The sequence below is a fragment of the Trichoderma breve genome, chromosome 5, assembly GCF_028502605.1.
Source record: "Trichoderma breve strain T069 chromosome 5, whole genome shotgun sequence".
NCBI lineage: Eukaryota > Fungi > Ascomycota > Sordariomycetes > Hypocreales > Hypocreaceae > Trichoderma > Trichoderma breve.
This window is the reverse complement of record NC_079236.1, coordinates 3608485-3741214: the sequence shown is the minus strand read 5'-3', so window position 1 is coordinate 3741214 and position 132730 is coordinate 3608485. Positions and strand designations below refer to the sequence as shown.

The 132730-nt window shown below is 48.0% G+C and overlaps 52 protein-coding genes across 52 annotated transcripts in view; 24 read left to right on the top strand and 28 right to left on the bottom strand.

Moving 5' to 3' along the window:
• T069G_08759 (major facilitator superfamily domain-containing protein) overlaps positions 1-1370 on the top strand; it is a gene marked incomplete at both ends in the record, with an annotated part of 1797 nt that extends 427 nt beyond the window's left edge. Inside the window, one exon of the mRNA XM_056175969.1 lies at positions 1-1370. This exon is cut by the window's left edge and continues 427 nt beyond it. Within this exon, the coding sequence (XP_056026918.1) occupies positions 1-1370 (1370 nt within the window).
• Positions 1371-2344: 974 nt separating this feature from the next.
• T069G_08758 (uncharacterized protein) lies at positions 2345-3826 on the bottom strand (the record flags this gene model as incomplete). The annotated part of the gene is made up of 1 exon (XM_056175968.1): positions 2345-3826. The coding sequence occupies one exon, from the start codon at positions 3824-3826 to the stop codon at positions 2345-2347; it is 1482 nt and encodes a 493-aa protein (XP_056026917.1).
• A 2501-nt stretch (positions 3827-6327) lies between these two features.
• Positions 6328-7297, top strand: T069G_08757 (uncharacterized protein; the record flags this gene model as incomplete). Its single annotated transcript, XM_056175967.1, has 2 exons — positions 6328-6496; positions 6558-7297. The coding sequence occupies 2 exons, from the start codon at positions 6328-6330 to the stop codon at positions 7295-7297; spliced, it is 909 nt and encodes a 302-aa protein (XP_056026916.1).
• A 333-nt stretch (positions 7298-7630) lies between these two features.
• T069G_08756 (uncharacterized protein) lies at positions 7631-8698 on the bottom strand (the record flags this gene model as incomplete). Its single annotated transcript, XM_056175966.1, has 3 exons — positions 7631-7830; positions 7889-8482; positions 8542-8698. The coding sequence occupies 3 exons, from the start codon at positions 8696-8698 to the stop codon at positions 7631-7633; spliced, it is 951 nt and encodes a 316-aa protein (XP_056026915.1).
• A 2254-nt stretch (positions 8699-10952) lies between these two features.
• Positions 10953-11507, bottom strand: T069G_08755 (uncharacterized protein; the record flags this gene model as incomplete). Its single annotated transcript, XM_056175965.1, has 1 exon — positions 10953-11507. The coding sequence occupies one exon, from the start codon at positions 11505-11507 to the stop codon at positions 10953-10955; it is 555 nt and encodes a 184-aa protein (XP_056026914.1).
• Positions 11508-12377: 870 nt separating this feature from the next.
• T069G_08754 (pectate lyase superfamily protein domain-containing protein) lies at positions 12378-17313 on the top strand (the record flags this gene model as incomplete). Its single annotated transcript, XM_056175964.1, has 8 exons — positions 12378-12494; positions 12563-12814; positions 12868-12975; positions 13015-13948; positions 14006-14118; positions 14179-16081; positions 16124-16948; positions 17237-17313. The coding sequence occupies 8 exons, from the start codon at positions 12378-12380 to the stop codon at positions 17311-17313; spliced, it is 4329 nt and encodes a 1442-aa protein (XP_056026913.1).
• Positions 17314-17920: 607 nt separating this feature from the next.
• On the top strand, positions 17921-18377 carry T069G_08753 (uncharacterized protein; the record flags this gene model as incomplete). The annotated part of the gene is made up of 2 exons (XM_056175963.1): positions 17921-17966; positions 18055-18377. The coding sequence occupies 2 exons, from the start codon at positions 17921-17923 to the stop codon at positions 18375-18377; spliced, it is 369 nt and encodes a 122-aa protein (XP_056026912.1).
• A 970-nt stretch (positions 18378-19347) lies between these two features.
• Positions 19348-20025, bottom strand: T069G_08752 (methyltransferase domain-containing protein; the record flags this gene model as incomplete). Its single annotated transcript, XM_056175962.1, has 1 exon — positions 19348-20025. One exon carries the CDS (start codon positions 20023-20025, stop codon positions 19348-19350), a length of 678 nt encoding a protein of 225 aa, XP_056026911.1.
• An 845-nt stretch (positions 20026-20870) lies between these two features.
• Positions 20871-21980, bottom strand: T069G_08751 (short chain dehydrogenase domain-containing protein; the record flags this gene model as incomplete). The annotated part of the gene is made up of 7 exons (XM_056175961.1): positions 20871-20969; positions 21023-21085; positions 21146-21286; positions 21348-21455; positions 21512-21661; positions 21729-21870; positions 21931-21980. The coding sequence occupies 7 exons, from the start codon at positions 21978-21980 to the stop codon at positions 20871-20873; spliced, it is 753 nt and encodes a 250-aa protein (XP_056026910.1).
• A 503-nt stretch (positions 21981-22483) lies between these two features.
• T069G_08750 (capsular polysaccharide synthesis protein domain-containing protein) lies at positions 22484-23749 on the bottom strand (the record flags this gene model as incomplete). The annotated part of the gene is made up of 1 exon (XM_056175960.1): positions 22484-23749. The coding sequence occupies one exon, from the start codon at positions 23747-23749 to the stop codon at positions 22484-22486; it is 1266 nt and encodes a 421-aa protein (XP_056026909.1).
• A 2113-nt stretch (positions 23750-25862) lies between these two features.
• Positions 25863-27012, top strand: T069G_08749 (aldo/keto reductase family domain-containing protein; the record flags this gene model as incomplete). Its single annotated transcript, XM_056175959.1, has 4 exons — positions 25863-25904; positions 25964-26520; positions 26581-26650; positions 26704-27012. The coding sequence occupies 4 exons, from the start codon at positions 25863-25865 to the stop codon at positions 27010-27012; spliced, it is 978 nt and encodes a 325-aa protein (XP_056026908.1).
• Positions 27013-27573: 561 nt separating this feature from the next.
• Positions 27574-29865, top strand: T069G_08748 (mre11 DNA-binding presumed domain-containing protein; the record flags this gene model as incomplete). The annotated part of the gene is made up of 4 exons (XM_056175958.1): positions 27574-27589; positions 27657-27784; positions 27840-28932; positions 28988-29865. The coding sequence occupies 4 exons, from the start codon at positions 27574-27576 to the stop codon at positions 29863-29865; spliced, it is 2115 nt and encodes a 704-aa protein (XP_056026907.1).
• Positions 29866-30889: 1024 nt separating this feature from the next.
• On the top strand, positions 30890-35869 carry T069G_08747 (WD domain, g-beta repeat domain-containing protein; the record flags this gene model as incomplete). The annotated part of the gene is made up of 10 exons (XM_056175957.1): positions 30890-31089; positions 31137-31398; positions 31450-31503; positions 31580-31894; positions 31946-32091; positions 32142-33762; positions 33812-34040; positions 34819-35253; positions 35410-35503; positions 35581-35869. 10 exons carry the CDS (start codon positions 30890-30892, stop codon positions 35867-35869), a joined length of 3645 nt encoding a protein of 1214 aa, XP_056026906.1.
• A 768-nt stretch (positions 35870-36637) lies between these two features.
• T069G_08746 (carbon-nitrogen hydrolase domain-containing protein) lies at positions 36638-38059 on the top strand (the record flags this gene model as incomplete). Its single annotated transcript, XM_056175956.1, has 2 exons — positions 36638-37123; positions 37211-38059. The coding sequence occupies 2 exons, from the start codon at positions 36638-36640 to the stop codon at positions 38057-38059; spliced, it is 1335 nt and encodes a 444-aa protein (XP_056026905.1).
• Positions 38060-38372: 313 nt separating this feature from the next.
• Positions 38373-39689, bottom strand: T069G_08745 (WLM domain-containing protein; the record flags this gene model as incomplete). Its single annotated transcript, XM_056175955.1, has 1 exon — positions 38373-39689. The coding sequence occupies one exon, from the start codon at positions 39687-39689 to the stop codon at positions 38373-38375; it is 1317 nt and encodes a 438-aa protein (XP_056026904.1).
• Positions 39690-41144: 1455 nt separating this feature from the next.
• T069G_08744 (uncharacterized protein) lies at positions 41145-41513 on the top strand (the record flags this gene model as incomplete). The annotated part of the gene is made up of 1 exon (XM_056175954.1): positions 41145-41513. One exon carries the CDS (start codon positions 41145-41147, stop codon positions 41511-41513), a length of 369 nt encoding a protein of 122 aa, XP_056026903.1.
• A 1472-nt stretch (positions 41514-42985) lies between these two features.
• Positions 42986-44257, bottom strand: T069G_08743 (zinc-binding dehydrogenase domain-containing protein; the record flags this gene model as incomplete). The annotated part of the gene is made up of 4 exons (XM_056175953.1): positions 42986-43166; positions 43239-43590; positions 43665-43758; positions 43832-44257. 4 exons carry the CDS (start codon positions 44255-44257, stop codon positions 42986-42988), a joined length of 1053 nt encoding a protein of 350 aa, XP_056026902.1.
• A 1210-nt stretch (positions 44258-45467) lies between these two features.
• On the bottom strand, positions 45468-46985 carry T069G_08742 (heterokaryon incompatibility protein (HET) domain-containing protein; the record flags this gene model as incomplete). The annotated part of the gene is made up of 2 exons (XM_056175952.1): positions 45468-46250; positions 46308-46985. 2 exons carry the CDS (start codon positions 46983-46985, stop codon positions 45468-45470), a joined length of 1461 nt encoding a protein of 486 aa, XP_056026901.1.
• Positions 46986-47782: 797 nt separating this feature from the next.
• Positions 47783-48920, bottom strand: T069G_08741 (dnaJ domain-containing protein; the record flags this gene model as incomplete). The annotated part of the gene is made up of 2 exons (XM_056175951.1): positions 47783-48336; positions 48401-48920. 2 exons carry the CDS (start codon positions 48918-48920, stop codon positions 47783-47785), a joined length of 1074 nt encoding a protein of 357 aa, XP_056026900.1.
• A 737-nt stretch (positions 48921-49657) lies between these two features.
• Positions 49658-50431, bottom strand: T069G_08740 (uncharacterized protein; the record flags this gene model as incomplete). The annotated part of the gene is made up of 3 exons (XM_056175950.1): positions 49658-49683; positions 49739-50285; positions 50351-50431. The coding sequence occupies 3 exons, from the start codon at positions 50429-50431 to the stop codon at positions 49658-49660; spliced, it is 654 nt and encodes a 217-aa protein (XP_056026899.1).
• A 1443-nt stretch (positions 50432-51874) lies between these two features.
• T069G_08739 (NAD dependent epimerase/dehydratase family domain-containing protein) lies at positions 51875-53068 on the bottom strand (the record flags this gene model as incomplete). The annotated part of the gene is made up of 3 exons (XM_056175949.1): positions 51875-52197; positions 52279-52749; positions 52819-53068. The coding sequence occupies 3 exons, from the start codon at positions 53066-53068 to the stop codon at positions 51875-51877; spliced, it is 1044 nt and encodes a 347-aa protein (XP_056026898.1).
• Positions 53069-53569: 501 nt separating this feature from the next.
• T069G_08738 (saccharopine dehydrogenase NADP binding domain-containing protein) lies at positions 53570-54559 on the top strand (the record flags this gene model as incomplete). Its single annotated transcript, XM_056175948.1, has 1 exon — positions 53570-54559. The coding sequence occupies one exon, from the start codon at positions 53570-53572 to the stop codon at positions 54557-54559; it is 990 nt and encodes a 329-aa protein (XP_056026897.1).
• Positions 54560-55115: 556 nt separating this feature from the next.
• Positions 55116-56174, top strand: T069G_08737 (short chain dehydrogenase domain-containing protein; the record flags this gene model as incomplete). The annotated part of the gene is made up of 5 exons (XM_056175947.1): positions 55116-55157; positions 55209-55471; positions 55533-55687; positions 55767-55919; positions 55987-56174. 5 exons carry the CDS (start codon positions 55116-55118, stop codon positions 56172-56174), a joined length of 801 nt encoding a protein of 266 aa, XP_056026896.1.
• Positions 56175-57341: 1167 nt separating this feature from the next.
• Positions 57342-58304, top strand: T069G_08736 (uncharacterized protein; the record flags this gene model as incomplete). Its single annotated transcript, XM_056175946.1, has 1 exon — positions 57342-58304. One exon carries the CDS (start codon positions 57342-57344, stop codon positions 58302-58304), a length of 963 nt encoding a protein of 320 aa, XP_056026895.1.
• Positions 58305-58546: 242 nt separating this feature from the next.
• T069G_08735 (ribosomal protein s19 domain-containing protein) lies at positions 58547-58917 on the top strand (the record flags this gene model as incomplete). Its single annotated transcript, XM_056175945.1, has 3 exons — positions 58547-58589; positions 58654-58669; positions 58731-58917. 3 exons carry the CDS (start codon positions 58547-58549, stop codon positions 58915-58917), a joined length of 246 nt encoding a protein of 81 aa, XP_056026894.1.
• A 393-nt stretch (positions 58918-59310) lies between these two features.
• On the bottom strand, positions 59311-59977 carry T069G_08734 (transcription initiation factor TFIID 23-30kDa subunit domain-containing protein; the record flags this gene model as incomplete). Its single annotated transcript, XM_056175944.1, has 2 exons — positions 59311-59715; positions 59804-59977. 2 exons carry the CDS (start codon positions 59975-59977, stop codon positions 59311-59313), a joined length of 579 nt encoding a protein of 192 aa, XP_056026893.1.
• Positions 59978-60697: 720 nt separating this feature from the next.
• Positions 60698-61579, bottom strand: T069G_08733 (ER lumen protein retaining receptor domain-containing protein; the record flags this gene model as incomplete). The annotated part of the gene is made up of 4 exons (XM_056175943.1): positions 60698-61191; positions 61267-61333; positions 61411-61469; positions 61552-61579. 4 exons carry the CDS (start codon positions 61577-61579, stop codon positions 60698-60700), a joined length of 648 nt encoding a protein of 215 aa, XP_056026892.1.
• Positions 61580-62743: 1164 nt separating this feature from the next.
• Positions 62744-63145, top strand: T069G_08732 (snoaL-like domain-containing protein; the record flags this gene model as incomplete). The annotated part of the gene is made up of 1 exon (XM_056175942.1): positions 62744-63145. One exon carries the CDS (start codon positions 62744-62746, stop codon positions 63143-63145), a length of 402 nt encoding a protein of 133 aa, XP_056026891.1.
• A 98-nt stretch (positions 63146-63243) lies between these two features.
• T069G_08731 (amidase domain-containing protein) lies at positions 63244-65507 on the bottom strand (the record flags this gene model as incomplete). Its single annotated transcript, XM_056175941.1, has 10 exons — positions 63244-63404; positions 63458-63649; positions 63704-63823; positions 63876-63999; positions 64055-64447; positions 64585-64654; positions 64735-64751; positions 64807-64851; positions 64906-65007; positions 65073-65507. The coding sequence occupies 10 exons, from the start codon at positions 65505-65507 to the stop codon at positions 63244-63246; spliced, it is 1659 nt and encodes a 552-aa protein (XP_056026890.1).
• Positions 65508-66121: 614 nt separating this feature from the next.
• T069G_08730 (amidase domain-containing protein) lies at positions 66122-67565 on the top strand (the record flags this gene model as incomplete). The annotated part of the gene is made up of 7 exons (XM_056175940.1): positions 66122-66256; positions 66322-66488; positions 66538-66557; positions 66728-66813; positions 66879-66998; positions 67044-67125; positions 67171-67565. The coding sequence occupies 7 exons, from the start codon at positions 66122-66124 to the stop codon at positions 67563-67565; spliced, it is 1005 nt and encodes a 334-aa protein (XP_056026889.1).
• Positions 67566-67726: 161 nt separating this feature from the next.
• On the bottom strand, positions 67727-69008 carry T069G_08729 (alpha/beta hydrolase family domain-containing protein; the record flags this gene model as incomplete). Its single annotated transcript, XM_056175939.1, has 4 exons — positions 67727-67811; positions 67871-68452; positions 68506-68619; positions 68683-69008. 4 exons carry the CDS (start codon positions 69006-69008, stop codon positions 67727-67729), a joined length of 1107 nt encoding a protein of 368 aa, XP_056026888.1.
• Positions 69009-69873: 865 nt separating this feature from the next.
• On the bottom strand, positions 69874-71825 carry T069G_08728 (regulator of G protein signaling domain-containing protein; the record flags this gene model as incomplete). Its single annotated transcript, XM_056175938.1, has 5 exons — positions 69874-70747; positions 70812-70895; positions 70952-71037; positions 71088-71255; positions 71337-71825. 5 exons carry the CDS (start codon positions 71823-71825, stop codon positions 69874-69876), a joined length of 1701 nt encoding a protein of 566 aa, XP_056026887.1.
• A 1866-nt stretch (positions 71826-73691) lies between these two features.
• T069G_08727 (uncharacterized protein) lies at positions 73692-75503 on the bottom strand (the record flags this gene model as incomplete). Its single annotated transcript, XM_056175937.1, has 2 exons — positions 73692-75261; positions 75325-75503. The coding sequence occupies 2 exons, from the start codon at positions 75501-75503 to the stop codon at positions 73692-73694; spliced, it is 1749 nt and encodes a 582-aa protein (XP_056026886.1).
• A 791-nt stretch (positions 75504-76294) lies between these two features.
• Positions 76295-78354, bottom strand: T069G_08726 (uncharacterized protein; the record flags this gene model as incomplete). The annotated part of the gene is made up of 6 exons (XM_056175936.1): positions 76295-76935; positions 76994-77274; positions 77331-77363; positions 77427-77675; positions 77835-78196; positions 78271-78354. 6 exons carry the CDS (start codon positions 78352-78354, stop codon positions 76295-76297), a joined length of 1650 nt encoding a protein of 549 aa, XP_056026885.1.
• Positions 78355-78875: 521 nt separating this feature from the next.
• T069G_08725 (aldo/keto reductase family domain-containing protein) lies at positions 78876-79928 on the bottom strand (the record flags this gene model as incomplete). The annotated part of the gene is made up of 2 exons (XM_056175935.1): positions 78876-79556; positions 79632-79928. The coding sequence occupies 2 exons, from the start codon at positions 79926-79928 to the stop codon at positions 78876-78878; spliced, it is 978 nt and encodes a 325-aa protein (XP_056026884.1).
• Positions 79929-81162: 1234 nt separating this feature from the next.
• Positions 81163-82238, top strand: T069G_08724 (short chain dehydrogenase domain-containing protein; the record flags this gene model as incomplete). Its single annotated transcript, XM_056175934.1, has 3 exons — positions 81163-81321; positions 81390-81689; positions 81765-82238. The coding sequence occupies 3 exons, from the start codon at positions 81163-81165 to the stop codon at positions 82236-82238; spliced, it is 933 nt and encodes a 310-aa protein (XP_056026883.1).
• A 1454-nt stretch (positions 82239-83692) lies between these two features.
• On the bottom strand, positions 83693-84568 carry T069G_08723 (uncharacterized protein; the record flags this gene model as incomplete). The annotated part of the gene is made up of 1 exon (XM_056175933.1): positions 83693-84568. The coding sequence occupies one exon, from the start codon at positions 84566-84568 to the stop codon at positions 83693-83695; it is 876 nt and encodes a 291-aa protein (XP_056026882.1).
• A 1475-nt stretch (positions 84569-86043) lies between these two features.
• On the top strand, positions 86044-87396 carry T069G_08722 (glutamine synthetase, catalytic domain-containing protein; the record flags this gene model as incomplete). The annotated part of the gene is made up of 2 exons (XM_056175932.1): positions 86044-86590; positions 86639-87396. 2 exons carry the CDS (start codon positions 86044-86046, stop codon positions 87394-87396), a joined length of 1305 nt encoding a protein of 434 aa, XP_056026881.1.
• Positions 87397-87558: 162 nt separating this feature from the next.
• Positions 87559-88822, bottom strand: T069G_08721 (uncharacterized protein; the record flags this gene model as incomplete). Its single annotated transcript, XM_056175931.1, has 2 exons — positions 87559-88487; positions 88558-88822. 2 exons carry the CDS (start codon positions 88820-88822, stop codon positions 87559-87561), a joined length of 1194 nt encoding a protein of 397 aa, XP_056026880.1.
• Positions 88823-89991: 1169 nt separating this feature from the next.
• On the top strand, positions 89992-92783 carry T069G_08720 (heterokaryon incompatibility protein (HET) domain-containing protein; the record flags this gene model as incomplete). Its single annotated transcript, XM_056175930.1, has 4 exons — positions 89992-90805; positions 90850-91449; positions 91525-91716; positions 91780-92783. The coding sequence occupies 4 exons, from the start codon at positions 89992-89994 to the stop codon at positions 92781-92783; spliced, it is 2610 nt and encodes an 869-aa protein (XP_056026879.1).
• A 731-nt stretch (positions 92784-93514) lies between these two features.
• T069G_08719 (phosphorylase superfamily domain-containing protein) lies at positions 93515-94432 on the top strand (the record flags this gene model as incomplete). Its single annotated transcript, XM_056175929.1, has 1 exon — positions 93515-94432. One exon carries the CDS (start codon positions 93515-93517, stop codon positions 94430-94432), a length of 918 nt encoding a protein of 305 aa, XP_056026878.1.
• A 1738-nt stretch (positions 94433-96170) lies between these two features.
• On the bottom strand, positions 96171-97305 carry T069G_08718 (d-isomer specific 2-hydroxyacid dehydrogenase, NAD binding domain-containing protein; the record flags this gene model as incomplete). Its single annotated transcript, XM_056175928.1, has 3 exons — positions 96171-96730; positions 96792-96827; positions 96885-97305. The coding sequence occupies 3 exons, from the start codon at positions 97303-97305 to the stop codon at positions 96171-96173; spliced, it is 1017 nt and encodes a 338-aa protein (XP_056026877.1).
• Positions 97306-100097: 2792 nt separating this feature from the next.
• T069G_08717 (uncharacterized protein) lies at positions 100098-101827 on the top strand (the record flags this gene model as incomplete). Its single annotated transcript, XM_056175927.1, has 11 exons — positions 100098-100143; positions 100201-100351; positions 100409-100432; positions 100496-100550; positions 100605-100663; positions 100721-100886; positions 100951-101017; positions 101077-101158; positions 101210-101444; positions 101502-101628; positions 101697-101827. The coding sequence occupies 11 exons, from the start codon at positions 100098-100100 to the stop codon at positions 101825-101827; spliced, it is 1143 nt and encodes a 380-aa protein (XP_056026876.1).
• A 733-nt stretch (positions 101828-102560) lies between these two features.
• T069G_08716 (uncharacterized protein) lies at positions 102561-103594 on the bottom strand (the record flags this gene model as incomplete). Its single annotated transcript, XM_056175926.1, has 2 exons — positions 102561-103220; positions 103295-103594. 2 exons carry the CDS (start codon positions 103592-103594, stop codon positions 102561-102563), a joined length of 960 nt encoding a protein of 319 aa, XP_056026875.1.
• Positions 103595-105445: 1851 nt separating this feature from the next.
• T069G_08715 (MINDY deubiquitinase domain-containing protein) lies at positions 105446-108160 on the top strand (the record flags this gene model as incomplete). The annotated part of the gene is made up of 1 exon (XM_056175925.1): positions 105446-108160. The coding sequence occupies one exon, from the start codon at positions 105446-105448 to the stop codon at positions 108158-108160; it is 2715 nt and encodes a 904-aa protein (XP_056026874.1).
• Positions 108161-108993: 833 nt separating this feature from the next.
• Positions 108994-110005, top strand: T069G_08714 (3-oxo-5-alpha-steroid 4-dehydrogenase domain-containing protein; the record flags this gene model as incomplete). The annotated part of the gene is made up of 3 exons (XM_056175924.1): positions 108994-109077; positions 109149-109352; positions 109412-110005. 3 exons carry the CDS (start codon positions 108994-108996, stop codon positions 110003-110005), a joined length of 882 nt encoding a protein of 293 aa, XP_056026873.1.
• Positions 110006-110209: 204 nt separating this feature from the next.
• T069G_08713 (serine carboxypeptidase s28 domain-containing protein) lies at positions 110210-111974 on the bottom strand (the record flags this gene model as incomplete). The annotated part of the gene is made up of 4 exons (XM_056175923.1): positions 110210-110654; positions 110716-110857; positions 110911-111019; positions 111078-111974. 4 exons carry the CDS (start codon positions 111972-111974, stop codon positions 110210-110212), a joined length of 1593 nt encoding a protein of 530 aa, XP_056026872.1.
• Positions 111975-113943: 1969 nt separating this feature from the next.
• On the bottom strand, positions 113944-115307 carry T069G_08712 (flavin containing amine oxidoreductase domain-containing protein; the record flags this gene model as incomplete). Its single annotated transcript, XM_056175922.1, has 2 exons — positions 113944-114953; positions 115049-115307. The coding sequence occupies 2 exons, from the start codon at positions 115305-115307 to the stop codon at positions 113944-113946; spliced, it is 1269 nt and encodes a 422-aa protein (XP_056026871.1).
• A 36-nt stretch (positions 115308-115343) lies between these two features.
• On the bottom strand, positions 115344-115957 carry T069G_08711 (flavin containing amine oxidoreductase domain-containing protein; the record flags this gene model as incomplete). Its single annotated transcript, XM_056175921.1, has 5 exons — positions 115344-115396; positions 115453-115483; positions 115545-115682; positions 115734-115764; positions 115833-115957. The coding sequence occupies 5 exons, from the start codon at positions 115955-115957 to the stop codon at positions 115344-115346; spliced, it is 378 nt and encodes a 125-aa protein (XP_056026870.1).
• Positions 115958-117289: 1332 nt separating this feature from the next.
• Positions 117290-119865, top strand: T069G_08710 (amino acid permease domain-containing protein; the record flags this gene model as incomplete). Its single annotated transcript, XM_056175920.1, has 16 exons — positions 117290-117384; positions 117447-117480; positions 117559-117628; positions 117743-117815; positions 117883-117911; positions 118027-118091; positions 118146-118217; positions 118276-118504; positions 118559-118587; positions 118639-118671; positions 118726-118750; positions 118809-119010; positions 119085-119162; positions 119214-119342; positions 119400-119626; positions 119687-119865. The coding sequence occupies 16 exons, from the start codon at positions 117290-117292 to the stop codon at positions 119863-119865; spliced, it is 1569 nt and encodes a 522-aa protein (XP_056026869.1).
• A 3297-nt stretch (positions 119866-123162) lies between these two features.
• On the bottom strand, positions 123163-124160 carry T069G_08709 (core histone h2A/H2B/H3/H4 domain-containing protein; the record flags this gene model as incomplete). The annotated part of the gene is made up of 3 exons (XM_056175919.1): positions 123163-123351; positions 123418-123549; positions 124053-124160. 3 exons carry the CDS (start codon positions 124158-124160, stop codon positions 123163-123165), a joined length of 429 nt encoding a protein of 142 aa, XP_056026868.1.
• A 1422-nt stretch (positions 124161-125582) lies between these two features.
• T069G_08708 (protein prenyltransferase alpha subunit repeat domain-containing protein) lies at positions 125583-126774 on the top strand (the record flags this gene model as incomplete). The annotated part of the gene is made up of 4 exons (XM_056175918.1): positions 125583-125591; positions 125689-125890; positions 125963-126147; positions 126220-126774. 4 exons carry the CDS (start codon positions 125583-125585, stop codon positions 126772-126774), a joined length of 951 nt encoding a protein of 316 aa, XP_056026867.1.
• Between the last annotated feature and the right edge of the window lie 5956 nt (positions 126775-132730).

The window sequence follows — 132730 nt, the reverse complement described above, 5'->3', positions numbered from 1 at the left end:
CTGGCATCTACAAGAAGCTGGACTACGAGTACAACACGCTGGGCAAGTCTCACGGCGCCGAGAATGGCTGGTCATATCCGCTCATGGTGCTCGCCTTCATCATGATTGGCGCCGGCACGTGCGCCATGTACATCAGCTCCGTGTCGACGTGTGCCAAGAACTTTGGAAAGGGAAAATACCGAGGACTGGCGCTGGCCATGCCCATTACCGGCTTCGGCCTGAGCGGCATGTGGTTGAGCCAGTTTGGCAGCCGATTCCTGTACGAGAAGAACCCTGATGGGTCCAAGGGCGATGTCGACGTGTTTCGCTTCTTCGTCTTCCTAGCGGTGTTGCTATTTGTCGTTGGAATCCTCAGCGTGTTTACTCTCAAGGTTGTCGACGAGCAGGACCTCATTGAGGAGGCCATCGAAGAGCTGGAGCAGAGCGGCCTTCTCGATGGAAGCTCTCTCCTCGCGCGATCGGAAAGCCGACGGTCCAACGCTGGCTATGGTGCAATTCCTGCAACCGCTGCAGATGATGATGCAGAGGGCGACGATGATGACGATGCGAAATGGAAGAAGAACTGGGTTCTCAATGCCGAGACACGCCGCTTCTTGACTGACCACACCATGTGGCCATTCGCCTTGGCTTTCCTCCTCATGATTGGACCTGGTGAGGCCTTTATCAACAACCTGGGCACCGTCATTGGCACTCTCACGCCTCCCATCACCGAAGACCTCAACAACAAGACTTCCGCGGCTACTCACGTCTCCGTCTTTGGCGTCACTAGCACCATTGCTCGCCTTATGATTGGAACTCTGACCGATATCCTGGCTCCGGCACCCGAGACGCAACACATTCAAGTCGCTCCTTCGCGCCCTTCATCCCCGCTCAAGCGCTTTGCCATTTCTCGTGTTGTCTTTATGCTCATCTTTGCAATTCTTCTCGCCATTGGCCTTTTGTTCCTTGCCAGTGGCGCTGCCCAGAACCATGCAGACAGATTCTGGATTGTCTCGGGCCTTGTCGGTGCCGGATATGGTGCCATCTTTAGTTTGACACCACTCATCGTGACCATTATCTGGGGCGTTGAAAACTTTGCTACGAATTTCGGCATCATTGCTATGTTACCTGCTTTCGGATCTACTTTCTGGGGTCTTGTTTACTCGGCAGTCTACGAAGCTGGGGCTCGTCGCACGACGACTCCGTCACTCTTTGGCGAGGACAATGGCGACGGCGGTAATGATGGGTCGGACGATTCTGTTTGCTACGGAAAGCATTGTTACGCAGCTACTTTCTGGGCGGAGGGGCTTTGTGTGATTGCGGCGTGCTTTATGCTCTTGTGGGCGTGGAAGGGCAAGGGAGGCTGGAGCCAGCGCGGTATTGTGATATAGACGGTTCGCCTTTTGATCATGGGCGTTTATACTTGTTCTTTTTATTTCTTTTGTTTAATGTTTGGGGTTTATCTTCTTCTCTTCGGATGGATCATGTTTACTTTTTGAAAGAATGTGAGATTGACACGGGGTTCGCACCCGCATTCTTGTTACTTTTGGGTTTATTACTGTGAGCTTGGGATTATACTTGAGATTGAAACATTTAACTAGCGAAAACACGCATCCGGTGTTGGTGGCGTTGGAAATGCTATCTCTATTGCTTCGCTATTTCGAGCTTCACATGTCAGTTACGACGTTTTGCCTTTGTGATTGACTTGCGTCTAAGCTACTGCGCAATGCCATCTCCCCTCTAGCACGAGCCATGTTCTAGACTGCTTGCTGCCTAATTGCACCATTAAGGCAGATATGCATGTAATTTACAGCTCTCCAATGTCTCCCTGCAGACGGCAAGTCGTGCGTCTCTCAATGGACCAGCGGGCTATCTGCCCGCGTTTCTCGGGTTACACAAGGACTGGCGGTGTGACAAAACGGAACGGACATGCAGAGCGTGAAGTTTTTCGTTTAGATAGCGAGAGAGAGACGGCGACCAATGGAGAGGGTGGGAGGTGCATGGATAGTGGCGAGCCAACTCGGATATCGCTGGCTTTGTGTTTTGAGGGGAGGATTGCATGGCGTTAGGGGGTCGGGGGGTTGCATATGTGCAACCACTTTGACGGGGGGTTTTTTTTTATGTTGACTTTTGTGTTTGTGGGGGTTTTTGGGGGCATAATCTGTGAATGGATGAATGAATGATTGTGTTGTGATTGTGAATTGTGAGTTGTGGGATGAAATGGTTTGTGATGGTGAAGGTGAAGATGTGTTACACAATGTACGGTGTATGATGCATGTATAGCAAAGTAAAAGGGTAGACATCCTACAATAGCGATGGCTTCACAGCACTGTAGATGTCAGCTATTGTGTTTATGTAAACGTATTTACTCTTCAACATCAGAATCATCATCTTCATCAGATTCAACAGATACACCACCCTCAGTCTCATTCTCCAACGCAACTCCCTGTCTCAACACCCTCATAATATGCTTCACCCACTCACCATCCAACAAACTCTCCCACGCAAAGCAATAAAAATCAAGATCCCGTTCACTCTGGTGCCCCTCTCCTAAAAGTCCCAACAGCTGCAATCTCCTCTTATCCCAAAACGCCAGCCCAAACGGCCTATACCTCTCGAATCTCGCCTCTGTAATCGGCAAGCCGTATCTCCCCTCCCTGAAATGCCGGAGCTGAGTTATTGCAGGGGCTTCGCTCTCAAGACTAGCTCTCGTTTGGCCGAGGAGAGACGCTTCGCTGAGCTGTGGGCTTTTTGCGAGTTTTCGGGCTTCGCGTGTGGGAGGGAGTTTGATGGTTGTGTGGCCGTAGTTATACCATATGCCTATGCCGCCCCAGGTTGCTTCGCAGGGGTCCGGAAGGGGGGTTACTGGGTTGACGTGTTTGACGTCTGCGGGGAGTTTGGGGAGTTTGTAGAATGGTTGGCTTTTTGTTTGGAGGTTGAGTTTTTCCAGGTATTCTATTACGGACCGTATCTCTTCGCCAGTGTTGATCATGGAGCCGTCGTGGGCGAGGCTGTCGGCCCATGTTGGGAATGTAGAGTTGATGTCATCGTAGGACCAGCCTGATGTGCTAAAGTTGTAGAAGACGAAGGAGCGTACGTCTCCTACTAGTTGGATGAGCCATATGGCGCGTGTTACACGCATTTCTTCTACCCAGCTGGGTGGTCCAGGATTAACCACTTTGTAAGGCATTCCAACGAATACTTGGTGCCAAGCGGGGGTTTTGTCGTTCTCTGGAGGATTGGAGCCTCTTATTTTGTATAGAGGTAGTGGAGTCTGCGCATGTTGCGGTGCGAATATGCTCGGATTGTAGACTTGTCCGAGGTAGAATGATAGACAAGCATGCGTAAGAGCTGATATGTGATGTGCTGTAGCAACGACGGATCGAAGAATTGACACCGGTATGTCTGCGGCTATTAAACGATCGGGACCAAAAGAGATACACGTCTTGTTCTTGATTGTCTGCATAGGTACTATGTGGTGTATAAACTGGTAGCGCAACTCATCGCGACTCTTGAACGGAAGAGCGCCGGCCCGCGTGAGAATAACAGCACGGATGATTTCCTGGATTTTCGGTGGCAGGACGGAATTCGGGCTTGAGAAGATGATTTCAATGATGGTGAGTGCTTGAGTGTTGAAGAGGCGGAGGGAGCGAGGTGATGCGGTGAGAAGGTTCCAGAGGGTGTCGAGGCCGGGGAGATGGGAGAGGATTTGGAGGAGGATTTTCTCGGGGATGTGCTCTATGTTTGGAAGGGTTTCTGGGTCGTGTTTCGGTGATGACTCTGAGCTGAGATTTGGTGGCGATTCTGAGTCGGGGTTTAGTTTGCGGCGTTTGCTACGTTCTGACATGGCGAGGTTGTTCAACTAGAGGGGGGGCAACGTGTATTTGGTTGTATTCGCGAATTTCGTGTGATGGTGAGTTTGGAGATTTTCAAGATAGTAGCGGCTATGGTGTCGTGAGGATGAAGCGTCATAAAACAGGTGACGCAGCTTCGCAGATTGCAGACAAAATAAATCCCGAGGTTCTACGATTCTAAGAGGAAATGATCGTCATATAATTGTATTCTCGCAAAAGCTTTGAACAGCACAACGCCGTACGCATGAAGTTTATATATCGTCATCTTAAGTGGGCCAAACTACCTAGGTAATCATCAATCCCCAGACTAAGGACTTTAGGCAGCAGGTAGTGAGCTCCATAGCGAATGCTCTGTGTAAGAACTATGCTCATTTCAGCTCTGATAGATGGTTAAGTTGGTTGAGTCTCCGTTACCCGGGAATATGAACCAGCAAGCAGGCGTTAGTTGATTAGACAAATCCACATTTAACTGCTTCTGATCTCCGAGATCATATTTGGAGAGGGACTAGCTGGAAGGAGTGGATGTGGGAATGGAGATATTTAAATAACTTAGGGGCATATTATACTGGCGGATTGTACATCGTGGATTAGCAGAATCTGCTGCTCATGTAAGTGGGTGGTTCAACACATTCGTGTCCCCACATGCAACTTGAAAAGACAGATATTTGTTCCTTTCGCCGACGGTTAGTAGAGGAGTAATCCATAGGCCAACAGCAATTCCATAAATGCGCAAATCATCAGGGTTTTTATGCAGCAGCGATACAAGCCTGTTCATTTCAGTATTCTATCCTAGGTAGCCTTGGTAGCGTATTTCCACTAATACTCCCCACGTATAGAAGTTGCGCGTGGGGGACCACAGCAGATTTAACCTTGCAGTAACCCGCGTGCGATTGTAACAAAAGTCTACCTAGCTAAATTGATAGGGAACTTTTCTTAAGGCATGGTTTCGACAAACCGGAGCGAATTGAGAAAACTACTTGTCTTCAATACAAGGTAACAGACATTCAAGACTCTTCCAACGAAAGAGTCTCTTAGACGCTGTTTATTTTTCTGTTACGTTTCAACTTCACAATCAACTTATCTGAAGGATTCGTTTGCCATATTAAAGCACAAGCTATTGGCAACATATTTACAAGCATTGTGCAGCATGCATATGCATCCATAGCACGATTTGCGGTTCTCAGCTTCATTATTGGCAGCCTCATCATTTATTTGAGACTCGGGGCTGCCTATTCGAAAGCCAGAGCTAAAGATCAGCCCTTCTAGAGTCTAAACTGTGGAGGATTTTCATAAACATGGTTCATTATGACTAGGATGGACTGCATTGATGCAGCATATTCTGGTGGGGGAAAGCGAGCGATGCTTGACCGGTGAGCAAAGACATGAATCCTCCAAACAACCCCGCTTCTCTTTGTCGCACTTCAGTTGTTTGAGCAGATCAACAATAGATGTAAGGATCAGCGCTTCGCAGACCTTAGTCACAATAAAGTCACATGAAGCGCTACAAGTATAAAGGTGCACACATGTTTCCATCTAACTCCCTTCTATTCTGATTCTACTCTGCAGCTACCTATCTAACTATAGAAGAGTTCAAAAGAACGACGATATGATATGATATGACGCAGATCAAAATATATTGGGTGATTTTCAGAAGGCTACCGGAGGAAGACGTGTAACAACCTCTAGCATAGCTTCTTCATTTCATGGTGGACGGGCGATATGATGAGGACGGGACGGAAGAGTTCAGCCCCGATTTCTCGTATTTTTGATGTTTTATCGCTATCGCGATTGTCTGTCGTGGAGTTAACGAATTTATAATAGAATTGGGAAGATGAGGATGAGAGAAGAGAGTCGGGCTAGGTTGGGACGACGGGCGTGTCGATGGATTTATAGTGCCCTGGTTTCGGGCTGTTGATCATCACGTAAGATGGATTCACACTAGCTACTTGTGTGATGGTATAATTTCTTTTGTCATAACTTAGGGCTGTATGAATGGTAATATAATGTTCTGGAGATGCATGGTGCTGAGTCTGGATGTACATGTAGTTGCGGTGCTGTGTCACCCGAGTTTCCGTTTTCTGTTTTCGGATGTGCGTTGATAGACTCTCTAATATTAGCTGCTGCCTGGCTTGCCATAAGCTCTAGTTTTGGAAACTATTTACTGTCATTGATGTAATTATGCATAATTGGCCGGCCGCTACACGTACAAAGTAAGTACATAAGCAGGTATTGTTCTATCCAGTATATCTACAACTCGACCGACCGCATCAAACCTCCCCCCCCAATCCTTCGATTTATGTAGCGCTACTACTCTGCCCGTTAATTTTAGTCGAGGCCGTCTTTATAAGAGCCAGCCACCCCGCCGTTGATCTCTCGGCCCCGCACCCTTCTATGACATTTCCTAGTCAAGGCACTTATATCGCCTAGTGTGCCAGTATCAGACATCAGCATCTGTATGGCTCGCTCCAGGATTCTTCAGTCGAAAATCCGAGCAATGAACAGACGGACAACTTGGACTCGATTTCATCTGCCACAATGGCAGGGTTGGCCAAAATGGTCGACGGGAAGCTCTGTCCTCGGACCGCTTGCAGAAGTGACAGGTTATGACAAGGTCTGGCTAGGGAGGCAGGTTGATGACCCGGAGCAGGCTGCCATCATCATTCGTAAGTATTCAGCCGAGAATTTCATGGACTCAGCATTAACATGAATACGCAACAACAACAGTATGGGCATCTGCAGAAGCCCTCAGGAATTTCCAAGGCTCTCCAGCATGTGCCGAATTTCTAAAGGACCTGCCTGACAGCGGTGTTGTGTCCGATGGGTTATTCCAGCGTCTGTCCCTGAATGATGCAGAAAGTATGGGCACCGCATTGTCAACAACAGCATCACGATTCCCTAGCCTCCACTGGCATCATAGCGACAGGAAGGAACTCGAGGTAGAGGGTCGTGTGACGCTTACGGCCTTCTTAGTACCGTACGAGGGCGGTCCTGACCTCGAGCAAATACGTTTCAGCATCGTCAGAGCGTTCAAAGGCTTCGTTCCCGCAGACTGTGAAGATCTACGGCCACCGCCGCCGCTCTCGCGAGACTCAATTCCATTTGGAGGACAGTGGCCAGGCCTGGTGGCTTTTCTACCAAAGCCGGATGGTTTAGTGTGGGCTTGGACGGACACCGGAGACAATGAACAGTGGAAGCCGCCGGGACAACCAGTGGTGGCAGAGGAGAGTGGCAGTGGCCGGATGGTTGTATGCCAGTTTCGCCTATGGAATGGCCTCTACGGTGCCACCCGTCAGCGCGAAGAGGCATCGGCAAAAAACCCGCTGGCAAAAGAGTCATGGGAAACCGTTGTGTCAAACGTGATACCCCCGGTTACGGCGTGGGAGCAAGAGCGTTGGGATATTCAGGTGGCGCCGTCCTACCTTCGCCCCCTGATAGATGAAGAGGAGGAAGAGGAACCACTGTAAAGAGAAGCAATAGAGGTAGGATTTGATCTTAATCATAAAGAGAACCAAGAGTTTCACTTTGGAAAAACTACGGCGGCGTAAATACTGAGCTGTGAGAATGACAATCACGGACTAGTACATGATATAGCATGATATAACACTATTGAAGAGCGATGGTAGTGTGCACTGGGAATATGTGCCGTTATTCTGATTTGGCTATCTGCCTCTGCTAGAGGAAGCGAGACCAATGTGTATTTTCACAATAAATCATCCCAAATACCTAGACGACTCTACAAATGTCCTCGTCCTTGGCCATCCGTATACGCCCATGGATGCCTTCACCCTTCTACCTGGTTAGGGAGCTTTCGCCCCAAACTTCTTGTCTCCATTCGCTTCCTCAATAATCTCAAAGTCCCAATTCCTGGATATGCCTTGGCTCGCTGTGCCATATAGGTAGAACATGTGCGCAGCGAAGAATACGTAGTTCTCGGGGTTCTTGCGCGCCCCATTTACGGCGTTTACGTTGGCCCAGCTGATGCACGTCATGAGATTATCTATCCATGTTGGATCAGTATCGTAAACACCTGCATACATGAGCAACAGGGCACCCACATTCTTCGCCTACTTGTAGAAATCCATATTGTCCAGTTGTCCCAAACAGGTTGTGAAACGACTCATGGAGGAGCGTTGCACTCTTGGGTAACACGGTGTCAAGGCCTGTGCCCGCGGAGATCAGTGCATCACCGGCCGTGAACGAGTTTGGTGCCGAGGTTGTAAAGCTCGAAGGACAGATGATGATGTCTTCGACCTGTCGACGTCCCTTGAGTGTTCCGGTCTTGGTATTTACCTCTAGTTCTGAGATAAAGGAGGTGAGACCGAGACTTTTTGGATTGCTGCAGTAATCTGCGCCGGTTGGTGAGAAGTAGTATCCGTTGAAAGGCGCGTATTGGCCAGACCACCAGATCTTATTACCGGCCTTTGTACCGATGGCCGTCTTGTAACCGGGTATTGATTCAATGGGAACGAGATTGCCGTTTTTGTCTATGATGCCATTACCCTGATAGTCCTTTGCCGTGTCGTCTTGCGTTTGCTCTATAAGCCAAGTACTGTCGCAAAAGATATAGCGTGAGTTATCTATAGGATACCAAGGAGTACCATCATCATTCAATGCGAATGAGAAGAAATTGTAGACCCATTGGAAGATTTCTAGCTTCAAAGTCAATCTAATACAGTAAAGATACTAGGAATAAGAAAGATGAACATACTACGAATATTTGTGACACCTGTTGTGGCTTTTGCAGTCTCTTTGACTCCGAAGAAGGTTGTAAACGCCGCTCTGACTTTTGGTTCCGTTTCATACTTATCAATGGCCGCAAGAGTCGTTTCGAGGGCGTAGTTGATTTCGATCAGCCAGTTATTCATAGTTGCGGTATAGGCATCGCAGCCGCCGTTAGCTGTTCCGCTCTGAATTATAAACAGCTGATCAAGGGTCGGGGCGCCTAATACAGTGTATACTAGTACACTGAATAGGACTGGGAATAGTCCCAGATGAAAGAAGAGCTTGGCCATAGCCTTTGAGAGCTCAGGATAGACCAAAGGTGAAGAGTTGTTGACCTTGATGTCAGTTCTACATGCAAAGACCAAAGGAAATAATGGCGAACAAGTCCATGTGGTAAGGAGCATGTAATCTCTCGTGGACGGTATGACTAGCTTACTAGCACGCAGATGCCTGATCATATGCAAGAAACCCGTTTCTCGTCCTGAAGACCAAGTGTGACGTTGTAATCTTAGAATAGGCAAAATGTCTCTTGATAGCCAGAGGCTGCTGACCTTGGACGGATTGAGAGCTACAAAACCCGACTTTCTTTTAATTCATGCAGACTCATCCTATTGCTACTGCATGTGGCTTCTCTTATGAGATATGACTGGCCATTGGGGAGATGGTGTGATGCAACGGCCGATTTTGTTGGACCACTTGACCACTCACTATCGAATTCCTCCAGGAACAATTCATTGCAACCCTTCTAGCATGTTGAGAATAACTATCGTATACTCATTGCTTTGCTATAAGGATATGGGATAGTGGGGGCCAAACGCGCGTTGCCAGATGATGGATGATGTCTAAGAGGTGCGCTTCTGCGGATATTGATAGAAGACTATACCATACGTAGATTAAACCGATGGCTGAGACATACATGTACTCATAGTTGCATATTTGGAGATATATGAGAGAGGAGGGGGATAAGGAGTTGACTGCTTCCACAAGTTTGCTGTGGTACTACTTAACCACTAGACGTTTCTCAGTGATCGGTGGTGAGATATTTTGTCAGCCAACTCTTCATCCTTCAGACTTTAATTACAACTATACACCAAAATGAAGCGAGTTTACAGAGCAGAGTGGAGTCTCTGAGTTGCCGTTACAGCCGTAGTTGAACACAAAGTTCCTAGGTTGCCATGTGGTACAATGTATAATCAAGGACGGGTAAGCCAAGAATAGCTCAGCAGCAGGAACATTAGCAATCGACTAGTATTATATCGAAGCTACTAACGTAGCTTCTTTTTACCACCTCACAAAGAAAGTAAGCGAATCCAACTGAAGAGCAGAGATGCAAAGCAGATTATTACTCGAACAGGAAATTAGCCTATATATAACAATGTTGCCAAAGCAATCCTTCCGGGGAGCAGCAGCAATCCTTCCAGACTACCGCAATCCTCTGGAGTACCAACAATCCTTAAAGTGTAAATACAACCCTACGCGGCTGTAAGCTCGCGAATGTAATTTCCGCCAAATTCCTGCAACACTTGCCTTGGCGACCCAATTCTCCGATTTGTACGTTATGTCAGCTCCAGCCAGTTGAGTTTCACTTGAGATTTACTGAGAGGACTAGCTTTACTTAATATGTTACGGAAAGAAGATCTCAGTTTCGGTGGTTGAAGCTCTCAAGCTTAAGCATAGTTATAGCCTTCAACCTTGCCATTCTCTTCACCTACCCCGCAGTTAATGGACTTCCCGAAGGCTCCGTAACTCGTAGAAATAAATCTGCACGACGATGCTAGCGCTGTGCTGTTGACAGGGGTTATGCGGGGCCAAGGAGAAAACGGCAATTATATGCCGATCAGATCAGGGGCCGGGACGAAGCCACAACTCCACTGCGGAAGCCAGCTTCCCGGCTTTTCCCTAAATAGGACGTGTTTCGATTTGTTGGAGTTACTGTCTGTCTACCATCGATAGCTCGATGAGTGTTGAGCAGCTCATCACTTTGTATAGAGAAAGAGCCTCTGCTTAACATGCCACTAATTACTGATCGTCTGACATCTGATATCTGAGTGAGGCTAAGGTGCACCCAGCAAAGATGAGAGAGATGGTGAAATTAACAGCAAGCTTGGGAGGGAGAGAAGAGCAAACTTGCTCTTTCATTCCCTGGTTCAATCTACTAATTGACATTGCATTGCCTTTCAACATACTGAGTTATAACTATCTAACAACAAATAGAATTACCCAGCATGTATTTGCGAGGCACACGCATTTGTCATCAATAAGGAAAGTATGATGGAACTCATTCGGATTGTTTTGTCAAGTTGATTGACTAGTTCTGGGGGTTTCTCTAGAGACATGATTGCAAGTATGCTTAAGCTATGAGCTACAAAGATGAAACCCCGGTCTCATACCCAAGTTCTAAGCCCCCGTCGTCACAATCTTAATCAGAATGCCCTCGGGCGTGTACCCAGTAGGGTAAGTCGTGGCTGAGTATGCCGGGTTGGAAGCATTGTAGACGACACCGAGCGAGCCGCCATCAGTACCACAGCCGATGAGAGCAGCGGCTTGCTGAGCAGCGGTAGCGCCGGTTCCACCGTCAATGGTATTGGCGATATCAGCATAGAGAACGCTGCTGTCGACAGTGTCGTCAATGTGCTTAGCGATGACCTGGACTGTGCCGTGGGAATAGACGGTCCACTCGGCGCAGTCGGGAGCGTCAGCTGCAGACATTGAGTACAGCCGTCCGGCCTTGGTTTGTGCTCCGTATGCGCGGAGATATGCCGCGACATAGGATACGTCAGCAACCGCGACGTTTTGAGGCGTGTTGTCAGGAGCAGTGTAGCAGAGGAGGTCGCCCGTCTCAGTGTCGTCGCAGATCTGCGCAGAACGCGGAGACACGAGAGACTTTGGGGCAGCGATGGTGGTGCCAACGAGCGCCAAGGAGACGATGCGGAAGAGAGTTTGAGAGAGCATCTTGAATGGAATGATAACTGAGTGCTTGTAGTGGTTGTATGAAAGAGATTAGATGTATCGAAGCTAGACTACCTTGATGAATGAAGCAATGAAAGCGAAGAGACTTTGAAAGCCTTTCTTTGTTTTATAACAGTTTGGAACACAATATGAAGAGCAGAGTATATGACGATTTTATTTCGTCAAAATGTCTCAAAACTCGAGGGTCGGCCTGTCTCTGCTGTTACCCCCGAAACACCCTGCCAAGCCGGATCGATGCTCAGGAATGACTGAAGACGGTTAAATGCAGGGGAGCCGATGTAATCCTACACCGATGCAATGCGACACAGATTCGATCCTACGCTGATGGATCCTACACGATGAATCCAGCCTTGATGCAATAACATGGTCAGACAATCCTGCACTAACACAATCCTATAATTATGCGATAGTATGTATTCTTGGATAATTCTTTTATTGTCTGGATACAGCGATGAGAAATGCAACCCTACAACTAACAATCCTGCTCCGATATACAGATACAATCCGATACACCCACCTTATCGTTACGAAATTCACAGGCCTAATTCAGGTGAACGGAATGAAGGTGGCATCATCATCGCAAAAATAGTTTGACAACATCAGGCAACAAAGAGGGACTTGTGTAAAAATTTGATTCATGTAGTTCAAGGATTGCATTCTCTAGGATTTGGTTTAGGCTAAGTTGAGAGGTAACCTGACTCTTGTAAGATCAGTTATGCAGCACACGGAAGAGCTGTTCCGCGGACGTATTTGGGGCCATAACATCAATATCATGGAAGATGCCCTTCCCCAGGTCTCATTTTCCATCCCCTTTTCCCATGCAATGGACTCGTATCAGGCTTCTACAGCAACATGACTGGTCCTTTGCCTCTGTTCCTAACTCTGCTGGCCGCACAAGTGAGCCTTGTGCGGTCAGCCACGCCACCACATCTTCCCGCAAACCTAACTGCGCTCCCATATGATCCAAGGGTAAGTCATTGATGAATTTTTCGACTTTGTCGTGTAAGGTTGGAGATGATGCTAACATCTGGTGGTAGCCAGCACCATCGTACATGGTGGACAACCAGCACAACTATTACCACACTGCACCTGACAAGGGAAAGCAGAACGGCCCAGTATGGCGTTACTCGGGTAGCCTGGAAAAGTTCATGACCAACCTTGGCAAAGGAACCGTGATCCGCGGGGGTTATGCCGGCTTTAACGGGACCAAGAAGACCAATTTCAAGGCACCAAAAAAACGGCAGTCTTCGGATGACTACTGGCTGACAACTCTTGGGCCTTTGGGAGCTGTAAGTCCAATTGTTTGATCTTTCAGTGATAATGGATGCTAATGTAATGGAAGCAACCTCTGGCTGGTGGAAACGATTACCAATTTTTCCGCAATGTTGTCGACGACTTTGGAGCCGACAACTCTGGAGATACAGACACAACCGAGGCTCTCAACGCAGCCGTAGCCAGCTGGAACAAAAATTCAGTTGGGGGCAACCAGACGCGATGCGGTGAAGAGTGTGGCAACACCTTCTCACAAGGTGCCATTGTCTACTTTCCGCCTGGCACGTACAAAATCTGCTCTCCTGTGATCCAATATTATTATACACAATTCATTGGAGATCCCAATGACATGCCTACGATCAAAGGCTGTGATACCTTTGCGGGCATCGCACTATTTGACACGGATCCGTACATTCCTCTTGAATCTGGGGCTCAGTGGTATGTGAACCAGAACCAGTTCTTCCGCCAGATTCGCAATTTCGAGTTCGACCTTACCGATATGCCCGAGTCGACAGCGGATCAAGGACAAGATCTGGTGCCAACAGGCATTCACTGGCAAGTAGCTCAGGCCACCTCCCTGCAGAATCTCATCTTCAGCATGCCAACAACGAGCACTACAACAGCCGTTGGTATCTTTTCTGAGAATGGCAGTGGTGGTTTTGTGTCTAACCTCATCTTTGACGGCGGCAACATTGGTTGGCGCGCAGGTTCGCAGCAATACACGGCTCGCAACCTGCAGTTCAATTTCTGTAATACTGCCATTCAAATGGTCTGGGATTGGGGCTGGACTTGGCAGCAGATTGACATTAATGGCGGCTCCATTGCTTTTAACATCTCTGGTATCGGAGGAGACACGGGCCAGGGAACTGGCAGTGTGTCCATTATTGATACTATCATCACCGGAACAAAGGTGGGCATCCTGACCAACAACGCTGGAACGTCTCCCAACATTGTACTAGACAACACTGTCTTTGATGGAGTTACCAGTCCTGTCTTGATTGATGGTGGCAGCACGCTGCTGTCGGGCAACTCTGATTTGTGGGCAACAGGCAAGCGATACAACGGATCAGCTGGCTCATCACAGACCGGCGACGTGATGGCACCAGCCAAGGCCAAGGGACTGCTGGATTCCAAGGGCTTCCTCTATGTGCGTGAGCGGCCCCAGTATGAGGATCAGAGCGCTGGCTCCTTTTTGGTGGCCACCACAGACGGAGGATGCAAGAACGATGGCTCTGGTGACCAGCAATCCTGTATCAACTCTTTCTTGCAAAAGGCCGTGAGTGGGGGCAAGATTGCCTACTTCCCGGCTGGCATCTACACGGTTGGCGGCACAATTGTCATCCCGACAGGCTCAAAAGTCCAAGGCTCGTCATGGTCGCAGATCCAGGGTTCAGGCTTCTACTTCAGTGACATGCACGACCCTAAGGTCATGATACAGGTTGGCAAAGAAGGTGACGTCGGCACCATGGAGATTGTCGAGATGCTGTTCTCAGTCAAAGGCAACACGGCTGGCGCCATCCTAATGGAATGGAATACAGCAGCGTCCGATCAAGGAGCGGCTGGCATGTGGGATTCACATTTCCGCGTCGGAGGTGCCCTGGGATCGGATCTAGATCTCGCGACATGTCCCAAGTTTAGTGAGAATCCTGAGTGTATTGCAGCATCACTCATGTTCCACGTTACGCCTCAAGCCAACGGCTATTTTGAGAACGTATGGGCTTGGGTTGCGGATCACGACAATGACCAGTCCATCTTCAACCAGCCAGACTCGACCATCACGCAAGTTGCCATCTTTGGTGCCCGTGGTATGCTCATCGAGTCTCAGGGTCCATCGTGGTTCTATGGCAGCGGCTCTGAACACTCGGTGCTGTACAACTATCTGCTCAGCGGAGCCAAGAACGTCTACATGGGGCACATTCAAACAGAATCGCCTTATTTCCAACCAGTTCCGGGTGCTCCAGCTCCCTTTGATGCTGCTGCAAGCTTTCCAAATGATCCTGACTTTAGCCACTGCAATTTCACAGCTGATACGGATAATGAGCAGTGTCGCTATTCCTGGGGCCTGCAGATTATTGACTCAACCGATGTCACCATCCACGGTGCTGGGCTGTACAGTTTCTTCAACGCCTTTTACAAAGATTGTGAGGACACAAGAAACTGCCAGGAGAGCATCCTCGAAGTCAAGGGTTCGACGGGTGTCGTCATCTACAACCTGTTTACTGTGGCTACCGTCGACATTGCAAACGGAATTGACGGTACCAAGATCCTCCAGAGCGATGGGAACCAGCGCGGCTACACAACTGAGGTCAGTGTATGGCTGCCGCTTCCTGGAGCTGATAATGTCAACATTGTGTGGGTTGGCACCGATATATGGCAAACTCCGACGGTGTCCTGCTCGTCAGCGCCTTGCATGTTGATTCTACCTACAAGCTCGCTGGCATCAAACACCACAATTTCGCCGAGCCAGTATGTTACCTCGTTTGAATACGGTGGAATCGGGCCCACGTCCATTGCCGGCATTGGTACTACAAGTGTCTTCAAGACGACCACTACGACAGTCACCATCACAATCCCGACCATTGTCACTGGCGGCATCCCCTACTCCAACGTCAATATGACTGGGACGGGTCCAACACCCGTCACCATCTATCCCAGCGTCAACATCCCGCCCGTCAACGTTCCCTTGCCCGATGGCAGTGGTGGCACAACTACACGCAAAGTCACGCTCCCGCCGTGGCCAGAAGTCAACGGCGGGCCCGGCTCAGAGATCTTCACAGACCCAGGAACGGAACCGGGACAGAGCTCTGGTACTTCTGGCAGCTCTGGTGGCAGCTCGGGCAGCAGCACGACTTATTACACTCCTCTGGGTTTCCCTGTCACAATACCGAAGGCCACTGTTACGACAGTAACATTCCCAGCTTCAACAGGAGCCATTACAATTTCGTGCCCGGCTACAACGTCTGTCGTGTTCAAGACACCTGCTATTGCTGTTGGAACTACGTGTACCAACTCTAACCCTTTGACACTGTACTTTGCCTGCCCAACCACAAAGGTCTTCACATTCCTTGCAGCTACTACGGCTGAAGCTTCGGTGGACTGCTCTCTGGTAACATCATGGAGCACTGGACAGGCCGACTCTACGACGCCGTTGCCCGTCTTTGCCACATGGCCGCCCTTCGGCCAGATTGTTCCTGTCACGACAAGCGTCAGCAAGCCCCAGCCCACCGACGATGGCGTGGTTGTGCCCTGTACCGCCTGGTTCTTCTTCATCTGCATCTCATGGGGTGAGCTTCACATTGGCGGCTGGCACTGGATCTTGCCGCCAGGCATCTACGGACCTGGTCCTCCACCCGTCGGCCTGATCAGATGGCCTCCTGGTGTTACTATTAAAGGAAATCTGCCAGATTGGCCTAAGATCACCATTGGTGAAGACAATCAGCTTACAACTGATGATGAGCCTGAGTGTCAGACAGAGACAGCTGAGGCATGCATCACTACGACGTTTGTCTCGGCTTCGACAACGCTCTCGTCAGCTTCAACATGCGAGACCATCTCGGGCTGTTCCATCACCGTATCCGACTCTTCCACTACTGACGTCGTCGGCACACAAACGCCCGCACCTATTGGTACCTGGTACGATGAAGTCTGGTCTACCGATGACTTGGGCCAAGCCTACACCAACTCTGTTCTCTCAGTGTTGAGCGCCAGCCTCGCCGCCGCCAGAGCCAGTTCTGGAGGAACAACCATCAGCTTCACTTCAGGCCCCACGGCCGGACCAACATGCAAGGGCGGCACAGCAGCTTGCGGAGGAACAATATGCTCTGGATACTGGTGTACGCCCAGTCCTACAGGGTATCCGCCTGGCTATCAGGATCCCAAGGATCCCAGCTCGGGAGGATATTCGGCGCCCACGACAAGCATTGGCTCAAGCACCTCATCCAAGCCAATTCAGAGCAGCAGCACCCGCTCATGTACTGCCACTGATATGTGCAACTGCGACGAAGATGGATGTGACGAGTGCTCGCCTGCCTGTTGTGCCAACGGCACGTGTCCAACATCGAGCTCAAAGCCTCCTCCGGCGTCTTCGAGTGCCGATCCTTGTGCCAACTTTGATTGTCGGGCTTGTGGATCTCCATTTGATGACCCTTGCTGTATGTCTTCTCATTGTCAGGATAGGGTAGTGTTCACACTTGCTGGAGGGAGGGTAACAACGGTGGCGTCAGTGTCGGCGTCAAAGACGTCTTCTTCAGCTAAAGGGGTTTCTTCAACTAAGCGATAGAAGACATGTAGAATTGTCAAGTTGATCACAAAGCAAATAGTATACAATATTTCGTTTTTTCGATACCACTGCATCTTGTAGAAAAGAGCGGTTCGAATCATGAGTTTCATCAACGCCAACCCCCTCTCCAGTAACAGACTCACAATTTGTCATTTTACAGATGTCACTTCTTGGCACAGGGGTAGCTCAGCGTCATCATTTGCCCCTACCTCAACCAATCAAGGTAGCGTTTCCTAATTCCCGTATTGCAGCGCTTCGTCTAGTATCTTATTCTTTGTGTTAAGCTCTTCATAAGAGTAGGCCTCCGTAGTACGCGTATGCTGGATGGTGTGGCACACTATGCTAACAAATGGCCCATGATGATGATTACCTACGCTAGGTAAGACTTGGGCTTTTGTGCTCCGTAATGATTGGTATGCAATAAATGTAGACACAAAATGATACTGGAAAGTAAGCTTTCTAAAAAGAGAAGCTACTAGATAAAGATAAAGGGGAAACAAAGAAGCAGTCGACCGTGTAAGACAAAGGGGGGACAAAGATCACAAGACTCATTTTTTAGCCTACAGCAATCCAAGAAAACAAGGAGCGCTTGTCAAATGTAACTCCTACGAGATTTCGTGCGTTTGAAAATATCTTATATCAATATATTTAAGTACGGCTCACTTCGTAGTACCTGTGTTTTGACTGATGCAATAACCAGTGGCTGTCAAGGCTGGAGAAGGAAGAAGAGGCAGCGCCTTATGAAACGAGGGGTATTTATTTATAACTACACATCCAAAAGGGATATGGCTACATCAAGACGTATATAAAGAACGGCGTGAACCTCTGCCTGTTTCTTCCAATAATGCCTAACATATCCGAACAACTTGATCCAACATTGAAATACGCCAGTATGTCACTATCAGTCCAAGGTAACATAACCCTTGATCCATTCTATTCGTGGCGCAAAAGGGTCAGCTCTAAGATCGTTTGATATAGAAAAACGCCTGCTCGACTTGGTCAAAACTGACGATATCGACGGGGTTGAAGCCATCCTAGAGGAAAAAGTTCATCCATATTTCAAAGATGAGCTCGATGTAACACCTCTACAAATCTCGTCCATGAGAGGCAACGTCAAAATGACCAATATACTCCTCAAATATGGAGGTGATCAAAATCCGAAAGATAAATCTGATTCAACACCTCTCCCTGATGCTGCCGGAGGAGGCAATGTCGACATAAAAGAACTACTTGAGGATTACACAGAGAGGGAACTTTTAGCCCTTCTTATGTTACCTGTGATTGTTTCAATACTCCAATAGGTATTTAAGAGAAACCCACTTGTGTTCACGCTTTAATCTAATGAAGGGAAATCAGTATTCGCTGTAACTACGGCTTTCGTGCATATATAAGAAAATGAGGTTCTTCCACCACGTTATCCTCATCACGAATGCCAGCCTTCACAGCTTTCATGGGGCTTTACACGGTAGATTTAACCCTTGCCCCCTACGAATTTGGACGCCCTGGTAGTAGAGAAATATTCTAGGTAGCTATAATAAAAGATACGAGAGAAATATAGCTATAGTAAAAGATACGAGAGAAATATAGCTATAGTAAAAGATACTTAAGGAACTACGCTTTTACAACAAACTTCTGTGCTTAAACAGCCTTTCTTGGCATCAGGTCCCTACCTTGAAATTTATGTAAACGCTGTGGTGCTGGACAGCTCCTCCCTACTAATACGGCCTTGGGAACTTATGTCGGCGGATCGCTTGGGACACTATTATTTTTCTATTCACAACCTGGGGCCGGTTTGCATTCCTTTTCTCCTTATTGTTCGACACTTTCTACTTGAAGAGATCTTCTCGTCTACTATTTTTGACGAGCAAGGCCTCCATATGAGTATAAGGGTTTTGTTACGTGAGATATTGAGATCGGGTTCATGGAATTAAAAATTATGCTTATTTTGAGGATGAGAGGACTTTCTCGAAAGAAGCCTATGCTACATTGTTAATTCATTCCGAACTCCTATGCATAGCGGAAGATGACCTTCTTTTCCTTGTGTCGGGAGGATCTCGGTCAGGCGAGTGACAGAGACACGGGGTAACTTGAGGCCTTAATTACAGTACCGGACTGGGAATCATAAGGCTATCAGAATTTAATCTGTGATATCAGTACATATATGGTATATTCTATGCATTGTACATAATAAGTACAGATGTATAAGAGAAACATATAGCAGTTATATATTCAGGCTTCCATCTTATAAAGAGAACACAATATTCGCGGTAACTATGGCTTTCGCGCATATATAAACAGTTGGGCTTCCTCTACCACGTCATCCTCATCACAAATGCCGGCTTCCACAGCTTTTGGTGTATAATTCTCCACCTCGGAGAATTCTATAACAAAGCCCACCTGCTTCAAGGCCGTAACGTAATTCTCCTCCGACATTGAAGTCAATAGCGCTCTCTTGCCCAGCCATTTCGCTGACGTAAATTCGAGATCAACTGGAACTGTTCCCAGAATAAAGAATCCACCAGGTTTCAGCCAATTAAAAATCTTTTGTATCGTCTCTCGTATCTCATCGTGTGAAATATCCTGAAGCAGAGCAAAATACGACGTCACAGCATCATAGCTCGCTTCTTCTGCCTCGAATTTGCGGGCGTCAATCAGCTGAAAGGTGGCCGCAGGAACCGATTGACGGGCGATAGAGAGCATTGTTTCCGAAGCGTCGATGCCAAGAACATGGTGATTGTGAGGAGCAGAAGATAGGACTTGAGCAACAGGACAGCCGGTTCCGCAGCCAATGTCAAGAATTTTGCAACCTGTGCGGGGAAGATGAGAGAGGAGCCACTCAAGAGATTTTTGCCGGGCTGGCATATCAGCAAATGCCTTTTCATATTTTACACCCATCACATCATACAAAGATGCGATGGTATGCGTAACTTCAGCTTCAGAGGATGCCATGATCGTAGAGTTGGATTGGGTGTATTGGGTGTAAATTGTGTTGATGCTCCAAACTAGCATTCCATTCAGAGTGCAGACGACACACGTAATATATATAGACAATATTGAAGGATGGAAGCTAATTCGGCACTAAAACTTACTATATACGCAAATATTAAAATACCCGGAGATCAAAAGCGTATTTGCCAACCCCGCCTCTAATTACACGCAGGAATGTGAGCGTATATGATGAGTCAAGCGGTGTGACTCAAGCTGACTGTGATGTCAACAATGGGGAATAACCATCTCCAGGCGCATAAACGATTAGCACATATTCATGATCTAGTTACAAAATGATCAACGGGGGTCTTTCCACGAACCAAGCTCATCAATGTCATTGGCCTTACCTGTTTTCTATGAGAAAACTTCTCCTCGTTCGAAAACCTCATGTTTCCATGCCAAGACCCCATTTCAACTTTGGCACGGAAGATCCGCCACGAAGATGCTGACAGACAACTGAGTAGAATAAAGTATTCTTTAGGATATACCAGCAACATTACTTACTTTTGCGGTGATTGGATTTAAGCCACCAGAAGATCCCGTCAGCCTCACACGGTGTCAGATCAGACGTATCACAGGGTGAAGTATGTATAAGGCTTCACATTGCTATATACTCTACCTATGTCAATAGTCTTATAATCCTTCAAAGCAATGAGCATGTCTATTTCGATAGTCGCTCTAACTCTAGCTATAAACCTATACCTTTATGCGCTAATTGGCTAGTTTTTCGCATGTTGCATCAGCCTTGACTCTGGGTGACCCAAAACGATACCGGAGTCTATATATGTTAATACAACATCACAGAGCTAATACCAGAGAGACGTACCAATCGCAATTTGTTGGCCAGTCATGGAGCTATTCTTAGCCGCTGTGATAAAAAGATCGGCGCAATCGTCGAGATCAGTCTATAAAGTCAGTGAATGTTTTGAGCTTGTGCGGGAAGGGCTTCTCCTCGAACCTCGCGCCTTAATGTAGATACTGATTTTATCATTTCGATGTTGGCTCCTCCGAATTGTTGTCCCTGTCAAAAAGTGATGAGCGTATGCCAATAAAACAAGCCAAAAGCCACATGGAAACGAACCCATTCAGTCAGCAGCAGACCGGGAAGAATAGCGTTGATTCGAATCTTGGGCCCTTGCGTGTATGCGAGGTTCTTCATGAGATGTAGACCAGCAGCCTTTGTGACTGAGTAGGCCATGCTGCTACCTGCTTGGGTGGTGCCCTGTATTCACGTCAATTTGGTTAATATTCTACTCCATAGCCGTCTTGACACTATTGCTTACCGCAACAGAAGAAGTAATCAAGTAAACACCGCCCTCGGGATTGGCGTTAAAGATGGGCGCTGCTTCTTGAACCAATTGCAGGTGAGACATGACGTTGACAGCCCAACACTGAAGTTTGGTTAGCCGCTGTACGTTCACATCTTGCTCTGGTGCAGTCAGATTACCTTGTTCCACTCTTCATCATTCAGGGCATGGATATCGCTAAATTTAGACATCTTGGTCCAGCCGGCATTCGCAATGATGATATCGAGTCCGCCCAGGTTCTTAACGGTTTCTTGGACAAGACGAACATTATCTTCCCTCTTCCCGGCATCCTGTTATCCATAGTGTGAGCCTTTCCTAGCGTTCAAGGCGCATATCTGATGGCTGTGACAGACTTACACCTTGAATGACAAATGTCTTGACGGGATATTCTTTCAAGGAATCAGCTACTTTCTGAGCAGCGTCTGCATTGGAGACATAGTTGATAGCGACATTGGCTCCCTCTTCGGCGAACTTCTTGCAGATCAGAGCTCCGAGGCCTCTTTGCGGCTGTCAGTACGCCAGACATCCCCAACATCCCAATGGACTAGATTTTGCCTACCTGGAGCCACCCGTCACTAGCACGTTTCTTCCCTTGAGCGAATAAGGCATTTTGAATGTTAAAGATTGAATTGAGGATGAGAAAGTCTTGGAGGGGGTTGCGTTGCATTGAAGTATTATATGTCTCTTTGTTCTATCTGACCCCGCATATGAATCAGGCTCGGCCCCGCAGGCCGCACCGCTGCCGGGGCAAATAATAGGCCAGCGATGCTTCCGTGCTGTTGTTTTTATGGATTGTAATCAATCGGGCGCCGCGGCAAAAGATTTATATTCAATATTCCGATCAAAGACTGCATATGTACAATTTTGTGCAGCATATGTTATTACCCATGATCGACGCCAGACTAGATTACTTATCATATGAGATAGCCAGAATTGATTGGGCAAGGACAGTTACCGAGGATGTGATAAAACTGAGAGTGCAAGTCATGAGTGCAGTATATTGATGATGCTCTATCTTTACAGCTATTTCTCTCAAGAACCACTCACTATTGTAGCCACCCCAACTTTCAAGATAACATCGAAATCTGCACACCCACTGAAAGTGATAGTACTTAGATTTCCACAGGTTCCAAATATCCAATGGTAAAAATCTCTTCCTCTGGATTCTGCCACTCAAGCTTCTTCACCTCTCGCGTCTGGTCAAAGTGAGTCGATCCATACCGCAGATATGCAGCAAATGACCCTTCTTCATTATCTTTGTTAGAATTCTCCTCAGCATCCCATAGGTCAGCGAGCATGTTAATCTTTAATCCACCGTTGCCTGGTCCATGAGGAAGCTTCACCATGGACGTATTTGCCAGCAAAGACGTCACGAGAGCCTCAGCCTCATGCCACGACTTATCCACAACTGCGCCGTCTCCAGAACGCGGTAGTGAAAAGAGACGGAATTGGAGCTGTGCATCCCAATCCGTAAGTGTCTGGACCTGAAACATTTCGTCTTTGGCGTCGAATAAGAGCATATGCTTCTCATACCACTCCGCACCATTGAAGCCGTCGTTGGGATCAATGAGCTTTCGAAGACGCTCGGCACACATGTAATGAGCTACATAGTCGGAAAATTTCTCATAGTCCATCTTGATGTTTTTCAAGGCGGGAGATTTCACCTGAGGGCGGAATATAGGCAAATGACGTAGCAATGGATGTTTGTGGAAACCCGTTGCGTTGGTGACTCCCTCAGTCCAGAGCGCAACATAGATATCGTGCCACCTCTTGATGAAAGGGTTGTTGCGTTTTGTGGCCAAAAATCCATTGAGCGGAGTATAAGTGTCTGGCAAGTGCATCAAGGCCAGCGCACTGAGTTCATAAGGCGACTCAGGATCCTCGATTCGCTTCCAACAAATATCATCGACGTGACGCAGGAGGATGAGGCCAACGTCCATCCAAATGCCTCCGTATTTCCATAATAGCGGTAGACGAACCAGGTCTCCCATATGAGCCTTGTGGCCATCCATGGTACCGTCAATAAACGTCTTTGGGAAGAAGGATTCTTCAGCATAGTGAAAGACGTTCGTTTCTGAGCCATCGACACGATCCACAATGTGAACAGTCCAATCGGGGCCCAACCGACGGACCCAATTAATCACATTTCGTTGTGCCCAAGGTCTCATCTGCGCAAAGCCCGTATGCCAGAAACCCCAGATATTCTTGTCCGAGGTGACAGGATGGCGTTTCTGCAGGGAAGCGGCGATCTCTTCATCTGTACGATGGTCAATCTTTTCAGGGGATATGTGTTTAATTCCATTTGGCAGGTGTGACTTTTGAACTTGTACTGGTATGTCGACATTTGCCGACCGAGAAGTTGTTTTATCGTCAAGCATGATTGCTTATATTTTGATAGTTCCGTGGCAGCTTGATGGGCACAGTCCAAGTGCTAACACTGAGATGGGCTGCTGCTTGACGTCTCCCACTTATACGAAGCGCAAACTTCTCAAACCCTCGAACCATCATCTCGTTGCTACGTTTACTCCAACCTGCAAGATGCAAAGTACACATATGAGACGAGCATCCTACGAAATCGGTAACGTTACAACAGAGTACAGATATATATAAACTCGCTGAGTGGCAACAATTTGGGTAATTTGAGCGATACGTGTGATCTCGATTTGGCCACGGAAAAATGAATGGCCTCTACATTACGTGGGGAGCCGAGAGATAGTATTCAGTAAGTGTTCCGTATAGTCTTACGGGATTCGGGAATCACGCATAAGTGCCCCCAGTGGTAATACGAGGATTGCATTCGATTGGCCGAGAACAATATATTTCATTCGTATCCTGCGTGCATTGACCGAATCCGGAAAATAATGTATCAATCCAGTATATGCCACTCCCAGGGTTATTATCTGACTTTCCACAATTGACTTAATGCCAATACTATTGTTGTGGCATCCTTCGGTTACACGGATCCCAATGCAAGTAAGATGCCATGTTGTGGGCATCATGAAACGAGACACGGTACCATCATAGGTTGCGATGCGCTTCAAGTTTGCATGTGCTTTGGCTCGGGAGGATAAAGTATGCAGTATCTTGATACATTGTCATTGGTCTAAAATGACGATTACTTGATGAAATCCGATTCTATATGGTGTGTGGTGTTTATATTACACGCATGGGTATCATGCTACTGAGGATGAAAAGGGAAATACGTGCACATTGCCTGTGGATCCTAGTGTCTACGTGATTTATATAAACAGCTTCCAGATCCAGCGCAGGCTTATTCCTCTCTCGTTCAGGCAGTACATGTAGTTTGCCTACTGGTACCCGACAATCTTGTTTGCTTAAAATAGAGCTGATGACTTTGAGCTTGCTGATCGCCACCATGTCCGCCACGACACAACAGAACGATAATTCATCAGAAGATACAGCTGTGAGATATCTCCTCCGTATTGCCGCAGATAAGGAATTCGTTTGTCTCAAAGGTAATCGATTCTCTCATGATTTAAAGGTGTCGGGTAGTCCTTCACTCTGCTCATTACATCCCATTTTGCACAAAATCCCTCACGAATGTGATAGACCAGCTACATGGAATTGCAATTTTTATTGCAGCTTCGACGTAGTATATGGCGATAGTACTCCTCTTGGATGGTGCTTATATGTGGTACCATCCGACCCAAATCTCACTCCGCACTCCGCGGGTTCAAGTCATGGTGCAAAACAATATGCGGCCCAAGGGCGCGTTCTTAGATATTTACCTTCATAGTCGGAGAGAGAAAAAGAATAAACCTTACTCAAATGGAGAATGTTAGCTAATTGACTCCGAGCTGGCAAGGGTCTTCCGCTTATAAATTCGGTGCCAACCCCATTGGTTAACAATGCTCTCAGTTCATCGCCAAACCAAGATGCTCCTCCTATTGGTGCAACATAAAATAGGTGGCGTCCATTTGACTTGATGAGAACAATTAAGCATGTCGAATAAGAATGCCAAACATACTTTACATAATCATCGTTGTCCGAGTATGGCCTCATTCTGGCGACTTGCATCGGCTCAATAACGCCATTGATCCGCATCCGAGGTGCTGCATACAAACCCGCATTGAAGTTCCGCCTTTGAAGTTCCGCATTCAAAGTCCCGCATTTGTCAGCTACATTTATTTGGAGAGCCTGCTCCCTCCCATAGGCCATCGATAACGCCAGACCGTTGTTCCTTGCAAGCAAGTACATGATTAGTGAACAGTATTGAGAACACTTCCCCAAAGTAAGAGGTGATTGGACTGAACCTTTATACAACGCTACCAAGAAGCGCGAAGAGAAGAGTTGTCGATTTATAATCAGAAGGCGTGAGTCTCGTGAAAAGGCATGTATATAAGTCAGTTGATGGGTATGGCCTTGTTAGAAATGAAGAGCCAGAATCAAGCCATAAGCTTCACAGAGTCATTGAAGTTCAAATTGTTGAATACATCAACGAAAGTGGTCTGAAATTGACGAATTGTCAAAATGACGAAATCACCAATCGAGATTGTCTTGGGAGTAGCCAATGTAAGTCACTATCGCAGCCACAATGCTATAAACACATGTTAAACTGCGTGTGTTGTCAGATTGGAGACACATCTATCGATCCAACGGCCAAGTTTGACTCCCCTGCAGAAGTCGAGGCGTTTCTCAAGCCCTTCTATGAGAGAGGCTATCGTCAAATCGACACTGCCAGAGGCTACTCACCACATGCGCCGCTATCCTGCGAACCTCGACTCGGTGCAGCAAACGTTGGTGATAAATTCATCATTAGCACCAAAGTCGTTTCTCGTCCAGATGGCGCACATAAAAGAGACAAAATTTCTCAGAGCATCGATGATTCCCTAGAGGCGCTGAAGGTCTCTCAGGTTGACATTATGTACTTGCACCAGCCCAACCGAACCGTTCCTTTTGAGGAGACAGCGGAGGCTATGGATAAGGCTTACCGAGAGGGCAAATTCAAGCGATTTGGACTGTCCAACTACACTGCCGCTGAGGTCGAGCAATTTCTCAAGATATCCAAGGAACGAGGTTTTGTAAAGCCGACTGTTTACCAGGGACAGTATAACCCAGTTGTTCGAACGGGAGAAAAGGAGCTGTTTCCCTTGCTCCACAAACACAACATTGCATTTTATGCATGGAGGTACGAGCCATCACAGTTAAACTAAAAGAATAGCTCCATGACTGACTCAATTGCAAATAGTCCTGCCGCTGCAGGTCTCTTCAACGGAAACCACAAGAACGTTCAAGCTGGAGGCCGCTATGACACCTCGGTAAGTTATCATGTATACATGAGTTGTAATCTCAAAACGCTTACAGTCTTCAGCACTACTTGGGCAAATTCTATGCCTCAAAGTATATCAAGCCAAGCATCGAGGCTGCCACCGACCGTGTGCGAGAAATCGCCGCCAAGCACAACATCTCTGGCCACGCGGCTGCACTGAGATGGACTGCGCACCACAGTGCTCTTTCGGCCGAGTATGGCGATGGAATCATTATTGGGGCTTCGACTATTGAGCAGTTGGAGCAGAATTTGGATATTTTTGAGCAGGGACCTCTTCCTCAGGAGGTTGTCGATGCGATTGATGCTGTTTTTGCAGAGATTGGAGGCGATGCGGTTGCATATCATAACTAATATGATGTCTTATATACTCCCGCATGTAGTTGCTAATATGTAGCGATGATTGAGAATACTATATTACCCAGACTGATTAAATATTAGTTCAACATTGGGTGTCATTCCTATCTATATGATATGTTTATAAAGCCGACTTCCAACTTGTTGCGTTACCATGAGTTTGCCATATCCACATGAAATCTTACATCCTTACTTATATCCTTACTTGATCGCAATATCTTTATGATAAAATTGAGAAGCTCTCTTGTAAAAGTAAACTCACCGAATAACTCCCTACTATCTTATCTAATTTGGCACAATTCCATTGAATTTTATCCATTTCCATTGTTCTCCAGGGTAGCGGCCCATTAAGCTCTTAAGAGCTGCACGTGACTTCGTATCATGTCGCGTTAATACCTGGAAGCATCGCGTCTCCCACCGTGAATTTCCAGGCTGCAGACGCCGCATCGCCCATCACGAGATTCGAATTCAGCCTTGTTCTTTTCTTTTCGCCTGTTTATCGATGGAATTCTAAATACAGACATTATTTACCCGGGAATATCCGATTGGCAACACAACATGCCCGAGTTTCCTGGTAAGCTCTGACTGAGATCGAGCTGTGCTGTGCAGCTTCATAAATTGCCCCGCTTACAATTTGGCAGAGGCAGACACGATTCGCATCTTGGTTGCGACAGATAACCATGTCGGATACGAAGAGCGAGATGCCATCCGCAAAGATGACAGCTGGCGGACATTTGACGAGATCATGACGCTGGCTCGCACAGAAGATGTTTGTTGCAATGGTAGCTATCTGTTTGTCTCCAAGCTCACTCATTGCATCGCAGGTCGACATGGTGCTGCTCGCGGGCGATCTATTCCACGACAACAAGCCCTCTCGAAAATCTCTTTACCAGGTCATGCGAACTCTCCGAAAGAACTGCCTCGGCATGAAGCCTTGTCAGCTCGAATTCCTGTCAGACGCCGCCGATGTCTTCGAAGGAGCCTTTCCGCATGTCAACTACGAAGATCCCGATATCAACATCTCGATTCCTGTCTTCTCCATTCACGGCAACCACGACGACCCTTCTGGAGATGGCAACTACTGTTCACTAGACTTGTTGCAGGCGGCTGGCCTTCTCAACTACTACGGCAGAGTGGCAGAGGCGGATAACATCGAGGCAAAGCCGATCCTCCTACAAAAGGGCGACACGAAACTTGCCTTGTATGGGTTGAGCAACGTTCGTGACGAGCGCATGTTTAGAACGTTTAGAGATCACAAGGTCAAATGGTTTCGTCCTGGCACCCAAACAGGCGAGTGGTTCAATCTGCTCGCCGTCCACCAAAATCACCATGCCCACACGGCCACATCATATTTGCCAGAGAGTGTGCTTCCAGATTGGCTCGACTTGGTAGTCTGGGGACACGAACACGAGTGCTTAATCGACCCGTCAAAAAATCCAGAGACGGGATTCCATGTCATGCAGCCAGGATCATCAGTGGCAACATCGCTAGTTCCCGGAGAAGCTGTGCAGAAGCACATCGCCGTGGTAAGTGTCAATGACAAAGACTTTAAAGTTGACAAGATTCCTCTCAAATCTGTCCGGCCGTTTGTCACGAGAGACATCTCTCTCGCTCAAGAAAAAAGGTTCAAAGGATTGGACAAGAAAAAGGACAATAGACATGAGGTCACGTTGCGGCTGATGGAGATTGTCGAGGAGATGATTGCAGAGGCAAACGCAGATTGGGAGGCTATTCAGACGGATGAAGAGGTCTTGGAAGATCGGCCATTGCCACTTATTCGCCTAAAAGTTGAGTACACTGCACCGGAAGGTGGCCAGTTTGAATGTGAGAATCCACAACGATTTTCGAATCGGTTTGTGGGCAAAGTGGCCAACACCAACGATGTGGTGTATTTTCACCGAAAAAAGGTGGTCCAGCGTGAGTCTCTCATCTCCCCGTGTTGCACTCTGGCTTTGTGCTTACAGCCCGATAGGCAAAACAGAAGCTCTGGACCCAACAGAGTTTATCGAATCTCTGGGCGATGGTTCTGAAGTGGTTAAAGTGGAAAACCTTGTCAATCAATTGCTTGCCAAGCAATCCCTGAAGGTCCTCCCCCAAGGCCCTTTTGGCGAGGCGGTTAATCAGTTTGTTTCCAAGGACGACAAGCATGCGATGGAACTTTTCGTGTCGGAGCACTTGTCTGGTCAGGTTAAACAAATGCTAGGCCTTCAGGATGACGATGATCTGAACAATGCCATGGAACTTTACAAGCAGAGAATGGAGGAAAGGATGGCTACTGCTGGCAGCATGAGCAAAACGGCACAGGCTGAGAGAAAGAGAGTACTGAAGCCCAAGCCGGATTCATGGGACTCGGATTTTGATGGCAACTGGGAGGACGCTCCCGATGCGTGGACATATGAAGAGGATGAAGATCAACCGCCGCCAGCGGCGACAAAGAAAGCCACGACACGCACGGTAAAGGCGGCCCCTGCTAAGAAGGCTCCTGCAGCCAAGAAGGCGCCAGCTCGGCGTGGTCGTAAGGCTTTTGAAGACAGCGAAGAGGAAGAGGAGCCACCGGAGGAAGACGTGATAATGGAATCAGACGAAGAAGTGGCACCGCCACCGCCAAAACCAGCTACACGAACGACCAGACGTGGTCAGAATGCGAAGAGCACGGCAGCTGCTAGCAAACCTGCGCCGGCGAGAAAGACGGCTACAAGGGGAGCTGCTGCAGCAAAGACGAAGCAGACGAAGCTCAATTTTTCACAGGGAGCGACACAGGACAAGGCGGTTGAGATTAGCGACGATGAGATTTCGGATGATGATGCATTTGAGCCTGCGCCGGTGGCAAGTAGGACGAGGAAGAGGTGATGCTAAAGAAGAGGTAATAAGATGTAATTAATGATATAAATGAGTGGTGATGCATGTATTTGGACGAATTATGAGTGGACATGACTGCAAAAAGTACGACGTCGTCTACAGCAACAGGCATTCATTGCAAGAGCTTTTTAGCTCTCTTACTATCCGTCGTATAGTTCTCACTGATGAGAATCATCAAAAAGGTAAAAAAAGAATTCACAGTTTGGAACTGCTGGCGGTCTCTCCCGCCGGGAATTGAACCCGGGTCTCAAGCGTGACAAGCTTGCATACTGACCACTATACTACGGAAGATGTAAACCTGCGCTTTAGCGCCGGTGTAGCGGATCAGATCCAGTTATTGGAATCCGGTGGCACTATTATTTATTATAAAGCCTTTAGTCAACCCACTCAACCCCCAAACGACTTACAACAACCATCTCTTGATGATCACCAAATCGGCCATGTCAATTAAGTTGTACTCCCAAGGTCGTTTAATGATTGAAAGCTCTGCTAAATCCGTGTTATCTAGGTTGTTCTCTGGCTCATTTGTGATTGGTGATGTTGAGGTACTGCACACCCTACTCTTTGTTGGTGTAAAATGCAGGGCGCAGCCTGATCGAGGTGATAATGCATGGATCACAGCCTACCCAATCATGGGTGGCAATATATTGACAATTAGGCACCGTGAGGAGTCATACGCTGCTACCGATTCCCGTCTGTGCGGTTGTGGTAGCAATGCTTTCATCTCGTCGCAATCTAATGCCTATAGTGTTCCTCTGTGCGTCTCTGCATGTAGAATCTCATTGGTCCTTCATGAGATGCACTCTGGGTGAATGAAGGGGATGTACTTGGCAGCTTGTCATTAATGCCCAACCACTTTGAGACACGTAGTCATCATTATCTGGGCCTCTGTTGCGGAGAAATCTAACCTTGCGATAGACCGCCCAGTATCACAGCTCCTATCTGGCGAGGGACTCGACATATCCTGGCACTGCTTCCTGTGGAAGTGTGCCCTCGTAATTAGTCGACTTCAATGATGGATTGGCATCTCGTGCAGTGGGTTGCTATGCTACGCAAGCCAACTGCGCGAGAAGCCATCACGACTTTTCTTCTGCTGCTGCCCTTGTTTACCTCGATTCTGTATCGACTCTACGCAAAGATTCGAAGACGAGATGGCCGTTCAGTGGGTCTTCAGATCCTCTCCGATGAATACAACGATGACCAAGTCAAATATGAGTACGTCGCATCTCGCTATTCATGGTGTCCGATAGCTCACAATTCAGGATCATTGCTGTACATGGCCTTGGGGCTAACCCTGAGCACACCTGGACTTGCAAACCCAACTCAAAGTCCAAAACCAGCGACTCTCAGAAGCCCGTTCATTTGCTTAAAGATTTGCTCATGAAAGATGAGCGATTTTCGGATGCACGAATTCTCCATTTTGCCTACAATTCGGACTGGCTTGTTGATGCCTGCTTTGAATCGGCTCGTGACATTGGACTTCGTCTCATAGAATCCGTGATTGAACACAGAAAGACTCATCTTGTAAGAAATTAATGACTATCTTTTAAAAAATATTTTTAACATAGAGTTTAGCGACTCCCTCTGATCTTTGTCGGACATAGCTTTGGCGGAATAGTCATTAAAGAGGTATGTTGATTGCCTTGGATATCGTCCTCTTTTGTATGGCAATCTTTACCGTTCAGTTTCTTATTATCCCCTACAGGCATTATCTAGCGACTTAAAAGATACTGAACGAATAGTAGAGGACACATGCGGTATCATCTTCTTGGGTACGCCTCATTTAGGCAGCCCAATCGCTGGCTTTGGAGCCACCCTTGCCTACCTCACTGGCTTCTTAGGGTCAAACACTGGCTTGCTACTCTTACTCCGAAGCAATGGCGAAATGCTTGTGAATTTGAGTATAGCATTCCAAAGTTGCTTAGAAAGAAAATACCAAGATCTGGATAAGAAGACCAAAATTGTTTCGATCTGCGAGCAGAAGCCCACATATTTGATGAATTGGCTTTACGCAGGCTTGGTAAGTCCAATTACTGAATTGTTTTCTTTGCAATTATCTGATGCATTGCAGATTGTCCCATTAGCTTCGGCAACATTCGGTACGAACTTTATGGAGGTTTTCAAAGTCGACAAAGACCACTCTGGACTGAACAAATGTTTCAACTTAGAAGATCCCCTTTATAAAGTGCTTACAGCCCAACTACACAAGATCCGGCCGTAAGTGACAATAACCATGGCCAAATACTACCGTCAACTAAGAATCATAGTACCGCGCCACCTAAAATTAATACGCTTCAACAAGCCGTCCTCGACCGTTTGATGCCCGTTACTGCCGCTGATGCAGAGTTTCACCCTGGACTCGACGAATACGGAAGAGCTCTTTCAGAGTGCCTCCCTCAAACTAGAGAAGAGATACTGAAAGACATTTGCGACTGGCTCGATGACAGCACTTCGTTGCAAAAACATCTCTACTGGCTTCAAGGCAAAGCCGGCACGGGGAAATCTACTATTGCGCGCACTATTGTCAGCAGGATGGCTAGACAGAACCGCATCGCTGCCAATTTCTTTTTCAAAAGAGGTGGAGGCGATCGAGCTAGACTTAAGCGATTCTTTACGACTCTGGCAGCTCAGCTTGTGAGGCAATGGCCTAGCTTCGCTAAAGCTGTCCAAGAGGCTTTGGAGTCCGACCCTTCGCTTCCGGAACAAGACCCAAGGATTCAATTCGAGAAATTGATTCAGGAACCTTTGAGGAAACAAGAACACAAGAAGTCTAAAGTTATAATGATTGTCGTCGACGCTCACGACGAATGTGATTTAAGTGAGGATCTAACTAGCCTGGTTCAGCAGCTCACGCAATCACAGGATGGTCACTCCACTCAACCTCTAGTCAAGTGTTTTCTGACTAGCCGCTTATATCATCATACGCAATATAGTTTCAATAGCATCTCCGAGAAGAGATGTGAGAAGAAGGAGCTTGAAAAAGCCACATCGGCAACTATCAGGTCAGACATTGAACGTTACCTGCGGGATGAGTTGGAAAAGATCGATGGCCTTTTAGATCCGCTTCCAGGGGGTGATCTATGGTCCAATCCCTCTGATGTGGAAAATCTCAAGAAACTTACAGAACGAGCCTGTCCGTTATTTGAATTCGCTGCTTTTTCTACTCGTTTTATTAAACAAACAAACATGCCGGGAGGACCGCGAGGCCGCCTCCATTACATATTGGAAACTCAAATTTCCGGCGACCTCAACGACTTATATGACTCCATCATAAAGCGAAGGTTCTATGGCCTCGATGACCAATGCCATGAGAAAGCAGAGGCAAATTTTCAAAAGATTATTGGTTCCGTCGTTTTCTTAGCGAATGCAGTGACAGTCAGATGTCTAGCCGAGATTCTCAAGCTGCCTGAGAGAGAGATTCGCGAAGAACTGCAAACTTTTGAGTCGGTTCTTGTGGTTCCAGCAGAACAAGACGATCAGTCGCTCATCACATTGTTTCACGAATCATTCAGAGATTTTTTCTCTGGGTCTGGAACTACAAAGAAGTTGACAATTAATTATATAGAAGTCCATACTATGTTGGCATCTCGCTGCCACCAGCTTCTATGTGGTGCATTGCGAGAAAACATGTGCAAATTAAAAAGACCCGGAACATATCGAAGTGAGGTTACAAATGAAACTGTCAATGAATTTCTACCGCAAGAAGTACAATACGCATGCCGATTTTGGATTTTCCACGTCAAAAGGAGTCAGTCAAGCATCAAAGATGGCGATAATTGGCATTCATTCCTACTATCTCATTTCCTCCACTGGCTTGAAACACTGAGTTTGTTGGGAAGAACTTCAGAAAGTGCGTCACTGGTCAAAGAGCTGAAAACTGCCGTGCATGTCAGTACGTTTCCAATCCTAGTCCGCTCGCAAATGCTGACCGTAGTAGCCTTCCGATGCAGTACAAGTCAAGGCATTTCTAGAAGATGCGGAACGACTTATTGCCTCTTTCCGATACGTCATTGACGCTGTGCCATTGCAACTCTATAGCTCCGTTTTAACATTTGCTCCAGCTGAAAGCCTTGTTCGAGAAAACTTTGACGCATATCGCACCAAATGGATCTCTCGTCTACCAAATGTTGATTCCCAGTGGAGTCCATGTTTACAAACATTTGAAGGCCACCTTAACTCAATTTGCTGCGTTAGTGTTTCGTCCGATGGTATTCTAGCATCTGCAGATGAAGATAACATAGTAAAAGTATGGGATCCTATATCTGGTACTTGTCTGCAGACATTTTCTGTGGACAGCGAGTGGAAATATGGGGTCAGATCGATGGCTTTTTCTAAAGCCGGCAAGCTTGCTTGCCTGGCAAATGGATGTCTCTGTGTGGGATATACGGAGAGACACTTCTTTGCAAACTTTAGACTTGATGCAACACCTTCGGCAAGATGGGTTGCACTACACGGGTTCAGTTGTCTTTCAAGACGAGCAAAACCTTCTATTGGCGGGTGTGAGCCTGCGTAAAGTTCTCAAATTAGAACTGGGATATGAATGCGAGGAAGAATCCAATCTCCCGTTTGACAGCGTACCAACAATCCTGTCGCCTGACGGACAATGGGCTGCATATGCAATCCAAGGCGAAATAAGAGTTCATGACATGAACTCTAAAGGCAACCGTTCGCTTAAAAAGCTAGAAGGATCTACATTTAAGTCGTTTGATTTGAACGCATGTTTCTCGGGAGATAACCGATATTTTGCGTCTCTGCAAAACAGCAGCAGAGAAGTTACGATCTGGGACGTTTCAACGACTATGTGTTTACAGGTTTTTCATGAGGCCCTTTTCTTCACCGCATTGGCATTCTCAACTGATAGTCGCTTGTTGGGAGTGGGACATGATACAGGAAAAATAAGCATCTGGGATTGGAAAAATCATTCTCGCCTTCACACATTTACAGGACATCCCCATCAGGTCAAATCTTTATCATTCTCACCAGACGAAACATGGCTTGCTTCAGCCTCCTGTGATTGCATAGTTAAAATATGGGACGCTAGAATACATGAGTCCAAGGAGAGAAACACATCCATTTTCGATACCACAGGTATCAAGATGCCCACGGGTGACCACTGTCTTGCTATGAATCAACGTCTTGCTATGATATCCGCTGAAACATCTGAAATTCAGTTGTTGGACGATTCTGGAAGCAAATGGGTTGCACAACCATTTAAAAACGCTTATGCTAATGTGGCAATCTCTGCGAACGGTAACATCTTTGGAGCAGTTTTAGACGATAGAACGGGTATTGAAATATGGGACTCAGAGTCGGGGAATCTTTTACCTGCCCACAATCGCTCTTCTCTCTACATACGCTCGATCGCCTTCTCGGCAAATGGTGAAAGATTCATAATAGGCCTATCGAATTTGACGGCTGAGGTTCGGGAGTCTCGTACGGGCCAACTATTGAAAGAGTTGAAGCAAGAACATATACATAGCCATTTCCATACTGACGTAGCCATATCTTTTGATGGTGAACAGTTTGCTTGGGCAGGCGATGAGATGAAACATAACCCCGATGTTTACACTGAGGAGTTTCATTTGAGTGTTCCTCACGAACTCCAACATTACTTCGCTGGGGGGAAGGAGTTAGCCTTCTCCCCAAATGGAAAGCGACTTGCAGCGGTTAACCTTTGGAAAGGGGTTTTTTGGGATATGGCAACAGGTGTCTGTTTGAGAATGAACGGCTGTGGCATTGGCCACTGAACACAAGCTTCATAAATTTCGATTTCGCCGTGGGCACAGACTTACCGGAGCCTAAGCCGTGGGAGGATTGTTTGGCCAAGTACTACATCAGTCTCGACGGTGTTTGGATCATGAGGCATCGTGAGAAGCTGCTATGGATTCTGCCGGAATATCGGCCAAAAGGCGCCATTACCTCTGGATCAAAGATTGCAATTGAGCGTGTATCAGGCCACCCATATGTTATAGAGCTTTTAGATGAGGACCTTTGACTGATCATTGTTTGTCAATGGATAAACACTTGGCTGCTTCGACAATGAGACATGGAACTACCTTAGTTGAAAATACTTAGAGTCATGGTAATACTGTTTTCGAGTGATTGGCAACTGTATTAGAATGAGGTTGTCTATTACAAGCTGGTATTATCATCAACATGTGAAAGACATTAACAACCCTTCAATCAACGCTAATGTTATGCAATCCACTTCCTCCGCCCAGCTGCCAAGCATCTAGACTCAAACCCCTCCACCAAGCCGCAACCATCCAAAACCATGAAATTATGCCGCACATGCCGCACGCAACTCATCGGCCGACTTCGGGATCTTTTAAAACACTCAAATTCACTCTTTTGATACAAATTTTCGCAATTTCTTTTATTTTATTCAGTTTACATACTAACGGTGGAGTAAAACAAGTACGTAAAAGTCTCGAGATGCTCGGGCGACATTTCCCAAACGAGGCAAGGGAATGGTACCATGACGATCCCAGAATGGAAATAAGTGAGGAGAGCAAAAAACAGCTGGAAGCGGCAAAAGGCGGTAGTTGGGTTACTAAGGATGATGTCGATGAGCTGAGCTTACATGGCGCAAAGCTTAAAGTCTTGTTCTGTTTGGAGAAAAGAAGTGCGGGCACAAACAAGCTGTTGCATACATCTCCTCATTTTCCCATTGTTGTCTGTAGTCTATTCAAACCTGTAACCTTTCAACATCATCTCCATCTTGTACTCCCCCTCCCCGTGATATACATCCCCTCCTTCAACCATGGCCATCCGTGTGGGAACAGCCTCGCCCAATACCCAGGCCACAACCCCCCTCACCCTCGCCCACCTCCACGACATCGTCTCCCGCGCCGCCGCCCAGCGCATCGACATCCTCGTCCTACCAGAAGCCTTCATCGGCGGCTACCCGCGCGGCACCTCATTCGGCTGCGTCGTCGGCAGTCGAACCGCCGAGGGCCGGGAATCGTTCGCTCAGTACTTTGACAAGGCAATCGATCTCGGCGACACCGTTGGCGATGGAAGTGCCGGCGCGGGCGTGAAGTGGGTGAGGAGGGAGTTGCCTGGCTATGAGCTCGGCGGGAGCGGTCGGGGTGATGGCTCGCGAGAGGAATTGGAAAGGATTGCGCGCGATACGGGCGTGTTTTTTGTGACGGGGTGCATTGAGAAGGCGGGTGGCAGCTTGTATTGTGCGGCGGTTTATGTGTGTCCCAAGGAGGGCATCATAGGCAAGCGTCGCAAGGTGATGCCGGTAAGCTCTCAACTCAACTCCATTACTAGTTCACGATGCTATGCTGCATCTTATACAAGTCCATCCGGCTAATATGCATCTTATAAGACGGGCACTGAGCGTCTCATGTGGGCCCAAGGCCATCCATCAACTCTCCGCGCCGTCACGACCTTCATCCGCGGCCAACGCATCAACCTCGCCGCTGCAATCTGCTGGGAAAACTACATGCCTCTCCTCCGCCAATCCCTCTACGCCCAAAACATCAACCTCTACCTCGCCCCCACCGCCGACGGCCGCGAAGGCTGGCTCAGCCTCATGCGCACAATCGGCATCGAGGGCCGCTGCTTCGTCGTCAGCAGCAACATGTGCGTCCGGGGCGAGCCGGACTCTGCCGACGCGGGAGACCGGGATGTCGTGCCGGTGACCGGGGGCTCGAGGCGGAGCGGCCGGAAGAGCAGCTCCGCCGTCGTTGCGGACGATGGCTTCGAGTTTGCGGTGCCGCCGCCAAAGGTGAGGCACGGACGAAGGAAGAGCGTGTTTGACGAGGATGGTAATGAGATTGTGCTGTCTTGTCCGGCGGATAACGGCGAGAAGCAGGGAGAAGAGCAGACACGAAAGTCAGACGAGCAGCAGAGGATGCAGCAACTGCAGAACTATCAACTCCCCAAAGTACAAGAAGACGAACCAGTCCAGCAACAAAACCAAACTACTCAGCCCGCCGCCGCTCCCAAAGCTCCGCACTTCCTCTCTCGCGGCGGCTCTTCCATCGTTTCTCCGTTTGGCGATGTCCTTGCTGGTCCGCAGTGGGAAGACGAAGATGGCATCATTTTCGCCGACATTGACCTGCGTGACTGCATCCGCGGCAGGCTCGATCTGGATGCAGCGGGAAGCTACTCAAGAAATGACGCATTCAAGCTGACTGTTGATGGATTGGACTTGGATCCGCTGCCCTATTGAGGAGACGCACGGATATTCAGTCACAAGGAGTATATGTGAGTGTAAACTAATGAAATGATTTGATCGAGATTGATGTAGTACCTGATAGTAGTACCTATGTAAACAATATGATATGATATGATGAGCAAGTAATCTCCTCGTCTTCATCCGCAGCGCAATGATTCCATCTAAATTCACAAATCGGGGCAATACCCCGTTCCAACACGCTCCCAAGTAACAAATAACAATTCAAAAAAAGCTGCTTTGACCCCCACTGCCATTATAACGCCAACTGATGCAAATGCTTCTTAACACTTCCTTTTAAACTATAACCTCACAAGTTGCGGTCATTGTTCGGCTGCGGTCTCTGGCACGGCCGCCACCCTTTCTCCGCATTACACTCCTCAACCTCTTCCTTCCTTTGTCTGTCCAGCGCCGCCTGCGCCAAAATCTCTCGTCGACTGAGTCCGGCGCTGCTCGCTTTATTGCCGCCCAAGACAAACTCGCCACCAGTCCAGCCGCCGTCGTCCTCGTGAACATCTTCCTCCTCGTCCTGGCCTGAGATGTGGTATCGTGATGTCTCGCCGATTGTCCGGCCGTTAGACTTCCAGTCGGCAGCGTCTACCTCGCGCTCAATTTGATGGCAAAGATCCCAAAACTGTCGGTCATGAGGGCCATGAACGTTATGGGTGAGCTCATGACAGAGTGTCTTGCGGATCGTCTTGTAGTCACGATAGCCGTCATGGGCGTCGGTTCGTAGTCGCAACTCAATCACCTCGCCCTGGTTGCGGTTGAGACCTAAGATGCGCGATGTTCCTTCGTGTGTTGTTTCCGTATGCGCCAGCGGCTCCATCTCCGTCAAAAGAGCAACAGTGAACTTGTGCTTTCGCATAGCTGCTCTGATACCTGGGTCCTCTTTGAGCCGGTTCAGCAGTTTGAGACTACGCTCGGGATGCGGTAATCCGGAGAGCGGTCGAACCTGCAAGAAAGTGTATTTGGAATCTTCTGCAGCTTGCAGTCCGCGACGCCGAGCCGGACCTTTAGCCTTTGCCTTGGAGCGCTGGGCTTCCCGTGCCGCCTTCATCTTGCTGAGCTTCTGGCACATGGCCTGGACAGCTTGAACGTCGGCAGAAGTCGAGCCCATGACAGTGACGGTCTTTCCAGCGAGGTTCTTGACCTGATACTCGGGATCCTTGAAAGGTGCCTTGAGGAACGGGCCCTTGGGCACCATGACCTTGATGTTCTCAAAGGGAATCTCGAGGACATTCTCAATCTCGTGGAACAAGTCGGTGACGGTGAGATCAGCCTCGATCTCAAAGGGAAACTTGTGGCCTCGATGCGACACGGTGATGCTGACAGTCTCCCGATCGGCGGCATTCTCACTCTCACCCTCGCTGTCGATTTCGTCGTGATGCTCCTGGTCCGTCTCCATGTCCGGCGCTGACGCTGACGGTGCTGACGGGGCCGCGTCTACTTGCATGTCGCCGGTGGCTTCTGCGCCGATCGCTTCATTGTTGTCGATGTGGCTGTTTGTTGATGACGGCATCTGCTTCTGCTGCTGTGAAGCTGCGTTGTCGATATTGTTATTGTTGTTGTCGTCGTCGTGGTCTAGATTCGGGTGGTTGTTTGGAGGCGATGCGACATCAGTCATGTTGTTGTGTGTCGTCGTGCCTGTATTAGGTCGTATTAGGTTGAAAGTAGAATAAATATGAGCTTTAGGTTTGTGACGTCAAGTGTAATAAATATATACAAACACCTTGCGGCACCTATATATATTTCCTTTGTCTTTATTGAGTTGTTTTAAGGGAGAGATTGCTGATGACAAATCTAACAGGTGATGCCCCCCGGAGATGCGACAGGCAGAGGCGTCGCTATATATATTCAGCCGTACTAGGGCCGTTTAATAAGGCAAGAGGGATGCGTACGTATACCAATATTGGTGCTAGCATAAGAAACTCCGTATTTACGCGTATAATCGCGAGGAAAGAAAGTTACAGTAAGGTGCTAGCTATTATTATTAAACGGCGTTGAGAGGAAGGAGCAACACAGAAGCTGCCAGCTCGGGATTACTCATGGCCACTTTCCCACAGTGCAATACGAATGCGATGCGCTCCAGCGATGCGGCAAGTGCGACCTGCTGCTCCTCCCCTGTCGGTGATTCGGGCACCTTCGGCAGGTGCTTGGTAATACGTCACGGCGGCCTCTGCCTACCCCCCTTTTCATACCGTTCTGGGACTAGCGCCATCGACGGCCCCTCCTTTTGGCTCGATGCCCGAGCGCCGTACGGAGAGCTGCGCCACAGAATGCACCGCCTCAGCTATGGAATACTTGTCCCGATGTTCTGCCGTAAGGCTGGTGGCTAATGGCTGGGGCGTAGCAACGTGGCTAGTGGTCGATGACGAGTGGCGGAGAATTGTCGGGCGCTGTCGGGCCCCTGCATTTCCCCGAGATGGAATTGGGGTAAGCAGATGAAAAAAGTTGACACATTCCAGTGTGATTAACTAAGCCTCTTTGTCCAATTGTTAATGCTAGCTGCTGCGAGAAGTGTGTAGGCTTTTTCACATTGCCTCGGCCCAGCAAAATTTGGCCGGGTATTACCAGTTTATTACCAGATGGCTCATTACCACTTACAAAGTTAGCCCTACTGTAATTACCGGTATTACACAAGCTGGTTTCCCCTTGCTTAAGGTAAACATTTGAACCCTGGAATTGCCGGCTTTGGCCCTGTTACTCGATTTGGCTCCCGCTCAGCCTGCCGAGCCGGATCACCGGGTCCCCGATCGATGATCCCGCCGCCGCACGCCTCGCTAATGCAGGGTCCCTGTCTCGTGTCCTCTTTTCCCCCTCGAGCAGCTCTAGCTAGCAGAAAAAACAGATGCCCTGCATGACTCTTGATTTGAATTAAAGCAGCTGCCAGGAACCATCATGTGATGCCGGGTGATCCACCGGAACTCGATAGCCCTACATACAGCCGCAGAATTGGCCACGATGACGTCGTTGCCGCCCAGCAATGCTTTTTGGATGTGGTTGCCAGAAGCAGCTGACGATATTAGAAGGCGAAATATTTCCACACTTTTTTCCAATTTGTAACTTATACTATGCAAAGATGCCCTCATCGAGAGATGTCAGCAGGCTCATCCAGTCCACAGCTGTGCTGCAAGAGGGCTCTCTAGACGCAGCATCGCAAGCATGCCAATTCCTACCAGCTAACCCTCTGAATAAGGCCATCACCGACACATACCGGACAATCTCCGTTGATGTCTGGGTCTGGAGGAACTCTTTGCTCTTCTTGCTCTTGCCATGCGTTCAAATGTCTCACGGCAAGCTCGCGCGCGTTTACGCAGAGTTGTTTGCCACCGTCGTTATGGCGCAGAAAGATGCACCATGTTGCCAGGTCCCAGGCGCTCTCGATGTTGTTACCGACTATTTAAGTGCTGTCACCAATGTCTATGCTACAATGCACTCTCTCTATTAGTATTATCCGCTACCCGGGTTCAGATGGTCGACTCTACCTCTACTCTAGCCAACCCTTCTCTCTATCAACTCTACCATCAGTGAGGCCGTGATTTCCGCAACACATCCGCGAGGGAGTCCGAGACAGAAATTTCTTGCATCCAACCCCAGATCTTTGCCCCTCTGCGTATTGCGTCGTATGCATAGCCACCCATCTTGAAGCTCTCCACCTGAGTTCCTGCACCTCGGACTCACTCATGTCGCCGACTGCCCCCCTTCGCTCTCCGCACATACGCATGAGCTTGGAGTCTAGAACTCAATCGGAGAGTGCGATTCCAGATAATGAGTTCACGTGTTCGCTCAAAATGAGTCGACTTGACGTGTCAACTTGACGTGTTTGGCCTCTCACATTAGGATGTTGATCGTTCGGGCCGCTCGTGGCCGAATATCGCCGAATGGCATCCTCGCTGGGCGGTCGGCCTCGCACACCTGCATTCCGCCAATTATCAGGATGTTCTTACCTATGTAATGCATCCACGTAACTCCCCACGAATTGGTAAGCTGCAGTAACCGTGCGGAGGCGTTCAAAGGCGGAGTTCTTCTCCAGATCATCCTCCGCATCGTCCCCCGCAACATAGACCGCGACATAGACCGCAACATACATGCACACCATCCCCAGTTTCACACTTCCATTGCAACTTGAGGGTCGGCGGCTATCAGTCCGTTATGTATGCTGCGGCGCAGAATTCACCGAGCTTTCTAATCCACCTTGCATCGCTAAATTTCCTTGTCTGTAGAAGCAGCAGCTTCGTGGTCTTTGTGGCGGGATCTTAAATCCGTCAAATCTTATGACAGCATTTGTACACATCCACCATGAACGTACCCTTGTATCTAATATTTCCAGGCCGCTCACCTGTATCCGTAATCTCTTGCCTAATCTGCCTCAAAAGATTTCCGTCTAGTCGGTTGGTCACTTGTAGTATTCCCGAGATCCTTGTAGCGGCTGGGTCGGCGGAATATCACAGCGCGGTAGTGGCTCTAGCATAGAAGTTATCAACAAGAGGTACTGACGGTAATAATGACCGAGCAACAAGAACTTCTTCAAGCCACATAGTAAAAGCCGTTTGTTCCCCGTCTAAGATTTCTGTATACTCGTAGTATTGGGTTGGGATGATGGATTATCATATTCGACTAGGTCAAACCGCAGCAATCAATCGCCACATCAACAACCCATCATGCTGATAATGGCAGTATCGATTGTCTAACGTCTGTACCGTATAAATTTGTATTATTAGTATATCCTTTGCTTTTCAAAATGGTAATGGACATTCTGGGCTAGGGTTGTTCTTTTATGTTCGATATATGATTGTACGACATGACTGCCGATTGCATGAGCGGGTTCCAAAAACAAAGTCTATTCAGTCTATTCAATCTGGAGCATTCATGCTTCTTAGAAACGCAGAAACACGCTTTTCAAGCTGCATGGCCATACATCTACTCGGCCACCTTGATGATAATCTTTCCAACGTGGCGGCCAGCAATCATGTGGTCAAACGCCTCCTTAGTCTCATCAAGCGTAAACACACGATCCAGCAGAGGCGCAAGACTAATCTTTCGCTTTTCCAAATGAGCATTCAATTCCTCGAAATCGCGCTTCGAGCCGACAGCAACACCCCTATACTCATATTAGCCATGAACCGTGAAAACTTGTCATCTTTTTATATCCGTTGTCACTGGCAAAACTTACTGGAGAGCGGCACGCTTCCACAGGAGCTCGAGGAGTTTACTTGGGTTCCAGTCCCCGGTGAATCCTCCAAGGAATCCCACAATCTTGATCGAACCATAGCCCGCAACGGAATCAATGTTTGATGGGAAAGAGGCCGGGCCAATGTTGTTGATAATGACTTTGGCTCCCCTGCCGTTGGTGATGCGCTTGACCTCTGCGGCAATGTCGGTGGTGGTCTTGTAGTTGATGCCGATGACGAGGGGGCTCAGTTTCTTGAGCTGGGCGAGTTTGGCGTCCGAGGATGAGGTGATGATGGTCTTGATGCCGGCGTCGACGAGGAGGAGGAGGGCAAACATGCTGACACCGCCAGTGCCTATAAAAAGAACATTGAGTCAATATGATGATACGTAATAAGGATATCAGTATCACTAGTGAGAAAACAATTACCTTCTAGAAGGGCATAGTCCTTCTCTGGCGACAGATTCTTCAACCCATCAACACTAGCCCATGCGGTAACACCAGCACAAGCGACGGTAGATGCCTGCACACAACCCAGTTAGTCAATCCACTGTAATCAATAACAAAACAAACTGGCAAACAAATTGACGCCTCACCTCATCCCAAGATAGATACTCCGGCAGTCCCACAAGAAGATTCTCGTCAAAAACCCTATACTCAGCCAAAACACCCTCGACATCACCTCCCAAACCCTGCACCGGCTCCTCCTCCTCGCCCGTGAGGAAGTTCACAAAGAAGTTTGGCGAGACGCGGTCTCCGACCTTGAACTTTTGCACGGCAGACCCGACGGCGGCCACCTCGGCGGCGGCGTCAGAGGCCGGGATGCCCTTCTCTACGACGTTGGCCGGGTACACGCCGCTGAGCATGGCGACGTCGCGGTAGTTGAGAGAGACGGAGTGGATTTTGATGAGGACATCCTTGGGGCCGAGGTTCTTGGGGGTAGTTTCGGTAGTTGGGACGATGGTTAGGGGGTGGGCGCCAGTGGTGCGGCGGTAGGCCTTGAAAGTCTCTGGGATAGCCATTATGTTGATTTATTGAGTTGTTGTGAAAGTTGTTTTGGAAAGGTGTGAGGATGAGATGGGTAGATGTCTTGAAATATTGTTGTTGATGCTGTTTCAAAACTTCATTCTTTGTGATGGCACCCTACGTCTATTATACTCTTCTCAACCATCTTCAACCCACCCTCACATCAACATTCAACCAGGACGTAGTCAAGTCCATGCCCAGCCACATTTCGGATCGCGTATAACCGTCGATCCACAATAAACGAATCATGAAGCCTTCCTTGGCCAGATTTACAATCTCGATAGATTATTAATTCGAATCGACAATCCTTCTTGAATCCATCGGGCATAACCAACTATGAAAAGAAACGAAACGTCGGAGATTAGGTTAGCTTGTAAATCTCAACTTGAGCAGGGCGGAAGTATGATCAGATTTTTGAGTCTGCCCATTTCCTCCAAGGTTACAGTACGGACATAGAGAGCTAGGGAATAGTCTAGAACTATTCTTGTTTCCGCCCTTCATGTCATAACTCTTTTTTTTTTCGGCCGATAACTGTTCTGGGGCGTAAAGTTTAGGCTGACAAATGCGGAATTACACCGCTTGGGCGAAGTGAAGGCTAAAGGAGAAATAATTACCCAAAAGGGAAATCTCGAGGAGATCGAAAATTAGGCGGGGCATCGACCGGAGTGGATACTTGAAGACAGAATCAAGAGAGTTTGCATTGAGAGACTGTTCAACTAGCTGAGAAATAGGAGTTGACAAAGGTTAGATTTTCTCTCTAAATTTGTCCAGGCTTGTCTAAGCTGAGGTAGTTGTCAAAAGGTTTGTTTCGGATACGGATGACAAGTTGGACAATTAAACCCGATGGCAATTAATAACAACTAGACTCTAAATACTGAAACATTCCCACCTATATCAAGTAAAGTTATGAAGGAAAAGAAAACTTTACAAATGACATTGCCACATTACTTTATCAATACAAACTCATAATTCCGTCTCAACAAACATAAAATCACTCAGTCCCTCCTTTATCTCATTACTCCGCGCAACTATCGCTGTACGACTCAGGCTACCTATCTACAGGCGTATTCAACTCCGCTGCCGTTACAGTGTCCGCTCTTGTATCCACATCACGTCCGTGTCCGCCTCCGTGCCGCCTCCATATCCGCTCCGAGCTCATTGGTTAATATATCTTTCTAAATCACGAAATACTCGCCTTTCCCCCGTTCAATTCGGTCCTCCAACAACAAATAGACTCTCTTTCCAAGCGCCCGTCTGCACAACCTCCTCCTTGACAAACGCATATCCGATATTGCTAAACTTGCCGGCAGCATGTTCCTTCAATATCATCAGACATTGGTTCCACGGGTTTATCATCATCCCGAATGATCCATTGTTGTACTGTTCCCATTGACCGATCAAGACAGCCGTATGCGACCCAGTCCCTTGTGGAACAATCTCCCAATTACCAGTGGTTTTAGAGTTAAACACGGATGCAGACGTCGTCTCCTCGTTGCTCTCTTTCACAGATGTCGCCAATGCGCTGAACCGGAAATACCCATCGTTTCTTATCATCCCCTTGGGCGTGTTTGCAAGTCTCCAACCGGAGTCCATAACATCCCCAATATCCTTCATCCCATCCTTCGTCTCCAGTATAGGTCTCCGCGCAGCATCAACCTGAGGAAAAACAGGCAACGTCGACAGCTTCGGATTCGGCAGCGTTTTCGTCGCAATAGCCAACCACTCGGCATGTTCTCCCCTCGCCAAGATTCCCTGCATCAACGCAATCGTCGCACCCAACCGATCCTCATTCTTGAATTTGCTGGTATCAAGCGTCACGCCCATGATACCCATAACACTAAACACCGTATCGACAGGGTATTTCGCCGCGCGCATAAACGAGGACCGCCAGATGGCAGTAAACATGCCCGTCTTGCCCTTCATGTCCATCGCATCAATCAGTTCCCTAACACGAGGTCGATCTCGAGACATGTCGCCGAAAACGCTAATCTTGAAGTCTTCAGATGGCAACTCCATCTTTTTTCCTTGGCGGTCGTGCATACTTACGCCGCTCCCCTTCATGGCCATTTCCAGTGTAGACTTTAGAGGCGCGATAGCCGCAACCCCCTTCTCAATCTCCTTTACTTCCACAAACATGTTTGACTGGATATAACAGTCTCCACGATCCCATGCAAACAAGCAGTGCACCGAAGGCGGCGCAATTGCTTCCTGTAGGGTCCACGCTCGACTTGCCCACGAAGTTTCCTCCGTGAGAGAAACGAGTCTCTGAAGACCGCCAGGGGCAACGATGCACTCCTGACAAGAGCGGTAAATGTCATACATGCGCTGAATCTGCCACGCCTTGTCATCTTCATTCGCCTGAAGAATGCACAAAGCATCCAACCAGACTAGATTACACCCATGCCGTTCTGCAGCCAGAGCAACGAGCCTCAGGACGTCCACAGATATCGGATCCGCGCCCTCGGCACCTGTAACGTGAATACTTGGAAGCGGAGATTTCTCATCAGGACGAGTAGAGAGGCCCCTCCAGACGTATGAGATGACGGCATAGGGAACTGAGGGGAGATCTTCGTATTCCAAGACGCGGATTGTTGATTTATGGGCGAGAGCGTCACCGTCGAGAAAGCGGTATCTGTGTGGTGTGGCTCCGGTGAGGGACAGCGGCTGGTCGGTGATGTCGCTGAAGTTGATGTGTAGAATCGTTTTACCCTCTGGGCCCGCCATTTCTCCCAACAAATAATCAACAATCAAGATATAGTATTAAGGTATGAAGAAAGGAACAAAAAGAATCTAAAGACAAGAATCTTGGAGCGGGGGCGGTTTAAATGTTCGCAAATATAGACCAATATTGGGCATCGCGGGATAATTGGCGGGGCAGCAGCATCAGGCCAATCAGTGAAGCTACAAGCAGCATCTCGATGGGAATATTGGCCTGGCGGGTCCAGAAATTGGCAGTTTAGAGGCTGTTGAAGGGACGAGAACGGCTAGACTTTGTGGTGATCCTCAGCTGAATCAATAGCTTCGCTCACATGCATGGCCCCCATGTAAATGTACCGCCACTTCACCAAATGAGAAGAAGATGGTGAATATTGACATTGAGTTGTTGTTGATTATATGGACATCTAAAGACACATCTACTCAGATTCATCATCATGATGTACCACGCTTGAATGGCCAAGTCAACTCTCCTTCGTTCAATTGAGTAGAATAGAGCCTCATCTCCTCCTCATCCCTCCATCCAATCTCACGCCTTGTTGTATAAAAAAAATATAGATATATATATATAATGGAGTCCGTCTCTTACATGTATCCCTCGCACGCCCATCGTCATCGCATCAACTCGCTCATGCTCATGTCATGTCTGCCATGCAAGGTTCATAGTTCTCACGCCATCGTACAAAGAAAACGCCAACTCCCCGCAGTCGTTTCCCCTCAAAAGTATATAAAATATCATATCAATGTCTTTAATGCCTGTTTCTCACTCATTAATGCCTATAATTCTTTTTGTCTCCCCCTTAATCCTATGACCGGCTCACGCCAAGCGTCTCTAGCCTTTGGCAAGCGGGCATCTTGTATGCATCCGCAGCGGCCATCTTCTCCGGATCCTGGTAAAACCACCCCATAGCATTCTCCCTCAATTGCCTCTTGTGCATGACTTCGTTTTCACACTCGTACCGTAGTTGCCGCACAAGGTTGATTTCGGCCGTACGGTCCAACTGAGTCAACTTAGACTTGCTATATGAGGCGACGTCGGAAGGTATGACAAAGTATTTGACGTTGAGGTTTGGTGTTGTGCGGCCCTCGGTGAAGGGCGCCTTGGGGTCGTCGAAAACCATGCGCGGAGTGGCGGGTGTGGAGGAGCCACCGGAGAAGATGGAGGTGACCAGAGGGATAATGAAGAAGAGGAGGATGGGGAGAAGACCCAGCAGCGTCTGGAGTCCAAACTGTTCTTGTTGAGGGCCATCACCCTGGGCCTGTCGCGGTCTCGCTCGGGGCACGCCGCCGCCGAATTGATGTACTCGAATGCCGGGGCCGCCACCAAAGTTGAAGACGAACTGGGGACCTGTATCAAACGCTTAATCGTCAGCATCTCTCGTCGGTACCGAACCAATGCTCCAATGCTCGTGACAATTACTCACCTCCAAAACCCCCGCCAAAGGGACCGCCGCCGCCGCCAAAGAAACGCGCAAACATCTCCTCGGGCGTCATCTCATCCTCTCCCCAACCACCGCCTCCCGCCGCTGCGGCTTGCCGTGACCCAAAGCCTGAGAAGGGATTCTGCTGTCTGGCGCTCTCGAACCGGCTGTCGGGGTCTGTTCCGAATTTATCGAACTTTTCTCTCTTCTCCTTGTCGCCCAAGATGCCAAAGGCGCGGCTGACCATCTTGAAGGCCTCGTCGGCGTGCTCGTGGCCATTCTTGTCGGGGTGTGTCAGCAGCGATTGTTTCCTGTACGCCTTCTTGATATCCGAGTCGGAGCACGAGGTGCGGACGGTCTCGAGGCCCAGGATGTCGTAAAAGGCGGTGGGCTTGCATTTCCGGATTCGCAGGACGGCGGCCTTTTGCTCGACGGTGTAGGAGCGACCTTGATTGCCCTGGTTGTGTTCGCGAGAACGAGCAGCGCCGCCCGTGTCGGCACCGGAGGCCGTTGCTTCGGGCATTGGATGGATTTGTGACGAGGAAACAAGGCGAGAAGTCGAGAGTCGAGGGACGGAATTCGAAACGAGCAGAGCAAAGAGCGAACAGTGACGTCGATGGCTTTGAGGGCGTCGATTGAAGCAAGCTGGTGATGGATTTCGGATTCTTTTTTTTTTCTCCCCCCAGTGACAAGCTGGCTTCTTCCAAAAATGGGATTCCCGCAAACCAAGTCCGCAAAAGAAGCAGCCCAAACGAACAAAGCAATAAGACACGACAAAGCACCGACCACAGGAAAATAAGCACAGGCTGGCAAATGCCGTCGAGACGTGCAAATCAATGCAGCGCTACAGACCCGCTGCTGTTGGAAGGTCTGAGAGCTGGTTCGTCGACTCTTCGCAACTTTTTGTGACTTGTCTAGATAGTAATCAATCAATCGGTCGAATGAGGGTCTCGGGCGAGATAGCGCTGCACCACGTGATGCATGGCTACCCTAGAGCCGGGTGGCGAAATTGGGGGCCAAAGGTATCCTTAGGTGAAGATAAGGTGATAAGGTACTTTCTTCCTTTCTATTCACTCATCCGATATATTATACAAGACAGCCTCCTTACTCACCCATCTATGCATTGAATTAATATTTTCCAATCCTCCTTTTATCATATCTGTTTCAATATACCGCACACGCATCTATGTGACCTCCAGGGTACTGAAAGTGGAAACGAAGCGTCGTAAACGAAGTCTTTCTCGTATTAGTTCTAGCTGTCTAGAACTCAACACCAATACCATTTGCTAAATGTGTTAGCGATGCGCCAGACTCTCCAAACCGGGCAGGAAATATTCATACCTTCTGCCATGAGCATCATGCCAAACTCGTCTGCTTCTGCCAGCCATAGCTCGCTTCTAGCATCCAAAGCATCACTTTCCTTGCTACCATTGACGCGAAACAGTTCCGTCATCTTATAACTCCCCCCATCAGCCCACTGCTTAAGCCAGTCCTTATAAAGACGCTGCCACTCCTCTTCCTGGTCACTCTGCCACAGATATCCCGCAGCGGGTGCAGGAAATGGTCCCAGCTCAAAGCACGTGAGGATTGGATATCCGAATCGAAGCGACCACGCAAATTCGAGGTGATGGAGGCCGACGATTGTGCGGCGCTTGGCGGAGACAATCGCCCATTCTTTCCAGGGTGGCAGCGTATGATTCGACTCTTGCTCTAGGAACAAACCCGTGCTGGCTAACTTGTGTTTGACGTTCCACATGTCAATCAGCAGTTGCGCGTCAATTGGATGAGCTAATGCTGACGACTGTCCGATTCCAAAAAAGAGGATGATGAGGAGAATGAGCATCGACTGTGCGGCTGCAAGAAGCTCCATCTCATTATACGTACAATACTAATATTAACATATTGTGTTAGCTGTATCAAACAATCGTTAGAAATCTTTAGGGTACAACTCACATCTCGAAGTAACCTTCGGACTTCATTGTGTACTGTTCTTTGGACCAAGTCACGGCTCTCCTCCGAGTGCATAATCCACATCTTGGCCAAAGTGCAACAGTTCGCCAGAGGAATTGGTATGCCATCTGCTAATTGGAGCCTGTGGATCATGGGGGGAAGCTGGCTTGTGAGATGTGAACCCATCATTCGAGGCCAGGATTTGAGTACGCGGATCACGAAATGCATCGTGTGTCTGGCTACAGGATCGGTATTCGGAGTTCGTCGTGCTTCGTTGAGTAGCAACCGACGCCTGTAGTTGGATATAACTAATTCAGGCGCAATCGGTTCCGAATTGCCAGTCCCGCTATTCTCCAACACCTCATGGCCAATTTCGGATTCTGTAGTCATAGAATCTACCATGCCACCCCGATCTGATGCATTATCCTGTGAGGTGTCTGTTTGGGAACGAGGCGTGGATTCTGCTCCGCAATCAACCGCAGAGAGGGCATCGTCGCTTTCCGGTGGCCCATGTCTGCCAATCGATTGTCTAGATGATGCATTTTTCCGTGTTGAGGAGTCGGTCGACGCATCTACGACCTCATTATCCAAGAGAGACTGCTCGCCCTGCCGGTTCAATTGGCCCCGAATAGTAGGCTTTTCTGCCTTTGATACCACTATTGTCGTGCCATCTCTCGACACATATTCACATGTGAGAGCGCGGTCTTCACATCTACTACAACTTGGTCGATGTAGATCACAGCGCAGCTTGGCGCGTGCACAAGCTCGACACGATTTCCGCCTGGATGGGCCCTTGATATCCTGGAGACAGCGCTTGCAGTGTCTCGTTAATGATGATGCTGCAGGCTACTCGGTTAGCATTGCTCTTATTCTCTTTATCGCATCAATAGGTACACATAGAAACCCACCTCTTGTAAAACGACGAGAACAACGCGGACACGTGAGTGAATTTCGTGTCAAAGGCATATAGAAGAGTTGGAGGTGGGATTCTTCTGTTGGTACTCCGACTCATGCATGGGATTCTATGTCAATAGGAGGGTATGGGTTCGGACTTCCGAATGCCTGGGAAGAGGTGGGCTACTTAATAAACAGACACAGCTTGTGGCGTTCAATCGTACGGAGGTGGCTGCTCAGAATGCTGCTAGATGAATTAGCAACGTCTTGGCGGAGTGGGCTCTCCCGGACTTCCGGGTGTCATAGATAGTACAATATGCTCAGCTTAGGCGTTGCGACATTGAATCTTATTCATCAGCGTCATTGGAACGTATCATATGGCCGAATATCATCAGCCGGAACTTGAATTGCGCGGACTAATACGGTTAATGGGCTACGGTATACGAGCTGCTACGGTGAAATGACTTGCGATGATCACTGCGAAAAATTCACGAGCACTATGTATGCCGCGCTATGTATGCCAAGCCGAATGCCCCTGAAAGCATGGTGTAAGTAACATAATAAATCTCACATTCTATTATCTCAGAACCTCCTCAGAAGAATAAGTCTTTGATGAGTTGATACGTGGCGAGATTAATAGTCTTGTTTGTACACAGTATCCACGAAATCACGAATAGTATCATCAACGCTGATGAAACCAGGTCGGCCAAGCTCCTTGAGCACCTCTTCAGCTCGCTTCACAACTTCATCCGCGGTTGACAAGTCTCTGCCCACAACATCTGAATCTTCCCCCTTTACAAGCTCCGGGCGGTCAGCATAGAGCTGACGAACCTTGGCGCGCATTTCGTTCCAAGTCGCCTGCTTGTAATAGGCAAAGATGCGCTCGTTTGCAATCGAAGGCAGCACGGCGGCAGCGACCATGAGAAGAGCACAATCTTCGACATTAATGATCCAAGCTAATTCTCGCCGTTAGCATATTGACAAGAATCCAATTGACTGTTCACGGAAGATCCATGTATGATAGAGTGGGTACGAACCAAGAGTCATCACCCGGCTCCAGTCGCCTTCTAAGACGCGCTTCAGCATTCCCACAGAGGTGCCGTTAGGTTGTTCCGCATCCAGCACGCGCCCAAAGTTTCCATCAGGAACAACACAGTTGGCGATAAAGGGAGGATTATTCTCCTTCACCCAGGACCAGAAAGCCAGTTCTGCAGCAGCTCTACTTGCTCCGTATACAGTCATGGCTCTCTCTACCGTAGGAACTGTTGGCTCTTCGCGGGCCTTGCGAAGATCTTCATGATTGTATGTGTCTACCGATATCTTGTGTGGCACGTTGTAGACGGCCGCTTCGACGGCTTTAGAGCTAGACAGATATACATAACGCCGTACCTTAGCTTGAGCCGCGGCTTTGAGCGTGTTAATGGTGCCTTTGACGACGGGATCTATCACCTGGCTCGGGTCTGGACCAAATATAGTGGGAGTCGAGACGTAGACGACCACGGCAGCACCTAAATGTTCATACGATCAGCCGGCTTGGCACATCACCCACCCAATAAATACGATAGTGAGGTTCATACCCTTGAATGCTTCATCAAACGCCCCGTCGGCTTCAAAGTCAACGACTTGCGCTAGCTCAAATTTTCCGGGATATTTCTTGTCGAAAAGCCCGTGCATCCAAGCCCGATGCTGCTCAACGTTGCGGACTGTTCCTCGAACCCGGTATCCTGCTTCGAGGAACTTGTCACAGGTCTCTGCGCCAATGTAGCCATTGGCACCAATAATGACGACTGTGGAGCCGAAAGTAACAGCTGGATTTTGGATCTTCATTGTTACGGTGAATAAGAAGTGTAATGGCGAACAAGTAGTTTAATGGTGTTGTGAGTTTCTCAAAGTTATCGTAGCAAAGATGAGAATATCTTCTATATCATATATAGATCTCGTTCAACGTGCAACACTCAGAACGCAGTTCAAGCTCATACAGACTTACAAATTCCTGTCTGACAAATGTTGTTTAGTCGCAATGTATATCCGAGAAAACAAAGTTGGTAATGATGGGTTTGTCTTAACATCGCACCCGGAACTCCGAGTGTATCAAATATAGGAGGCACTACAGTGGACCATAGTCCATATTTTTTTATAGAGGATGAAAAAAATCGGAATCAGCCATGATGAATGAAGACTTTGGCATCTATGTAGCTTATTACTCAAGATGTGAGGCCCAGTAGGATATATTTGGAGCAATCCTAGTCTAAGAACCCAACTCTGCTTCAAAGCCACTTACCAGCACTTCTCAACGCAAACATAACTGCAGCCAGACACCTCAAAACGATGGCCGACTTCATGATCTACGGAGCCACGGGTTACACCGGCCGCCTAGCAAGCGAATACTCGAAAAGCATCGGTCTCAATCCTGTGGTAGCTGGAAGAAGCAGCGACCGCGTTAAGCAACTCGCTGATTCGCTTGGGTTTGCATATCGCACATTCGACGTCAATGATCGTCAAGCCATAGACGATGGTTTACGAGGCATTCGTGTGCTACTAAGTTGTGCCGGGCCGTTTGCACGTACCGCCGAGCCTCTGATGGATGCTTGCATAAGATCTGGAGTACACTATCTCGACGTATCTGCTGAACTCGTTAGCTACCAATTGGCGGAACAGAAGAACGACGAAGCAAGAGCCGCAAATGTTATGCTTTTGCCAGGGTGTGGCGGCAGCGTGGCAATGCTTGGCTGCTTAGCTGGACATGCTATCAAAAGTATTAACAAGGTGACCAGCATTGATGTTGCCCTGTTCGTCGCCGGAACAATTTCGCGAGGTTCAGCAATCAGCACAGCGGAAGGCGTAACAGCTGAGTGCTTACAGAGACAAAATGGTCAATTGATCGAGCAGAATGTCCAAGATTCGGCTGAATTTGACTTTGACGATGGGAAGGGCTCCGTCAGCTGCTTTCCAGTGACGCTTCCAGACCTGCTCACTATATGGAAGTCTACCAATACCCCCAACATCAAGACCTTTGTTCATGTGTCTGGCGGTGCTTTTCCGACGGGGGATTTAGCAGCTCTGCCAGATGGCCCAACGGCGGAGCAGAGGAAAGAAAATCGATATCATGCTGCTGTGGTTGCTAAGGGAGATGATGGGGCCATCAAGAGGGCCGTTCTTCACACGCCCAATGGATACGATTTTACGTCTGTGGCTTGTATTGAGGCTGCGAGAAGGGTTTTGGATGGAAAGGCTAAGGGAGGATTTCAGACGCCGGCCAGTACTTTTGGCAGCGACTTTGTAACCTCTATTCTAGGATCTACGCTGAAAGATATGTAAAGTTATAAGAGATGTTGGTTAGAGTGTAAAAGTTTTATACAGCCAGATGGATTTTAATTGAGAAAAAGTTGTGTGTCTAGAGTATGACACTGTAATGTGAAGCAATAGACCGCGTTGTCTGCCACCAGTCCATTAACACTTTCACGTATTTTGCTGGATACCTGAATGCTCTCTGTTCATACGATAACGTCTTTAGAACAGTTCCTTATTATACTTCATAAATGGGATCATATTCATTATAATCTCATTAATTCATGGACATCAGTAAGTGGTCTTATGGTCGGAGTTGTCCGTACTCGGAATTCCGAACTCGCCAAGAAATATACGCATTTGCAGCTCTATCGCTGTGAAGCATCTCTCTCATTTGTCATTGAACAAAATTATTAATTCATTTGGCATCCAGTAATTCCGTTCCATTGAATGCAGCCTAGGGGTCCCACGGTGAAGACGATGCATATATATTTGGGAACTGTTGCGTCTGATCGATGGGTTGGTCGTGTCCTGCATTCCCTAACCAGCGCAATACATCAAATAGGTATCATTCAATTCAGCCAATATGCCTAGCTACCTTGTAACTGGCGCAAGCAGAGGACTTGGTGTATGTTGCTCGGCTAATGCATCAGTCGCAATGCTAACTCGAATTTGACAGTATGGCATGATTAAGGTTCTGGCATCAGATCCCCTCAACAAAGTTATTGGACTTGTTCGAGACGCAGCCGCTACTCGAGCGCGCCTAAGCACCGACAACGTATCCAACGTACACATTGTAGCCGCAGACATCACCGATGACAAAGCCTTGAAAGAGGCTGCAGAGGAAACAAAGCGCTTCCTTGGAGACGCAGGATTGGATGTCCTGATTAACAATGCCGCGTACGTGAGCAAAGCCACGGAATTGAAAAACTTCAAGGACTTGTAAGGCATACAATGGACGATATAATCTTCCGGATTTAATTGCTAATGCCATTGTAACCAGCGAACATGACGTGCCAGCCGTCTTGAAAGATGCGCAGCAGAGCTTCGAGATTAATGTTGTGGGCGTCCTCAAAACCATCTATGCTTTCCTTCCACTGGTCCGAGAAGGCAAATTGAAGAAGATTGTAGGAATATCGAGTGGTATGGGAGATATCGGTAAGTCTGCCAATTATATTATCGCACAAGACTTTCGGCGATGCAAAGGAGAGTTGAGTATGTGCTAAATTAATCCCAGAATTTATAAACAGCCTCAGACTCGCCAACGCCGCTCCCTACGCCGTCAGCAAAGCCGCTTTGACCACCATGTTTGCAAAATTCAACGCGGCCTATCAAGATGAAGGGCTCTTGTTCTTTACCATATGTCCTGGTCTCGTCGACACCGCAGAGGGTGATGCCACTTGTACGATTCAATCTCGAGCAGCCAAATGATTTGACAACCTGCTAACTCATCATAGTATCAAGCGATGACTCATTGCGTTTACAGGCAATCATGGCCAAATTTAACGATTATGCGCCAGGCTTTAAGGCGATGGACCCAGTTACTGCTGCGGAGAGCTCTTTGGCGGCTGTTGCTCGCTCGTCATTAGAGACGGGGCATGGAGGCTCGTTTCTCAGCCATAACGGGACTAAGAGATGGATGTAGATAAATATTTAAGGCTCAACACCAATTTTCTTCAAGTCTATAGGTTTGAGATTGGCGGGCCTTGATTGATGGTTTCGATACACCAGGGCATAGGAATCAACTGGAAAGCTACACCGCAATATTCTGCCGAATTCAATAGAACCATATAGATGTAAATTAAATGAATTCAATTGGTGTTTACTGCAATGTAACTCAAGATCCTATTTTACTACCTTTTTTCCTAATGCTGTTCCATTGACAACACTACCGAAACTTACACATGATGCACAGCTACCCTACACCACGACGATGAGATTCGGAGCAAAGTACACGAGTTCCATGAGTAAGGGTGACTTGAAGTAGATATGGGATGATAAGATAGCTCATATTGAACTATTTTGCCTATCTCGTAAATTAAAAAATGGATTGAATCATTGGTTCGAAGCCCCTCCATAGATGTCATGGCCTTATTCAACTATGATAGGCGGTCCAATCTCCGCTGCCTGGATTTACTTGTCTCTTTCATCGGACCGTGAGAAGGTAAATATTAAATAAATTGGCCCACAGGAAAGAGTGGCCACAGTAATCATGGATGGAGGTATTTAATGAATGAGCCAAGAAGGTAAACAAATGCGCTGCAGGGGTTAATTGGTTGTCTATGCATCAAAGTCTCGATGTTCCTATCAGAGCGACCGGTCCCCCACTTCACCAAGGTGGGAGGCCGACAATGACGATTGATCCAGATTCCATTAGAGTAAAGTGCATCGTTATTGTTGCAATACTACTGCAGATATCCATAATGGAGAGAAATATAATTTTCTGGTCAAATCATTAATTAACGCGTCATGTCCTGCCATGCTTGTGATTGTATTCGGAGGCCTGCATTCACTCATCCAACCGGTGACTGTAGGCCTTCCACAGCTGCAAATTACCTGGCGACATTAAGTAGCGAATGGTTTGATACGTTATTCCTTTCATGTTGGCTTCACAGTAGAATACCTTGAAGCATAAATAGCGGCCACATGCCGCAGAATTATGATGCCGACTCTCAGACCTCTAAACATCTGCATAGGCCTACCATTTGCATGATATGGTATCAACCCATCGTACCCACTCGCCCACAAGCTTCGTAACCGCCAAGAAGCATGGATAACAAATATGAGAGGTTGGTAAACGGGATTGCCTAACATGATGGTTGCGTTTAATGTTGACTCTGGGATTAGCATTCTGGCTTCGAAGCCATTCAAATTCGTCGTCGGGCCTAAGAAGAAGCAATTCTTAATGCATGAGGCTGCGATAACAAGACTTTCCAAGACACTTGACAAACTCTTGAATGGGGGCATGAAAGAGTCGAAAGAGCATTCTGTTTGTTGGGAGGACATCGATGAGAAAACCTTTCTCCGCTTTGGCGAATGGGCTTACACGGGAGATTACAAGCCTGAAGAACCGGAGATCCTTTTGGATGCTTCTCAAATTGCATTTTCTAAAAAGGATGTGAAAAATGCAACGCCTAGCAAGGCAGAGCCTGTCACCAAATGCCTCGCTGCATTCACTTCTACCATAGTAACAGGTCCCTTCGTGCATTGTGGGCGGGATGCGACTTCATCAACCACCATATCCTGCGGTATTTGTACTACCAGTTTTTCCACCCTCCGCTGTCACAATTATTGTGGTACGTATCAATTTTCTACTTGTCCGCGATGCCGAGGCGGCAGCACGCCGAAAAAGAAAACACTGGTCGAGAAATTCAACAACAATTCCGCATATGAATCTCCAACTACGCCTTTCACGCCTCGCAAGAACACTGAGAGCTGTGAAGATTACAGCGGAGTCTTCCTCTCTCACGCTCAGCTGTATGTCCTGGCGGATAAATACGATATCAAAGAGCTGTGTGATCTCTGTGCGCATAAACTCTGGGCCACCTTGAAGGAATTCGTACTCTATCCAGAGCGCATGGGAGACGTTGTTGGCCTGGTGAGATACACGTTCCAGAACACGCTGGAGAGCGACAAGCTGCGTACTCTGTTGAAGGATTTCTGTGCCTGCACTGTAGAAGAATTGTGCAAGGGCGAAGGTTTTCAAGATCTGATCTGCGAAGCCCCAGAATTTGCGTCTGAGTTGATTAAGGATATGAGCATGCGACTGTGTTAAAGAGCTGAGATGATGGACAACATTTCTCTTGGTTGGCATAGGCAGTTGGATGAGAGCAAGTTAGTGCAGATATTCATACCTGGAGCCGCTAATAAAGCGCTGAGATTCCACACCAAAATCGATGTGTGGACCCAGCACATGTCACCACTTCCCATCACGTGATCCGATTGCTCTTGAAGATTTCTAGATCATCACCACCAATAGCCATCCAGCTGGATATCCCAGATCGCAATACAGCCAAAATGCTGCCCACTCGAGCGCTTCTCAAGCGCTCTGTTTGGAAAGGTAACTTTTAATCTCCCCAAATATCCAAATGACTTAAACAATCGCTAACTCCAGTTTCTCACAGGGCCAAACCTCGTCCCGTAAGAACCGCCCCTCCAAACATCGAGAAACACTCACTCACGCATCCTGTTATTTCTACAGCCTTTCCATCGTCTTCCCCAAGGGACCCAACGATAAAGTCCCTCCCGTCCGAACACAGGCTCGCTCAGCGACCATCCTGCCAAACTTTGTCGGCCTCAACTTTGAGATTCACAATGGCAAAGATTACCACCAGGTGACGATTACAGAGGACATGGTGGGACACAAGCTGGGAGAATTTGCGCCGTGAGTAACTTGGATTGCCATGCTTGTTTTTGGTGGTTATGCATAGATGGCTAATTTGGAGGCATAGCACACGGAAACCGAATATTTGGGACAGGAAATAGACGGGGAACAGAGAGAATGGGGAAGAGAGGATGAACATGTACAATTACTTGTATCAACGCCGTAATGCCACGACTTATTGCATGCTTTGAATCATTGGCACAGCACACAATTGAAATAAGAAGAAAAAAGGAAATAAAGCAGTTCGTATTGTGTTGGACCAACGAAACTTAAGACCCAGTAGGCCTTCCCTGGATAAACCCGTTTCCAACGCCATCATCCCTCCAACGCCATATGTAAAAACATTGTCGATATAATCTTTAAGCCGCAATCATTTATACCCCATGTATCCCTCCATTCATCGGTAAAACTCGCTTCTCTTGACATTGACGCCATACTCGCCAACCGCCATTCCCAGATCCTCCATCGTCAACACCGTCCTGTTCTGGCTTCCTCCCTGGCCACCACCTCCAAAACCCGGTCGCTGGATACCCAAGGGTCCGCCTTTGCCCTGATCCTTGGTGCCCGGCTGGCCGGACTGCTGGCCAGGGATCGGGAATCCAGCTGCGGCGCCGAGAGTGCCCATGGGGTTGTTTGTGTTGCTGGACGCGCGGATGCGGCTGTACTGATACGCGTCGGCCGCGACGTCGGCAATGAACTTTTGCGTGGCGAGCGCGAGAAGACGGGCGAGACGAGGATCTGTCTGGGGAGGAGGAGGAAGACCAGCTTTGGTCATGTAGTAGTGCGTCACTGCATCCGGAATCTATGATGAGCAGAAACAGAGGTCAGCAACACACACAATCCATCTAGAAGCAATCGATCTCAATACGTGCGACAGAAGAGAGACGTACGATGGGGGCATAATCATCAATCTTATTGAGAAACTCTCGCAGGGAAACGTCCTTTCGCGTGGGCAGTTTGCTCAGATCCTGGCCAGCGGGCGCTATGGGATCGGGCACGGCGTCGCTGGGCCCGTTTTCGGGGGCAATCTGCTTCTCGACGTTTTCCGGCGCGTCGCTGTCCATTGTGAAGTCGAATCCCGGGTTTAGATGACGCGGGGAGGGGAGTGAATGTGCTGGGGTTAAGAGCGTGAAAGTTGACGCTTGAAAGATGGCGAGGTTGATGATGAATGACTATCACGTGATGGGCATGACCTCTGATCTGAGCTGCGAAACTCAAAGCGCCTCATCAAAATGTACTTTTTGCAGCATTCTACTACTAGGTAGGTAGCCATATATTTGATACATTCTGGGTTTGAGATACTTATTTAAATAAATTGAATTCTTTTTGAATGTGCCCTCGCCCTTTATTGGGGCTCTACTCAATACTGGATGCGCATACCCGCGTTCATCACATAGCTCATACCCTGCCCCCCCAATCCAGATTCAAACACATTCAATTGATTGCCCTCTAATTTTTTCGTCCACAACGTACATGGCCCAAACTCACGAAATCCTCATATTAAGAGATGACGCCCTTTCCCTTACTGCCTCAAACCGAGCATACCATCAAACGCCGCCGATGCAATCATTCTCCCACCTTTAAACTAGTTTCACCCCGTGCATTATCGTAGCCGGAGAGCTCCCTTGTTGTTTGCGGTGACTAATAAGTCGTCACAGCCATCTGCCGTGAAGTTTTCATTGCCTTGAGCAGCCAGTGGATTGGCGGCCTATCCCAAACCCTGTCGCAAAACAGCACTGTCACCTCCCTTTTTATAAAGTACGCAGCAAAAGCCGTTTTGTCCCTTAGACGGGCAGCTTGAACTTCTTGCCCTTGAGAACCTTGTTGTAGTAGATGTAGAAAAAGTCGCTGTAGAGAACCGTCTGGATCAGACCAGCGACAATGGCAATCCAATCCACCTTATGGTTGGGCTCTGCGATGTAACGGTAGATCCAGTTGGGGATGTAGAGGGCGCGGTAGAGTCCGAGGGCAAAGAGGTAGTGAGTCGTGATGGTTTCTGCCTCGCCAGTGCGCTGCAACATAAACAGCTGTGGGAGGATGGCCACGGACTCGAGCCAGATGGAAAAGGCCCACATGATCTCAGCGGGCGTGTAATAGTAGGGGAAGGCGACGGCGAGGATGGCGGCACCGCCGAGGAGGTACTGCACTCGGAAGGTATCGACGTTGACATCGTTGGTGGGCTTGTAGGCGTTGGTCATGAGGTAGATGATGTAGCCCTGGGAGCCGATGAAGAGGACCTTGAAGACGAAGTTGTAGATGCTGTTGGTCGAAAAGAGATCTGCCCTGTGTTAGCCAGGTCGAATTCGAATCTGTGTTGCCATTGGACGTTATTTATGGCTGGTGAGAGGCATACCGAGGTATCTAGTGAGGTAGACGAGCAGATACAGGCCTTGCGACTTGAAGGAGATGCCCGAACAGCTCTGCAAGGCGAGGCGCCGAGTTAGTCAAGCTTCGAGAGAGGCGAAAGGAAAGGAGCGGCAGCATGGGAGAGACGCACCTTGAGCTGCACCATCTTGTGCAGTAAGATGAGGATACTCGCTAGATGCGAGAAATCCGCTGTTCCTGCGTTAGCGCATCTGCGTCTATCCGTCTCGGTTCGTCGCCCTGTAAATGATTCGAGGAGCGTCCACGGACTCACCAGCAATGCGAAAGACGTTGAGCACCATGGTGGCGGCTTGTGTGCCCCGGGATCCGGAAAGCGAGCGGTCAGAAGAAGAAGAGAGAAGAAAAGAGAAAAGAAGAAGAAGATGCGGAGATCTAATCGGCAGTTGCGCAATCCGGCGTCGAGATAAGAAAGGATCGAAACGACGGACGGTAGTTGAAGAGAAGCGAAGGGGCGATAAGATTGGATGATGCAGCAAAAAGGACACGAACGCGACTGGCATGTCATTGGACAGAAATGCAGCAAGCTTCCAAGGGCGACGTACAGTTCTTATAAGATACTCACACTGTACACAATGCAAAGCACAGCTGCTTGTCGCTTCTTAAAATAGCATGGAAACCTTTTGTCGATCTGTGCTTTACCCTAGGCAAATATTGTACTGTGCTATTTCTGACTTGATCGTGCCTTTTGTGTGCAACGTGTTACAATTGAGGATGAGCACAAGCACAGTTTGCACATACTCGGGTACCTCATTCTGTACAGCTTCAGAGTTTATGCTGACCTGACTTATCTAATCAAGGATGACATCATTGTGTCTCGACAGGGCATTTGATAGTGGGACGATAGCTTCATTTATACCAATCGAGAAAGCGAAAACGAAGCCGAATATGTGTTAACAGAACCAAAATCAACGCGTGATTCAACTGCTGGGATTTAGCTGCTTGTATCATAAGCCAATCCCATCACACGTTATCATCCCCAAGCTGTCTGATCTGTTCCATGGATCCTAAAACTAGACTCTTCTTAGCTAAAAGACATAATCAAGCATAAACAAGCGCTGTACAACTTAAGCTCAATACAGTCACAAAACCTTGGCCTAACCATCTCCAAGCGAATAAGCCAGACCATGAATGTCATTTTCTGACCAATGAGCGGAGAATCACTCAATATTCCTTCCACTATGGATCATCAGCTCTGGTTTGACTGTAGTCGCAGCAAAGCCCAAGACTAAATCCTTCTGCGAGGACTATTAAATCCGCTTGAGCCCATACTAGACATCGTGACAACTCTTTTCTCACAGCACATTTTGAAAGAGTGCCGTATTCGGTGACACCAGACCGTACTTGTTCCATCACAGCTCCCACCAAGGTGAGGCATTCAATCGATATCATGTAAGCGCTTTGCCCGACTGACATCCCATTCATAGCCTTTACTGCAGGTTTCCAATATGAACGCAGCACAACTCGTCGAGAAGCACTTCCAGACCCTTAAAGTCGACCACCAAGCATGGCTCAGCTTATACGCCCCCGACGCCGTGGTGGAAATGCCAAACTCGCCTCATCCCCACCCTACCAAAGTAGAGGGACTCGAGGCCATTGGCGCTTCAGTAGTGGGCTTCGTCGGAAGTATGGGCGATGATTTCAACGTCCAAATAAGAAGGATTTATCCCATCGATGACGAGGATGCCGCTTTTGTCGAATTCACAATGACTGGAACGGTGACGTTGACGGGGAAAAAGTACGAGCAGAATTACGTGTCGTATTTCCGCGCTGAGAATGGCAAGATTGTTCTGTACCGGGAGTATTTTGACAGTTCACGGATAGCTGCTGCTTTTGTGCCTGATGAGTAGAGTAGTTTGACGGGAATATGTATTATAAGAGCATGGTGCTAGCATAACTACAACCGCAATGGCTTTCCTTACTGCCTCTTATTGTATAACGTCTTGCTTTAGAGGAGACTGGGAGCGCGCCGTTTTGGAAAGGTATTCTCGTACGCACGCAGGAAGTTTAACAGCATTTCTTCACCCCCGGCAGTCGTAAATGCAACCAAACCAATGGGCCGGCCATTGTACTCGAGGTATGACAATGGCATCGTTGCGGAAGGGTAGCCTGTCGATGGTTAAAAAATGCCCACGAGGAACTTGGGTGTCATGGAACCATACCTGCAGCCGACACCAGCAGGTTTACGGGAGAGTCTCCTGGCGCAATGACTAGATCTACGTCATATTCTTTGAGTGTCTTGTCAATGCCAATGTCACGGCCAACTTTTCGCGCATGTCTTAGAAGAAAATCATGCTCTTCATCGGACATTGTCATTGTGGCGGCGTTCTGGAGCTGGTCTTGGTTATCGTAGCCTGAGTAGGGGTCAGTGGCAAACTGGGACTTTGTCTGATGAACGGGCGACTTGCTTGGTGGAAGCGCTTTTTCTGCATGGTTCTGGTTGAACCTTATGAGTTCATCCAGGCTCCGTACTTGGGAATATTCGAGCGTTTCAAGGTAAGCTTCAAATGTGGGTTTAAACCGAGCCGCTGAACAAGTTAGATCATATTTCAGTGGCAGTTCGAGCAAGAGGCAGTTCACCTTGAATGTCGTAGAAGCTATGCCGCCCATTCACTTCAAATGTATCGATGGATACAAGTTCTACTTCTTTGAAGGCCTTTGCCGTAAGCGCAATCTTTGCGTAAGCAGCCAGAGTGTCTTTTTTCTGGAGATGTTTGTTTAGTGAGTCTGTAAAGAATTCCAGCCTTCATTCATCTTACTATCTGCGCCGTGGCTTCTGGCACTGGGCGCTGTAGATTAGAGTCAAAGAACCATTTATCTGGAGAGAGAAATCCGATTTTGAAGTCTCTAAAGTCATCAGCCATCATTTGAGAATGAAACTTTCTCTTTCTGCTTCCCTTTGGAGTGACTAAGACATCCAAAAGGTTTGCCAGATCAGCAGGCGATTTTGCCATCGGCCCTGCAGTATCGAATAAATGAGACAGAGGTATCAAGCCATCCTGTGGGACCAAGTTCATCGTTGGTCGGAGAGTATATAATGCCGCTCGGGTGCTCGGTGTGATCAAAGATCCTCCAGTGTCCGTTCCTATCGCCAAGGGGGCATATCCTGCGCTGACGCCAACGGCAGAGCCTGTTGATGAGTCAGAGGGTGACTATAGATGTTTGCCAACGTTAGTGAGTACTAAGGGACATCATGTCTGTCATCTTCTTGACACATATGATCTCGACTAATGAGTATTCATTTTCAGCTACTCACCGAGTGCCCAAGGATACGGTCGGTCAAATCTACATCACCGATAGTGTATGCAGATTGCGTTTGACCACCTAAAGCCGACCATCCAGGCATGATATTTGAACCTCTGAAAGCAAGCATTAGTCACCGCACGGAGAAGGGCTAAGTAGTTGGACGACGTTGGACGAAGCCGTGTCAGTTGCGTACTTGAAGCCAGCGAGCTCCTGGTGATTTGAACATTAGATACTGTAAATATAACCAGTTCGAGCAAGTACTCACTGATAACTGTGTTTTCCCTATGATAATCATCCCTGCTTCAAGAATCTGCATTCTGTTAGGATTTTTTTCGCAGTGAGGTTAGACAGTCCAACGACTCACTCTTTCTATAATCTCAGCGCTCTTTGACGGTCGCGATGTAAGCAAGGCAAGACTGCCCCCCGTCGTGTTCATTCCCAGGCTTGGGTGGGTTGCGATATTGTCCTAAGAACTGGTTATTTTTGCTGTGTACATGCAGATCGAGTAACTCAAGCGAAGGTGAAGAAAACCTTGATGAGGATGGGAATCCCGTGAAGGGGCCCACGTAGGTGGCCATTCTTGCGTTCGAGGTCCAGGGCGGCCGCCACCGTCCTGGCTTGTGGATTCTTCTGTAGAACAGCCTTAAGACAATCGTCGTGCCTATCAATCTGAGCGAAGCATCTGTCGACCAATTCAACGCTTGTGAGCTCGCCAGCCGTCAAGAGCTGTTGAAGATCTTCTGCGGTTGCAGTCAACAGATCAATCGATCGCCGTGAGGTCCCCGAGGGCCACGAGAATGGCCAGGCCAGTCGAAAGAAATACACCATAGAGCACATAAGGAGTAAGAGCAAAATACTGTAGGCCGTATATGGCGGACACAACATGATCCTCGGAGCGCTCGATTCTTGGTCACTGGAAAGATGGGCACCCGGGAAGTTAGGCTGTGTGTTGTTGGCGGCGGACATCATGTGAGGATAGAACACGGACCCGTTAGTTACCTCACGTTGGGTGTTGGAATGTGCGATTGCATAAAGACAGCGCATTGGAAAGAGATCATTCAAAATGCATTAGGGCATAACCGGGCAATAGGTTACCTCATCGTCACATGGAGGCACTGGAACTCATCCTTTCCCATATGAGCCTCTTCTTGAGCAATTGATCTTTTCGCAGATTTGGTTCATCTTCATAGATTCCTATTATTATATTTTTTATCTTGAATCTTCATCACTATTCTTCTCAACGCATCCCTAACCATTCGAAAATGGATATCCAAGCGGCGGCAACCCCCGACCGCATCGTTTCTAACGCATGACATGGCACAATTGATCCGTTGATAACCACAGCCGAGGAACTGCAAGAGCTTCTGACATCAGGTCGTCTAACTAGCCTAGATTTGGTCAATATTTATCTTCGTCAGATCGAGCAGCATAACAAGAACGGTTTGAAGTTGAATGCAATCATTTCCACTGCACCACAACACATCGTTATTAAACAAGCCAGACTTCTTAACGCAGAAAGAGCCGATGGTCGCATACGCGGTCCTCTGCACGGAATTCCAGTTGTCGTCAAAGACAACGTGATGACCGACCCTTCACTCGGCATGGACACTACATGCGGCTCCTATGCTCTTGTCGGAGCCACGGCTCCAAACGCTCCAATAGTAGATCGTCTTCTGAAGGCTGGCATGATTATCATTGCGGAGGCCAATCTATCTGTAAGTAATTTCCTGAGGGCACTCTCCTAGGTTAGGGATGTTGACTTGTGTTTCTTTTTGTAGAGGAATGGGCTGGCTTAAAAGGATTCGGAATGGTAACCGGGTGGTCAGCAATCGGCGGCCAGACACAGTCACCATATGTCAGGGGCGGCTATGTGCCTGGAGACAAGATTTTAGGACACAGCACTTCATGCAGTTCTTCATCTGGATCTGCCGTAGCTGTGGCCGCTGGGTTCGCACCTGTAGCATTGGGGACCGAATCTGACGGATCCATCACACAGCCAGCTGGAAGGGCTTCTCTGTACGCAATGAAAGTTACCGTTGGAGCATTAGACACAAAGGGGACATCACCACAATCTCCGATTACCGATAGTCTTGGTGGCATGGCCAAAAGCACTGGAGACCTTGCCAACTTTATTGGAGCTATGATGGAGCAAGATTAATCTCCTTATCTGACCAAGACGTGGGCAGGGCAGAAAGTTGCCTTTGTGGATCCCAATAAGTGGGAGCTCCATCCCGCTGTTTGCGACCGGATCGAAATCGTCCGCGAAAAACAAGTAAGTATAAGTCATACTTATCATTTGGGCCAATTATTGTAATATTGACATTCATCATCTGAAAGATTTCAGAGTTTCTTCAAGCTGTAGCTACTATCCGGGAATCTGGGGCCGAAGTGACGGGGAATGTCGTGTTGCCACAAGTCGACGAGATCGTTTGGGAGGGTGAGGATGCCCTTGAAACGGTATGGAACTCATATCTTGGCGGTGAAATCAACTCTTTCCTCAAGGAATACACCGAGTCCTCAGTACGCACAATTGGGCAGCTGATACGGTGGAATTCTGATCACAAAGACTTGGAGCTCCCATCAGGTAAGCGACATCGTTTGAAGGAGACAAGCCGTTGCAAGAAGCCAGAAGCTGACAACGCCCCATCATTTCCGGGCCAACAGCAGCTTGAGAATACATTGAAGAGCAACCTGACAGAAGAGAAGCGGCAAGAGATTGTCTTATTTATCCGCAAGATAGCTAAAGATGACGGATTTGACCGAATCTTCGAAGAGACAGGGGCCGAAGTGCTTATAGGACCATTAGACGGGCGGATTGTGACCGTTGCTGCTGCAGCAGGATACCCTGCCGGAGTGGCGCCGTTGGGATATGCTGACAACTACAATGGCAGAGCATACGGCGTGGTTATTGTGGCAAAAGCTGGGGACGAGGGAAAGATTCTACAAGCCATGAGTGCATGGGAGGAGACGATGCCACGACGGATCCCGCCGCCACAGCTGGTTAATTATGAAGCAAGTTTGTGAAGCTAACGCCTGGTATTATAACTATAAGATTTAGGTAGTGACCCAATCTATCTTTTATTTCTATCTCAAATACTAAATAAATGTAATATTCAGCATATGCATTAAAATTATCTATAAGAAGAATAAATATCGCCCCGATATGCTAGGAGAATGCCTGCGCATTAAGGCTTCACTCCGTGCTTGCTCAAGAAGGAAAAGATCTTCTGGAATGCCTGAGGAGCAACCTTGTGGAAGTTGAGGTTATGTCTGCAGTCTTGTTAGAGATTGATGACTTGTAGAGAAGACGTTCAAGACGGAGTACTCACCCGGCAGGCAAATCCTCCACGTATTCAAGCGCCTTGCTGCCTGTGAAAATGGTCTTTGTGTTGTTCACCACGCCAACGCAGTTTCCACCACAAGCGGAAACGTCAAACTGGCCCTGGAGAACGTAAACCGGCGCCTTGATGTTCTCGTAATGGATAGTCGTGGCGAGGAGCGACGGGAGTTCGCCCACAGCAAAGGGCTGGCTGCCAACATTGAAGGTGTACTCGGCAACGCTGTGCTCAAAGTAGGGAGCAGCATAGTACACATAAGTCTCGGCGTATAAATCCGCGGTAGTCAGGTATCCTGAATCGAGCTTTCCCCAGCGCAGAGGGTTTTGAGTTCGGGCAACGCGAAGGCTAGCTCCGGCGACAAAGGGAGGGAAGTAGTCAAAGGTTCCGCTGAAGCCGGTCAGGACGAGGCCATCGACGGCAACATTTGAGGCCGCTGCAGAGGAAATGTAGGAGCCGTAGCTATGGCCGACGAGGACGACTTTGGTAGCATGGGCTTTGGTCTTGGCGTAGTTGACGAGGCCCTCCAGCACGGCGACCTCAACTTGGAATTGCGCGTCTGTCAACGAGTTGACCCTGTTATGGAATTTTAGTATATAGACTTATTATTTGTACTGTTAGCAACTTACTTTGGCGATGAGCCAACGCCAATGCGGTCGTAGCTAAGAACTGAATAGCCCGCAGCAACGGCAGCATCGATGAAGTTGTACTGTTTACTTCCTGGGAAACTTGGGTTCCAGTAACTACACCAAGGCTGTCAGAATCGCATCTCTTCACATTGAATAGATCTTGAACAAAAGACTCACAGCTTGGACTCAATAATACCGTGTGTGAGCACCAATGTGGGGCCTCCATTGCCGCACAACGTAGCTCCCACGGTGTAAGTGCTCTTCACAGAAGCAGATGTTTTCCCGTTGATGGGAAGAGGATCGGCCGAGTGTCCTGAATCTCGACGGGTGAGGTTGAGAGTCAGAGCAGCTACATCCCAATCATCCTTGAGAGATGCCGTCACAATGAAGCGAGGCGTCGAGACAGTAATTGGGATTTGGATATCCCGACAGTGGGCCGAAGGTGGCTGCGGCAGTGCCTGAGCGGCCGCAGCGAAAACAGGAATTAGCCGATGAAAGAGCATCTTGATAATGGTAATGAATGGAGAGCTGTTGAGTTATAGAAGACAGACAACTTGAAGGATAGAGTTGCCATTGCTGTTGGGAGTTGTCGGTTATTATACTTACATCCCGAGACAACTATTCCTCTGATCCGCTCTCTCGGTAACCTAGTTGCATTGGTAATACCTCGATAGCCTGTCTTTAGTAAACACCGACAACATCTACACTGCTTACATATTCCTCGGCTAATTACTCCGAAGGAGAGGGCGTGAGAGGGCGTGATTGGGCTGTTGCCGTGTAAGTCTATAATAGCTTCCCGCATCTCGCGTCTTCAGACGTACTCCACACCGTAAACCGAAAAAGGCTTGCGGATACCGAAACAAGGTTCAAGGCGGAGAATACTCTAAAGCTTTACTCTAACGAGACAGAGGTAATCCTTGTCCAACAGAGTCCTGTATCCACAACTATGGAATCAGCGGCGGAAAAAACTGCGACTAAGTTAGACGGCTGACCAATGGTTTATTTTACCGTTGCGCCATAACTACTATATCCAAGACTGCATCGGTAATCAACCCATTCGTAGGAAAGCCTCCTTTCAAATGTCGGCTCCCTTTCTACCGGCATTTACATCATACACTCCACGGACCTGCATGCTAGGGCTGAGTTATGGAGTTTAGGTTGCCCGATTTACATGTATTCTTATCAAATGCGCTCCACATGAAGTGTCGAAGTCTCCATCGCACGTGCTGACTACTAAATTACTATCTATACTAGATGTATATCCCTTGTGATTACATGAACATGAGGTGATAACCCACAGACCTATTAACCTTTAAACTAAGGGATGGCCCAGCCCGATGGTGCCTGCATTGGCATATGCAGTTTTACCTAAATTATTTGATGGACCAGATGTTTGATCCGATTCGTGATTGTTGACCCAGACTTCCACGTGCCCTCGCTTCTCACTGTCCGCGCCGTTTCGCTCGATCGTCGTTTTCTAGCCTGCATCTCTTCTACAAACTTGGGCCATGTATTCGTCAAAACCAGATACTTGATATGGCTCTGTATGCTGTCAAACACCGTCACGTCAAAAGCATCAGGAATCTCGCCGTCATATTTCACCCTGGGAGTGGTCCTGCTGGTTAGTTCGAACGGACCATCAGTATCACACCGCCAAGGGGCAACTTCAACGTCGAAAGGAGTTGCGGGGTTGATGTTTTGCTCTCCACAGACGATACGAGCGGCTTTTTCGAAAATCTTCTCGACGCGTTTGAGCTCGCCAGAGGCCAGATTCAGAGGAAACTCGGCGTCTCTGGGGCTGATATAGTCGACGTAAATCTCTAGAGCGCCATTATAAATTTCGCGCTTCTGTTCATTGCCCGACTTCTCATTCCATGATGACTTCCATTTCGCAACGCTTGTTAAGAAGGCGATGTTTTCTCCGGAAAAGTCTCTCAGTGCAGAGAATTCTTGCAGAGGATGTGGATCCTCGTTGAGGATCATTTCGAGGGCGCTCATGGTTAAAAAACGATCGCCTAGATCTTCCTGAAACATTTCAATAGCTTTCCCCTTTGGGCTTGAGGTGTTGGAAGAGAAAATCCAGTCTTCTGAGGAAGATGGGCTGGGCGGCGTATCGTCAGAGGAAGAACCCCATTTGGCATTTGAACGCGCTGCCTTCTTTTGCCGAAGCCAAAATTTGAACACCTGGAAGACAGGAACAAAAACAGTGAATACTTCAAACATAAGGATGGATAGATGAATCCTATATGATTGATGGGCATTCAGTAAGCTTGCTTCATTCACTCAATCCGTTTGGGAGCACTCACCATTGGCTTGGCGTGAAATATCGGTTGACCTTTTCAAAGGCAGGGACATAGGACGATATTAGGAACATTGGTGTCGCGTGAAGACTGGATCAATCGTTAGTTATACCAGCAATGTGACTCAAGAAAAATGGCTACCGTACTTGGAGATACAGCAGCCGATGGTTTGTGTGCGCCATCCCATGGTATCGCGGATTCCCCATGCCCGCCAGATCAGAAAAGGTGCAATCTGAAAAGAGGTTAACCACGGCGACATTCTCATTATAAATCATGACATACGATCCAAGTCCAGATGACCTGCCATAAGACGGACGGCCACCATTCCCACCCTCGACCCAAGTCCACCAGCTGCTCGGGGATCGTCGCGCCACGAAGTTCGGTACCAGGAATGCCAAATGTCGGATGGTATTTTCGACATGCTACCCACATACCGACGGTGAGGAGGACCTGAGTGCAACGTTTAGCACGTGAGCAAAGGGAAGAAGAAAAACTTTCGCTTTAACAACGCGGAGTCTTAGACAAACACACCTGGACAATCATTCCGAGGCCAATAAAAAGCAAGGCTCGCCTTGTATGGTCCATGTTTCTTAGGCGGCAAAGCCACGAAGTTCTCGCGCCATTGCAGCCAGGTTCTACCCGACGGGAAGGATGAGTAAACTGTTTCTGCAGTCTTGCCACGCGAAGGAAGCGGAGATTGGACGCGTGGAAGAGTGCGACTCCCAGAGGGAACCAGAGACTCATGAAGAAATACTGAATGTCGTATGCGAGGACTAGTGGCATAGTCGCCCCAATGGGATATGTGATTTGTGCGAGGATCCAGTATATGTGCAGAAATGCAATAGCGGAGAAAGACAGTAGCAGGCCGCGAATCTTTAGTACAGGGAGGTTCCTGTTATACCAGCAGAAAACCATGCCTGTGATGAGAAACGTTGTCCATGATGCACACCAAGAGATGTAGAATACGCCAACCTTGTCCCAGTTGGGGGGACTCGGCGGAAGAGTGTAAACAGATACCATACTGGTAGCCTCTCTTGGAGAGGTACAATAACGAGTGAATGCCAAACAATGAGAGGGTTCAAAATTGATCATCTAAGGAACAATCATTTTAATAAAGATCTATGAATCCAGAAAGGGGCTTAAAGGGATATAGGTCTCATCCATTATACCCATGCCAACGATTGTTCGAGTATTACTGCTCCCCCTCCCTTACATAGGATGTCTTTTCTTGCCCAAAACTGGAAGAAGGCTTCTCTTCTGGGTTTGCTGATCACCAGACTAATAAATGCTGTGTCACAACTAGTTACTCTTCCTAGAGTAATGAGAGACATTTTGGGCTATCATCTTGGCGGTCATGGGTGTGCGGAGGCTGTCTTTTATGACAGCTTCTACGAGCACACGCTGCGGGACAATAGGAAGGTTGCCTATAAGCAACGTGGAGATTGCGCTTGACTTTAACCCCATGTCATCTAGTTCAATGTTACGCCGAGATCAAGTAATACCCTTTAAGATCAGCAACGCAAGGAGAGAAATTTGGCTCGAGCTGGGGACGGGGAAACGAGTACCTGGAATCCGTCACGTTGGGCGTCCAATCACCCAAGACATGTCTTACGGATTACCTGTGTTCCGAGAGAGGAAAAAGAAAATATGGCCACGAAGTAGGGTAAGATGACATGGAATAACAAGAAATTCGGACTTGGCATTGCGGCTAACACGATCGGGCGAAATTGAATGAGGCTTACTCGTGAAGCTTGGTAGTATTGATCTCTGCTTTGGTAAACCGAATACTACAATGCTGTTGGCCGAGACATACGAGTACTAGTATAATACTTGCAGTGGGCGAATCTGTTCCCAGGAACTAGACTCCACGCATCTGTCCCGGGCTGCAGGGGTCTTAGTATCGCGATACGGCCGATCTCCGCATCGATGAAGCCGCTCTCTCCCTTGACGCTTTGACACAATTTCTTGGGGTGGCGATCAGCCGCACCGTGTTTTTGATGAGGGTGGCTGGTTGACGGCTTATTAGCGCAGCATGGTAATTTGATTGTGCTCATTCACGTAGTTCGATCATCATCTCAAATCTGAAACCTCTTACGTATTCGTTCAAGCCATAGACTGATGCGATTCTTGGTTTAACCGCTTTGTAGGCTTCTTTGACTACTTTGCAAAGTTCAGTCTTGAGCATCTTGCAAACATCTCATTGCCCATCTTGAGGCTCGGATATTGCCATGTGACACAGATATTCCGCAGATGAGGCTCGTTGATTGGTGTCTCAGTGCGACGCCCAAGTCAAGCCTCTCGACGCATTTGACTATAACTGACCTTAGAAGCAGTAATTTGTCATGAGATCCCTGTCGAATCCTTTATGCAAGGGCGACCGGACTTTGTGTACCGTGAATTCGGTCGGCGATCAGTGGGCAGCCTAGCTCATACGCCAATCGAAGAGCCGAAATTTGAATCGCTAGTGTTCCGTGAATGGAGAGATCAAGTAGGTTAGAGAGCGGAATGAACATTTGCACTTTGGTATAAAACTCGTCTTGTGCAGCTGATCTATACATGCATAATTATCGCTTCATATTGACGCCCATATGCATGCGCATTCGCAGCTGAAAGTATGACCTGTTGCACTCTGTAATACTGCCAAGGTTGTGAATCAGCCATAAGCTATAATGCCACTTCAAGGTAATGAAACATGATATGCAATACTGAGATAAAAAAAGTCTAATTCTAAAGTATAAAAGAGATGATTTATAGTGATTATGGTAAACAACAAAGGGAGTGGCTGGTCTCTATTGACAAGACAAACACACTGCCCATCTCTTGCCGAATGGAATATCCTTACCTGTTCCTGTCCCCTTTCGACAAGCATCAAGACCTATCCATCATCTAGTGATGTTTGCAAAGAGCACCACCAGCCTTCCAATCATTCGTCTCCAAGTTAGGATACTCATACCCAGTAATAGTAATCAGACTCTCCAGCTTGTCTATCGTGGTGTTTCCTCCGTGCGCTCCAACTACCACGGTACTTCTTGGCAGTCCATCGTCCACAGCAGCATCCAGCCACTGTCTTGCATATCCGATATCGAATCGTACAGCATCTCCCATACCTCCATCATCAGGATCGGGGCTCCACACATCAGCTACAAACGCGACTACTCCTTCATTCTTCGCGGGGCAGGCCGAAGTTGCGACGCCGTACGACCAGTCGCGAGCATGGGGATTCTCGTCCCTCCACAACGAGCGAAATTGAATGTGTGCATCTTTCAGCACAAAAGGATTCTTCTCATTGTACGTAGCGAACTTAACATTGCCGTTGTTGATGTTGGAGTAATACTTCTTGGCCACTTCAGGGACGACGACTACTGCTCCAGCCTCAACATAATCGGGCACACCTCCGGCATGGTCGCGATGGTGATGACTGGGGACAATATGCGTAACTGATTTATGGAGTGTTTCTTTGACCCATTGGATAAGAATTCGGGATCGATGAGGCGCCGCATCGGTAATGAGAACACCGTCGGTGAAGTTGAGAACAAGCTGCACGTAGTCTGCGTAGCCGACGTAGACAGCCATGATCTGGGGGATGTCGGGGATTGGATGCGAGACAACAACGTCCGAAGTGTTGAAGAACGACTCGAACGGGCCGCCCCAGAGACCAGCTTCAAAGAATTCATGGACTTCAGAACGAGGGTATAGTTTGCTTTGCTTCGGTGCCTGGGGAGTGGTTGTATCCTTGGGCGAGAGAACGGGATCGAAAAGGCCAGCTTTCATTGGTGGATTAATGGAGATGCTGTCCAGCTTGACGTCTTCCAGAACATCTGTGGAGTTGTAAATTGTCTGCAGGCGATAAGGCAATTGAAGACGGTGGCCGGACTTGTCGTCGAAAGACACGCTGGAGTAGTTCGACAGCAGCAGGTCATTGGTAGCTATTCCAAAAGTCGCGTGATTCTCCAAGAAGCGTATTTTGTATGGCCTGTGGCTCGAGGCATTTACAATTAGACTCAAGTCAGAACCATCAAGTTCCAATACCTTGAATCGATTATTCGTGAGAGGTTCAACCATGTCATAAGTATGAAGGCGAGATGAAGCTGAATTCATCTGCTGCAGCAACCAGGGCAGGGCAAACTGCTGTGCCTGGTGGATCAGGTAATCCGCCAGGTATGAATCGACATATCCTAGCGTCTGGGTCGGGTCGTCCACGAAGAAGTTGTTTTGTGCTTTGGTGAAGCATGCAAAGCCATCTGAACCATCTTTCATGACAATAGTATAATTCATCGAGGGTTCTAGACCAGGTTGGGACCAGATCCAGTAGTCATTGTATCGGTAATATCGGTCGATGCGAGCTCGCAGCCCCGAAGACAAGTCAAAGGACAAGGTTTCCGAGCCCGTTTCAGCAACAGACTGGTCCGAGTGATAGAGGTTGTAGTTTTGCGTGAGAGTTTGAGATCGGTAAATGCTGTAATTGTTAATATTTGTCTCACGCGTTTAAACCGGATATGCCGTCAAGTAGTATACTTACCCTTCCGCTTTGAACACCAATCTCTGAACCTCTTTCAAGGCCTTTGGTCCTCCAATTGAGTCAATGATGCTCCCTAACAACGTCGACGCATCTGTGACATTGGCGCAAGGTGTGGGATTGGCAGTCACCAAGTGAGTTGCACTGGAAAAGACCAACAAAAAGGCTTCTCTGAGCTTCATATTGGCTGCTGAAATTGGTGTTGGGTGGTGTATGGAAGAGGATCGTTTGTTAGTATGTGTACTTCAATCGTTATAATGATGGATACAAGACGCTTTATATGTAGATACAGCACCTTTACAATTGTTATATATATCTTAGAGACGATTAAGAGACAAGACGACTACGCAATACGCGACAATAACACGCGTGGCAACACGTCTTCCTCAGGGTGGCTTGGCCACCCACGTATATGATTCGGCATTATAATGCAACATTTGGTAACTGAAATCGGCGCTCGGTAGTTAATCCAGATCTGACATTCTAGAGGTTTTCCATGTTATCGGGATGGGGAGTCCGCGCTTGGACGGAGGGCGGTACTTATTAAAAGCCGCGCTTATAAAATCGCCACTTGGGGGGCCGCAAGCGTAATTTGATGCATAACGACCTGGTACCATTATCAGAAGCATTGGATCTTGCATTTAAAGGTCGAGAGATGAAAATAAGGTCCGATATAACGGCGTTCTCTTTGAGGCTGCCGCCTGAGTGTTTAGTCTGTAAATAGAGAAACAAACAAACGTATGTATGAACGTCGCTAGCTTGGTCCGCATACAGCAATAGCTGAACTCTCTAGGTAATTGTAAAATAACTTACCTATATACATTATGCTTATCTGCTAAACTCTTTGGTACCATGATATTGCTAGCTTTAAAAGATTTATTGTTAAAACGTGTCAATACGCGACTTTTCATGTAAATATTATAATACGGGTATCCTACAATTACCACAAAACCTGCTTAATTGTACTATGAGACTATAAATAATCGTTATTGAAGTGGTGCAACGGCAGAACACTGGTATCTGATGTAACGCTGCCAGTGTGACTGAGGCCAGTGTCAGGACTCCGCTGAGCATCGATCCCTACATGCATCATAGGCTCAAAAATATCACCTTGATCAGGCGCCTGCAAGCTCTCAAACTGATCAATATACCATCTCGTCATCCTTGATAAAGCCCCACGAAAGACAGATGGCACAACAAGACGCTTGCTCCCTTCGGCTAACGTCAGTTTGTTGAGCAACTGTAACAAGAGCACCTTTGGGTTAAACTCGATATCATCAAGCAGACATGCGACGCTCTGTGGTACCCGGGCAGAAACATCGAACTTCATCAGAATCACAGCCGCATATGTGATTCTGGTGAAAACAATTACTGGCATTATTTGGAGAATTTCGATTGGAATGTCCAGAAACGTGTGGATCACCTTTTGTGCCGACGCGACGCATTGGGCAAGCGAGTTGGCGACGTTTAAGGAATAATAATTGTCCAGATTCTTGGCCAGAGGTAGAGGACGTAATTTGTACGGCGGCCGGAAATCTTCCATGTCGTGCCCATCATAGAATGCTGGCTCGTGAAGGCTTATCAAAACCATGTGGTAGTGGATTATCATCGGTTCTGGTTGTCATTAGCTAGAATACTCAAACAATTTGGTGATCCAATTGGGATGTGTTACGGTGTATAATGTCTGTGGAAACCTGTCGCTTCCACGCTGTCGCACGATCCACGCCAAATCTCAGAACCCGGCAGATGCTATCATCCGAGAAGTTGACACGAGATCCGCTATACAGTCCAGTCATTGAAATGCTTTCTTCCGCAATTATCTGAAGCTTTGTCCATTCTATAAGCCGCCGGTCGTTCGGATGAATACTTGGAGCTGTCTCAAGTATCCTGATGCAATCATCGAGCCAAGGCTCATGACGAAGGACAGAAGGACGCCTGAATGAAAATGCCATACTTGAGTACGTGTTAGTATTGGTGTTGATACATCGTGATACAACTTCGGAACGTACCTCGAAGAGAGAAAGTAACATGCTACAAATGTTCTGCATGTTTCGATCAACTGTTCCGAGTGGACAAAGGACTCGTTTGCCGATGGGATCCTGTACCGATCGTCATTTGAAGACTTCAAGTCCAAAACTAATGAGGCAGCCATATTTGCGTATTGGCTGAACATTAGCTTTTGAAAATCCTCCACGAGACAGTACCATGCCGATAGAACGAGGTATGCTTGAATCAAATCAAGAGACTTGTTACCGTGCATCGCAACCTCTTCCGCTAAGTATTTGGCAGTATTGCGAAACAACACCTTGCAACATTCTGGTTCATGACTGCTTGAGGCAACCGATAGAACCGCCCTAAAAAGAGCAGGCTTGATGTCCCTGGTATGCTGCCACGTCCAGTGTGAGGGCAAAAGTACGAGAGGGTAAATCGGTGCCATGTTCACGCAAAATGTCGAAAACATTTCGTGGGCGAACTCGGAGCTGACCAGGCCGATTGACACAGGATCATCTAACGTTAAATAAGGATCAAGCGTTGACTCAAATGCCAAAGGTGGCAGTGAGTCCTCTAGAGAAGTCGATTGAAGTGATTGATGCTGAGGATCTGAGAATAGAGATGCATTCATAAACTCAGAGTTCAATGGATCTGAATATGGAATCTCCGCGTCAAGTTGAGCTGGAGTCTCAGAAATTGCATCTTGGAGTTCTTGTAGCTTCTGCTCGAGGGCCTTGATCCTTGTGTCGTTCTTGTTGCGCCTTCGTCTAATGGCGGGAGGACGAAACACGCAATCCACGTCCAATTTAGAACAGCGATCGCATTTTTGCGCACCTGAGCGACGCGATCCATTGATGCATTTTATCTTTCGCTGCCGACAACCCTTGAATCATAATTGAGCATCTCTTCTCGTGGCGCCCTGCTGCGAAGAGGGTGAATATCAATGCAAAGACGTACCTCACAAGTGCGGTTTAGCCCGGTCGGACTTGCAGTCCCAGTTCCTTCGTTTGATGCCGCGTCTTCCGTAGATGCAGTACTCATGCTGGCGAGTTGTGGATGGTTGACTGGCAAGGTTCATGCCCAAGTTCCGCGTTAGTGTTTGGAGATGGAAACGCGGTGTCTTGTTAGTGCCGCCCGCCGAAGCCCGATTGCTTCTCCTCCTTTGGGATACACGGACGGATGCTGAAACTGCGGGGCCGCCTGTAAGCTTAAGATGAGCCGAGAGAACTTTACCCAGCGGAGTATTAATGTATAAATCGTTAAGCCTGCCCAGTCTGAGCCTCTACTGTACGTAAGCGCTATTCAAGCTTCGTAGTAGAGAGTACGCAATGACGTTGTTTCTGACGTCTCAGGGGTTGATGACGAATGAGCTTGTCTAGAAAGGTTCAATGCCAAAAGGAGACGGTCACATTAGCGGATGTCGTATCGGAAATTTTATTGTTTAATACGATCTACAACCCCAACTCTTTTCGGAGCACCACAAGTCAAGGTAACATCCATGCGGCGAAAGACGGCATGCTCACTATGTTATTGTCTACCCTATTTTAAGTACATCTCTATGCTTAGTTTCGGCGGGTGTCATAGTTATCCATCGGCGACTCATCCTTTACAAGCTCCCAAACCTCCTCAATCGTCTTCACAACTGACTCTGGTAACGGCCCGTTGTTCAGGCCCGCAACAGTTTGCTCCAGCTGCGGGATCCTGCTCGCACCGAGAACAATTCCATCGCCCAGATGCTCCTTAAGTACCGAGTGATAGGCAACCCATCGGTACGCCAGCTCAGCCTTTGGAATGCCTGACACATTAGACGCTTCGTTCCAGATATCCAGTGCCTCCAGAAACTTTGGTCTGTTGTACAGGGTGTGGTACATCTGTCCAATGGCCGTTTCTTTGCTCCATCTTCCCTCACCACCGGATCCCTGCCGCAGCTGCTCAGATGACTTTGTAAGGAATCCTCCAGCAATTGCGCTGTAAGCGTAGAATGCAATGCCGTTTTCTCGGAAAATAGGGAATAGTTCCGTTTCGGACCTGCGGGCGACCGGATTGTAGTTTCCTTGATAGACAGTAGGAGCGACGTAGCCTTTCTCCTTTACAATCTTGAGAACGGCCTTTAATTCGTCTACATTATAGTTGGACAGTCCAAACTTTTCGAATTTTCCCTGGAGATACAAGTCGTTGATGCCAGCCAGAGTTCCTTCAAGAGACTCTTCTGGATCGGGTGCATGGAGATAAAAAATGTGTACCTGTTCGTCCGTCTTAGCGATGTATGTAGCAGGATAAAGCTTTTACACCACACTGAGAATAGAGAGTTGGAATACCTTGTCAACGCCCAGTTTTTGCAAGCTCTCCAGGCCTCTTTCGACAACTCTTTCTCGCGTTGATTGACCAGAAACCCATCCTCCAATGTGCTTCGTGTCAATGGTGAATCTTGATGGTGCCTTGAGTTTTCCCAAGATTTCTTCGCTGATGCCGTAGAGTTGTGCCGTGTCAAGCTGCTTGATTCCTACTTTTTCAACAGCATTGAGCACCTCGGCAGCCTGTTCAGCGGTGGGGAATGCGTTGCCTTTGTCGAAGTTGGCTGTGCCAAAAACAAGTCGTGGTCCGGAATACGCCATGGTTGAGAATGATCAACAAGTATTTCGATAATCTAGGTGAGAGGTAGTTTAAGCAATAAGCTAATTGAAGCCCAGGATCGGGGCTCTATTTAATCCCTTTTATAGATGTAAAAGACCTGAAAGATGCAATACGCAAAGCGTATTTACTTCCCAGGGTAAGTTTTCCTCTGTTTTGTGGAGATAATGGAGATAACTGGCAACTAGGCTTGTCGCGGGTTCATATTCCGTATTATTAATTGACGTGATACCATCGCGATGTTCATCCTCGGTCACTCGGCCACACGCAGCGCAGCTGAGTAGGTGGAGAAGAGAATAGTCTAACGAGAATTCAACCTATAAGATCATCCAGAGCTTAGTTTCGCCTTGTTACGAATAGTTTTTAGATACTAGCCATTGAGGCATCAATAGCAACGATTGGCAAATTTTAGGGGGCTGAAACTGGATTTGTAATCGTACATCCGGCGTCAATCGTATATCCGGTTGCTAACAACTCAATTGACCGAGACCCCGCGCCCCAGTGTTTGGCTTCAATTGAGCATACTTCTTGGATCTCTACAGGTTGAACGTAACAACGTCATTGTTTTCTCGATATAGTTGGTGATGATAAAGCTAGGGGGTGTCTATTTGCTTACGGCTTGTTGTAAGTGAGCATCTGACAAGCGAGTCTAGTCCTGAAGCGTTGCCCAATTCGACTATCGCTAACTCCGTAGTTCCAGGGTATCACTGTATGACTGCGATTTTCCATTTTCCAAATTCACGACAAATTAATATACGCCTCATAATTAATTCTGTAGATTCAGAATAGAGCCTGCATCTATATGCAGATAATATTCTGCAAATACGGAATACAGCTAGGCTGAAAGACCAGGGAGCGGCCGCAATGTAGGTAAGACACTGTAAAACGCTGTTATGATGTCGGCCGATCGCGTGAGCATGAAGTACACATATTCGTCTATTTTAGATATGGATGAGCTTTGTTATGATTTCGTAATTCTTATGGAATGCTTAATGATTAAATATTGAGGCGGACACCATGTTCGGTGGAAGTTTCATAGAGAAATCCCGCGCGAAAAGTTGCCCTACATTACAAACCGCAATCACGACTCCCCGCAATTCCAGAGGTGATGTATATTGAAAAGAGAGCCCAAGCAATGCACTCTTCTGAATTGCATAGCGGCAGCGTATCTGTAAATTCTCTTTTATACCAAAGTTAATATTTTCTCTAGTCACAATCATGGCCGACTTACCCCCGGATTATTTTGTCTCCTCCCTGCAGTACACCAAGAAGACCTTCCAGGATGTCTATCCCCCCATCGATCCAACCAATCCGGCCAACTCACTTGCGGGGAGAATTGTCATTATTACTGGCGCAAGCCGAGGTATTGGAGCTAGGGTCAGCAATCTTCCGGATCTAGTCCCATAACGCGACGGGCCGTCAAGCTGATTCGTTGTCATTTCCAGGGTATCGTGCCATCTTTTGCTAAAGCTGGGGTCCACGGCCTAGTTCTCGTTGCCCGAGATGAGGCTAAGCTGAAGGAAGTAGAGCGCGAGGTTCTCGCTATCAACCCCAAGATCGAAACTTTGCTTGTTGCGTTGGATATCACGAATGAGATCGCAGTGGGGCAGCTCTTCGACAACATCCAGACACGATTCGGCCGCTACGCAGATACACTGGTTCATAACGCAGCGGTCAATGCGGCCGGAAATGGAGGAGGCCCGATACTGCATGAAGCCGAGGTTGACGAATGGTGGAAGAACTTTGTGAGTCACCCACTGCTTTCCACGCCCTGCATTACATGGGAGAATGATGCATGCTAATTATTAGTCTGTTTCCAGGAAATCAATGTAAAGGGGTTCTTCGTCTTCTCGAAATATTTTATCTCTGCCCTTCCATCTCCGACTACACCTGCTATGATTATCAACATCTCATCTTCCGCAGCGTGGCTTGTGTATCCCGTGTCCGACGCTTACAGCGTCAGTAAACTCGCCAGCCAACAGTGGTGTACCATGCTCAATGCTGCATATGGGGGTACGCTCACTGTTGTAAGCATCCATCCTGGTCTTGTAGCTACGGACATGATGCAACCCTTTTTCGAGAAGTTTAATATGGATTCACCACTGTTGGCTGGGGGGCTTTGTACTTGGGTTGCAGCCGATGCAGAACGCTCGGCGTTCCTAAGCGGGAGGGTAATTTCATCCAACTGGGATGTTGAAGAATTGGTGGCTCGTAAAGCCGATATCGTAGCTAAGAACGAGTTGACAGTGGACTTGGTGGGCACCTTTGGCAAGGAGCACTTTAAGAGTGCTTGAACTGCTATCTGTTGAAACCAATCCAAGGTTACTCCATAGAGCATTCAAGAACTCTTCGACTTTTTTCTATAGACTAACTAGTATCAAAATAACACAGTAGAATTTTGACAAATGATAAGCTGGAATTAGATTCAACATGGGGGAGGAGGGATGGAGCTGAAGCTGGACTATTGAAGGGAGAGAGAGCAACGGGACGCGTGAAGTCATGTACCAAGAAATCAAAAGGATATTCTAATTCAATGCAGTATGTGTAGCACCACTTAATTTATTGGGTCTACATCTATCTACTGCGAAGGATAGAACTTGAATGAATCAATAAATCAAGCATTTAGGCTTACTGCCGGAAAGTAGAGAACACAAACTAGACACTCAAGCCAATCGTATCCGTAGGAAGTGCAGAAATTTTGACAAAGGCCGTCCTTGTGCGAGACTTTCCTGGCAGGCATCGCTCTCAGCATGCTGTAAAAGGCCACTCATTTGCAAGAATGGCGACCTGCATGTTGGGCATTCAAAGTTATTCTCTCCATCATCGCACCTGTAACGCTTAGATTGATAGCACTCAAGAGCAATACCAATTATCTCGTCTTCACCCACTTCTGATGGACAGCCATCGTATTCCATGTGTAGTAGCATAGCCGACCATGATGAAAACTTCTTGTAACACCCAAAACATTCTTTATCCTTTGGTTGGTGAGTAATGAGGTGCTGGATACGGTTAGATAAGAATACGACGGGGAGCTTCAAAGGGGCTTACGGCCTTGAGATTTGAAGAGGATTGAAAGTAGTCCCCGCAGACACTACACATATTATGCTCCGATATATCATGATCCCGAAGCTGCCCAGAAGTTTTAAAACAGCGATCACAAGAATTGCAGTAATGATGGGCTGTCTCTTGATGGCTATCTAACTCATCCCTACTAGGGAAGTCAGGAGAGCTAGTGCATAAGTGACAGAAATTATGTTTCGGAGAATCGCGGACGTGCTGTTTTAGGGCTGGCAATGAATTGAACGGCTTTTCGCATCGCAGACAACAATACCCGTGGAGGGATGATTCTCGCCAATGCTGTATCAAAGCTCCCACGGAACCAAAGTTTCTGTCGCAAGGCTCGCAGTATCCCATAATTAACGATATGTATTTTAGGATAGCGGAATGTTCGATGAAGAGAGGTTAGAGTTGTCTGGATAACAACGACGTGAGGGGTTGGCTGCAGTCACCATTGGGTGTGATTGGTGCGGCCTGGACGAATTAGATACGTTCACGTGAAATAAGTAACACGAAAGGACATGTTCCTTCGAAATATAGAGCGATGCGGGACGATGTTATCAGTCGTAAAACGTCTTAATCTATTTGAACATCAATGTCTACTGTGATATGTATACTATAAAGATTTGTCAATTTAGATGCACAAAGAAATAAATTGTTCGAAATTAAATACAGAATCTGAGTTATCTACTTACGCCATCTGAATGTCTTTCTCTCCCATTCTTTCACCAATCCTTACGTACGACCTCTTGTGTTTCCCCTTTGTACGTAGCTGCCACAATCTCAATGCACTCATGACCACAGCAAGAGCGCATCGTTCTCCCAAAGTGCCCGATTCGAGACTATTAAGAAGCTGGAGCGTAAAGAGTGGCTTGGGATTCACTAGATCAAGCACGGTTGCCAACGAAACAGGCAGCCATGACAGTTTGGCGACGACCTCTCCTTCGGGAGGGACTCTTCGAGAGGAACTGGGGCATCTCACCAGCTTCCATGCGACTCCTTCTTCAGTACATCTCTTCCATTCAAACCTTTCTCTCTTCAAAGCTCTCCCGGCCTCAATGACGAAGTGAAATACGACGCTATTGTCTGCCACTGACCTTGCAGTCATCGTCTCCGTCTCAGTCACCTCTCGCGACGCCTGCCTCTTATCGTCCTTAGCCAGCGGCGGAAGCATAATGTGACTCTTGTTGCTGAAAAGATTTATCTTTTGCTCAAAAAGCGTGATGTCGCCCACGGCAGCGAGAATGGCATCTTCATGGCTGGTTCCATTGTACAAAATAAAACCTCCCCTGGCGCCCAACGGTTTTGGGAATGACCAGCCATAGGGGTGGAATTTCGCCAAGTAGAGAACTTCATCTGCGTTTGCGTCGCATATCGTAAAAGATTTTGACCATCCAGCCTTTATTGTCATGGTTGAGGGGAAGCGACGGTAGCACAAAGGTGCCACTGCTGTATATGTCGGCGGTATCAGGACGTTTGGGTCATGGTAGTAATACTTAGGCGGTAGACTGGGCTCATACTCTAATGCATCTTGAGTGATGATGACGCCTTCAGGATTTGTCGCCATGATAATTCGTAAGAATAGCCAAATAGCGAAGCAGGTGAAGAGCTACAGCCTCTCAGAGACAAAGGTTGGGCCGAAACAGTGTTGATGCCAGAGAAAGGTAACAATATTTGTAGGTAGAAGTATTTGGCGTTCTAAGATCCAAATTGAGGCATTATTGTGCTCCCATCACTTCTCCCATCACTGCTATTGGCACTCAGCTGTTGGTTCAAAATGAGGCCATCTCATTCAAAAATTAGTATCACAGGGCCACCAAATGGTCTGTGTGGCAATGTAGCCGTGCCAGATAGCTCACCAGCGTCTCAGCTCCAGGGAATGCCATGGTTCGATGAGACAGCAACACAATATCTCAGATACCATGAGAGCTAGCCAACCATTTCAATGCGTGTCTTGAAGCCTCTCCGTAGTATTGGGGAGTTGTCTATATACCTAACTTGTCCGCCTGCTGTATAAGAAGTATACGTTTGAGCACTGAAGGAGCTGCATTAATAGGTCCATGGAGCTGGGCAGACAACTTTCGCAGGCTGTAGGCAATCAGACAGTCGACGCGGCTGGATGAAGCAGTACCAGAGATGTCATTATGGTTGCTAATACAAGCCTCAATATCACCAACTTCAATCCGACAGCCACGGATCTCTACTTGACCATCACAATGGCGGATAATGCACATCTTCCAAGGTGCAATGAAGGGACCCAAAAAGTTCCCGTGCCATCGTTCTAAAAATATACTCGCCCTTTCTGTAACCCCTGCATGTGACACCATTGATGTGAGCATTATCGGGACATCTTTTTACCATATCCTAACATTTCGATAAGATCATACGTATATACCTGTACGTCAATATCGTAAATATTGAAGAAGGTGAGAGAGTAATCGGAAGTGAGTGTGTCGGAACATATCCCCCTTACGGCTCAGCTGCATGCGTGGCATTCTCTGAGCACTATTATAGGCCGAATATGCATCAATTATCTTGGCCAGCACGCCAACGGCTCAACGAATGCAGGGGCAGTTGCACAGTCCCACCAAAATACATACCGGTGAACGTCATTTTCATCTCGTCCCGGGCTTTAGGATATTAAAGATGCAAGCCATCTCGTAAATAGATGGACACGTAGGTCTCTGTACCCACGAAGATACATCCGACCTGCAGTCGGTCTGTTTCATATAGACGCCTGAGGCGATCGAATATGTGACGTGTCATGCATTGTATGAGATCGTGAGATGAGAGGTTTTAATTTAACAATAGCGAGTTATAATATCGGCATCTATGAAACAGACTTGTCTCTGAACCGGGAGTGGGCACATCGACATATATAAGCCTCCCCGCCCACATGTTCCTACGATCATTTAACACTATCTATCGACATTTTCGTGACAAAAAGAACCGAAACAAAGAGGTGAGCAAATGACACGTTTCGTTCTTGAATAACTCTTTGACTCATTTTCTCATAGTTTCGTCGCTCTCTCCACCAATAACATGGATCCCAACGAGACCAAACCAAAATTGAACGGCTTATCCAATGGCGCACCAAACACGAAGATCGCAGCAACTGTTACCAACTTCTTCAGTGCCCACCCCAATATCCGCTTTGTTCGTTTCCAGTGGCAAGATCTTTCTGGTCTCTTACGAGGCCGCATTATTCCTCTCGAGCATGCACTTGCGATAGCAGCAGGAGAGCGGACGTTACGCGTGGGGCCAGTGGCATTTATGGGTGTTGTAGACAACAGTTTTCTGCCAAGCACAGACTTCAAGGGCAACGATGTGCTTGTGACTGACTGGACATCGTTACGGACACGACAACGACTGGATCCCTTGTATGCCAGCGTCATGTGTAAGGTTGTCCAGCACCTCCCCTACCTGACTCAGCCAAATTGGAATCTCTGTCCACGGCGGGCTTTGGAGACGGTGGTGGAAAAGGGAAAGCAGACGCTCCATGTCGACTTCCTTGTCGGACTTGAAGTCGAGTTCGAAATCATGAAGGCCACAGACGAAGGAGGGTATGTTCCATACGCCAAAAGCCTGGGCAACTGTGTGGTATCGTCGTATCGTGACCCTTGTTTCGCCTTTATAGAGGAGGCTGTTGTGGCATTGATGGATGCTGGAGTCAAAATCGACGCATTCCAGAGCGAGGGCAATCGGGGACAGTACGAAATCGCTCTAGGGCCGCTGCCTCCTGTGCAAGCTGTTGATCAGTTACTCCTAGTCCATGATACCCTCAAACACATATTTGCCCGCCACGGACTGGTAGCCACCATGTCACCACGCCCATTGCCATCACGACGGCAATCATCGGGACAACATGCCCATATCAGCATCAATCCGCCACAAGATGAGGAATCTTTCTTGGCTGGTATGCTGCAGAGGCTTCCTCAGCTCTGTGCCTTCGGCCTTCCTTACGAAATATCGTATGAGCGCGTGAAGCCCGTATTTGCTGGCAACATGGTGTCATGGGGCACTGAAGACCGCACGGTGCCCATCCGGAAGGTCAAGGCCGGCCATTGGGAATTTCGTTCCCTTGATGCCACGGCCAATATGTATCTTGCTTTGGCAGCAATACTGAGCGCCGGTATTCTTGGATGCGTTACTAAGGAGCCTCTGGTCCTAAAAGACTGCGGTATTGAACTTCACTCAGATAATAAATACGGTGAAACGTTGCCTCAAAGCCTTGACGAAGCACTTAACCGGCTAGAAACGACGTTTGAAGAGCTTGAAAACGTGATGGAAAGCAGAATCATCCGACACTATCTCCAGATGAAGAAATATGAGGCATCATTGGTTCGGAACATGGGGACACAAGCAGCTCGAGATCTTCTGATTGAGCTTTTCTAGATGAGTTATTAGACGTATTTAGGAACATATAGTAACCACCGCGTCCAGCTGCCACGATACATACCTGTATCTCACAAATCAGGAAAGGGAGCTTAACTAAAGCAGAGGGATATACAGGAGTTATAGACTCAATTCAGTTGCTGCATCCATCATTCTCACCAACTATAAGTGTGTCCCCTTGACAAATTCATCAATAATTTTGACTATTTCCGCATTACTATCTCGCTCAGCGATAAACCTAGCCGTCTGACCCAGGCCATCTTGGGCATCCACGTTGGCTCCCCTGGACAAGAGATATCTCACGGCCTCGGCGTTTTTCATGGCGGTGGCTGCATGAAGCGCAGTCTTTCGTCGTGAAAGAGGTCTCTGCTGGTGCGCATACCATCGTTCAGCGGTTTCTCGTGGATCTCCTGAATAAGGCACCTCCTCGTCCGATTCCGTGACTCTTCTGTAATTCACATCTAGTCCCTGATCTAGAAGCCACCCAAGCATCGTCAGTCCCCCAGTGTTGTTGCCTTCCGCGTTCACAATCAACAGATCGTCTTTGAGTCGCTCTGTTTCTGGCACCTTGTACAACTTCCATAGATGCTGAAGTACCTGCAGAGTACCAGATTGGATGGCAAACTCAAGAGAGGTCTTTTGGAACCAATCTTCGGAGACGAGAAAATTTGGGTCTACTTTGACAATGGCGTCCAACAGATTGATGCTTTCTTCCGAGTTCTCCCCACGCGCAGCATCGAAAAGCAACATTTTATCTACCGGAGTCCATTTGTTCCTGAGAGCTGCAGCCCAAACACGGAGTGGCATCTTTTCTTGCTGTTCATCTGGGTAATAAAATAACTTGACGTGTTCTTTCAAAAGCCAATTTTCGGGCGGTGGAGGAGAATCCAAGGGCTTTTCATCCGCGATCTTTATGGCTAGACCAGGATTGCCGGTATTCAATGCAGTGAAGAACATGGCTTGGCGGAATAGAGGCAGAGTCAAGAGGCGATCGGCATCTGCTGCACTCACGGTAGGGCTGCCTGATCGGAGTGAAGCCATGTCCGCTTGTCCAGATGCGCAAGCCGAAAAGAAAGGCTCCAATTTCTCACCTAGTTGGCTCACATGTCGCAGGTTAATCCATGCGCTCTAATAAAGACGAAGCTTCAGAAAGTCCCTTACCGGAAAAAGAAGCAATTAGAGGATCCGTTTCGCAGATTTTAATTGCACTTGCCATGGGACCAAATCTCTTCCCATGCCACATGAGCGGGCGCACAAAGTCGCTCGCCAAACTGTCATCAGGCAAATGATGAACTCGCTGCTCTGCCGGCCCGAAATGCGCCAGGCATCGTTTGAAGAATTCTCCCAGTTGTATTTTCTCGGCGAACAGTTCCGAGACGGCATTCACGTAGCACCCCGGCGTCTGATCGCGGATTATGCTCACCATGGTTGTGGTCTCTCTGGGGGATTGTGATAATTGCGGCAATTGTGGTGATAGTAGTATATATAAGAGACAAAGGAAAATTGAGGATAGGTATATTAGCATTTAGGCGGGAAACAGAGTTGCCAGATTGCAGCAGACCGGCGTCTACTTTATATATTGCGGGCTGGTCATATATGCGCTCTCGAGAATCCTTCAAGAATCCTACAACATCGGAACAGGTGTGCGATAATCCGATGGCGATCTCAGAGCCTTGGGGGCCGCCTTGCTCCACACACACTTGCGGAGACAGAATCCTATTATGTATAAGTGGTTGGTCGTGATGCAGATTTTTATTGAATGGTTGTTGGATGAGTTACATCAACCAGATTGAGAACCACCGTTGGAGTCGCTTGCTGCCTATAACGCTTAAACGTTAACTTATTAGCAACTCCGGATGCATGATCGACCATTTACATAACAAATTCACAGCAAATTCGGGCACATTTCATGGATACATCACTATACCGCTCTGACAGCTGTATTTCTTAATTATTCTCTACCTTTCTTCCTCAGTTCGAGGCTGGGACAGGGACGATCTATCTATCGTTCAATGTTATGCGACGTCATACACGATCCTAATAGGGTAAGCAGAGAAAACTTCCAAAATGATGCTTCATTGCAAATAGATACTACTTCGCGTGTAAATTCAACGAGTGGCTTAATACTATCCACATTACCTGGAGAAAAGCTACTCTAGTCTTATTCTTTCAATATAATAAGACAGGCCTCAAGGCAGAAGAAAGTTGCAACCTAGATACACAGCCTCATTCTAAGGACTCTACACACCATGGCAATTCATACGGAGTGTAGCCCGCCCACCACGAAGAAATTGGAACATAGAGTATACTTTCTACATTCCTTAAACTTATCCTACGAATAGCTGATCCGATATTTAGCTTTGTTATAAAATTAATGATTCGATGAGCATGTCCGAGATGTCTTCAGTCTCATGTGTCTAGACTCATGACGCTAAATCTCAAGTGTCAGGGATCGGTAAGAAGGAAGCGGGGCGAGGCAGAGCTGCAGTCAGCCCGAATGGTCCTACAGTAATTGGATTGTAAATAATAAAAACCAGGCAACATCATCTTTTACTGTTGGCCACTCAGTAAATAGTCCTTTCAACTCAATTCAATATGCTACGATTTGGCCTCCAACATGGCGCTCGCCGGCTTCTCACAACCTCTGCAACCCGATCGAAACAAGTTGATCTGGTATGCCCAATCTGTTTCGACTTTGGCTTTTCGCAAACTGCATTCCGTGGTAGCGTGGAAGATGATGCTTCAGAAACTGCCAAGTCGAGGCCATCCAGTCCCAAAAGCGAGCATAGTGACAATGGCAACGCCAAAGCTATACCGGGGAGCCCTCCTAAGCCGACAACTCCAGAAGCACCTCAGAACAGCTCGATGAGGAGTAAAATACGATCTTCAATGAATTTGCTCACCAACTCCGAGACTATGAAACATAAATATGAGAATAAAATCGAGGCAATTTATACGATGCCGATTGATAACGACATAGTCGATGCTAGAGTATACGACCTTCTCGAGGGCCAAGAGCCAAATTTCCAGGAGGGTGGACATGAAGAGGCACAATCCTTTGTCAAAGCGGAGCTCATCAAGAACAAGTCTATTCCATTCAAATACTGGCTTGAGCAACCTTGTCCTTCACATCGCAATACTGGAGACCAGGTTGCACCTTGTGTGACCTTGAGGCGTGGCCTCCACGACTATATGATGGAAACTAGCCCGGGATATGCGCAGCGGCAGGAGTTGATGCGCGAACTGGGATTCGTAACTACAGGAGGAAGTTCGGCTTCTCAGTGTCTTCGAATTGGTCACTTGGGTGCTGGCGAGCTACCAGCGCATGCGTGGGGTGTAGAGAGCTTTCTCAAAACAGGTATGAAGCTGGAAATGACGAATGCTTCAAAAGCGGATAGCTTACCAATATGTTCGCAGATATCCCGTCACCTTGGAGACAGCCCTGGTTTCCAGATCGTGGACTAACAGTATTTGAGCGAACAGTGCCATCCGGAAATACCGCATCTGATGAAGCTTTTCAAAAGGCTACGAATTGGTTCCGTGAATGCAACGACACCCATGAAGATTGCTTGGCGGGAGAGATCTTAGAGATGCCTGACCGAGTTCTCGACATCGCCGCTGAAGACACTGCGTCCGGTGTCAAGTTGATTCAAACGAACGGCAAAAAGGCTAGATACGCCTGCTTAAGCCATCGGTGGGGGAAGGAAACATCTCAAGCCACGAAGCAAAACGTCGAATCACTGTACAACGAAGTACCGTGGGACTACCTCTCGCCTACTTATCAAGACTCTATAACATTTCTGAGAAAATTCTCAAAATGGCACCAAGACCAATACGGGGAGGAGATACGCTATATATGGATCGACAGCTTGTGCATTATACAAGACTCCAAGAGCGATTGGAAGAAACATTCTCTCAAAATGAGCGACATATATTCCAACTCCTCTATCACCCTAGTAGAGAGCCATGGACTTCACACTGAGAAAAGATTGTTCCAAGACTCTACTGCTAGGCGGGGCTCAAAGTCGTCTGTCTCTATCCAAGACGCAGAAGGTAAGGATCACGAATTGCACTATCGACACACCATCTATCATCCCACATTCATGGTCAAGGGTGATGATATTCCAGTCTGGAAGAGAGCATGGGTATTTCAAGAACGCCTTTTGTCGCGCCGCCTTCTCATTTTTGGGCCCGATGAGCTTTCATGGCAATGTGCAAGCCACCACAAATGCGAATGTGGCCTCGAGGAACTCGAAACACAAAGTGATAAACTCATGAAAGAATGGGAGGATGACATTCACATTCCACTGCATTCGGCAAGTAGCAGAAGAGATATGCAGCGCACGCTCGGCAACAATCCCTCTCACAAACAACTTCGAAAAGCCTGGAGACTCGTTGTTGAGGAATATTCGCGACTTGACTACACATACCGCAGCGATACCCTCTTTGCCATAGCAGGTCTTGCAAAGAACTTTAATGCAAGATTGGGCGGTAAGAAGTACTTCGCTGGCATTTGGTACAATGAATATGATGAACTGCAAGGAAGTGAAGAGGCCGCAGACTGGGAACCTCAAGCAGAAACAGCTCTGGATCTGTTATGGAGGCTCGCCTATTTTAAAGATGCAGAGAGAGAGGATCTTCCCGAACCCGCGGTCCCTATATCATGGAGCTGGGCATACCCCGAATGCGAAATCGTCTACCCGTTTCATGACGATGAAGTGATCAATCAGTATACTCTGGTGGCATCAATAGGAGGCGCTATGAATGTTCCTAAACTGCCAGACGATCACGATCAGCCGCGAAATTGGGTGATGGATGACATGTATACAGAGGTGCCTCCATCTGCAATCATTCTCGCTGGTCCTCTTTGGAAGACGGAGGTTACTGCGGCGCCGCATCTCTTTACCATTCAAGATACCGAGTATCCAGAGTACACTTACTTCTTGGGAGCCATGTCGGCCGAGATTCTTCAAGAGAGCGCCGTCGGAAGACAGATTCGCCAAACAAGACTTATTGTCACACCCCCCAAGGATGAGGGCGAGAGCAATGAATCTGCGGTCAACAAGATGCCGCAACTTGTCTTTTACCCAGACAGTACGAAAACCGTCATCACTGAATCGTTTTACTGTCTGCCGATGGCAAGTTTTAAGCGCCTGCCTATCAAGGCCACTGTAAAGGAAAAGGTCGTATTTGCCGCCTTGGTACTGGAGCCTGTGGGGCACAAGGCAAATACTGAGGGCTACGATCCGGATTTATCGCATAGAGATCCTTCGGAATTGGTCTTTCGGAGAGTTGGATTGGCGTATACGACGGATGGGGGCTGGAGAGAGGAGCATGATAAGATGCTGGAAAAGATGCCCGCCAATATTGTGTACATAGTTCAGTGATGGCTTACGGAGATGCGATGAATGGTGGAGTCAATTGGATTATAGAGCAGAACATTAAAGATCGCCTGACAGCTACTCAGAAATTATAATAAGACAATGCGTGTACTTGATCACATCGTTTCGTTTCATCCCGAGGTCAATCAACTTCAGCTAGTTTTCGGTGTAACTGAACATGCTGCTAATTTTACCTCTAATTAAAACAGGAATACGCCGTATATCTGCTACGCGCCTCAAAATGGATTGGTTTGCTCATTTAGGCGCTCACCATGGATACAGGATACACAATACTAATTTAAGATTCCAGGTATACCATTAATTTCACTGTCAACAGAGATGACCTGAAACAAGATATACTTGACGGGCCAACACCATGTGGTATTCAGCCTAGTAAATGAGGGCGTCATCATCCCACATTGCTGAAGAATGAGGCTGTGAATTAAGCGCCTGTCGGCCTGCCCATTTTATACGCGCCTCGCCTGCATAAGCGGAAACTGCACACCGAATCTATATTGGTTCTGCGTACTATTTGCGTTAAGCGCGCTGCCGACGACATGGAATTGATTGCTTGAAGGTAATCAGATGTGTATATATAAAGCAATGAAGAACTTCAAATTTTTGGGACAAGACAAATCTACAATAATACAAATTCGACTTATTAATTCTGTAACTCAAGCGCCCTCTCACATTAATTAATTACACCGCAATTGTTTATTATTGTTTATTATATCATCATGGCATCCCGAAAGAGCTTCACCATTGGGTGGGTTTGCGCTCTCCAAGAGGAATATGAGGCCGCATGCGCTATGCTTGACGAAGAGATTGAAGGCCCAGAATACCAAGAGCCAGGGGATAGCAACACCTACTGCTTTGGTCGTATTGGCGGGCACCGTATTGTTATTGGATCCCTTCCCTCAGGTCGCTACGGCGTCACAGCAGCCGCTCGTGTTATGGTCGACATGACACGCACCTTTTACAAGTTACGGCTTGTCTTGATGGTTGGCATAGCAGGGGGCGCCCCTACTTCAGAACAAGACATCCGTCTCGGCGATGTTGTCGTTAGTGTTCCTTATAAGAACATTGGGGGAGTTGTTCAGTTCGATATGGGGAAACAAATCGATGGCACATTTCAACGAACTGGCCATCTAAATTCTCCTCCATCACAAATACTCAACATCCTTCCAGAAATCAAGCGAAGACATCAATTTCCTGACCAATATGGAGGCGTGGATCAACATCTGAAGAGATTCGACAACGACCCTCGCTTCCACCGACCTGATGTGGATCGGTTATTCCGCTCCGATAGCAAACACCAAGGCGGGAAGACTTGTACAGGATGCGACCCGAGTGAGCTCGTTGCGCGTCCGCCTCGCACATCGCCCAGAGCCATTGATGTCTTTTACGGCACAATCGCATCCTCCAACACGCTCATGAAAGACGCTAGAGCTAGAGACTCTTACGCTCATGACCCGGAGCTGAAAGTACTGTGCTTCGAGATGGAAGCCGCGGGCCTTATGAATGACTCCCCATGTCTTGTGATCCGGGGAATTTGCGATTACTGCGACTTGCATAAGAATGATGAGTGGCATTATTATGCAGCAGCAACAGCAGCAGCATATGCTCGAGAACTTCTTTCTGTAATTGAGCCCTGAAACACGTAGCACTATTGCAATGTTGGGTAATTGGACGGATTTATTGCGTCGGATAGACATATTGTTTTACAATATTGTGTATTCATAGAGATAGGATTGTACAGTATCATTTGTCACCAAACACATTCATATAGCGTATAAAAGATGCTTTAAAAAAGCATTTCCAAGATTGTTAATGCCACCTCGGATGTTGACCATCTCAATAATTTCGGTACTGTGTAAACAATATACTGTAAGATTCCCAGCCATTAACTGTTAATAATCAGTTTATAGATCGCATATCAGTAGAATAATCACGGAAGTTAGATAAACGAACCTCCTCAGCGGTCAAGACTAGAGCTAATGCGATAGTCTGATCACTGATTTCTGTGCTAGATAACGGAGCACGAATCATTTAGATACACTCATTTTTATATTTGAGAAGTAATGTCACATGAACGTTGCTCTGCGCTTAAAGCGATATGAGGCTGCGGCATGCTGTCATAAGAAGACAGAGCTGGAAGCCATCTTTCATAAGTGACCATGGGATCCAACGAACTATCAACCTGCTGGATGAATGGTTCTTCGCTGCTGCTACAAGTACCACAGTTTACATAGGCATTATCGACGACGCATCTGACGTCTAAAAGACATTAGTATGAGTTTCATCACAGTCGTTAATAGGGCTAGTTGTAAATGACTTGCAGTGATCGATCAGCTCATTTTCCACATGTGAAGTTGCCTCAGCATAAGGTTGGAAAGGGTCCCCCCGATGGCATGAAAGAGAACTTTGCGGTTCAAGATTGCTAATGGTTTGAGGTCCGATCTGGGTCTGTGTTCCATTCTCCCCTTTTGAAGCATGGTGCTTGTGTTTCTTAGACGATACAGTAGGTTGATATTGCCGGACCTTTAGGTGGCCCCGACGTCGTTCCCGCTGGCGATAATGACCCTCTTTCGCCGCATGTCAGCGAATAAGTTTGGCATTGGGAGATTTGGACGCATTCTTCGGATTCGTATTCACAATCCACATTCTGGGTTGCCATGGTCTGCTTTGTGACAGGGCTTGTCGCCTCGTGTCACTGCATTCGGGGCTCTGCATGTTTCCGCAAGTTATGATCATGAGTTGATTGGGCAACTCATGGCTTGTCTAGCTCATCTTTGTCCAAGTCAGTATATATGCAGTTTCCATCTTTGTAGCAGGATACCGATTCTCCTTTTATTAAAATCAGCGAGTTGGTCCGGAATCGGCGGCTTTTCCACTTACTTTGCGTGGCCCGGATTGTAAAAATGGAACTTTGACACCAACGACACGCAGCTGATATCAACTACAAACTCTGTGCGGAACTACGCTCTAAAGAGGCATTGCTGCGGCAGTTGGGCTGGTGGGGGTTTCAAACTAGGAAATTGGCCATTTCCTAAGAGGTAGAAGCGTCTGTTGTGGACGGCGCCATCAGCGTGGTGTAAGATGATGAAGTCGACACTTTGTTGGTCGAGTCACGTCTTTTTTAGAAGCTGAGTGTCATCTATTTCACAATTAAGTTCACCGCTTGAGGTGACCCTATTCATGGTGACGATGAAGAATAGAGTTCCAAAGTTACAATTTGTGATTGCCGTTTGGATTGAGCAAAGTGTCATGGGCTTTTGATGACACCCTTCACTACCACAGCCTCTATACTCATCCGTGATAGTTGATTCGCAATTTGAGCGTTGTTCGTGATAATATATAACTAACCGACCTATCATGCTTCCGTTCATTTTGTCATACAACAATATTCTTTGGCTTTCCAGCACACCAATCTTCAACATTTTCCTTGTAGGCTCCTAAGTAGCCATCTATTGTTGCCCTTGCATACCATGCCACGTGCGGCGTAACCAACAGGTTCAATTCTTCCGCTTCATCTTGACTGAGCTTGAGAATAGGGCTATCGCCTTCCTTCCAATGATCGCCAGCACCAGAGGGCTCTTTTAAGAAGACATCCGTTGCGCACCCATCGATCACGCCTCCTCTCAAAGCCTGAATGAGCGCTGGCTCATCAACAATACCTCCACGTGAAACATTTATCATGATGGTCTTCTGAGACATCATTTGGAACTCATCATGAGATATGAGATTAAGCGTCTCTGGGTTGCGGGGCAGACATAGGACAAGCACTGTTGATCGACATAGAACCTCCGCAAACGGTGTCCGAGTATCATGAACTTCTGTGCTCATCGTATCTCGTGTAGAAGCAGCTGTAACAGAGCCCGACACTGCGCCCTTCCGAGAGGCAATTAGAACAGTCATCCCGAGACCACGGCAAAGCTGAGCAACACGCTGACCTATATTTTGACAAGATGTTAGCCATCGCTCATTTTTTTACTCAATATGCCAAGTTCCTACCTATTGCTCCATAGCCGATAATGCCGACGGTTTCTTCTTTACATGATAGTGGTAATTTGTTGTCCCTGGAGTTCAATCGGTTGGTGATTGTACCCCGTCTCACCCATTCATCTGTTCCCAAGATGACCTTTTGCATCAGCATAAGACGTCGGCGGCAAGCAAAGTACATCGCCAGGACATGATTTGCAACGCTATCACCATTCGCATCTGGCGCATTAAGAACCCTGATTCCCCTCTTTTTACACTCTTGTTTATCGATGCTATCCGTCCCGGACGCCAACGCCGCGATCAGACGAAGATTTGGAGTTTTGGCTGCCGAGAGAGTTGAAGCATCAAGACGTGTGAGTGTAAGGGCAACTATAGTTGCATCTTTCACAGCCTCTTGAATATCATCGTTTGAAGTAAGTTGTGTCTCGCAGACTTTCAACTCGTAAGTGTGTGGGGGTGGCAGGTTGAGTAGATTCGGGGGGATAGGGACGTGCCAAGCGTCTAGAGCGACAATTTTGTGATGCATTTTGCGAATTGAACCAAAAAGACGGAGAAACATTGAGTTGTATACAATGGCAGCACAAGCTTGACTAGTAAAGATAGATTTGTTGGCTGCAATTTATTATTCTTAGACTGATACGCCCTTAGCGACATAAGGAGTGGATCAAATCATCAAAGGGCTCTTACTTTGCCATGTTCGGCTTGGTCAGCTGCAAGATCTCACAGCCTGCGTCAGTTGGAGCGGGAGTTCAAGATAACAACCGAGTTCGCTCAGACTTCGGTCCAATAAACATTCTTTATTCCCGCCATAAAGACGTCAGTGGGATGAATCCTCACATTGCAGATAATCCTCCCCACTAAACCCCACATATACCCATTTAGGAATATGCAGATTTTCTCATTTAAGATGAGTTGCTCGATGAGACATTGAGATTGGACTCTCGTGTCTTATAACGAAGTCATTACTGCCATCTAGAACAAAAGTCCCTTATTAAATCTCTTACTCTAAGTTTCCAATGGATCCTTGGTGTTATTTCTCGGTCAATCGACATACCGCGATCAACATTTTATAGATCAACTAGGCAGCTAATAAGAGCAGAAAAGAAAATTGGTCGGAAGACGCTGTCCCGACTCTTGGTCTTATAGCCAGAACGCTAGGTTAGGCATAGAATTACCTCTAGTCCCACATAAATTATAGCCCTAACGAATTAAAACACCAAGTTTTCTCGAAATCCTATAAGTTTAGAGTTTCAGTTGGATAGAAGATCATACGTGAACTCCGGCATCAATTAATCAATATATGAGAGAAAAGGTATCACGATAGCACTATATAATCAGATGAAATAAAAATAACTCGAAATTACCAGTCATGGACGAAATCATTAATTTTCATCATGTTGTAGTGATTAATGCTTTTAGCTGTGATCCCGAGAAGTTTCAAGAGCAAACAAACACTGCAGCGAGATCTACATTATGAAATATAGAAGGAATAGAAAGTTGTCAATTTTTGTGAATGTCGGAATATGCAACAATAAATCATGCTTTATCTACCTAAGCATAGCATATCCTCCGAAAAGCTCGTCGTCGTTGTTGGCGCTACTGGCAATCAGGGCGGTTCTGTGGTAAAAACGTTTTATCCGAGGGCAGCTGTCGTGTTCATGCACTCATCCACAATGCGTCGAGTACCAACACTTAAGATATAGCCTCTAGTAGAGTTGAAGTCATCTATGCGAATATAGACGATGTGTCAACTCTTACACCAACTTTTGATGGTCGCCTCAACTCAGCTGCTCAACCTTTAGCCACCATGGTGGGATCACAACTGTTGGTGTAAGTCTTCAAAGGCGATTGGATAAATAATTTACTTGGTTACACTCTTTCGAACTGTCTAAATGGCCAGTTATTGATAAAGTATGGAGAAGGAGTCCAGGCCACATTCCGTATGCCAAAAGTACAAAACTGCCAGCGACTAGATCTGTGGCCATTGAACTAGAAAAGGGTGTTGAAGACACTGAGCCCATAGAGACTACATTCAATAGCTGAGCCTGCTTAAATAGTAGCGTTGGCTGGTTCGTTTTAGCTACAGCAGCAGCGAATTTTCGCTTTAATCCGTGAAACGGACTATCATCGAATGGACGTACTCTATATCTACGTTCAATTGCGAAACCAACTTCAAGCATTGGTTAGCTCTTAGGCTGAAAGCTCCTCTGCGAGGGGAAAACTTTCCAAGACCAGCGCTATAGCCAATAGTAGATACAGTGAGTAAGAGCTAATTTTTTTTAGATATGACAAGTCACATGGGTACCAAGACAGAAAAAGCTGAGCGATATTATATCCAGCCTATACGAGGTTTACGCAGAACAGTATGCAAGACCAAGTGGGACATATGACAGAATAACGCATAGGACAAAATTGTGTATGCACTGAGGAACCTCGGCCAGGCACGATTAATTGTTTCCTATTTGTATTGAGCATGGACAACAAGTGAAGAAAGATGTCAACTCCGCTAATATGAGCGAGTTGAGTTCCTAATCCCCGGAAATAATGCGGATTTGCAACACTGCGGATACTCACATAGCCATTGATACACGGGGGTTAATATTAGCGGTGACTGTTACTCACATCTACTCATATCTTTGCACAATACGGAGTAGACTGAATCGAAAACCCCGTTGAACTCCGTAACTATGCGCCAATTCGGTTCAAGCCTTTGGTAGTTTTGGTAGGGATAATCAAGGGTTGCAGAAGCAATGACTATTGGTCAATCAATTGCCAAGCTGACATGTCACCAACCCCACGCTGCATCGGTGGATATTCCGTGCGTAAAGCTCTTGTCCACAGAAGTTCCCGGCTGCAAAACCACATGTTCTATCATCCTTTCTTTTCATCTGGAATCCTCAACATATTTAGGCAAGGCATCTCTGCAGCTGAAGATCTCCCGTTGACTAGGCAAACTTAATTTGTCTGCTGTGCTCACGAACTCACCTCTTGGCGGGCCTAAAGCATATTTACTTTTCCGGACTTTTCCACAACAGAACGGATTAGTGTCACTCACTAATGACAAGCTCATTCGTCTCTCTTGTGCCACAAAATGGATCCTATCTGCAACTCATCCCCGAGACAAATTCCCACCCTGGCAAGGTCTGACGTTGCTGATGCGGGGTTGGCTCAACCTGTCAAAATATTCGGCGGTTATAAAGTGTCGGAGATCTGCTAAATTCCACGCCTTTTTCGCGTTTACAACCGATATTTACTCTTTTTAAATACAAAACTGTCATTGTGGTTTCTTGTTGAAAAGACCAAAAATTGTACAGCAAAATGCCTATTCCAACCGAAGTCGTGGGTTCATTGCCTCGCCCAGCCTGTAAGATATCCCGAGTGCTTTGCCCCCAAGCAGGGTTTTGACTAACCAAGGAAATAGACCTACAACAAGCTTTCGCCGAGTATGACGCTGGAAAAATTACCCACGATGCCCTTGTCGCAGCCCAAGACAAGGCCGCCAAAGACTCTGTGGAGAGAATGGAGGCTGCTGGAGAAACCTACGTAACTGACGGAGAGCAGCGTGCCAGCTCGTAAGTCGAAAAGCGTCTATCTCATCGATTCTGAGACTTACTGATGTGAGATTTTAGTTTCGCGACATACCCAATTGTGGAGTGAGTATTGGCGACAGGCGAACTTGCTCACAAAATAGTGTTTCTTACAAGATATGATTACAGGACTCTCAAGGGCGCAGGTCTGCCTAGCAACTTTGCCGCCGATGGTCAATTCTTTGTAGGGTTTCTTGAGAGCTGAATAGCAGAACATGGCTGATGTCTGGTTCTGCAGGCTATTTTTGATGATGGCCACCACCGCCAGCTACCGCGTCTCGTCAAAGGACCTTTCAAGTGCGTTTGCCTTGTTTACTCAATGCAAATGAAGCTCTGCTAACTAGTCCGAACCAGATACGCGACTTATGCGTGGCAGAACCTCAAACAATCCAAACCCTATGCATCTCATCCAATGAAACAGGCCGTCATTGCGCCTAGTATGATGTATCTTCTATATCCCCTCCAGAGCGAACTCGAAGGCTACACCCGTGAGGAGTTTATCAAAGACTTGGTTAATGAGGTAAGCCAGCAAAACAGAGCCTTTCCACTTCTCATGATGCAAAATACTAAAACATCATATGTAGTGCGAAAAAGATATTCGAGGATGCTTTGAAACAGGTGCAAAGAGAGTCTCAATTGACTTCACAGAAGGTACAAACGCTCTTATTGCTCAATAGTGGCCAAACGACTGACATTATACTATCTATTAGGTCGCCTCGCTTTGAAGCACGACCCTAGGAATCCTTGGACAAACGCCGAGCTTCTCGAAACATTCGTCAAATTGATCAACCAGTATGTATACATGAGAGAGAAAATGCAAGAGGCTTTCTGACATAAATACAGAGTCCTTGATCGCTTCACTCCCGAGGAACGAGTCAACATTGGGCTACACACCTGCCCCGGTGGCGATTGCGACTCTGTGCACTCAATGGATGTCGATTACAGCAAGCTACTACCGTCACTTTTCCAGATCCATGCGGGTTACTTTTTGATCGAGCTCTCATCTGAGAAGAATAAAGAGGCTGTGTATAAGTCGATTGGGCAACATATTCGCAGGGATGCCAACGGTATCAAGCAGGTGAATTACTTATGTCTTCAAGAGACAGGTACAATGACCTGACGTTAGATTTCTTAGGTTGCCTTCATTGGAGTCATCAACACTCTCAATCCTGCGATAGAAGACCCAGAGAAAATTGCCGAGCAGTTGGTGCTTGCAAGCAAATACATTCCTGTTGATCAACTAGGAGCAACAGATGATTGCGGTGAGATTCATCTCTATCCATGAATGGATTGTCACTTAGACTCGACTAATGCGGATTGATGTTAACAGGCTTCTCCCCTTTCTCTATCGACGACAAGCCTAGTCATGGTAGTCCAGATTTTGCCAGGGACATTGCCTTCCAAAAGATCTCGAGTCGTGTTAAAGGCGCTAAACTAGCCAGCGAGAGATTAGGCGTATAACTGTAGGTCCAGAGGTGCATGATGAAATTAATGATGTATGAGCCTCAACAGCCCTCTGGCTTTCGGCCTTTTTGCAATTTCAACAGTGCAAATTTAGATTTCTCAAAAGATACAGTATTATGATTGAATTAAATTCTTGAAGAACATCCGAAATATCGTCTCCATACTGTTTCAATATTCCCTGTTCCCTATCGTGACTCTATCGGTCATCTACAACTAGCACCATCTGTTTATGCATGAGTGACCCCTGACGTCAGACAGTCAAGATTCATCCGTTTGATGTTCCTGATCGCTTGGCTGCCTCGGCCTTCTGACGACAGCAAAAGCTTGAGAAATTCGGATTGAGAATGCCCTTTCAACCCCAACTAGAAGCCAACAAATAATTGGTCAGCATCAAGAGGTCGCTTTGCGTATTACATAGTTAACGCATAGAGAATAACTCACAGATGAGCAGGTAAACGTATTTCGAAACTACCGGCGCCCAAACTAACGCCGAAATCACCTGTCCAATTGGCCAGTCGTTCATCTCGTCGAAACTACCAACATCGTCCCAAATTCCGAATAACATGAAGAAATTCGACCACATATGTACGACAATGATAATCTCAAAAGCAAAAGGAAACGTGTCGGTTAAGACACGGCCCAGTTGTATCAGATATAGCAGCATCAAAGGCTCTGTTCCAGAGACTTTCTCTGCATAATTCCTTAGCCATATAGTTCCTGCAGCTTCTTTCTATATTTTCTTGGACCAAAGAAGACATAGTCCTGTGAAGCACCATTTCATAAGAAATCTAGGCGTAAATTCGTATAGTGTTCCAATAAAGTAGTGACCATCACAAAGGTCATCCAAACTAGCGAATCCGCCGCATTTCACGTTATCGCCGTCCGCAGACATGCGGTAGATGGTGTCAATATCCATATTTTCCAATATTGAAACCGTAAAAGCCACATAAAACATGATAAAAACCATAGTGCATAATGCAAATGAGTAAAGGGAATCAAGTTGTAACTGATGGAGCGTTACTTGGTTCAAGATAAGAGTTAGGGCCGCAATAACAGTAAGGCAGTTCATCGTGATGCGACTGCGTATTACGCCTCTCCAGTCTTGTGTTCCGAAATCCTCAGTTGGCCGGAGATTAGCGTAGATAAGACCGATTTGGATGGCAAGGATGAAGAAGCACTGGGCTTCCTGCATTTCGATGACGAATACGCTCGTCGAGTGTTTAAGGCGCTTTGCTAAACGAGAGCGTTGGAAGGTGATGAAAGAGTAGATTTCCCCCCCATAGATTGTCAATCTCGCTAGCGAATCAATGCTTTTTGCTACATGAAGGATGCGGATGCATGCCCAAGCATAGAAGACAAGCAAAATTAAGACGAAATATGAAACAATCACCTAGTTTTTACGGTTAACTATCTTGAAAAGACTTGTCAAACGTAGAATACACTTGTAGGACCAAGTTGGCTCACACCGGGCCCAGCAAGATCAGTATCGTTTTGCGATTCACTTTTAAAGCGACAAACTTGAGAAATATAAGTACCCCAACGGTGCAAGTCTGGAGAGTGTGATGAGTTGGCGAAAGTCGAGAAATCCCTGAATGGCTCATATTTTGGCCAGCTCTCACCCGCACAGTCATGAAGCCTTTTCAAAACTCCAACAGCATCGAACTCGATTAGATTAGTGACTGCTAGATGATCCAAGGCCTTGGCTGTGTCGCCGACGTTATTCGTGCCATTGAAATGGTGAGGATGTGGCTTGTTGATCGCCATGTTTGTCAGAGTCAAGCAGTTCCACCGTGTCTGCCAGTCCTGGAAAAGTAACTTAACATCTCCACAGGCCGCTGTGCAGTTTACTTCACCAGTCTGGGAGTTTTTACAGCCACCTGCGTATAGATTGAGAATAGAAGGGTATGGCAAGATTCCAGAATCATCGTTGGAATTTACTGTCGTGCCTAGAATGAACCAGTTCGTGGTCGGTAGTTTATTCAAGCCACTTTGCACGTATAAGAATCTATTACTTGTAGCGTACCATTCCCAGACGCGGTCGCTATCGGTCTGAAAGGATTGATTAAGAAGGAATTTCGAATCTGGGAAAAATGTAACTAGTCCATCAAATTGCTCCATTTTACAGAGTTACTAAAGAGGAGTTCTCTGGAAAAACATTCGTTGAAACTCAGTTGCAGAATGAACGATGCCAAAAGCTGTAGAAGAAATGTGTATTGCAGAAATATTTGACCGCCAGACACCATATGTATATATGATATAGAAAAGGGGTCAAAACGTACTGAGATAGAAGAAATCTGCTTCCGTGTCTCAGTTGTCGATGATTTTATTGGGCGTTTATATGCGTATCTCGGGGCTGGTCCAAACGAGGCCAATGATGCCCACTTACGAGGCAACTATGGAGTAAAATAGCGCTGGTTGGGTCCATTGGCATCGTATAAATACAAATATGTCGAGAGTTGTCTTGATATTAGACGATGTAGAGTGACACAGGCTGCCAGGTAGGTAAGGAGTCTCACAGGATTTCCAGTTCAGAGGAGGCTCAGCCATCCTTGTTGAGCAGATGAGAGCACATTAAGCAGAGTTTGGATAGGCAAGCCTCTTTATTTGTCTCGCCTAACAAGGATCCGGGCAAGACACATCACATCCCCTGGAATAGATTATCACGAGTGAGGCCGGGACAAACTTAAGACCTGAGTGATTGTTGGTGTCGTGGTGACGACTTGTTTACATCGTTTACCTGGTACCTGTGCTGGAGCTGTAGCTGTTGGTACCTCCACCTAAGCTCTCCAGAGTCCCCCACTGCAAAGTCACTGACGGAGCTGTGGCTGTGCCGAGAGTTTTGCGGATAAAGTATCCGTTAGGTACGAGTATCGTATGGAGGACACACCGCAAAGTTGTATCGGATTTCAAGCTTTTGCACATGTGGCGCCCACTTGATTGATCAAATACTACTTGTCATTTTATCCATAAGTTACAATCTGTCCATTCAGCCTCGTCTCGTATTCCCTGGAGAGGTACTCAAGTACACAAGTACACAAACAAAAGTACACACGGGGAATCGCCACTTCAGCCCCTCCGTCCGATGCCGTGCATTGCGTGGCTGATGATTCCTGGTGCGTCACTCCCAGCGCCCGCTATACCGCAATCAGCAGGCATACGTACTTCGTCTACGGTACCACGGCAGCCCATCCACGCGTGCACCGCCACAGCTGGTCCCCGAAGTTCCCCAAGATAATGTACCCGCATGTCATGTCACTGTGCCTGTTCAAACGCCTCTTTGCTCTTGACTTTCCACTCGACACCTAAACAAACAAGAACTCTCTCTCTTAGCTGGCTTGATTCCAAATACCTGCAATTGATTGCATCTCCCATCATCATCTCCCAGCGGTGTTTGTTTGTTTTTGCTCCTCCGCCATCATGCGCTGATGTTCTTGATCGCCGATTCAGTGACGACATCTCAAATCTCCCCACCCGATTCCATCTTCATCTTGACTCCTACAATCTTCGATTCGGCCTCTCCTTACGATTGCTTATTGATTCACAACCCGGCATAGCTTGAATAATCCAATACGAAATTAAGCTTCTTCCGTTCCGTTAGATTCATCTTCATCAAGCATGTATATCCATCAGCCTCCCAGCAACGCCGAAGCTGCTCCGCACAGGTCGCAACAGCCCGTGAACAACGACTGGACGGACGAGCAGACAGCGGGTGCTTGGGAAGATGTGGCTTCTCAACGCCCAGCCGGTGCGACAGAAAACTCCATCCCTCGACAATATATCCCTGCGTCACTGCGGCCTGGTGGAGGTGCGGAAGTGGCCTTCGGCTCGCCGGATGACGAAGACAGCGTGTGGAACGAGGCTCGAAACCTGCCGTTGGACCTAAATCTGCCTGACCAGGTCCCCGATGCTCTCCGGCCGGGCGCACACCGGGCAGAGACGAATCCATTTCTGAAGAAACAGACCCCCTCCCAGACACCCTTAGACACAAACCTCCAGGCTCCTCCAATCACGCTGCAGCCGCCAACCGCCTCGCTGTCCAATTTGAGCTTGGAAGAGACAAGCATTCAGAACCCATGGCAGCCGCCAATTGGTACTCAGTCCCCTCTGCATGGAACTGAGTTGCCCATTGCAGTCTCACCCGGCGGCTCAGAAATTGATCCCTGGGCTCGTTTCACGCCTGAGCCACCCGCCAAAGAGCCCATTTCTCCCAAGTCTGCGGATCTCATCTCTCTACACTCCAAAGGCTCGGCCTGGGATGATGAGTTTCCGAGCGAGCATGGCAATCCAGCCTCCCCACCACAGAATGCCGCAATACCAGATGACCTCATGCGTGAGCAGCAAGTCTGGGACGACTTGGGTTCTTTGGATCCGGGCAAGGGCAAGGGCAAGGCATCCGACATTCCCGCGGCACAAGCGGCCCAAATAGACGATTGGAGCCTGATAGACTCGGAGCCTTCAAGCTCACCACAGAGACAGCCGCAGGAAGACTCCTCGACAGAAGCGCTTGACGAAAAGCCAGCCCTGCCTCCCCGGCTTTCGGGAAGTCGTGTGCGATGGACACCTTCACGTCCGCCAGTTGACGGCAAAGCCGAGACGTACCAGGTGAAGAATATCCGATGGCATGATCCCAGCGCCTCCAACAATCCTCGTGTATCTCCCATATTGATCCAGAATGAGAATGGCCCTTGCCCATTGGTCGCCCTGGTCAATGCACTTACTTTGACGACGCCCGAGGAAATCGGTGAGACAGCGCTGGTGCAGGTCCTGCGCTCGCGGGAGCAAGTCAGCTTGAGCCTGCTGCTGGATGCTGTTTTTGATGAGCTCATGTCTCCTCGAAGGACATCGTCAGAAGATTCGCTGCCGGATGTCTCAGAGCTCTACTCATTCCTCCAAAGTCTTCACACCGGCATGAATGTCAATCCGCGATTCATCCCTACTCCGGAGGTGATCGCCGCATACGAGCATACTTCGCTTACGGAGCTCCATCCTCTTGAGCGACGAAAGTACATACCCGGAACTTTTGAGAACACGGCCGAGATGGGCCTCTATGCCACCTTTTCCATCCCGTTGATCCATGGATGGCTGCCGCCACATGACGATGTCGTCTGCGCTTCCATGGAAAGGCACGCTGCCTCTTACGAGGACGTACAGAATCTACTCTTCCGCGAGGAGGAGTTGGAAGACAAACTAGCTACATCCGAGGAGGGCCTGACGGAAGCAGAGCAGGATCTATACCAAGACATCATCACCATCAAGATATTCCTCAACGAGTCAGCTACACAACTGACGCCCTGGGGTATTGAAGTGATTGCAAAGGCAATGCGGCCGGGCACATTTGCCATTCTCTTCCGCAATGATCACTTTTCAACACTGTATTGCCACCCACACACTCGGCAACTCCTCACGCTTGTGACAGACGCCGGTTTCCGAAGTCATGATGAAATTGTGTGGGAAAGCCTGCTTGATGTCAATGGCGAATTGAACCAATTCCTTTCCGGTGATTTCCGACTTGTGAGCGGCGATGCAACAACTGGGTGGAGCACCAGAGCTGGCGATTACGGAACAGACCAAGGCGGTGGCACTTGGACGACTGTCACCAACAAGCGCGGTAAGACGAAGGAAGCTCCACATCAAGAGGAAGCAGGTCAGCCAAGCTCTACCACCGAACAAGAAGATAGAGACTTGGCTCTCGCCCTGCAGCTGCAAGAAGAAGAGGATCAGAAACATCGTGAGGAGCAGGCACGCCGGAAGCGTGAACGGACGCTGTCGGAGCAATACATTGAGCAAGCTCATTTGCCCATACCCGTCAGCCGCCCCGGTGGAGGCAACGCCGGAGTCAACAACGGTCCAAGGCGCAACTCTGCAGCAACCGCTAGCGGTAGCCAATCCCTTGCCTCGCCGCGACGGACCTCCAACAGCATCAACACAAATGCAAACAGCAGCGTAAATGTGGCCTCTGCTCCTGCTTCTGCTTCACAACGCTCTCTGCCCAACTCGGGATCGGTGTCACAGCAAGTTCGGCCTCTTGTCCCACCTCGGAGACAGGGAGTGAATCGACCGCCTGATAACTCGGATGAGCCGCCGCCGCCCTCGTATGAACAGGCTGCCCAGGTTCCCGCATACGTCCCTCCTCCGGGGCACCCCAACCACCACGAAAGCAGCCCGGCGAGCAGACAAGTGTCCCGATCGAGTGTGAGCACTGGTAGCGGACCGCCCGCTTCTGCAGCTAGAGGCCGCAGACCCGGAGCCTCGGTTCCAGGAGCCCGAAGGCCAGCGGCAGTGCCTGCTTCAGCGTCAAGTAAATCAGACCGAGACTGTGTGGTAATGTGATGTTGAGATGATGAGAATGAGCTATTCATGAATAAACTTAGGGGTCATGCCAGGAAAGGCGTTTTTATTGTTGGGCAGGCGGGCATTTTCCTTGCAGGCGTTGTTTTTGGCCGTGATGATTGTATGACGGACGCTCTTTTCTTTTCACCCTTGAAGAAGCAGAATTGTATTTCATAGTTTTACCAAATATTCTTATGTTTTTTCTATAACTATATACATACTATCAATCATCAAGCTGTCGTTGTCATATATCGGCTTAGAAGCCGTCTATTCCATCTCCCAGCATGGTTTGAATGATATTCCCAATCATGGTAAACGACTGGAATCATACCAAACGAACACACGTGTTTGCTCCCAAATGTGCTGTAGACGAGACCATATGTTTCATCCAATTAAAAAAAATTAACATGCCTCTTATATCATGTGTATCAATGCAAAAGGAAGGCCAAAAAAAATTGTCATGGCGATTCGATGTACCAGGGACTCGAACCCTGAGCCTTAGTCTGGATCTCCCTGTTGCGGGTAGCAATAGGAGGACTACGCGCTACCATTGCGCCAGCACACCATGCAGTTATCGGGGCTACTTTTATTGCAGCTTATATGAGTATATCAACAGCATTAGGAAGGTGGTGGTGGGCGGCAGAATCGGCAGCTGTCTCGTCACTGTTGATTGTTGACATCATTGAGCTGCAGCCACTCAGATTGTGGCTTTTTAGTTTACGATTCGATTCGCTAGTAAGGCATCTCTTTTTGTGAGATTCATGATTTGATATTCGTTTTTACATGATTACTATTGCCATTATTATTCGGAGTTTGTCTCAACGAGATTCGCCATGTCGCTGATTGAGGGCTTGTTTCCGCCCTCACGGGAGAATTACGAGCTTCTGCTGCGTTGCTGGCAGATTGGATATCCCATTGTAAGTCTCACTTCTCAGTACCTGAACGATGAGAATAGGGATTCACATACTAATGTTAGAGGAAATGACAGATTGGATCGATGCAATGGATCATCAAATGGTACGGCATGGGCAAGACGTCTGTGAGCAGCGTATTCAACCTCCCCGGTCGAGTGGCCTGGATGACGATGGAGTGTCCCGGATTCTTGACGCTGCTCTACGTTATGAACACGTTGCCGCAGAAGGCCGGAATCGATGACTTGCCGTGGCAGAACCGCGTCCTCGGTGGACTATTCGTATGTTCTCCCACTGCTTCTCCAAGGGAGATAAATAACTACTAACACCCAAACTCCAGGTCATCCACTACTCTTACCGGGCTGTCCTCTTCCCCCTCATCCAGCCATCCATGTCCCCCATCCACGTCGGCGTCTGGGCCCTCGCCATAGGCTTCCAGCTATGCAATGCCCTGTGCATCTCCTCCTGGCTCTCCGCCTACGGCCCAACCACCGCCGAAGCCTGGTCCTCGGTATCATCCATCCCGCAGTTCATCATCGGCATCGGCATCTTCTATCTCGGCCTCTCATCAAACTTCTTCCACGACGAGGAGCTGCGCGAGATCCGTCGTCGCGAGCAAAAACGTCAGGAACGCCTCCGAAAGCAGGCCGGCGACAAGAGCGGCAACAACGCGGCCGGCGTGGAAAAGCACTACCAGATTCCGCAGGCGGGACTGTTTCGGTACATGCTGTATCCGCATTATTTCTCTGAGTGGGTTGAGTGGCTTGGGTTTTACATGGCTACTGGTTGGGGATGTGCTCCAGCGAGGGCGTTTCTCGTGAATGAGATTTTCTCGATGCTGCCGAGGGCGGTCAACGGGAAGAAATGGTACATTGAAAGGTTTGGAGAGGAGAAGATTGGCAAGAAGTGGGCTGTTATTCCAGGTGTTTGGTGATGCTGAGATGAGTGCACATCTTTGTATAGAACTTGGATCCTAGCCGTGGCGTTTGCTGATATTAGACGCGGCATGTACATATGAATAGACACTGCACTGTGAATTTACATCAATTCATTCATTGGGTAATCATTATCAATATATATCTGAGGTTTTATCCAAAGCCCTCAAGATCCTTTCCCCAACGCCCATCATATACGTCGTTTAATAATGCGGCTTGCCCTTCTCCGTATAAAACTCCTTCGCCCACGCCACAATGTTCGCAACCTCAGCATCAAACACCTTCTTCACACCCTCATTCGCAGCCGCGTTCCTCACCAGCAAGTCTCCGCAGTGCGCCGCTCCAGGAACGATATGCACAGGATGCTGAGGCGTCGAAGGCAGCGGGCCACCGGGACGGTTCGTAGCCATGACCGTCGCGGGCCTCCAGGGATCGAACTCTCCAGCGGTCCACTGCAGACGGTGAGTGTTGACGTTGAACCATCCGCCGGTGACGTGGTTGACCTTGTCGGTGGTGGCGCCCTTTGCGATGCCGTAGGTGTATTTGCCCTCGCGGGGGAAGAAGAGCTCGCATTGGCGCTCAAAGTAGGGCTCGTTGACGGTGCGGGAGACGAGGTTGCCCTGGCCGCGGACCTGCCACCACTTGAAGCTGTTGATGGTGTTAATATGATATGCTCTCTTTACAATGTGTGACTAGCTTCTAGACTTACGGCTCGTTGCAGAGGAACCAGTTCCATTGACGGTTGGCGCTGTTCTCAACAGTGAGATCGGTGAACAGGGGGCTCGATGCGTTGTATGTGTTGTAGCAAGAGGTGTCGTTGGGGTTGGACCAGTATCCATAACCGGCACAAGCTACTCAATTGTCAGATCTCATCCGAAAAGATTCTCAGAGGGTTACAACTCACATCCGGGCAAGCTCTGAGTGGTGAACCACTTGGAGTATCCAGCCAAAGCCTTGGTCAGACCAACTCCCCTGGCTCCGGGAACAGGGCTAGTGCTGCCAGGCCATTGGTTCTGTTGTCAAACTATCAGTAAAAATGTACTTCAGACAATCTAAGTCTATTTTACTCACCTCGACATAGTCGCACATCTCAAGCAGCGGGTTGACGGCATCAGAGAACAGCACGCTCTGCCAGGTATACAATCCGTTGTTCAAGGCAGCTCCAAAGTCAGCATCCTCGAGATCAGCCAATCCAAACTGAGTCTTCAAGTCATGCTTGGCCTTCTCGCTGTGTCCCTGAAGCACCTGGTCGACGTGCTGGATAACCTGGGCATAGTCCGAAGAGCAGTTCTTGGGCATCGCCAGCTTGACCTGCTCAAAGTACCGCCACAGCTCGCCGACGGCCTCGACGACGGGGCTGGAGCATGAGTAAGCCCAAAAGGTTCCGGGAGCGAGATCCTGCACCCAGGCAGTGAGGGCACCGCTGTAAGAGCAGCCAACGAGGACCCAGGGAGCCTTTTCGGGGGTGCTGGTTCGGTTCTGGTCGAATGGAAGGACGACGTTTTCGGCAAAGTAGACGAGATCCTTGACCGACTGCTCCAGAGTGAGGTACTGCATGTTCTCAGTGGAGAGGGTGTCATAAGGTGAGCTTTGTCCCCAGTAGCGGTGCTCAATGATCAAGGCACCGGCACCGAGTTCCTGAGCAGCGACACCTGGAAGAGTCACGTTGGTCGTGTATCTCTCATAGCCATCCAGAGCGCTCTCATTAGGTCCCATCAGGATAACGGGGCCTCCAGGCTTGTAGAACTCGCCGTTCCACGCATATCTCTGCTGAAAGGTGCCCAGCTCAGGGTGGTCATGGTCAATGAGCTGCTCAAAGAAGGCGTGCTGAGGCCCAGTGGCGTCAGCCTGGGTGAAGGACTTGATGGCCGGGACTTCGGGCTTGCGAGGTCGCATCTCCAGGTTCACGAGGGCGGAAGCAGTTCCCGCGAGCATAAGAAGCTCGACGATGGAAGTGGAGGACCTCATCTTGACGGATTTGGTCTAAGAGGGCACCTTGGACTCAAACTCTCCCTCTCCTCTCAAGAAAGCAGACGTCGAAAGGACGCGACTTATATACCCCTTCTCCCCTCTGTTCAATTCTCTAATTCCGGCTGTTCCCCACAGATCCTTGAAGAACTATTGTATTCGCAAGGTAACATCACACAAGTGCCCGCCTAGCTATTCTTGTCAAAAGGTAAAAAGTTCCGCATCATGGACCCTGTTCCTAGGCGGCACGACAGGTACGGATCCCTGACCTGACGCCTTTTTTGGCCCGCCAGGTTTTTGTCACCAATAACAAAGAGTTCTGCTTCGGCTTCCTGCCGAGAGGAGACAATGCCGGCATCCCATCTCCCGCTCATTCATCAAACTTGGCATCACCGATCAGCCTTTTGCAGAATGTTGGCGAAATCGGATTGGTCAGATTGCGAAAGAAGTTCTTTTTCACAGCCCCAGAAAACAAAGGATCCTTGAGCAAAACCCAGCAAAAAGCTCTACGAGGAATAGGCCCGTCCTGCCTAAAGCCCAAGTAAGCCCGCATCAACCTATCCGGCGGAACAAAGAGCCCTTCCTAGACAAACAAAATGCTGTGGACTTTTGCCATTTCTCCAGCATGCCAGCAAAATACCCCTGGTCCATTGCATTAGCTGCCGGTCTCCGTGAATCCAATTCAAAAGATCCCCGTGTCGCCGCTCGCCAACTCTATCTGCCCTTTGCCACTTTTAGGCGACCTTCCCGATAGGGCATGAGGCTAGCCAGGGGGTCGGCCCATGCCGGAGGCTTTTGTTAGTGAGTGAGCCGCCATTCTGTGTGAATGCAGTATGGGAAAATGCCTGCCGGCGGAATTGCCTTTGTTGGAGGGCAAGGACTTTTGGATCGGCGGAGGGAAAACAAATAATTCTCTCCGGGTGGACCGGTGGGTTTTGTTCAAGATTGGTTCTGAGAGGCTATTAATACTGGCCCCCATCTCCGATCACAATCTGCGATGACTTGTTCTGACTGTTCGTATGGGCTGTTCAATTGACAGCTCTTGTCGCAGCCATTTGTTTACCGGCTACATACTCCGTAGATTAATTTGGATCGGCAGCTCACTTTCCCCATATTCCTTCGTGCAGCCAACCGTCTTGGCGGGATTGTTTGCTTGACTTCAGAGTACTCGTGTTTTAGTAAAGGCGGTCTGTATCTACCTATGTATAGACTGCAGCCGGAGGAGTGCTCTGAAGCCTCTCAAGCCTCTGCTTACTTTGCATGAAGATGCACGTCCTTCTTGTGCGACGCAGGATATAATCACCTCGCCTTTGGAACAAGGCTCTGCTACCCTTGCTTTGGTAATATATCCCTCGTGGGAGTATGCAGGTTGTCTGTCAATTGGGATCAAAGATTTGGACCAAGAGGTCGGCTGCACCCATTTGATGCTCACTCTGCCGTGCTCCTTCGTATATTCAACATTTACGTGCAGTCATGCCGTGGAAACTTATTACATTGACTATATATTAACTACTGCGTTCCACGGGCCGGGAACGCGCATCCAGGCTAGTCAAGTCCCTCGTACGACCTGGCGCTGTGTTCAATCATTAGGTTGTTGTGACTCGGAGGTTCTTAGATTGAGAGCTTGTGTAACAGTCTATACGAACGTCTAGAAAAGGCCATTGAACTCAATGCCACAGTATAAACTGCCAACTCAGTGCCAATTGACGTAATTGATGCATTAAAGCCTTACTGAAGTTGGGGGCGGACAGTAACATGATCCAATAAATAGTTAAAGCACACATACTCGCTTTACCAATACATATCACACGTCCAATTACTTCCATAAACACCATTGTCAAGCAGATAAGCACATTTACCACTCATCGTATTACCAATTCCAATAGATGACCGCAATCAATTAAAATATTTGTGATGTTACTGTTATACAAAGCCTCGCTCTCATGTATCAACGCGAGCCTCGCCAAGCTCAATCATCTCCACTCTCATAGAGACTACTCACAGCCCATCCGTTCAACAAAGTATACTGACTCAAGGGCGACGTCCCCGTCAACGGGTCATAATGTTTCCTCTCTCCGCAAAGCCTATCATTTCCATATTGCACACATGGTCTGCCTTGCAACAGTGCCGCAACTTGTGCACCTGCCTCACGACCTTCAAACCAAGCTCCATGAAGAAACCCAAAATACTCGGCACTGGTAGCCTCACCAGCAAACCACAGTCGTCCGGTATTAGCCCGCAGATTCTGGTGAGCTAGTAATGAAGTACCTGCTGGCCAATTTGAGTAGCTTCCGAAAGACCACGGCTCAGAGGCCCAACGGGGATACGTGAACGCAATGGGTTCCGGGATAGTAACATTGGGGAACATCTGGCGAAGAACCTCCATGGCCTCTGCTTTGGTCTCTTCATCCGTCTGCTGCTCGATACGGTAAGACTCATCACCAATGACGGTTGCAAAAATAATGTTGGAGCCCGGCATGAAGCCTTCGGTCGAGAGGGACTGCCAAACAGGATAATAGCCCCGCGTAGTAGGCGAAGCATACAAAAAGTACTGCGTATCCTCAGGCCAGAAAGTCTCATTAAACTGCAAAAAGACCTTGGTATAAGTGCCCATGGCGAAATTCTGGATTGCATCTTGCTTCCACCCCGGCAGTTGTGGCGAGAAGCCAATCGCATTGCTCTGAAGCACGCCCAGTGAAAAGGTCGAAATGGCGTAGTCCGCAGATACGCAGCTACCGTCGTGATTGTACACTGTGACGCCGTGGTCGGAGTAAGTGATGTTTGTGATACGAGTATTGAGGAGCAGGCGAGTATCGCTCTTGGTGAGAAATGTTGAAGCTTCACCGTCAATGATGGCACTGTAACCGCGTGGGTCAATGACAAAGTTGTTGGCATCACTGAACTGGTTAAAGGTGAGGTTGCTGCCTGCGACACCAAAGATGAAGGATGACTCTTCGGGTGGGAAAGCAGCCTCCCAATCTGGAACATTGTCAGCATACGTATATACCATAAACCAGTATCTCCCGTTTCTATGTGCAATAACAAGATTGTTGCTACTCATTTTGGAAACTCACCCCAGTTCCACCACTCAGCGGCTTGTCTCTTCATATCGCCATGCTTGGGATTCCATCCCGCAGTGGATAAGCCAGCACGCATGGTCTGATCCTGCAAATTCTGGACAAGCAAACGGCCAGCCTTAGCGGCAGCTTTGTCATATGCAGTTTCATATTCATCGATGAGACCAGAAAAGTCTGTGAAGCCAGTATCATCATAAGTCAAGATGGAGTCATAATCCGAATAGGTATTGGCGAGATGGTATTTTTTGGCCAACATGTGATGTTAGCGAGACAAGTTCCAAACAAATACATATTACTTCAGGACCAGTTTGATAGCATCACTTACTAGTGTATACACGGGATTCTCTATATATTGTTAGCGATTCATTGTGTTGTAGAGATATGGATCACGAGCCACTTACCAGGGCCTCCAGGATTTCCTAGACCTTGTATCTAAACATTCAATCAGCACTTGGTCTCATCAACAAAGAACATGTTTCGAAATAACACATACCCAATTACATCCATATTCGATGACATACGGGCTCCCATCTGACTTTTTGCCAAAGTCGCCATGCCACGCCCGTCCACCAATTCGATCATTGTACTCAATAATGACAAAATCCGACACCGAGGCATTATGTAGGGCTTGCTTCATAGATAGTTAGTTCTGTAGAGCGTGGTAGCTAATGATAAGACTTACAGCAGCGGTGATGCCTGCCATTCCTGCACCTCTGCAAACATGTAAGCGACACTCTCCTAGAATCTGACATTCAACTCATTGAGTCTCAAGGATACTCACAATATTGCCACAGACGTCTTTCTACATGTCTGATCATTATTGCTGCCGACTGGTGCGGCAGTAACAGACGGGATGCATCCCGCAAGCACTGCAACCACACCGATTTTAAAGTTATTTGGTGCCATTGTTATATATTCCGAAGTTTCTAAATAACACCTCAAGATCTACGACATGTTCGAGGTCGCACTTATATAGACTAACCATCGTCTCCTAATAGTTCTCCCACCTCGTATCTACTCCTCACGGCATACAATCAAGTCAATAATTGAATAACGATCCCGCATTTATGCACGTCTAGCATGGTTTCTGCATAGACGAAATGAGCATCATTGCATACTCATCAACAAACATGTGAGCAGCTGAATACAAAACGAGGCAATATCCACCACCTCGTGCCGGAGGGCCGCGGCACCATTGAAGAACTCAGCGATCGCCTTCTCCATCTGGCCTGTCAATGCAACATCGCCGAACAAGGCGTGGAGTCTCGTGCACATCGGAGTACCCGCTCGTATCTATATAGAACCACTTACGTTTCCACTTGATCTTACCCGCCCTTATCTAATTGATTGCTCTAGTGCCCATATCGCCAGTTCATTGAGAAGGCTGGAGAGCCTGATATAGATCCGGCGACATGATACCTAAAAAGGCCATAATCTGAGAGCCGAGGCTGGGAAGGCTGGAAACTTGGCTCTCCTCTCGCGCCCTTTCAAGACAAATAAACAAGCCTAGCCATATAAACCCACCCCAACTAAGGAAGAACCGGCAATCAACCAAAGCCAACATCGGCGCTCTCCGTTTCATCTTTCATCTTTATTGCCATTAACTAGCCTATTCGAGCCAGCTTATCGACTTCCCCGCATCTTGTGTGAGCGGGGAGGCTCCAAAAGCGTCTCCACGCCTTTTGTGTTAAACGGCTTACATGGGTCTCACAGGCTGTTAGCTGATACTGTAGTTACCGTTATTATCTTATGGATACCCAGCCTCATGCGAGATTGCCGTTTATCAATTAGCTCCTCCAATGGCACATGCTGCTTCCATTGAATCTCCCCCTTGACCGTCTATCTGCGCGTCTCTCTAACTTATTGCCTCTCCCGGTACTAGTAACAGAACCCGAGGCTGCTAAGGCTCCTCCGCACGCCGAGTTCGGTGCTCACCCCCATGCCGATCCAAGAAACCAGATATCGTATCCCGTGCTTGACTCGCTCAAAGACAATGAAATGTGACCCAGTTTACGATGACGGCGTGGTTCGAGTTGGCCGATGCAAGGTAGCACTGCGTATCTCATCAGGTCATTCTACGCCTTTGTAATAATAAAATAACAAGTTCCCTTTTTCACACGCTTACTGGCTGCTTCTTTTTCTCCCTTCCCACCAACTCCCCGATGCAGATGCTGTGTGTCGCATCGTCATCTCCAAATAACCTTACCGGATGAGAGACATCCACCACAGCCTTGCACAATGAGCGAAGAATATACAAAACACGAGAATAGCGATGACGCTCAGCTGGCGGCCATGGGCCACCAGCCCGAGCTGAATCGCAACTTTTCCACTTTGTAGGCCAAGCCAAGCCAAGGCTGTGACAAAAAGACGATCAACTCAGCTCACACGTATTTAGATCGATGCTGGGACTAGCATTCGCAGTATTAAATGTAAGTATATGCTGCATATTACAAGAAAGCTGCCAGAAAAAGAAAGGATTCACGCAAGACTAACCTTCTTCTCCTCAGTCATGGACCGCCCTCTCTGCAAGTCTTTCCCTCAGCTTAACCTCCGGAGGTAGTACCGGAGTTGTCTGGGGTCAGTTACCAATTCCTTATGCAGATGCGCTCGCACAAGCGTTTTCACATGCATCCCCTAGTCCCGTATTACCTTGTCTTGGCTAACATGCATGTGTGTGTTGCAATGTAACAGGCCTGGTCACGGCAGGCATATGTAACCTTTGCATCGCCGCGTCTCTAGCCGAGTTCCTGTCGGCTTACCCAACGTAAGTCTCTGGATAGATCAAGAATCACATGCTTGGATGCGTTGTATTAATGGCGGTGACAATATAGTGCCGGTGGACAGTACCACTGGGTTGCAGGTAAGAATGTCTTGTCCTTAGACCTGATGAAGATCAAATGCTAACTGACATGCAACAGCAAGTATGGCTCCTTCGCGCTTGGTTTATACCATCCATCCCTTCTAACAGTATATAGTCTCTTGGCCCAAATGGGTGCCAGTCCTGTCATGGGTAACGGGTTGGGTCAACGTCGCCGGCTGGGTATAATCACCATCCAACTATCAACAACATCAATCTCTAACAACATGCATCCAGGTCGCTCTCGTCGCCACAAACGCTTTATTATCCAGCCAGCTTATTCTTGGCATCATCTCCGCCACACATTCTGTACACATTCTCCCCCTCCCTTTCATCCTACGACAGAGTATGCTTACACCCCTTCTAGGACTACGAGCCCCAGCGCTGGCACCAGTTCCTCATCTACATCGGCTTCACTCTCGCCTCGTTCGTCATCAACGCCTTTCTCAACTCTTTTCTACCTCTCCTTTACCGTGGCGCCTTTATTTGGTCCATCGGTGGCTTCGTTCTCGTTTCAATCACGGTGCTTGCCTGTGCATCGCCTGATTATAACACGGCGTATTTCGTGTTTCGCGAGTTTATCAACGAGACAGGATGTAGGTTCTCTCTTCACCTGCTGTTACTCATAATCATTCTAACGACAAGATTAGGGCCTGATGGAATTGCCTGGCTGCTTGGCGTGCGTACATGTACTCAACCATGAAGAAGAGAGAGTTGCTAACAACCTCAGCTCCTCCAAGGAGGTCTCGGTGTCACTGCTTTTGTATGTCTATAGTCAACCCTTTAACCCAACATCATAGTAGCTAACTATTTCCAGGATGCCGTCGCCCACATGATTGAAGGTGAATACCCTTTCACAAAAACCATTGCACACTGACTCAAATACTAATATCCAACCAGAAATCCCCAACGCCGCCCTAGAAGGCCCCAAGATCATGGTCATCTGCGTCGGCATTGGCACTTTCACTGGCGCTATCTTCCTCATCGTCTTGCTTTTCGTCGCCGGCAACATCGACGAGGTCATTAGCTCAGCCGCAGGACCTCTGCTGCAGATTTTGATCCACGCCACGAGCAACACTGCGGGTGCCATCTGCCTTCTCATGTTCGTATTTCCCAGCGGCATATAGACCGTGGCTTTGCTTTGTTTGAAGGCAAGAGACTGACTGTTCAATGAAGGCTTCCACTTGTGTGCCTTATTTTCGCCACATTTAGTGTCATGACGACGAGCAGCCGCATGATTTTCGCCTTCGCTCGGTATGCTTCTCATTTGCTGTATCAGAATAGAAACATAGCTAACTTCTCCAGCGATGGCGGCCTCCCTGCCTCCAAATTCTTCGCTCGTGTGCATCCCAAGCTCGGACTCCCGCTGAATGCCCTCATCCTCACTTCTGTCGTCGTCATCATCTTCGGCCTCATCTTCCTAGGTTCATCGAGGTAAGCATATCATCACAACAGTGAAACTCCAAGTCATTCCTCGGCTAACCATACCAGTGCCTTCAACGCCATCATCTCTGCCTCTGTCGTCACGCTCGATCTCTCCTACGGCCTCCCCATCGCGGTAAACTGCCTCCAAGGACGCCGAAAGCTGCCTGAGCGGAAATGGGTCCTGCCCAGCTGGTTTGGCTGGACGGCGGACATCATCTCACTGTCGTACATTGCGCTTACCACGGTTCTCTTCGTCTTTCCTCCAGTCCTGCCTGTCACTGGTAGCAACATGAGTATGTGGCACCCCAGATCTGACTGTATTTCGTACTTCATGTACTAACCCTTTGTCATAGACTACTGCATCGTCGCATTCGCTATCATTATCGCCATCTCTCTCTTCCAGTGGATCATTGACGGCCGCAAGAACTTTACAGGTCCTCGCGTCAATCTTGTCAGTGGGCAGGTAATGGGTGAAAACGTTACAGAAATTACCAGTGTGGAGGAGGTGTCGGGTGGAAATAAGGAAGCGTAGTTGTCGAGGAATCTAACGGATTTCCAGCATCTTTGCTGGAAAATGTATCCAGCTGATGATGAAAGAAAAACTAGTCGTTCTATTTTGGAAGATAAAAGAAAATAAAGAATACATGTATTATTGAACATTGGCTGGGTACATAATAGAGTGCACGGTGCAACTGTCTTCATCAGCTCGCGTTTGCAGCTCAAAGCAGTCATGTCCCGCTACTGTTAATAAAAAAAATTTCCTCAATCAATGTATCAGCCTGAAAAGGTCTCTGTGAACACTTGACACATGTTCAAAAGGCCTTTCAGATAATTTTCCCTGAACGACAGAAGTGCGGTGCCCGGTACTGCGAATTAGGGGGCCACATCACAGCCTTTGACACGGATACATGTACAGTAATTCACTTCTTGTCACTGTAATACCTTAAAGTTTACACTCCAAGTCAATATATAACAAAGACTCTAATTGCAAAATATTTGAACAGTAATGATGCATCTTGATGCCCTTCCTCCTCATTCGATTGCTTTGTCTCCCGCCAGCTGTCAACCAAACTATGTCTCCAAAGCTCTTCATCACAGCCCCGTTTGCTTTTATTGTATTTTATTTTTCGAGTCACTTTTTTCACAAATCAGTCAGTGGGCCATTCTGGTCAAGGATTAAACTTTTTCTATTCTCCTTCAAATCCTTTCCCATAAATTTATCGGTGGGTGATTCTGAACAAGCCTTATACTTTTCCAACCTTGCTCCCCTTCTTGCTATCCGTCTGTCTGCTCGTCTATATATCTTTTCTTTTCCCAAGATTCCTTCTTCTTCAGAGCTCTCGACAGAATATTTCTCTCCGCCTTTCAACTTTTTTAAATTAACATTAACACTCTAACCATCACCTTCGTCTTTGCCATTACCAGCATCGTTTTCTTTCTTCGTCATCACCACAACAATTCTTATCAGCCACGATGGAAAACGCAGCTTCATCACCCCCCACACCCGCGGAACATCCTCCAAGTCCTTCCAAAGAGCCCCGTCCATGGAGGTGGAAGTGCCATGAATGCAATCGTCGGCATCGCCTCTCCTGCACTCGGCGATGCCTAAACTGCGGCCACACGCTCTGCTTTGCCTACGAAGGAGACTCAAAAAAGACTCTGGGATGTATTGTATCCTTTGATTATAGCCAATGGATAAGGTACATCAGATGGCGCCGCCGAATGCAAGAGCAGAGGGCCTTCAATACGGAGGACCAAGCCAACCTCCCCGCTGAACAGACAGGAGATTCAGAGGCAGATGAGCCACAAAACACGGTCAAGAAACTCAATTTAAGGGCTATGCTGCGGAACGGCACATACAGCTGCTTCGACCATTGCATCTTCCCAGGCTACTGCGTCCGAAAGCTGAGAGGAATGGAACAAGAACAAGCCTCATCATGGGCACCACCAACGCGATCATCAGCAAGGATAAAGCTAAAAGTTCCAAATTTGGGCAAAAAGGATAAGCTAAGCAAAACAATGCCGAGGAGGCATAGACCAAGAAGACGTCACGGCTTCCAGAAGAAACCGTCTCCTCTAAGCCAAGTGTGGCAGCTCGAAAGCGATTCTTAGGTAGATGGAGAAATTACGAACATCAAAGGAGTAGGTGTGGAGGACGATCCCGAAATGGGAAATGAAGAGTCAAAGGTAGATAGATATGTTAATTTGAAGATAGACAACTGTCCCAATATCCTCACCCACTCAGAGCCCAATTCACTGCAGCATTACCCCAGAACCCTAGTCCTACCTCGAGAAAATATAAACACTCCCCCAAAAACTCTTCCGAAAACTCTCCCACAACCTCACATCTACATACCTTACCTCAAAGACCCCGAATCAAACTCCAAACCTCACACCATCAGAAACACAGCCAAGCAAGAACAACGGCCAAGGTCGCTGTAAGCGACACAGAGAAGATGCCTCGCGACGTAAACCGAATTCTCAACCTGGCGAGGCCGTACTTGGATGTCAGACTGGATTGCCCAAATGAGCTAGAATCCAAGAGTTCAGAGGTCTGGCGATTCTATGTAGAATAACATACGAAAATATACATCTTTTTGGGATTGGCGGCTCAGGTCGCCATCCCATGCCATCATCACTATCAGCTGCATTTTCGGATGAGTTTCATCTTACTAGGTTGCTCACTTGCTGACTTGCCTGTAAATTCTGTACAATTAAGTCTCTGTTATGCATAATGTGAGCTCAGCATGGTTCACATCCACATTCCTTGCCTTTCCTGTTCGTGATTCTGTCAACAAAGTACGTCCTAACCAATCACTTCGTGTATCAATCAGTAAGACTAATCGACCAACGCGAATACACGCATCGAGTACTAGGTAGCGATACTTGAACCTAGAATGAAGATCTTAATCAAATGTGATATGTACCACCGAGTATTTTATTCTCTCTTTTCTTCTTTCTGGGTGAATTCTGCAGTGTAAGGTGGAAGACCTCCAAGTCAAGTGGTGAGGATATAAGGTCCTACCCGGAACTACCTACTAGAGGCAATAGGACGAGATGGTGAATCGGGCAAAGGGGCCGAAAGAGGGTGCTATTAACTATATTCTCTAGTTTCCTAATATATAATAACAATAGGTAATGACAGACTAAACCAATGACTCATTCTAGTTAGACATTCGCTACATCGTGATGCTTGTTCCTCTACACTGACATAGAGTGGCAGCATGGGTATACAAGATCCGACTTCCACGAATGCATTTCACGAGAACGAATCAAAAAACACCAAATGCACGTAATGAGAGAACCATACATCATGCCCTTTTTTTCTCCTTTTTTTTTCTTCTTATGCTAGAGTAGCCTAAGATAATCTTGCCAAACGTCAGCCGCCCAACAAGCTGTTTTCGTCCACCATTCAATTGCGTCGCCATCCATCTCCAAACATCATCGAGCAGCGTCAAACCAAAACAAACAAAAAAAACTAAACGAAAACAACTGTTGTACATGACTCACACGACAGACTCTTTGCCATTCAGCAAAAAGAAACAGAGCTCAAGGCGGTGCAAGCCATCCTCCAACCCTGCTTCATCTGCTGCCGTGCGTCCAGAGCCCACACAGTTGTCCAAACCATGCCCAGATTCCATGCCCAACGACAGGTTTGGATTTCCTCTGTAGGAAAGATAACAAAAAAATTAAGAAAAAAAAAGCGTCCAGTTCCAGTGTCCCAGGCCATCCCAGCAATCGCCCCGCGATCCGAAATAAAAGGTATTCAAAGCATTAACATAGAGCGAGAGCAATTCGTGCGCGGGAGGAGAGAGGTAGGTTGGGCTGCTTAGGCCTCCAAGGCCTTGGCCTTCTTCTTCTGCTCGACCTTGAGGAGGAGGGCACGGTTGATGTGAGGCAGGACACCACCAAAGGCGATGGTGGCACGGATGAGGGTGTCGAGCTCTTCGTCACCTCGGATAGCCAGCTGGAGATGGCGAGGGGTGATGCGCTTCACCTTGAGGTCCTTGGCGGCGTTCTGCGTGGCGGTTAGTGTCAAACTGGGGCATGAAGGCCGAAAACACAAGCAAAGGGAACAACTTACGCCTGCCAGCTCTAGCACTTCGGCAGTCAGGTATTCGAGGACGGCCGTGACGTAGACTGCGGCCTTGGCGCCGACTCGCATCTTGTTTTGAGTGTTTTGCTTGAGGAAACGCTTCACACGACCGCAAGGGAACTATATGCCCCGAGAAAAACACCGGAATTAGCGACAGTCCATCGTTTGATTGAAATTGAAATCCTAGTAGCCTGAGGAAAATGGTTGGATAGAGATCTTGTCGGATGATGTGACCGCTGAGCAAAATAAAAAAAACATCTCCCCCTCCCTGCGCCCGGCTACGCGACTAGGCATCTGGACACCGAATGGCATAGCAACGAGATGCCGCACGGTGACACGATTGCGCGGCCTGAATCTTGCGGAATCCATCGCCAACGCAACTCTGCGGTCCCATGCCAGGTCGTCGAAGCGGGCGGCGGCGAGCAAATGACCAACGCGTCCGGGTGAAAACTCGTCGAGGGCCATCGCGGGGAGGTTGGAAGCTAAAGCGGGACTCGCAGGATGTGCAGGTGGGTGTGCATGCGCGCAAATCGTTTGGGCATCAAGCAGGGCGAGGGAATCGGGCGAGGGCCGGCGAAAGCGAAAACCAAGCTTCCGCCGGTGTCGAACAGTCAAAAACTCACCTGAAGTCCAGCTCTGGCCGAGTGGCTCTGCTGCTTCTTGGATCCCTCGGCGCTCGTCTTACCGCCGGAGCTCTTCCCTCCAGATGACTTGCCCTTGCCTCCGGCCATTGCGTCTGGCGTATCGATACGGGATGATAGTAGTTGCAAATGCGTCGAGATGGAATGCGAGTGTCTGCACTGGCGAGCGGCGAGAGCAGAGGCTGATGCGCGTGGTGAAGCGGTGATGAAGTCGAGAAGTGGGATGTTTGGTTCAAGCCGGTGTTGGTGTGGTGGCAGAAATTTAGCAAATCGACGCAAGCGGGCGGTCCAGTTGCTGGCATGTTTAGGTTTTTTTTTTCGCTGCAAGGAACAGCCTTCTGGTGCCTGTTGGCCTCGCTGTATTGCGTCGCGCCCGTCCGAGTCTCAGCGGAATGAGCTCCCCCCAACCTCCTCCAACAGCCCCTCAATCGTAGTGCTAAGGGCGCTAGAAAGCTTGCTGTGCTTGCTTAGTGAGACGATTGACGATTGCAGCCGCCCGCTTCCGAGACCAGCAGAGCCGGAGTATATCCGAAAGGCTGGCCGCCACTGGCGCATCGCAGGCAGCTGGAGATGGTGGCAGGCAGAGAAGCGCTGGCCATCAGCCAAAGGGGCTCCAAGGCAGCAGGCACCCAAAAAAAGATGCTGCAGGATGACTGCTGAGATGTCCCCAAGAGGTCAATCTCGGTGAGTCATCGCAGAGGCAACTCCAGAGCACAGAAAGCTCTGCTAGTGACGACTCAGGGCAGAAGGATATACTGACCAAGGCGCTCAACTGCCAACAAAGCAGCGGCGCCAATGCCTTGGGCTACCCCATAGTGTTGCGGGGGATGAAAAATTGAAAGAGAAGAATCATGGCAAGTCATTCATCTCGCCCGTCTGGGCTTGTGGGAGTTGCCAGCTTGACATGGCATCGTTGTGCCTTGGTGAGTCTGGAGTTCATTTGTCTGCATGAATAAGGCGTTTCTCAACTCGGAGACTAGAGTTGGCAATGTCCCGCTGTGGCTGCTAGTTCTGTGGCGCATGAGAATGGCTAAGACCCGGCTATTTGCCATGTCCCAGAGCTCTAAGCCCACTGTTTCAACTTATGTCAGCATTGCATTCCTATCTGCTCGTAAAACACCCGCAGGATGCCTAGCAAATGTAGTAAAAGTAAAAACGGCACCACTTACAGAAGCTTCGACAGAGCTCTCGTTGGAAGGGACAAAGCTTGTTTGCGGGAGCTGCAGCATACAGATCATCCGCGGCTATCCGCTCTCATAGTAATAAAGCTCCGTGTTTGGTTTAGCGTGCTTCCGCCAGATGTCACTCCAAGTGCAGCGCACGGGCCAAGCGTTAGCACCAGACGCCACGAACTGTACTTGTGAGTTTGTACCCTATCTGCATCATCGGGACAGCCTCATCAGCAATCTATCCCGATAAGCAATTACGCAGTGTCTCTTCTCAGCAGCTCTTCAGGTTACTTGAAATACCAGCTGTACAGAGGACTGTACAGCAGACAACAAGCCCAGTAACATGGCCAGCGTAAGTTTATCCTCTCCTCTCTCAAATACTTGTCTTAGTCCTGTCACATGTTACCTCTGTGCATATTGCTAATGCGCAAGGCTACCATCTCCAACAGCATGGCGTGACTCGCACCGTTCGGACTCGCACCGAAGAACAGCGGCTGCAGGACCTCGAAAAGATCAAGAAATACCGCCATCTCGAGACCCAGATACGCACACAAGTCGCCACGGGAACCTACACCCTAGATCTCTTCGAGCTTACCACCAAGCTCCTTCGTCAGAACCCCGAATACTACACCATATGGAACATTCGCCGCCGTTGTCTGATATCTTGTCTGTTATCCGGAGCAGCAGACCGGACGGAACTAGACGCTCAAAATGGCGCATCAGATACCAAAAACCAGGACTCGGACAGCCAAGTGTTGCAGTCTGAAATCGCCTTCACCATGCCGCTGCTGCTGGAATTTCCCAAGTGCTACTGGATCTGGAACTTTCGGCAATGGCTTCTAGCACAAGCCATTCAAAGATTGCCTCTCCCGGTCGCTCGCAAGATTTGGGAGACAGAACTCAGCCTGGTATCCAAGATGTTGAATAAGGACCAGCGCAACTATCATGCCTGGGGCTACAGGAGGCTTGTGGTGGCTCAGCTGGAGAGTTCCGAGCTTGACGGCAAGAGCATGGCTGAGGAAGAATTTGCGTACACAACCAAGATGATCCGGCAGAGCTTATCCAACTTTTCTGCGTGGCATAACCGAAGCCAGCTCATTCCAAAAGTCTTGGAGCAACGAGGCGCTGATGACAAGGCCCGAGCAGCCTTCCTTGGTGAGGAACTGGATCTAGTGCGGGATGCTCTAAACGTCGGTCCTGAAGACCAAAGTTTATGGTACTATCATCAGTTCCTCGTATCCCAAATCGTGGGGGACGGAAATAAGCCGAGCATCACACCGGCTTTGACCGTTGACGAGAAGATTGCCTACCTGAAGCACGAAATTGATGAGATTAAAGACTTGTTAGAGGATTACGCCGACATCAAATGGATTTATGAAGCGCTTTCAGAATACGCCGTAGCATTAGAGCGGCTACAAAGCACTGGCAGCAATAGTGCTGAGGCTGGCGACTTGCAGGTCTGGCTCTCGAAGCTACGGACCCTGGACCCGATGCGCACCGGCCGATGGAATGATGTTGAGCAACTGGCAACATGACGACAGCCATGATTAATACAATTGCTCTGTTTGTCTACATTCAGGCGTACTACAGAGGCATACTTGGCTGGCACTGCCCGAGAGCACACTCGTCCAGTTCGACACCGCAGGGGTCATGATCCATACTTCTAGACTCATTCTAGCCTTTGGCTATGGGCATGGCGGCGGCACAAACCGGGACATTAGATGGTTATGCAGATATGACATGTTAAATGATGTACACCGTAGAGGCAAGCGAACCGGAACTTTGGGCCATGTCAAACTGTCACCCATCAAACGCGGTTGGGGGAAATGTCAGTTGGATTGGCGAACAACAGCTACTGGAACATGTATCAAACATTTAATGAAGATCAGCGGTTAGCGTATTATACATGTGATTCAACCCTGGTAACACGTCGTTGAACTGGTACACTGTATGTCGGTATTTTGTCATAGGGCAGTTTCGTAGTATCAAGATATTGAACGGCCACAAGCTCTCTCTTCTCTGCAGATTGCTCTTCTTGGAAACGACGTTTTGTTAATGACGTCAGCATCGTAGTACCGCACCCCGCACCGTAATTTGCAAAGTTGGTCAAGAGACTTTATTCTCCATCGAAAATGCAACTGTATATGCATGAGGAAACTCGTGATGGTGTTTTGCAGAGTGTGAAGTCCAGCAGCAGAATGACAATGGTTAATGCAGAACGCCAGCTGAGCTAACTGAATTGACTAATTGGAGAGAGTTATCGCATGTTGAGAGAATGTACGGAACCTTGGCAGCAACCACAATCTGACCCTTGTTGTTAGTGCAATCCTTGTTCCGGTTGTTATTTGGATCGCCTGTAAACTACACGTCGTTTTCTGAAAGTTTGCTACCGTAACATTGTCAGCTCCATATGGTAAGATTGAAGATAGATCTATAGGCAGTTCCGCGTGATAACATTGTGTTTAGTTACCTCTCAAAGTACACATATCTCTTGGGGGCTCGTCATTCATGCCCTTAGCAGCTGATCACTTGTTCAATCTCAGGAGTACAAAGCTACAAATGATATATATCATAAGAAGCAATTTACCATATGTGCCAACCAGATTTACGGCTAAATAGAGAGCAAATCCAATGCAGACTCAGCCATATGCAGACCCCACACCGCATCACACGAGCATATACCAAGTGAAGCACTCTGCATAAACAACACAAAGCACCAATCAAGACATGTCATGTTTGCAAATAGAATTAACCAACGGCCACGCCGCTCAGATAAGGGAAAATTCATCTTGCACACAGCCCATACGACTCCAGGAGAAACTGGCCCGCCAAGTGGATTCTCTGACTGCAGAAAGCATGCATGTATGGAGTTCCATACACGTACTCGGCCGGTACACACCGCCGTTCTCGCTTAACAACAGCTGCTTGCTACGAGCATTTTTTAAATGCATCTATTGCTTGCTACGGGCATTGTAATATGCATCTAGACAGCTTGGAAGAGGGCCGAAGATGGGAAAACGCCTATTGTTAAGGCCTCCAGGGGGATGGGCGCAGAGAACATATTGAGCCAATCCCCACGGGATGATGAGGCTGGTGTCGGAGCCACCGAGTCTTAGCTTTTAGGAGACGCTGGATGTTGTGTCTCAATGGTGATTTCAGTAGGTGTGTTGGAATAGCGGAATCGGTATACCAAGCTGTCATACTGGGTAAGGCGTACGATATATGGTATTGAAGCTTGGGGCAGCTCATTCGTGGAGTACATAGGGAGTATGTGCAATAATCCTCCTTGTTCCTATTTCGGTTTTTACATCAGATCTTGATTGATAATTCGATTATAATATGGATAAAATAGAAAAATCCTCCTCTTATTTAATTCCTCTGCATGTCTCGCAAAGTGAGGGCCCATATCTACCCTACAATAAGTACATGTAACCACCATTAGGGGATGTCCGCCATTATATGCCACACAAACCGACGATTGTCAATATAAGCGTGGAAATTGAAGAAATATCATCAACTTTGGCTAGTATAGAGGCTGTGCTCTCTGGAGAAGTGTGGCTAGCGTCAGGACCTTGGGTAGAAGTGATGTGTCACATTTGACATCAAGCATTCAACGAACGTCTACAGATACATCCTACAAGTCGTAAAGATACCAATAGAGCTAGTACATGTTTGACTCGTCTACGCGTTATAGAGCCAAATCAACGGCGGCAGTCGTTTACATAGCACAGCTTCAATTATCCACCATTGGCCCAACACCAAGGCGACTCAACTGACGAGTGCATATTAGGTACCCAACGTCCGTCTGTGCTCCCCCAAAAAGCAGTAGCGTACAAAGGATGGAGGCCTCGGTACATGTAGAGACCTCCGTATTCACTGTCAAAAGCCGAGCCAACCAGCCACCACAATATGCAGGCTGCTGCAGGTACTTACGTGCATGATCGAGCGTGCACGAGGAGGGGGAGCCAAAAGCTGACCAATGTCCTGCGAGCAAAGAGCGCAAAAGTGTGGGTATGAGCCGTCTGCAGTGTGTTTGGCCATTGCTACACGAAAGGAACTGGCAGCTCGAGAGCCATGACGACTACCTGCATCTTGATGTGATGTTCCTTGGGAAAAAAGAGCTCGTAGCAAGGGGGCACTAGGGAGCCACCTCGTGCTCTGCGGGAACTTAAGTGGTGGCTATTATGGAGCAAAAACAGACAACAGACGTCCCACGTTGTTTGGGTTAATTTTAATTTGACTGCGTGTCTCTGGTACCGGCAACGTCTTCAGCGGCTGCAGAGATTTCGTCTGTCTCAGACAAATCGCCCCTTTGTAAGATGGCACCACGTCATGGCAACGCTGCCGTCCTTGCATATAGCAGAGCAGAGCAGAGCAGACCGAAGCAAAGCAAAGCAAGTCATCGTCTCGCCATCCAGAGCTGTTGGCTATCGACAATCTTAAATTCAAGAGGAGGGAATTAGCATATCAAACTGAAAACTACAGGGTCCGGAATCCGGAGTCCGGAGCACAAGAATAGCACCAAAAGTACAAAGTCCATCAATCATTGTCAGGGGACCGAATGGATCCCGCCCAAAAAAAAAGCGGTGCTTTCGGGATGCCGATTTTCTTAGTCAACCCGGGCAGATGGATTCGGAAAACGAGATTGGCCCCGGAAATTCAGGAAGATCAAGGAGGGTCGACTTGGCCACTGAGGCGCAGAAAGGGGCTGAATTCAATATCTCTGTGGACTCTCCAAAAAGAAGGAAAGAAAAAAAGAAGCAAGGAAAAACTGGGATGATGGGCGGGTATACAGTGCGGCCTCGCCAAATATCTGATAGTTGCATTTCCCCAATTAAAGTTTCGCTGAAGGCGTTCGACACAGTCTCTCGCGCACTGGAGGGCGGTAGCAGATCTGTGGCTTTTGGAAACCGCTCAGCTGGCCTGTTGTTCTCGTGGGCTGAAAGAGGACGCAAGAAGCTGCCTCGTGACTCTACGTGTGAGGCTTCCCTTCTTCAGCAGGTCTGCGGCTGGTGATGGTGGCCTAGTCGCCTGACTGAGCGAAAAGCAACGAGCAGAGGTGCCAGATCCCTGCCGATTCGGCCAGCTACAATTCCGATTCGCTGCGGAACCCTGATCGTTGGGTGGGCACATCAGAGATCCATATTTTATTATTTTCGGGGCATCCTGTCAGAATTACAGTAGCTGTGGGTTGAAAAAATAGAGAGAGAGAGAGGTTTAAGCACGGTTGAGAGAGAAAAATAGGGGGTAAATTGGTGGACGTATTGGAAATGAGAGAGAGAAAGAGACATTTCACGACCCCATGTGTACAAGGCCCTTTTCCCAGCCTTTCTCGGCGGAAGACCAGGCTGTAAATTATCCGATGCAGGGCTCTCTGGACAGCGAGAAACCGCTGCGTCGGTGATTCTTTCGAGGTGAATCTCAAACCCCATCGATGGGATAAGAAACCGAAACCCGGGATCTAGTGAGCGCCACGCCGTCCCGTTGCTCCAACTAGAGCGACCCAGGGCTGTTATTCCATTGTTGCCACCAGGAGACTAAAAGGGTTGCCCGCGCACACAAAATCAGAATAAAAAGAAAGCGGCAATATTGAGAGCATCTTGTGTGACAGGCTCAGGATGACGATTGGTTGGGTGAAGAGTATCGCCTCCCCTCTCCACCGGAAGAGGCTGCACTGCAAGCAAAGCTGAAATGCATGCACTCTGACTAGCAAAATGCGGATGCAAATGAAATGCTACCGGCCGGACCGCACATGCACCGCGGCTTTGAGCTTAACCTAAAGAGAGCAAAAAGCACGAAAGCAGTGCTGCCTCGTAATACGAGTCCACAGCACAGTCTTGGTCTCTGTCCTGTCAGAAACGCTGTAGGGGTTGTTCTTTTCGAACTGCCGTTTACTGCTCATTCCCCCCTTTAGTGCCGGGTGAGTCTTATTACACTCATCCATCGTGTTTCAGGGCGCAGAGGCAGACCATACCAGATGCCGCTAGATCGAGCGTGTGTGCCTAGATATCCCGAAATTTGATGGCTACAACGTGGCGCAAATCGCTGCACGGGTTGCATTCCAAGAGTTTCGCAGCAGCAGGACGACGAGAGAAGGTGAGCAGAAGCAAAGGAGAGTGAGAGGTGAGAGAGAGACAATCTTGACGCAAGGGCCTGACAACTCGGAGTACTATTATACCGGAGAAGAGACAAGAGCCAGACAACCATCGTCAAATCTCCTTCTGTGTTTCGTGTGCATGTGGCGTGCAGCGGAGCTTCTCCCTGCCTCGAAAGAGATATTTTGGTCATGGCCAGCGTGAAGATGGTGTTTTGTTGACTCAGCCTGCTACCTACCCAAACCTGGGCAACCCTTGCTCCTGCATATGGGCTAAGCAAGGAGGCGATATTTGCCCGTGTCTTCGATATCATGTACATGAGCACTCGTTTGTACTACCTTACCAGAGCTGGGTGCTACCAATGGCTAATGCCTGTTGCATGCGGCTCGATATAGTCAACCGTGAAAGCAAGGGCGGGTCAACTGATGCAAAAGCCGTGGACACAAATACGAGCAGCAAATAGGATACTGTAAACTCGCGTCCTCGGGGGTGGTTTTGAAATAACAAACAAACAAACAATAGGCAGGCAAATTCTCCGTCAATACGATTCAGATTTGACACACACGCTCCAAGTTAGCCTTTAGCCAATCCTCAATCTACGACAAATCAACCATGACGACAACTGGCTCCTGCAAGGCTCCGGTGGCCGACAAACCCTGGCTACCTGCAGCCAATTTGCACCGCCCGCTGAGAAGAAAGTTGAAGGTGTGTGTATCCCGTCCAGTCCATCACCAAAGGCTCACAGTACGGCACACGGTATACTTTGTAAAGTCCCCATGACACAGTGCCCTCTTGTTGCAATTGGGCTTCTCCTCGCCTTCCATGAAGACTCCGTATCAAATATCGGGCGCGCGATGCTATGCTATGGGAGTGCCTTGGGATTCAATTTCGCAGCAGTCACCGGGCGCGGAAAATAGGGGCGGGCTTCGGTTTTCTAGAACGTCGATGCATGGAGTTCAGGGGGCGGAAATCAAAAGAGCCAAATGAGATGGGAATCGGAAGCGAAAACAGAGTGCTGGGTCTTGGTAAGGTACAGGTAAGGTCAGGCATGTAGGTACAAGCTCTACCCCGCTATTTTGTTGCGGCGGATGAGGTAGATTCGTTAGCACGATAAGTCCCGCAAAGCCGATAAAGCTTGGGGAGAAGCCCCGTAATGTTAGCATCATCTCTAGGGTTCAGCCATTGTGAGCTGGGCAGAGACACAGAAAGCGGCACGGGAACACTGTGGCGGCGGGTATAACAGCTTGAAGAGGAGAGTAATGAATAAAACAATATGCAAGTTTCAATAAGCACTGTAATAAGAGAATACAAGAGGAGTTGTATAGCATTGAAGATATCCCATACAACCAGATGGAGCCTGCCCTGTCTGAAGCTTGTCATGCCTCAAACGTTACAA